This window comes from Notolabrus celidotus, chromosome 7 (assembly GCF_009762535.1).
Source record: "Notolabrus celidotus isolate fNotCel1 chromosome 7, fNotCel1.pri, whole genome shotgun sequence".
In the NCBI taxonomy this organism is placed as follows: Eukaryota; Metazoa; Chordata; class Actinopteri; order Labriformes; family Labridae; genus Notolabrus; species Notolabrus celidotus.
The window spans coordinates 4,394,190-4,537,157 of record NC_048278.1 but is presented as its reverse complement, the minus strand read 5'-3'; the positions used below and the strand labels follow the sequence as shown (position 1 = coordinate 4,537,157).

Below are 142,968 nucleotides of genomic sequence, written 5' to 3'. Positions count from 1 at the left end.
GAGTCAAAAGACTAACATCTCATCAGAGAGGAGAAGCTCTGCTGTGTCTGTGTGTTCCTGTAGATTAAAGCTCCATCAATCACAACACGTCTCTACGTTAATCCAGACAACAAGTCGAGGCAGAGGAAACCTTTAGAATAGCTCACACACAAAAATGCCAATCATGACAAACTCCTCCGTACACACAAACGTGCACAGCCTCAGTCACCCTGTTCACAGGGAGCGGTCGGATTAGACGTGCAGAAACTTGGCACCTGATGATCTAAGCTCCTCTGCCAACGAGGAAAATACTGTACAGTGAAGAGGAGAGGAGAAACTGCAACGCTCTGCAGGAAGACTCAACATCCAGTGTTCACACTCACAGAGCAGGGATTTACAACGTGTGCTGCAAAATGCAAAATCAAGGAATCCTGCTGCTATGAGTCAACATGACGTTTTAAAAGGTGCACAAACCGAGAGTTTAACTTTGTGACGTTTAAAAAACTAGCTGCACTCGAACCACTCAGCATCTTCAGGACGTTCATATCTCTGCAGAACAGACACTGGTCAGATACAGACGTCCACTAAAGTTACTAAACAGGCTGTGGGGTCTGCAGGGAAAAAAAAAACCAGTCTGTATGGAAAGCGAAAGCAGGAGGAACAAAATCCACCGTCATGACATCCCGGCTCCTGTCGGCAGGTAATCTGAGGATGATTTGTTTCCTTAAATTAAAAAGGTATTTGTAGAAAAATAGCTCCATAACAATCCTGGGCAATCAGTATTTAGATTTCTCAACTCCATGGAATTCAACAAAAATAGCATTTTAAAGTTATTTTCTTCTTACACTTGCAAACTTAAGATGTGATAACACTACATGTAAATCACAAGAAAATCAGAGTGAAGCCTCTATGTAACTATTTACAGTGAAACTGAGACTCATCAGAAACAGCAGACCCACCCAAGAGGATTCATGAACCATGAAATGATGACATTTATTTTGCAGACACATGGAGGGGCATGTTTCACTTCACGTCTGAACTTTTAAACACTCTGTCTCTTCTCAAGACGAGCAGCAGACGAACGACGCAGGAGAGAAATGTCGGCTGGAAGTCATTCATCCCTAACTGCTGACTGCACCACACACGCTGAGAGGTTGGGCATCATTCCCAGAGACACTTATCATCAGACAATAATTACTGAGACTGCAGCAGTACAGGCTGTACATAAGTTATTCAAGGCATGCACCTCGTTTTTTAGTTTATCACGATGTTAGAGAAGAAAAAACTCTTTCACTGCGGCTCTTTCTGCTCCACTGAAATGTTCCTCGCTTCACTAAAGTTTAGAAAAGAGCTCAAACTGACAGAAAACAAAAAGGAGGAGCTTACGTCACTGTAAGAGCGATCATCATTCATCACACCGAGTGCTCAGTTTGAGACGTGCACGCTCATACCACACACACACACATAAAGAGACACACACACACTCCTCCATGCCAAGGAGAGGCTGTCTTTATCTAATGCTGGGCAGCCCTGCAGGATGATGCAGAGGACAACCTGTTATGTAACAGAGCGCTGCAGCAGAAATGTCCATTACACACACCGGCACTCTTCACTGCATGGACACTCACAATGGACACACACACACACACACACACACACACACACACACACACACACACACACACACACACACAATGCCACAAGCAGTACAGGCATTACTGCTAAGTCTGCTCTGAATAGATGTTTGTGCATGTAGACAGCATCATGAGCTGACAGTGATGCAGCTTCATGTCCAGTTTGAGCGTACACCATTCCAAAAATCCAACACACACATGATCACATACACCTGTATCAACACACACCTGTACACATATACACCTGTATCAACACACACCCTAACATGCAGGGACACAATAAAGAGTATGCTGTGTGTAACTTTACTGTGTTTTAAGATCAAACATTCATGCAAATTAAAACTAATCATACTTGAACATGTGAGATCATTCAAGAGGATGTTTTTAATCCTCATTAGCATTTATATACAAGTCAACTTTTCCCAGGTTGTCTGTGGAAACAAACCTTTCCCTGTCATGTTGTGGTGACACCAGACCCCGTTCACAAATGTGTTAATTTAAGCCTCTTCTCACTGCAGGGATGTTTATAGATAAAATGCCTCCATAATATTCAGCTTCTTCACACATTAAGAGCTCAGTGTTTGATTCATCCTGCTGTCATTACAACCTGCAGCAGGAACTGTGATAACATTTCATTTTAACACATGTTTCGTAGTCATTAAAGACCGCCTCCTCAGAGCTGTGAAGAGCAACACCCAGCTATAAGAACTCATTCTGGAGTTAAACTGATGAGCTGTTTTAAATCCCATGTATGCCGATTCTCACACTGAAGCAAGCAGACTTTAGAAAGGTGTGAAGTAAGTTCTTCTGAGGTGATTTCAGCTCATGATGTGCAAACAAACAGAACTCTGCTACATTATTAATGGAGTCCGTCTCCACCAAACTCATGTCGAATCAGCTGAAGCATGCTCGGTGACTACCTGTGGGGGTGCAGGCTCTCAGAGAGGCCGATCGGTAATGTAGAGACGTAAAGATAGCATGAAATGGTCGTTAAATATCAGGAGTTAAGCTCTCACTCACCTTCGTAGTCCAGCCTGTGCATGCACTGATAATCTACCTCAATCCGCTGCTTTCACCTGGAGACACCCAGACTCCCGCGTGCACACACGCCCCCCCGCAGAGTCTCTGCACACACACAGGTGTGTATCCTTCATTCACTGCACACACACACACCGTGCTCACACTGCTGCTTTCACATGGTCATGATTCCTGCAGCCCTCGAGTCTGATCAGCTGAGTCACGACAGAGCACACACACACACACACACACACACACACACACACACACACACACACACACACACACACACACACACACACACACACACACGCAGACAAACACACACGCAACACTTCCCAGCCTGCACACCTGCTCTAAAGGTGGACATTCATTGGAGGTGATACTGTGTGTTATTATTTTAATATAATGATATTTGATTATATTATTGTTATTATAATAATAATATCTCAATCGCAGTGTTTTTCATACTGTGTATGTTTGCCAAATAATCTGGTGCAATATTATCTGTGCAATTACGTACATCACTATATATTCATAAGATAGAAGTTTACATAGTGTGTATATATATGTTATATTTGCTTTATTTTATTTTATTCTTTTTTATTTTATTCTGTTTTTTGTTTTATTCTATTTTACTTTACTTTATTATATCTTCTTCTATTTTATTTTACTTTATTTTATGTTATTTTATTCTATTTTATTTTAATTTCATTTATTTCATTTTATTCTGTTTTTTTTATTCTATTCTATTTTTTTTTATTCTATTCTATTCTATTCTATTCTATTTTATTATACTTTATTTTATTTTACTTTATTTTTTTTACCTTTATCATTATTAATATTATTGTTATTATATTTTTAACTATGTAAGTACATTGTTGTATTCCCCTGTCCCGTGTTGTAAGCTGCTGGAACAAAATAATTTCTCCCAATAGGTGATCATTAAAGTATATGTTATCTTATCTTAATCCAGGAGGTTCATTCAATCATCATAACTCCCTCACCTTTTCTGTTTGTATCGACTCATTGAGATATTGTACAGAAGTTAACCCTCTCACAAATAAACGTCAAGGATCAAATTAATAAAGGTAACACTATCACTGTTCTTTTTTATTCCCCCCTCATGGTATCAAACATTCCTCCAGACACAACCAGTAAACTCTCACCTCACCTAACCTGCCTCACAGTGGATGTTTCTGTGTGTAACTCTGCCACCTAGTGGACGACAGAAGACTGACACCACCTGAAGGTAATGAAATCCTAAATAATGTTTTGGGTGTCTTTGACTTCTGCAAACATGCAATGTGGTTTGAAACTGTTGTAACAGTTGAATTCAGGTTAGAGCAGGGGTTCCCAAAGTGTGGGTCGAGACTCTTTTGGGTATCGCAAGACGCAAATGGGGGGTCGTGAGATGTCTTCCAGGATGTTTATTTATTTTAATTATCTAAAAACAGTAAATTTTACCCATTATAATAAAAATTATTGACAAAAACAGTAGCTAAACTTGAAATAAAACCTTGAAAATATAAAATGTAATGAGTTTTCTGCCTTTCTTTGTTGTCAGATGACTCCTAAGTTTAGGGTTAGTGAACAGTTAATTATCAAATGAAGACACATTAAATCACTTTGAGGGACAGTGGGGGTCACGAGACTTTGGCACCTATATTTTGGGGGTCGCGGGCTGAAAAGATTGGCAATCCCTGGGTTAGAGAATGAGACTGTTTAAAATGACACAGAGAGAGAGTCAGTGAGTGTTAACTTCTGAGATTTATTTGAGGATGTAACTTTTATTTAAAGTAAAGAAAAATTTCAAGTCAATATAATAAGTGTAATTTATTAAGTGCGAATAAAAGTCTGAAACAATTCCTCTGGAGGGAATACATTTTTAAAAAGTAACAGCTCACAGTGGAACACCTGGTTTTGTTTTGACCACCAGGTGGCAGTGTTATATATTAAAACATCTATTGGTGAGGACAGGAAGCTGAGCTGGATAGTTTTGTTCATTGTTGTTAATTTATTTCTTCAAGATTAAATGAAACCTGCTGTGAGGATGTTGGTATTGATTCTTGTGCCTCCTGTGGACAAAGCAGAACCTCTCGTCCTGCTTCTTTTAACACTCAAATGTGTCCCTTATCGAAAGTCTCTGCCATGGAGAAAGACAACAGTTTTATAACCATGTGAACTGACAGCTGAGGTTTCAGACATTAAAGAAGTATAAAGGAATAATCCAGTGTGCACAGCCTCCTTTTGTAAGTTATAAAGAGACATCTGTATTTCATCTGTATTTATATCAGTCTGTTCTCCTCACAGGAGCTGTGTAATATAATATACTGTATCGTTTCTGAAGACAATCTGTACCTCATCAACATCAACACTATAAAATCATAAAACTCTTCACATGAATCCCAACCAGTTGTTTTTAGTATTAATCTGTTCCTCTTCCTTTGATCACAGACCTGTTCAAACACAGATTCTCAACTCAACTTTATTTATATAGCACCTTTCATACCTAAAAACATGTAGCCCAAAGTGCTTCACAGAGTAACAGACAGTCAGAAAACAACAGCAATGGTAAAATTATGAAAGGCATGATTAAAAAAAAAGAAATACTTAAAAAAGAAAAGAAAATCAACACAGTAAAATAATGAAATAAGTAAAGAGAGGAAAGAAAAGTTAAAAATAAGGTAGAGTTAATGAGATCAGATGAACACAAAATAAATAAGGCAGGGGAATCCCAGGGAGAGTTGCTAACTATATTTAAAATACTTTTCCTGATTAAAACATTTTGTTCTTTAAAAAAGTTGGCAAAGTCTTCACATTTGAGAGTTGAGTTATTATGAGTAAGAATGGGTTGGGGGTTTAAAATGATGTCGATGGTGGTAAAAAGCACTTTGGGGTTATTTTGGTTTTCTAAAGTAATCTTTGAGAAATGGGCTTGTCTCTCTTTCCAGACTGCATTATTATAGATAAAAACTTGTTCTTTAAAAATCTCAAAATGAACATGTAACTTGTCTTTCCTCCATCTCCTCTCTGCTTTCCGACATTCTCTCTTGAGCTGACATTTAGCAGCAGTTTTCCAGGGTGGTCTGTGGTGCATTTGCCTTTTCTGTGTTTGTGCTGGGGCAACTGTGTCCAGACAGAGTTTGAGTTTTTTTATTAATATCAGTAACAAGGTGGTACCGAAGTTATTCAGCAGATTAGTGAAGTGTTGAGTTACATGTTCATTGATGGTACGCTATCTATCTATCTATCTATCTATCTATCTATCTATCTATCTATCTATCTATCTATCTATCTATCTATCTATCTGTCTGTCTGTCTGTCTGTCTGTCTGTCTGTCTGTCTGTCTGTCTGTCTATCTATCTATCTATCTATCTATCTATCTATCTATCTATCTATCTATCTATCTATCTATCCATCTATCTATCTAATCTAATGCAATTTAAAGTGTATTACCCGGATTGAAAAAAATAAATAAAAATGACATGTGTAATGATTAAATATAAGACAGAAATGAATTCAGAAGAAGATACTTCTGCACAAGAAATAATGCAGTATAATATATTTAAATAAACTACAAATGGAAATAGTTAAGAAATAAGTAAAGTCAAGATTTTTTAAAATAGTTAAGACAATAAAAAGGTAAAGATAAATTAAAGCACCATACAATAGTAGTTAGATAATAAAAAATTGGAGAGTTGAAAATAATGTTAAAAAACTTTCAAGAACAGTCTCTTCAATTTACAAGAATAAAGTTGTATATTACAGTTTTTCTCAGTCGCTTTGGTACATTTCTCAGATTAGAATTGAAATTCTCAAAACTACTTAATAATAATAGTAATAACACATTTTATTACTTGTTCAATCTTCACATCATTGCGTCACTTTTGCACATCAAAAAATCAGTTTCTCATTTCTTTGAACAAGTTGTCAATGCTTTGGTACATCCATGCAAATGATTCTGTACAATTATCTGCTGTTTCCTACATTATCAAGTGCTTATGTCATGTTGATCAATATGTGTTATCATGGGTCTCTGTTGAATAGTCTCACCCTCCACAACATTTAGGCAATCGTTCATCGCATAAGTCTTCACATGCAAAATGGATGAACATGTTGTCAGAATATGTCAGACATATTTCTTTACATTTCCATCTGACTGTTTTTCTGAATCTGTCCTGAATTGGTAAATTGCTCCCAGGTGAATCTTGACTTTCTCTAACGAATGTGTGAAGCATTAGATCAACCAATGATCAACCAGTTTTCTGAAATAGCTCAAAGATGCATCTCATGAACCATCAACTGGCAAGTGAATATATAGCCGGAGCACAACACAACGTTACAATGTCTGACAATGGAAGGACAAGGAATTGGACTGGGTCAACAGCCAGAGAGAAGAAGAAGAGGAAGAGGAGTGAGGCTGCGTGGTGGAGGAGTTGGGATGCGAAACAGAGGAAGGAGCAGAGAACAAAAGTGCGTTCCTGATGAGATAAGAGCCACAATACACTAAGGAGTAACTTACAATTTACAATAACTGTCATCCAAACTTTAGCCATAGTTTACATCAGAACGTCCCTCTGGAGTACACTGTTATATTGACAACATGACTAAGCAGTTTAACTGTCTTATCTGTACACACTGACACAAGGACTTGTCACTCTGATGGCACTGACATGTCGTTGACACAGATATTTACTTTTGAGAGATGAACTCAGGATTTTGAGCAAGATACTGGCTTTTGCATGTAATCCATAGTGTTTTGCTATTTGTACGAGTTGTTTTGAGAAACGACGTACTGTTTTGCAAATGTTGAGGATGATTAAAGAAATGTACCAAAGTGACTGAGAAAAACTGTAAAATTATAAATTATATGAACTTATAAAAAAACACCCTGCATTAGAGCCAGACTAAATAGTACGGTGGAGGATTAGGGCCACGTTAAATAATTTTTTATATAAATATTTCAAATTTAAAACAAAAATTTACGAGAATAGTCTCTTAAATTTATGAGATTACAGTATTTAACTTACGAGATTAAATTCATGAATCAATTTTAATTATGCTAAAAACTATAACTTTATTCTGAAAGGTTGAAGATGATTTCTGGCACAGCTGCATTTCCCTGACAGAACTGTTTTCTATACCTGGGTCAGCACGCAACCTGTGTGCACAGCCTTCAATGCGAGTTACTGTGTTCATGAAGTAGTCTGTGATTATCTTGGGATCAGTGTTAGCAGTGTCTGCCTCCATCCACATTATGTGACGAGTAAATCCGTCAATGCAGCCATTAATTCCTATGCCATGCGGCTTTAGTTTTTCATAAGAATCCATATGCCACAGGGTGTTGGGACCTCTGTTGTTGTATTGCCGACGCCGAGCTCGCCGTAGCTCAACTCCTTCCAGGTCCAAAATCTTGATTATCAGTCGCCCAGAGAGAGAAACGTCCTCACTTCAGAAATATTCTTTAGATTATAAAATGATTGTTTTTTTTATTAAGCATACACGTGACTTCAAGTTAAAATCAGAATCAAACATTACTCCTAAATATCGTGCCTTATTGCTCGGGTTTATTCCTTATGTATTTAATGTTGAGGCCAGTTTCTCTCTCTGTTGATTCAGGCTTTAATATCTGACACACTTTAAAGGTGAGTCATTCCAGTTAGTGTCATTATGAAGATTTTACCTCGTTCTGTAGAAGCCTTTAATGTCAGGTTAGAAAGAACATGCCATTCTTTTAATCCACAGAACATGCCTCCAACATGCCGTGACCCATGGAGGATCAACACCTCGGGGCAGACTTTGCCTTTCACCTAAATTAACCTGCTCCTTTCATAAACATGAATCGCTCTGCAGATGACATTACATAGGAGTCACATTAAAGGAAAGAAGACAGGGCTGACATTTTCAGAAGACAGTTCAGGAGAGCATGCACATTTTTCTGTGTGTCAGTCTCTACACTTCACTTCAAACAACACTGACAGATACTGTAAACTGTAAACAGTCACTGTTGTAAAAGCAGTTAATATTCACGAAACGAATAAAAAAGCATTTTAGTTCACTAAAAAGAAAAAAAGTTACAAAGGAACAAAATTAAAATTAAACTATTGTTTATTTACAGCTACATGACTCTGTAGTGGAAGTCACTGCATTAAAAACAGACATGACTCTGTAGTGGAAGTCACTGCATTTAAAACAGACATGACTCTGTAGTGGAAGTCACTGCATTAAAAACAGACATGACTCTGTATTGGAAGTCACTGCATTAAAAACAGACATGACTCTGTATTGGAAGTCACTGCATTAAAAACAGACATGACTCTGTAGTGGAAGTCACTGCATTAAGAACAGACATTGCTCTGTAGTGGAGGTCACTGCATTTAAAACAGACATGACTCTGTAGTGGAAATCACTGCATTATAAACAGACATGACTCTGTAGTGGAAATCACTGCATTAAAAACAGACATGACTCTGTAGTGGAAGTCACTGCATTAAAAACAGACATGACTCTGTATTGGAAGTCACTGCATTAAAAACAGACATGACTCTGTAGTGGAAGTCACTGCATTAAAAACAGACATTGCTCTGTAGTGGAAGTTACTGCATTAAAAACAGACATGACTCTGTAGTGGAAATCACTGCATTATAAACAGACATGACTCTGTAGTGGAAGTCACTGCATTAAAAACAGACATGACTCTGTATTGGAAGTCACTGCATTAAAAAGAGACATGACTCTGTAGTGGAAGTCACTGCATTAAAAACAGACATTGCTCTGTAGTGGAAGTTACTGCATTAAAAACAGACATGACTCTGTAGTGGAAATCACTGCATTATAAACAGACATGACTCTGTAGTGGAAGTCACTGCATTAAAAACAGACATGACTCTGTATTGGAAGTCACTGCATTAAAAACAGACATGACTCTGTAGTGGAAGTCACTGCATTAAAAACAGACATGACTCTGTGGTGGAAGTTACTGCATTAAAAACAGACATGACTCTGTAGTGGAAATCACTGCATTATAAACAGACATGACTCTGTAGTGGAAGTCAGTGCATTAAAAACAGACATGACTCTGTAGTGGAAGTCACTGCATTAAAAACAGACATGACTCTGTAGTGGAGGTCACTGCATTAAAAACAGACATGACTCTGTAGTGGAAGTCACTGCATCCACTAACAGGTTAAAACTGAACCATACAAAGAGGAAACCATACATGAACCTGATCCAGAACCACAGAGACTTCTCTAGACCTGAGCCTGTTTAAGATAGACTGAGGGGAAGTGGAAAACTGTCCTGTGGTCTGATGAATCCAAATCTGACATCCTTTTTGGAAATCATGGACACTGTGTTCTCCGCTCTAAAGAGGAGAGGGACCACCCGGCTTGTTATCAGCTCAAAGTTCAAAGCCAGTGTCCCTGATGGTATGGGGATCATAAGAGTCCATGGCATGGGTAGCTTCCACACCTTTATTTAAACACGTTGATGGCATCAAATTTAAAATGAGCATACATGTTTCATGAAACTAACATTTCTCAGTTTCAGTTTTCGTCTTTGCACAATTTTAAATTGAATAAAGGCTTTAATTGTGTGCAGACGATTTAACTCTGTTTTTATAACATTAACTCAGCGACCCAGCTGTTTGGAGTTTAGCTGGTATTTTAACCTTGACTCCAAAAACAACACCTGAAGATCAAATTACTGAACTTGGAATCTGAATCAGCTGGAACTTGTTGGTTTCACCAGAAAAAGCTAACAGGAACGTCTTGTTTCCGAGTCTCTGGTTCTCACCAGAATTCTGTAAAATATCAGGTTACCTCTGTTAAAGTTTGTGTAGAGACATCCTTTGTTGACAGAGACAGCCTGAAGGGTTTACAGGTGTTTTAAAAGAACCAGCACTCCTCCCACACTGCACACTTTTCCTTACAGGCTGCAGCGGTAAGTTTAGCTCTTCATGTGTCGTTCACTTTGAACTTTGACTCAGGCTTTTGCAAATTATGGCATATTTATGAATGAAGGCAACATTTGCATTGTATAATCTAAGTTGTACACTTTCAACACTAACATTTACTGTAACTGCATTCTTCTAATGATCATGTACGACTGCTTTGTGAAGTGTGTGTGTTTATGGAACGCACTCTGTCACCTCCAGCTACAATAAACTGCTCGATTCTTCTCGTCCAGGAAAAAGGTAAACATAATTGAAGTGATGTTTAGAAAAGCTTCAGCATTAAGAACCAGAACAAAAACAGAGCAGCTGTTTGTGAATCAGGAGGAAAATACATTCAAAATAAAGTGACTTTGAATTAATCTTTATTTACAGTCAGAAAAAGGTGCAGGCTGCAGCTCACCTGTGTCTGCCTTCCCTTTCACAGAAAGCTTTGCAGTAAGTTGAGCATGTATATCTTATCTTATCTTGTGGTCTTGTTCAAGTTTTAACCAGAGGCGTGTCCAGGCAGGTGGCCTACATGGCCCTGTGAAAATCTGATTGGCCATCCCAGGGGCTACCCTGAAATCCTGCGCTATGATTGGCCCTTTAGGCTGTGTTGTAACAGGCATTTATGTTCAAGCAGCAGCCTTTGGTGTCGGAAAATTAAGTTGATGCTGTTCCTCATGTGTCTGCACAAGCCGGGGCCCGTCTTTAGAGCCGTGTTCTTACAGCAGAATCAAACCGCTGAGTCCAAAGACTGCTAACCATTTTGTTAACAATGCATCTGTCAGATTGCATCAAGGCTAAGAGTTGTGCAAACATTTGGATAATTAGGAGCATACCTGAGTTTGCAGACAGGTTGGTGCACCATGGCTGTGAGCCTCAGCTCTACCTCTGTGCCTGTCTCTATCTCACTGAAGGTTAAGTTGAGTCAGTATTTCTAACACTGAGACCGCTTTCCTCAGAGGATGATGTCACTGAGATTAGGTCCATGTTTTATAAGTCATGTTAGTATTCTGATGGTCACTCTGGACATGCAGCTTCTGTTTTAGCCCTGAGAGAATGAAGCAAAGAGGATCTGAATGTCCTTACTTTGTTGTTTTACTTTAAATTAAAAAAATATACATCTCTTACAAACTTTAATGTTTGAAGTTTATGTTCATATGACTCAGGGTAACTTGTTGTTATGTTTTAAAGTGTGTGTGCACATTCAGTGTTGGACAGATACAGAGTACAGTACTTAAGTACCTTTTTTGAGTATCTGTAATTTACTTGAGTATTATTTTTTGGGGATACTTATTACTTTTACTCCACTACATTCAGAAGACAGTTATTGTACTTTGTACTCTTTTACATTTCTATCAGTGCTCTAGTTACTCACTACTTTTGCTTTGAAGTCAGCTCATGAATTTCCTTCTCTTTTCTCCCTGAGACAGTAAACTGTGTTTGTGTAGTTCTGTTTGTCTCAGTGGTTTAGTTGTACCTGTATATCGTGCGTCTCCACGGTTGAATGGAGCAAACACAGAGCAGATTTCCCTCAGATCAGACAGTTCATGTAGAGGTGTTAATGATGGCTATAATTCTCCACCTGAGCACCCATGTCCATATCTTCAGCCCGTGTTAGAGGTTTTTGAAATGAAGAATGATACGTATCATTTGAAATGTTCTCCCTGTTTCCCACTCTGCCCAAACAAACAAACATTCACTGTCCAACCTGATAAAGCGTGCTGAGCTACGTAACGTTTGTTTCATTCCAGATGAACATTTCAAACTAAGTTGTCTGTGTTTGGAGTAACTTAGTGTCTGTTTTTATTCCATGGTCTAGTTTTTAGAGATTTCAAGTAATGGTTTCTAAATGAACAGAATATAACAGAATGTACTCTTAAGTATTATTGACTGCACTCATGCTTTGTCAAAATACAATGTTTTGAGATTTTTTCAAGAAGTACTTTGAATACTTGAGTATTTTTAAAAGGAAGTACTCCAGGACTTTAACTCGAGTAATAATCTGACTAAGGATGCACCGAAAATTCGGCCACCGAAAATTTTTCTTCGGAAACACTTTTTTCACCGAAACAACACGGCCGAAACAGAATGTTGTGATGACGCAAGCAAAAACCCCGTCTGGATTGCTTTGTGCAAAAGCGAGTCCTGCAGCTCAGATCACGAGTTCCCCGCGACATCCACTTCACACCAGTGGGTCTTAATCAGAGCCGGTGGAAGTGGCTTTAAGTTGAGGGTGCTGTAGAAGAGGTGCAATTTTTTTTTCTTTTTGCATTTCGGTTACTTATTAAACTGATAGGCTATAGCGCACATACATTTTATTTTTATTTATCTGGTTTGAATACAAGCTTTCAAGAGAACTTTTCATCATAAATTCACAAATTGCAACTTCCATACCCCGTTGTACAGCAAAGAGCATGCAAGACAAACCTGGTAAAACAGGCCCAAAAGGCAGTAAAGTGCATTGAACAGAACTTATCCAAATACTTTTAGTTTTTAAGCAGGCACACACACAGGGCCCAGGCATCGGGTTATTTTAAAATGTCTAATTATTTAAAATTGCTATAATTATTTCTCAAATCTTCCACAGGCATTACATTTTCAGAAGACAATACAAGGAAAAAATACTGATGTTTTGTGTTAATTAATGTATTTGTTTCAACTTATTTATGCATCCAGAAAAAAATGTGTGATGCCTTTTCCAACAGTGGGTGCTGCAGCATCCTCAGCACCCCTACTCCCCACGGCCATGGTCTTAATAGAGAACATTCCCTCTTTTCTTGCCCCCTCTGAGCAGCTAACTAAAGAGATCAGCTCCTCTGATGCTTCTGTAGCAGACGTTCTTCCTTTAATTGCAGCACTACAGTGTCTTCTAAGCAAAGAGGTTGAGACGGACCACGGAGTGAAAACAATGAAAAGTACACTCTTAGAGTCTGTCAGCACATGGTTCACTGAGATCTATTCAGATCCTCTGCACTTCATTGCGACTGTACTTGATCCACGTTATAAAGATCATCACTTGGATGTGAGAATAAAGCAGCATGCACGAGAAATGATCCAGGCCGCGATGGATGCGGAGAACCTCCTTGGAGACGGAGAAGCGCACAGCGCAGGAGAAGGAGAACAGAGCGGCCTGGGGGCAGGGGCGTGTCCAGAGCTTTTTAACCGGGGTGGCCCAACTGAGGCTCTCACATAGGCAGGGGTGGCCAGTGCATTTACAAATAAATAACATTGACCCTTTATGTCTTCACAACCTACTTTCACTAAAGTATTAAACAGTGGTTATATTCCCTTTGACTTAAAAAAAAAAACATGACAGAGTGGCATACATCTTCTAAGCTTAATTTAAGGACTTACAAAAGATGTTCCTTTAAAGTCACATTTGAGGATAAAGAGCCTAGAAAATGCCTGTGCATCACAAACAGAAAATGCATGGCTTAATCTCAAATCCAAGGAGTGAAATGTTACAACTGTCCCCGGTCTCCCTACTAATAATTGGCATAATAGTTTATTTTGGTGTTTCGGTTTTCGGTTTTTGGCCTTGGTTTCCTTATTTTCGGTTTTCGGTTTAGGCCAAGAATTTTCATTTTGGTGCATCCCTAAATCTGACAGAGCCACTTTCACTTGTATTAGAGTAATATTTGACCTGGAGGATCTATACTTCGACTGAAGTAATGAAGCTGTGAACTTTGTCCACCCCTGTGCACATTAAAGTCATGCTACCCCTGCATAAGTCAGTGACCCAGTTAGACCCAGTGAAAACATCCTGGCCCAGTTTAAACTGCCTCCTCCTGAGGGTCCTGCTGTTGTGTGGCCTTTAAGTGAAGCTGAGTTATATACAGTATGTGTCAGAGGCAGACAAAAGCTTGTCTGTGCGAGTCCTGCGGTGCGCCAACAGAAGCTCTGAGCCAGAGCCCCGAGGGATGAAAAATGAAAAAAAATCTGAAGTTTCTCAGCCAACGAGGTGTCGAGGTGTCGAGGAGACTCTGTGTGTTTAACTTTGTTTGTTTGTGTTTGATTTGAGCTTCTTGTGTAACATGATGCCACTCATAGCAACCACAGCCATGCACACGGACTGAGGATGACCTCGTTATCGTCTTTAGTGTTTTCTTCACAGCTGAGTGAAACTTGTTGGAAAGGAAACTTTAAAAGCTAGGGTTGGTAGTCACGGAGAACTAGCATGAATTTAAATGTAGCATTTCCTCAGGACTTCTACACACCAAAGCATTCTCATAGTGAAAGTTAAAAACACAAACAAACATGAAATGTACGCTTTGCAGGAGGCGGGCAGAACGGCAGGAAGGGATTTGATTGGTTTCATCATTTGGCTCCTGATGGCAGGGATTAGTTGGTGTTTTCCCAGGTTTACTCCGGCTGTGGATAGCAGCTTTTTTTTTTTACCTCTTTTTTAAGAACACATAATAATAATAATAATAATCATAAAGTTTATTTATAAAGCACTTATCAAAACGTACGTTACAAAGTGCTTAACATCATAAAAACCCACAATAAAGAGAACAAAGCCGGGGGGGTATATGGGCTGGCAAGACAATTTAAGAGGAACAGCTAAAAGAGAAACTACTGAAAGCAATTAAAACAATAAAACAATTAAAAACAGTAAAACAAGCATCTTGGATAAAACAATATTACAGGAAGGCCTTTCGATAAAAATGTGTTTTCAGCTGTGATTTAAAAGAAGATACTGATGCAGCTTGCCTGAGATCCTCAAGCAGGTCGTTCCACAGTCGAGGAGCCTACACAGTAAACGCTCGCTCACCCTTATACTTCAGCTTTGTGGCGGGAACTTTAAGAAGGTTCCTGCCTGAGGATCTGAGGCTGTGCCTGGGCTGGTGCGGTGACAGCAGATCACATATATATTCAGGGGCCAGGCTGTGAAGTGCTTTAAAAGTGATGAGTAAAACCTTAAAATATATTCTAAAAGCAATGGGCAGCCAGTGTAATGATGTGTTGATTACCATCGGGACATAAAGATCATTTCAACCAGCATAACAAAAAGTGTATCTAAATCTGACTACCAACCCCAGCTTTAATGAAGAATTGTAGTGTGACAGAAATCCTGTGCGTATACTGTCACTTCAAATTGTCAGGGTTTATTAATTGGACACCAGACAGTCCCAAAGTCCATCTTTGGAAAAGACTTTAGGCCAGGGACAGTCAATAAAACAGAACAAAAACAACGCTACACAAGGAAGTTAATAAAGAGTTCATCAATCAGTAACTTAAATTCAGGACAAAAGAAATATAGATTTCAAGGTCACACAATAGTTTTACATCAAAATGAAGCCCATAGTCAGGAAATGAAAGCTCTCTGTGATGCAGGCTTGTTAGAGTAAGGGTGTAGCGGTGTGAAGAGAGAGAGCAGAGGGAGAAAGTGAGCAGGACTTGTGGTTTGGGGGGCCAGTAGTGATGGAAATCATCAAGAGGCGGACCACCAGCCTGCTCCTTAGGGGTGAGTGCAGAGCTCGGGTTTCTGATGAAGGGGAGGAATGGGGATGCTAGTGCCAATAATCAAAAAGTACTTTTTTTAGGTGAAGTTCAGATCAGGTGAGGAGTTTCCAGAGCCAAAGAAGGCTGCTTTCATCTCAGCCCGCTCCAGTTCACTTCTCCGACTTTCTTATTTCTTTGTTTTGATCCACAAACAGGCTGCAGGTGTCCGTAACCATCTGATCACCTTTCTCCTCAGCAAAGCCACACCTACGCCTTCCAGAGAACCAGCACTGCTCTGCTGCTGGGAAAGGGAGCAATCAGCCCCCCCTCGGCTGATTTCCACAGAATAAACCGTTATGAATGAATAACTTATATACAGACTGCTTATCACTAAATGAAGAGTCTGCTATATAAAGCAGACATCTTCTGTGAGTGAAAGCAGCAGCTTCCTTAGAGGCGTATCGTTTCGTTCCTGAGTGTACAGCTTCTCAAACCTTCTGCCTTTTTGGAAACTAACGTCGTCTGATGTAAAGTTTGTTCTCTTCTTCTTTTCTGCTCAGTGTTCAGACGGTGAAAGAATGCCTGCCCCGGGTGTGTGTATGAACATCATCAATGCACGTCGTAAGAAAGACGGATATGGGACCCCCATGAACCCTGAGAAGTTCCTGAACCAGGACTACGAGCAGCTGAAACAGTACTGTCTCGCCCGGCGCATCAGATACATCGATGACATGTTCCCCCCCGACAAGAGGTCCATCGGTGAAGGGATCCTCAGCCCTGCTGACCTGGTCCGAGTTAAGTGGCTGAGACCGATGGTGAGTGTATTAAGTGACCGTATTTATCCTGTATCACTGTCATACAGCAGAGCAGAGCAGAGGGGGGAAGGGTCAGGATGAGACCAAACTCAAACTTTGATGAAACATAATCTGACACAAGGTAGGTTGGAGGACCCAGAAGCAGACTCTCACACAGGAGGAGGAGGTTTTACTTTCAAAAAACAAGAAACTGTACAAAACAAAGTTAGTCTCAAAGATTACTAAAACTGAGAGACAATGTTTATAACTGACAGTATTGAATATCTACGGATCGTATTGAGGCATTAAAATGTTAAACATGCTGAATATCAACGTGGGGAGCAGGCTCCTAATCTCTGCAGACATACAGTCATAAAAGTGAAGGCTCAGACTTCAACAAGAGAACTGAACAGAAACATATTTCAGACTCACAGTGTCCAGTTTTCTGTCTACTCCTTCTTATTGAGAAAAATAAGCATGTGAACGTGGTCAGGTGTCAGCCGGGAGCACAACCGGGTCAGAATCAGTCAGGCGGTGGAGAAAAAAGCGCTCGTGGAGACCTGTCACTCAGCTGCAGCCCCCAGCTGAACGTCTCCGCTGTGAGCAACACCTTCAGTCAGCTGATTCACATCCAAACATGCTTTAAACTTCAAACACCTCCCTGATAGCTGAACCAAATATGAGACCACATGATGTTTGTTCCACGTAATAGAAAATCATACTCCATTAATTGTTGACACACTCAATCCATCGTCTGTTATTCTCTCTTTCAGAAACTTGTCAACAATCCATTTTTTACGGTTGATGGCATATCCAGGTTTGACTTTGGTCAAGGCATGGTTGGTAAGATATCGACTTTATTGATTGTATTATTACCACTGAATGATTTCATTAAAGTAGGACTCTATTCTGATAAAGTTAACTTTGTTCTGTTAGAACAGTATCCTCAGAATATTCTTGAATCTCATGATATTATAACTTTGTTTTCTTTAATCCGGTCTTTATGCTTCATCGTACTTTGTTTGCACGTTTCTGAAAACCCAACCATTCGACTTTCACCAGGAAACTGCTGGCTCCTCGCATCCATCGGGGCGCTGACTTTCCAGCCTGCTATCTTTGAACAAATCGCTCCTCTTAACCAAAGTTTTGATGACGACTACTGCGGGCTGTTCCACTTCAGGGTAACCCAACAATCACTGAGATTTAAACTCTTCACACAGAGTCTGGTGGTGCTGTAACACGCCTCCTTTTCTCTCCTCTCTGATGAACTCAGTTCTGGAGATTTGGAAGATGGGTGGATGTTGTTATTGACGACAAGCTACCAACAATTGATGGCAGGCTGATCTTTGTTCACTCCAAAGACCCGACCGAGTTCTGGCCTGCTTTGCTTGAGAAGGCGTATGCAAAGTAAGGAACAGTATTTATTTCCTTCACATCACATGAAACACCTGAAACTCAGACTCATGATCTTTCCGCTCTTTAAAACGTCTCGTTTCAGAGTGTGTGGTTCTTATGACGACATGAGCGCTGGAACTCCCTCTGAGGCTCTGGTGGACTTCACTGGTGGTGTCCACATCTGTCTCCAGCTGTCAGAACCTCCTCCAAATCTGTGGGAGCTGATGTGCAGAGCCGGTCAGGCAAAGTCTCTGATGGGTTGTGGTACACATCAGGGGGTGAGTCCAAATGAATCACACAGAGCTGGTTCTGTTCATGTCAATGCACAGTGTGACTCTCGGGTCGGGCGTTAACGTGAAACATTAAAAGGTAAAACACGTGTGAGAGAAGTCTCAGTCCTGATGGAAGCAGGTAGCTGCAGTATCTCTGCTCATACCTGTAATGAACGGCTGGAGAAGTGTTGACGCTGATTCTCGAACATACGACAGATTCTGGCCTGATGGTCTTAGCTACATGCTGGTCTCCATGAACACCAGGTCAGTATTAGGCATCGTCCTGGTCCATTGGCAACATTAATGTCCTTAAAGAGAATCCTGTGGCTCTCCTCACAGTTCCACACACACCAAAGTTTCCTGTGAGGTTTGAATTGTTACGAGCCAAAACACAAGTCTGTGTCCATGTTGGAAAGTCCCCCAGCCTTAACTCACATCGACACACATGTCTGGTTCCATGTCGGAGTAACCCAGCACTAACTTTTAAATTCTGTGAACTTTTGATTCTTCTCATGAAAGTTACACAACACCTGATTGTTCCAGCTCAAGACCTGATACTGGTCTGATACCAAACCCTCCAGGAATAGTTCCAGCATGCCTGGCTATGGCTCAATAAGTCTGAGGCATGAACAGGTGCAGATTTCAACTATGTCTACTTTTCTGAGCAGTAAAAGAGAGGCGGGAAAGGCGATGACCTTCTCTGTTTTACTGTTCTTTCTATAGTTTTAACCTCTTTGTGTCCTCAGAGCTGCGTGTGTGTAATTACAGGTTTAACAACTCACCTGCCAGAGCTGGAATTTAGTTTGACAACATAATGAGAAGGGGGTTAAGGTCTTCTATGACAAACCCTGACAGTAGATATGATTACTAATATATGATTAGTAATCTATGATTACTGCTGCAAAGTACCAAAAAGCTTCAGGTTAGACCCAGTTCTTCCAAAGGTTTAATCTGGATTACAGAGATCTGAGAATAAAGAATCCACGTTTGAAACTTGAAACTCAAGGATCAAGTTATTCTTCTCGCTTTAATCCCAGTTTTTTTTGGATGAACCTGATCCAGACTTTTAAAGATTACCAAATCTGATTACTTGTCTTCAAAATGGGACTTCATACTCCTGATTGTGTCCATGCAGATTGAAAGTTAATATTTCAAAATGAACATTTAATCAGAATAGTGTAAAGACAACAGATCAAATGTGGAAACTGAAAACTGTTATTGTCTCATTAAAAAGATAAGCTCATGTTAAACTGGACGCTGAGTCATGTGTGACAGATTTACACGTTAGCAGTAAAGTTTTATGCTTCATGCTAACAGCAGCAGTCACACGCACACAGGCCGACATGTCAGCAGTGATGACGATGGTTCAGATTCACTTCAGGTTTTTATTGCAACATAAAACAATAAATAAAAACAAAAATGTAGTTTTATGGTTCCAGTTAATCTTGGCGCCTGCGGTCATTGACGGTATGCGCCGTGATCCGTCCTCTCTCCTCTGCGCCCTCGACACCTGTGGAGGCCACAGACGAAGTTAAGAGACAAACAGAACTTTCCCCTGTCATGAAAGTATTATTTGCAGGAAAGCTCTGAGCCTGCAAAGGACTTGCTCATGAGGGTCAGCTGGACTCTGTGGGGACTGCAGTCTACTTCTTACACTTCACCGACAACAGAGAGTTATTAAGAGCTATGCCAGATAGGTCTTTGTTTCGTATATGCGCTGTCCATGTGTGCATCCCTCTCTCACTTAGATATAGGTTGTAAGCCTATCGCAGCATAACTAAGAGCTGGTCCAAGCCTGATCCAGCTCTAACTATAAGCTTTATCAAAAAGGAAATTTTGAAGCCTACTCTTAAAAGAAGAGAGGGTGTCTGCCTCCCGGACCCTGAATGGTAGATGATTCCAAAGTTGAGGGGCCTGGTAACTGAAGGTTCTACCTCCCATACTACTTTTAGAGACTTTAGGTACGATGAGCAGGCCTGCACTCTTCTTGACTGTTTATAAAATCTGCTGTCTCCAAACCATGAGGACATTGGTGAATAAATGTAAATACTGTTTCTGTAAACTTGTGGTGGAGGATTTTTCAAAATATGAATTTATACTGTCTGAATCTCGTAGGAGACGTCTGCAAACACTGTCCTACAGAATGGACTGGTCCAAGGTCACGCCTATGCTGTCACTGGCGTGAAGCAGGTGAAGAACTACATTACTTTTTAAAGGCATTGCAGCACATGTTATACAATAACTCATTCAATGTCATAACTTATATTCTCTGATGTTTGATGGTCAGGTGATTAGCCAAGGGAAACCTGTGAGACTGGTGCGCTTGTGGAATCCCTGGGGTCAAGGAGAATGGAAAGGAGACTGGAGTGATCGGTAAGAACCACCGACAAATGACTTTCACTGACGCTGGTTAGCACAGCAGCAGGCTGTCTACGGCAGAGAACCTACGAGACAAGGGAGCTCAGGGACTCCAGAAAGGTCTATGGTTAGTAACTTTAATGGGACAGGAAGAGTTAAAGTAAGAGACAGGCAGAGAGAGGAGAGAGAGGGAAAGACAGGATCCCAGTGTGTCAGTCTAAGCCTATAGCAGCATAACTAAGAGCTGGTCTAAGCCTGATCCAGCTCTAACTATAAGCTTTATCAAAAAGGAAAGTTTGAAGCCTACTCTTAAAAGTAGAGAGGGTGTCTGCTTCCCGGACCCTGACTGTAGATGATTCCAAAGGAGAGGGGTCTGATAACTAAAGGTTCTACCTCCCATACTATTTGTAACGCGTGGTAAACCTCTGCCCGAGGATCTCTATGTACACGTTGGCTCTTATGGTGATTAAATAGTGATTACACTGAACATACAGACACACTGAAGGAGAGTTGAAACAGATTATATAAGAAGACAAAGTCTGATGTTAACTGGTGAGGTCTGGACCCTCTTTCATTTAAACTGGCAGGGTTAGGACTTTGGGTCAGTTGTAGGCAATCATATATATTAATGGATGTAGGAACAGTATAAACCTGAGCAATGACCTTGTTTTTCACTGTAGATAAATAAACAATAACTAACATGTTTTCTTACCCTATTAGAAACATCACTGTCCTTAGAGCAGATGATGTCTCCACCGTGCTTGTATCTGAAGCTATCGTCCGTTCGCTGCTTGTCGTTCTTCAGTTTGTCTTTAAATATATTTGTGTGCTTCAAGCCTGACCTCAGGAGTTATACTGCGTGTCTTCTTTGTGTTTTTTAAGCCAGCGCAGACATGACTCAGCATGTTTAATCAGACCTTTGTCCCTCTTACTGAATCAAAGTCTCTGGTTTTGGCTGTTTTCATACTTCCAGCTTGTTGACAGGAAATCTCAACATGCTGTAGACGTACCGTTTCACAATCGGGAGCCAGTCCTTTGATTTTCAGCTAACTTATGGCCCTTTTCCACCGGCCCGTCTTAGCCCTGCTCTACTCGACTTGACTCGACTCTACTCGGTTTGTGTTGTGTTTCCACTGGCGCAGTACCTCGTGTCAGATACCAGCTTTTTGTACCTGCTCTGCTCTGGTTCCAAGCGAGCTGAGCCGATACTAAAAGGTGACGTCACCGGACTGCCGGCCACTGATTGGTCAGAGAATGTCGTCACCGAAGAGACATGAGCACGACGCCCAACACAGGAATCAAACACCACCATTTTTAAATAAACGACATCAGTACTCTTTTGCTTTCCTCTCTCGCTTTCTCTCTCCTCCATTGTTTGTGATTGTTGTGTCGCGTTCAAAATTACGTTTACGCAGTATCGCGCAGCTGTGTTTATGATGACCCCACCCACCGTGAGTCGGTACTCAGGGTGGTGGAAAAGAAACCCAAACCGAGCCGAGTTGAGTTGAGTAGGGCTGGAACTGTGTAGTGGAAAAGGGCCATTAGTCCTGTTCATTCATTTTCATATGGTAGTAGAAATCTGGAGGTTTGTCCAAGCTTTCTGTTATAAAGGGGGCCTCTTCGATTTGATAAGAACTTTAACAAATTAGAGTCGGCCATATAACACAACCTGTATCATGCAGACATGAGTGGAAGGTGTCTCATACATCTTTAAGCCCATGTACCATGTTTGACCTGTCTAACTTTGTGTGACTTGTTATAATAAGAGAATCCTCTTTCCTCTCTCTTCACCGGTTGTTCTTCTCTGAAGCTCCTCTTTGTGGCAAACCATCAGCCCTCAGGATCGGCAACAGTGCCTCTCTGTGGATGATGATGGAGAGTTTTGGTAAGCATGTTGAATGAACAAAACAAAATAATAACCAAAACATCAGTACAGTGAAAATGTGCAGTTAGAGCTTTACACTACGATCAGGACAGAACAGATGTTTAATAGAAGGAGTTTACATCAAATACAGCAGCAGCAGCAGCAGCGAAGGAAGTTTGAAATGAAACTTGGGTTTCATTCAGTAAACCCTCAAATGAAGTCGAGTCTGATTATGAAACGACACAATCTAAATTTATCCCTGATGTCAACAGGATGACTCTGGAAGACTTCTGCAGGTTCTACTCTGACCTCGACATCTGCTGCAAGTGTCCGGACTTCCTGGACGCAAGCTCTTCATGCCACTGGAAGACGTCCGTTTATGAAGGACGATGGGTCGCAGGAACCACCGCGGGAGGATGCTTGAATAATCCCGGTACCTCCAGGACTCCTTGATTCACCCACAAATGTCTCTAACGGTGTTGACTGTAAAAAGAAACATCTCTATAATTTAAGAGTTCTGAAGTGTCCCTCTGTGTGAGCGCTCTCACACTGTGCCTTCTCTCCTCTCTGCTCTTTAAACTCTTGTGTTATTTATTTATTTATTTACACTTTAGAAGTCGGCAAAATCCAAAGAAAGACCAACATTTGGTGTCTTAATCCAGGAAACAAATGAGTGGAAAGAAATGTTCTTTGTGATCTTGACTTTTGGATGTGTTTTTAATTAAAAGCTGCTCTGCTGCACAGTGTGATGAAACCCTGACTCAGAGAGAGGAGGCAGCTTCAGAGAGCTTACTCTGTCACACACAAGTATTATTATTATTATCTTAAAGAGTGAGATGTCCTCTCAGTGTCAGCGAGGTGCTCAGTTATTCTGAGATAATCCCTTTACTCACTGACGTCCACCGACCCTTTCTTAATACCACAGCATCTGCACTTTTCAGACAGTTCAGGTCCGGTGTGCTCAGATGTTTTGTTCCCCCTGATGGTAAGGCCGGTATGACCGGTCAGAACATGCCAACCTGAGGACACCCCTCAGACCTATTGATCAATACTTTTACATGGAATCTGTTGTCACGTTGTAGCCTGCTTCTCACTGTACTTCCTCTCTAACCGGTCAGCGAGCTTCTGGACCAATCCACAGTACCGGGTGAAGGTTGAGAAGGTAGCTGGTGGATGCTCTAAGACACAGGGTGAGGACAGCATGCTGGTGTCTCTCATGCAGAAGCCCGACAAGAGAAACAGACGCCTGGTTGAAAACCTCCACATTGGATTTTCTATATTTGAGGTAAGGAAAAAAGTAATAATAATAAATAAATAAATTATTATCAATAATAATAATAATAATAATAATAATAATAATAATAATAATGATAATAATAACAGCAATGTAAATATGTATGATATTATTACTATTAATAATAATGATATTGTTAAAAAACATAAATGTTATCGTTATTATTAAAATAGATAATAATATTATTATTATTACTAGTAATAATACAATTTATATAATGAGTAATTTAAATAGCAATGATAATTATAATAAATAAATAAATAAATAAATAAATAAATAAATAATAGCATTGATGAAATAGCTTAATTGATGAAAAAACAAAGACAGAGGTAGCCTGTCTAAGTCTGCTGTGCTAAGTATTCACTGTATTTACATTAAAACAAATATATTCCTTTGATCACTTTATGAAATTCCATGATTTTTATTTGCTTTAAACTGTATGCATGTTTCATATTGGCATATAACTGAAACTCTCCCTTCTGTTTTCTGATCCATTATTCCTCCTTTTTCTTCGTAGGTGATGGATGAAGTAAGTCACATTTTAAGCACAATCCTTACAGGCAGTATACGAGCTACACAATATATGAGCTACGCAGTGTAGAACTTAAAGAAACGGACATGGCCTGCACAGACGTCACTTATCTATATGTACCGTGTTACAGAATGAAGCCCACGACGGGAAGTTCCCGGCCTCTTTCTTCAGCAGAAACAAAGCTGTGGCAGGATCCAAAAAATACATGAACGGGCGCGAGGTGATGGAGTTAGTGGCTCTGGAGCCAGGTGAATACCTGATCGTCCCATCCACCTTCAGTCCCAATGAGACCGCATCCTTCCTCCTGACCATCATCTCCAAAGCCGAGACCCACGTCCAGTAAGTCACTGACTACTTCCTGGTCAGCCTTCAAAGGTTGATTTTTCCTCTTTTTCTTTTCTAAAGGAGCAGTTATGTTTTATCATGGAGTTATACTCAGGTGTCAAACATGTTCATTGGAATTGTTTTAATTAATAAAATAATGATGTTAAAAGTTTATTATAAGAGGAAGTCAAAACATTGATGAGAGTCAAATCCGTAAGAGACAAAGTCTTCACTTTACTCTCACAGATATGACCCTCCACCCTGTAATATTTAGTTTTTATATATTCATATTTTATATTATTGACTTTATAACTTTCCATCTCATCATATAATATAAGCTTACCTCATAATAGGATTCACTTCCTCATAAGTATGGCTCTTGATTGCCTTAGTCTTCTCTGGGTCATTGTAATGCCGTTATCTCCATCACGAGACAAGCCGCTGATCGTGTGGTGTCATTATTTGTTTTCTCTTTCTCCTCAGTGAAAATTCAGGAGGCCACAACCACGAACATATGGAAAAGATGGTAACAGAGGTGTGCGAGTATTTCAAGCATCTGATTGATGATTATTAGCGTTGCTGTTGTTTCACATTATTCACCGTTTAGAGAACATCTATAGATCATGACGCCTGTGACCCTGGTTAACCTGTTAATCTGAGAGCTCTCCGTCTTTTGCAGCCCACTCCGGTCCAAAACAGCGCAGATGATGAAAAAAAGAGAACCTTGTTCCGTCAGTTCTCCGACAAGGTCAGCTTCCTGTCTTTCTGCTTAGCTGATTCTGTGCCTTCGTGCCAGGCCAGCGTGCTGATGTGAATCATTCCTTTAACTGAGGAGTTATTTGGTCTGAATGTCGAGCTGTGACGTGAGGTTACCGATCTTTGGGTCAGACTTGAAATAGTTCTCCCAGCATACTTTTATACTATGTGGAGCCACTTGTAAAGTTGTTCACACTGAAAATAACAGCAATAATTCTCCACATTTGGCTCTAAAATATCTTAAAAATGTAGTATACATTTTAAAATCTTTTTTAAATCACATTTAGAGGAAGATTTGTGATATTTGTGAATATTTTGTCTCAAAGTAAAAATCACTGCAAAATCAAATGTTAAACATAAGTGTTAAATGTTGCTCTACGATCCTACATATTTAACTAATATGCAAATTAGGAGGAGATACCAAAATAAAAGCCTCATAAAGCAATACAGATATTCCAACAATAGTCTGTCAGTACTTGTGGAAACACTTAAAGGCCTCCAAAACTTCCTTTTTAGCATTTTCTGCTAAATCAGTGCACATTATATTTGGCAGTTAGTCCGGCTACTAACCTGTAGGAGTCAGCACTGACAGACAGTCGGGATATCTGTCCCGCTTTATGCAGCTTTTATTTTGGTATTTCAACTGGGCGGCAGTGTGAAATTGCACATTAGTTAAATATCTAGGATCGCTGAGCAACATTTAACATTTAGATTTAACATTTACATTTAAAATGTATATTTATAGATATTATTACTTATATGTATATCAAGTATTTAGATGTAATAGTGATTTTAACTTAAATATATTTGTCACAACAAAAAAAAAGTGAAAAGATCACAAATATTGCTCTAAATGTGATTGAAAAAAGTGACTTTTTTTCCCATTTTTCTGACGTTTTGGAGCTAAATGTGGAGAAATGTTGCTGTTATTTCAAGTGTGCACAACTTTACAAACGCACCCCATATTATGTACCCTCAACATGAAGGTAACCATGAGTCGAATAACCAGCTGAATAAGTCTTGTTCTCGTGTCTCTTACAGTATGAAGAGGTGGATGCTGAGCAGCTCCAGAGAGTTCTGAATGACAATCTCCTGAAAGGTTTGTACTGTTGAACCTGCAGGCTATGAGCCGGAATAAGCCTCATCCTAATCAGAGGTGCAGTGCTGGAGGTGAAGGCCAAACATAGTGTCAAGTCAAGTCAAGTCAAGTCAAGCTTTATTTATAAAGCACATTTAAAACAACCTCAGTTGACCAAAGTGCTGTACAGATATTAAAATACAATATAATCATACACAATATAACAATAAATAAAAACAATGAAAGAATAGTAAGAGCTCAATTTAGGAAATAAAAGAGTAAAAAAGTAAAAAGCCAATGATTCTTGTTTAGCTGGGACTGAACGCTAAGGAGAAAAGATGGGTTTTCAGGAGTGTTTTAAAGTGCTCAACAGACTGTGCAGCTCTAACCTGGAAAGGTAGACTGTTCCACAGCTTTGGGAAGTACTGTGTGAGGCTTTACAAGGTCTGATAAATAAGACCATTTAAACACTTCAAAACAATTAATCAAACCTTGAACTGGATTCTAAAGTTCACAGGCAACCAGATGCAAGGACAGGACTGATGTGATCCCGCCGTTTCTTTCAAGTCAGCAGGCGGGCGGCTGCATTTTGGACGACCTGTAGACGGCGCAATGCTGACTGGTCGAGACCAACAAACAAAGAGTTACAATAATCTAAGCGTGATGTAACAAAGGTGTGAATAACTCTCGAAATTGTTTCTGGGAAGATAACTTTTGCTAATAGTCTCAGCTGAAAGAAGCTTGTTTTAACAATAGAGCTTATCTGCTTGTCAAACTTAAAGTCACTGTGTCACACAATAGTGTTACATTTCTCTGTCGTCATTCAGGAGACTTGAAAACTGGAGGCTTCAGCATTGAATCCTGTCGCAGCATGGTTGCTCTGTTTGATGTATCCTTTTATTTGGTTTTAATGCTGACTTGTAGAAATGTTTTGCTCTCTTCTTTCCTCCATCTGTCATTTCCAAGAGGAGGAATTTTCCCCCCTTTATGTGATTACGTAAAACATGTAACAGGTAGACGTGCCGCAGCCTGCCTGACCTTTTGTTGATTTCTCTCTCGTGGGAAAGATTTAAAGGTCAGATACTATGTGGCGTGACATGTGCAGCTTACAATCCTTAATGAAGGTTACAAAGACGTCAATCACTGGAAAACTGAATGGAGAGGAATTTGTTCGTTTGTGGAAGAAGATCATCACATACAAGGTAAAACAAACAAAGGCGGTATAAAAGGTGTTTCAATAAAACAAAGTTCACTGAAGGATGAGAACCCTGATGAAAGATCATCATGGTGTTTTTTTAGGACCATGGTTTGTGTATTCAACATCTGTTTTCTTTTAAACCAGGACATTTTCTACCGAACCGATGTGTCCCAAACAGGAACCCTCTCACTGAGCGAGCTTCGGAATGCTCTCATGGCGTCAGGTAGATGACCAACCCTTTCTGTTGTCTGCTCCTGACCTCATCTGAGGCAAAGTGGGAAATTATTTATGTGAAAGAGTCAAATGCTAAGAAGAGGAAACAGAATAGTTTGTCAAGAAAATCTTTCTGAGCAGGGATGTGTGTGGAGGGCGGTATGAGCTTCTCCTGAAATCTGATTGGCCCTCCCTTGTGCCGTATAGCTAGGCCTCTTAGATTGGAGGAGGTCAGTTTGACTTCCCTCACTGAGCATCCTTCTATATGATCAAGGTAATTAGTAGATGATCTGCCACAGGATGAGTAAATTTAAAGGGATAGGTCTTTTTTAGGTAGTGTTGTATGAGGTAGATGTAATAGTGAGTGCGTCACTCACAGTGGATCCTGATCAGCTTGGCCCCTTTGATGAGAAACCAACCAGAGAACCAGAACAGAGGCTAGACCACCAACCTCTGCAGACGAGTCTTACCTCATGGTTTAACTGATTTTAAAAAAACTCTGACCCAAACACGAGCGTCATGTACGCTTTATTCTGAGCTCCTGAAGACACTCTTCAATTCAGTCTAACTTCTGAAAAGTGAAGAAAGTGTTTAAAACAGCGTCATCCAGTGAGGCTGAACTCTGAATGGTGAGTGACGCTGGTATCCTCTGATTCAGAAAGGTCCTGAAGTCCTGTTGGTACCAAGTCCTGACAGCAGGAGCTCTCTGGGTTCATGGGTTCACAGTGTACACACCTGCTCCACCAGTTAACTCCGGATCTCGGTCCGTTGAGTCTCTTCTTCCTCTGTAGACTCCCGTTCATGAAAGTGTCCTCATGTGTCCTCAGTAATCGGCACATCATAGTCTCGGTCAGAGTCACCCAGTTTTTAGTCTGGTTGTATTTTTTTCACTTTTGAAGCTGCAGAGATGAACAGCTGTTCAGAGCACTGCAGAAACACGAGTGAGCACTCTGTTAACATCAGCTAAGGTGTATGGTAGAGCTGACACCGTCCGCAGAGGTTGGTAGCCTTCCCTGCTCTGTGGCTGCTTTCTTAACCAAAGGGGTCGGAGCCAACCAGCATCTCCTGTGGTTGATCCACTTAGTGTTGTTAAGTACATCATACAGCCACCTCAAAACCTGAACCACTCCTTTAAGGGCCACTAAATAAGGAGGCCCCCCATGGCTATGGTAGTATCATCCCTTTGAGTAGTGGTAGCAGGGATTTCTTAAGTTGGTCATTCCAACTGAGACAAGTTCCCTCGGGACTTTGTTGGTAATGGTCATCTAAGAAAAGCCCTGCGCTGGATGGATGGATGGATGGATGGATGGATGGATGGATGGATAGATAGATAGAGAGATAGATAGATAGATAGATAGATAGATAGATAGATAGATAGATAGATAGATAGATAGATAGATAGATAGATAGATAGATAGATAGATACTCTGTCATTGTATCAAAACAATTCAACAAAGCTTTGTTGGTATTAGATGGTATTGAAGTCGTGCCTCACAGGATGGATCATGTGTGGAGGTCAGAAGTCAAGGTGTAATGAACTCCACTCTGATCTTCTGACCCACAGGAAAGAACATCAGCGATGATATGCTGAACCTGATGGCTCTGCGTTACGGCTCCTCCTCTGGACAGATGACGCTGGAGAACTTCATCAGTCTCATCCTTCGATTCGACTGCATGTATCGTAAGTCATTTAAAAAACGGGTGTGAGCAGAAAACAGTGCATTCTTTTATTTTAAAAGTCTTGTAAAATGTATTCTTATTCAGCCTGTTCAGTTATCAAATCTGGTCTCTGATCATTGTTTTTAAAACTAGGTGATATTCTACAACAGGACCAGGGTTGTTGCAGTAAAATAATAAAGGCTTACTGTAATGACATGAAGTCCTAAGAGTTTAAAGTTGTGGTATTGTGGGAATAAAGTCGAAACATCACAAGAATACAGAAGAAATATCACGAGAACAAGTCAGGATATTTGAGAATAAGTTGTATTGTTGCTAACACATGCAGCTTAGATTGTTTGTATATAATATACCTGCTGATAGCATGTAGCACTGATGACACTGATGTAATGTGTTGGTTAATAATAAAAGTCCATCAGCTTATGTAATAAAAACATGCACCATCGTGAACTCCTTCAACACAGAAAACTTCTTAAATAACGTGACTCACAAATATGACCTTCCCCTGTTTACCGTTACACTTAATAATTCTTTGTTTTTACATTTTATTTATTTTTGTTCTTTGCCATGATAACCTTTAATGCCCTTCTCAACAGAAATCTTCAGCCAGTTGTCGGACAGGACGGCTCTGACTCTGCGTCAAAAAGAGGTAATCAAATATTTTCTAAGCTGATATTTTTTGTATTTATATATTTTGTTGGAATCTTATGAATTACCAGGGGTCAACACGGTGCCATTACTGCAGCGATGTCTCTATAACATCAGCATGTTTTAATGCAAGCTGTCATAGAAAGTGAATGTTTGTCTACTTTCCCCATCACCCTCTCTGTAACTGTACTGTACTCCTAAAGGACATCAGGGACACCCAGTGACAAACGGTTCCTTAATTCAGTATCCCCTGTGATTCCCTGTGGTTGTATGAGAACTGGCTGCACAGAGGATACTCCTCAGAAGAGGCGCTCTTAGTGATTTCGTTTCCTGGTGACTTGTACATAACACTTTGTTGTTCCTCTCCATGAAATAAAAAAATAGTCCCAAATGTAACGCGGCTCTGCTAATTAGCAAGCTAATCAAGTGAAATGTATTTAGGCTGCTGTTACTAATGACCGATATGCGAAATCTAAATAATGTTAGGTTAGCCTTATCAGATACTCTGCTGTCTGACATCGTTAATCTAACTTTATATGCTGCTGTAACATTCATTAATGGCAGCTACGCAAGAAGGGGCCACACAAATTGCGCTGGAAAAATGCTGGATTTGTCTTTAGAAATAGGAGCAGATAAAAAAATATCTAATTTGCATTTGTACTCCGACAAAGAAGCATGTTTGTAATGTCTTCTTTGACTTTCAGTGGCTGTACCTGACCATGTACACCTAGCCTGACAGAGGATGATCAGCAGGATGCTTTTGGGGTAAACCCACAGATGATGTGAAAACAAAATAATGAGAAATTCTTCTTCTGCAAATGAGCTGTCACTCTGTCTGAAACTACAGAGCAGTTATTCATATTTTGGGTTTGGGGTGTGTTTGGGGTGTGTGTCCATGTCTCGTGTCTCTTTCTTTATGCATGCAAAATGTAGTTGAACCACTGGCTGGAACATGTAGAGTGCAGCTGTCATAGTGTAATTAAATTGAATCTGCTACACTAACAAAATCATAATGTAGGACTGTGTCTGATCAGGATGTGTTCACCATCTATGTTGTTGAAGAGAACATGTGGGTCTCTCTGCTGCCCTTTACACCTGGCATCAACATGTGGTGTCAGTGACCGGATCACACGAGGGCAGCCTGATCTACGGGTGTAAACACATCTTGGTGGTTCTGATTTAGATCTGATCACTCAGGCCACATATGGAAGTGGTCTTGGGGGGATTGTCCATAGGGTCAAGTGACATCCTCAACAATATTCCCCAAGAGGAGAGGACGCCTTCATAAGTTCAGACTAATTAGCACACCAATGTCAACAATGTCCTCCATGAAGCAACAACAACCCTGTTGTCCTATCATGTTCACTGGAGACACATGTTAATGTAAAGTGTGAAGGCTTGCACTCAGTGCTGCCCTCTGGTGTTGTGATCATTAAAAGCACGTTAGTACCAGGTAGGAAGGAGGGCTCTGATGCTTCATTGCTCCTGTTTGGGTTATAGAATTTCATTTGTCTGTTATGTTGTTGGATAGATCATATACCTAGATCAGTTTACCTATGGGCTCCAGGGGATGAAGGGTACCAAGTTGTTGTTTTGTTGTTTTTTTACTTACCTTAAAGACTGAACAGAATAAATGCTCAATCAAACTCCATATCAGATACATTTTCTGTGCTTTGTTTATTCATCTTTGTGCTCTCGTTGTTCTTTATTTGAACGATATAGAGTATTTACTATAAGACACCTTCCATGTAACATCTGGGTTATAATACTGATGTCTGAGCTGTAACTTCTATCCAACAGGCGGGATCAATCTAATGCAGGTGTTTTATTCACTCTCTGACCCTCTACACAATGCTTCAGTTGTTTGTTAGCTGAATACAAATTTGATTAGCAATTCTTTCCTTCACTGAGAATTTTGTGTAATATTTTTAAAGCCTTTACAAACTCTATTCATTGTTTGTTTGATGTTTTTGTGTAGTTGTTGTTCTGTCCTTTGTTTATATTTCTGGTTGTATTATTAGCTCAGAATGCTGCAAGAGCCCCGTAATAATCCAAAGGTTCCTAAATATTTCTTCATTTGTAAAGTTCCTCTCAATTTTCAGTCTAAATGGGACTAAAATCTAAAAAGTTTGATATTTTAATGGTTTCTGACATGAGCGTAAGAAATTGTCTCATGTGTGCCCCCTAGTGGGCTTTAGGTGCCGAGCCCCTCGCAGAAGTTGCAACAGTAAGTGAGATGTGTTGGCAACACTGGTGAACATCACCCCAAAGGGATAAGCCTGATACACTTGAAATAAGTTATTGCAGGTAGAAGAGACCTGAACAGTGAAAAATTCACAAAAGTCTGAGGGGCCTCAAAGTTGGGTGTTTTGCCATTACACAGGAAAACAGGAAGTTGTATTTATCTCAGCCATGCATATTCCAATCTGACCCAATCTCACCGTACATGAGGCCCCAGGCCTGAACACATCCATATGGTAATATTTAATCACATTCATAGCGCCCCCTGGTGGCAGCAGGAAAGGTCACGCTGCTACTCTGAGAGATTGATCTCCAAGACTGTTGAACACATCTCCATTGTTTTCGCTCAAGATATCCTTTAGATGTTGGTTGTAAAAACCGTGATACTTAGTCAGAGGTCGTGGTCAGTACAGTGCAGAAAAGTTCAGTTTTGATGCCAAGAAATTCCTAACTGTTGTAGCTCAGCCATACATCAACATACCAGCACAAAACCTCTTGTGCTTGTGAGGGGTCCCAGTCTGAACACATCCATCCTGGACAGGTTTTAAAGAATTTGAAGAATATTCCTCAAAAAAAAGGTTTTGGTACATTCAAAGACTCTTCTCCCTCCCCTGCTGCGAAGCACATAAGCCGAACGCTGTTGCCAGGGCAATTTATTGTTGGCCATTTAACAGCAAGTAGTTTTTGGAAGGGCTTATAATACTTGTAGAGCCATCAAGTGTGCTACCCAGGATCCGGGTGGAGCAATAAGATGTTTTATAAAGGTTTGGTTAGTGGGCGCAGCCTAATGGCTAATTTAGCGGTACAAAAGATGCTCTTACTTGGGATTAATGCATCATGTTAGACCTACAAAAAGCCTCTTGGAAACATATCATACAATTAACAGAGAATCGGCCATTATGAATTTTTAAGATTCATAAGACTGCCTTGTCTTGCTGTTTCAGCATTCCTCTTTGTAAGATGCTCATTTACATACACCACTTATCTTTCAGATTGTATACACATTTATTCAGTTCAGTGTTGTGTTTCCGATCCACACATCAGATGATTATATTTGGCTTGTTGTTTTGTTTTTGTGCTATGGTATGACGCAGTGATGTTTGTACCATCTTTAGGACAGTCTCTATTGTTGAAGAACTTGATGACTTGGTGTAAAAATGTAATTGTTCAAAAAAGCATGAAGGCAAACTGCAGGGTTAAAGTAGAATCAAAGACCTTTATCTTACAAGTTGGTGTGTATTTAAAACAGTCCACACATTGTGACCAGCTTGTCTCCATCAGAGCTGCGGTAAAAGTCAAAGCCAAAGTCAAAGTCAAATTCAGAGTCTTCTTTATTGTCAAAAACTGCAGTATGCAGCAGACATACAGAGGATTTGATATTACTTTTCTCTCTCAGACCCTAGCAACGACGACAACAGATAACATAGGACTGTCTGCAGTGTATCAGTGTGATCCTCACAGCTGCATCATCACATCTGTCAGTGCTGCTGTTTGTTTCATTAGAAGGTTAGGTAGCACCATCTAGAGGTCAGATAGTAGAACTACATCATGTGATCAGTGTGTAATTGACAGACTGGGTTCCGGTCACAGGTTGAAGTGACATCACTCTGAAGTTATGAGGATGTGACAGCTTCCTCAGATCAAACAACACAGACACCAGGACTGACGAGGGACAAACCAGCAGCTTCTTCTCTCCACACATGAAGGTGAAAGTGTCTGTAAGCTGACCTGAACTCACTTCAACAGGTAAGAATCCTTCCAGAGAAATCTCTACATGTTTGATGATCAGGATCACTGATCATCAAACACGCTGCTGGATCACTGTTTGAATGTAGGAATGTTTCTGGATGCTGATTGGCTGTTTTAAATATGTTGTAGACTTTCTGTCTGAGTTAAAGAGCAGTGATTTGACAAAGGTTGACCTGTTCTATAGTTTTTGTTTGTGGAGTAGAGTCAGCAGCACTTTGATTATAATCTGAGTCACACCATCAGGGAGAAATACAGGGAGAGTCTGAACCGGTCTGACAGCTTTGATCAACTTGGCTCCGGTGCTTTGATTTGTTAACTGTTGATATGCTGAAGTGAAGAGTGTGGATGAAGAGGTCAGAAGTCAAATATCTTCCAACACTGACACTGACTTGTTTCACTGAAGACCCTTTAGACCAGTCCAGGTCTCAACTGTCCCAGAGGATTCCATCTTTGTAGAGGGACCAGAGACAGACCAGGCTGGAAGTGGTTTCTAATGTTGCATCAGGGTAAGAGGTCCCTCAGCTGTCAGGGGGCTGTCAGCTGTCAGGAGCCCCGCAGGAACAGAAGATGAGACCTGTCCTATGTCTCTGTTTGATATTTATCAGAATTTTAATATTTTGAAGTGAAATCAAAGACTGAAGGATTTTCAGATCAATATCACACACTAGAGGATTGAAACAGAGACTCTTTGTTTTTACTGTAACACATTGTGTGTATCTAATGTATTATTGTGGTCACCATAGTGTGTTTATGGGGGAGTGTGGGGCCTGTGTTTGGGCTCCTCGGGTCCAAGTGGCAAACTCTGGTGGCAAGAATTGAAGCCAATGTGGAAGTGTAAAAAACTGCAGTTTATCGAGGATCCGCTTGAGGCTGGTTCCTGAAGTACCAGAAACCACATACACACCAATTCAAAAAAGCCGATCTTTACAGCAGAAATAAACATGTTTACAGCCTGGTACAAAAAATGACTGTAGTCTGAGTAGCTCATTTCCTGATCAGCACACCCTGTAGGGGGGGGGGTTCTAATGCAGCAATTTTGAAGATATTGAGATTACGAATATTCAATTTCGAGAGGGACAGCTGACTTGATTGACAGGCAGGAACACTGTAGCTGTTAGTGAGGAGGCTCAAAGCCCGCCTCTTTACGTCACACTAGCTCGACTGAAGTTAGGTTGAGTTCAGCATCTACAATATGGCTCCCACCGACGATTGGCTTCAAAACAGTGTTTCAGGAACAGATGGGTGACGTCACGGAGACTATGTCCATTATTTATAGTCTATGATCAGGTCCTGTTTGAGGTTTGTGTCAGTCCTAAATATCGGTGTCATGTTACTGAGAGCAATGAGAACTATGTGTCCTGTGGTGTAAAGCTTGTTGTAATGATGAACATGTTGTTGTGTTTGTGTGAAGGTGGAGGGTCTGCTATGAATCAGTGTGAGGATCGAGAGGAGGGAGCCCCTCCCTCTAAAAGCACTCTGTGTGGGGAACATGAAGCTCACAGGTGAGATGAAGATCTGTACCTGTCCATGACTCTGCTCTACGTCAGAGATCAGCACTCAGTGTGTGTTTGTGTGTTAAAGCCCAGAGCAGCAGCATGGAACTTCGCCTGCCCCCAGCTGTGTGTCTTTAAAAAGTGATTGGTCTATGGACAAAAATATTAACTTCAAAGATGGACAACAGTCTGCTGATAAAATGTAAGAAGGTTGAGGGTTTGTGTCTGTTGTCATCAAACTGTCCTCAGGACAGTTAAAAGAAGTCAAAGAGTACCCCTGAAGGAAATTTCTGCCACAATCCCTTTAGCAGTCTTTGACCTACAATACTCTAAGACACTCTTTACAAAACTTGAAGAGTTCTTTAACTTTTTTTGGGGGGTTTTATGACTCTTTCAGTATCAAAGATGAGAGACCTGGACCTGCACCAGGAATTGGACCTGGACCAGGAATTGGATCTGGACCCAGCTGTGTGTCCTTATAGAGTGATTGGTCTATGGACAAAAAAATTTACTTCAAAGATGGACAGAAGTCTGTTCATCCAAAGTAATAATTGATCACAGCGTTTTTATCAGAATCAAACATTAGAAATGTTTGTAGTAAATTTCAGCAGCACTCAAACCTGGAAGCTTTACAGAGTTCATGTTTGTTTTTCAGTGTTTATGTTTCTGCCAGAGTCCAACATCAGAGACCAGACTCTCCTGGACCTGGATCCATCTGTGAGTCCTTAAAGAGTGACCAGTCCAAGGGTCAACTGTTTGAGTTCAAGTCAGGAGAGATGAGTGCTGATGAAAGGTAAGACTCTCAAAGTGAACTTCCTGTTGTTGTGTGTGAAACATTTGTAACTGTGGTTGGTGTTTTCTCTGTGAAGGTGAACATTAGTCACTGGTTGTGTTTCTATCAGGATCAACAGCAGAAAACAGGATTGGAGGCAGAAAGAACTGTACTCAGCATGTAGTATCTTCATGTGTGTTCTGTGTTTGTAGGAGGATCCAGCCGTGTTTCTACCAGGATCCACTACATAGAATCTATGACATCAACACTTTGTTTCTTTATATTATATACACTACATGATGTTATATTTGTTCCACAGAGTTCAGAGATCAGAGGCTCCCATTGGTCAGTCTGCCCAGCTGGACTCCATATTGATGGTGAGTAAATGTACAAACACAGCTCCTCCTGAGTAAACTGAAGTCTCACCTGAAGAAGAGGTTCCAGTGTGTGTTTGAGGGGATCGCTAAAGCAGGAAACCCAACCCTTCTGAACCAGATCTTCACATAGCTCTACATCACAGAGGGAGGGACTGGAGAGGTCAATGATGAACATGAGGTCAGACAGATTGAAGCTGCATCCAGGACACCACACAGAGCAGAGAACACCATCAGACAAGAAGACATCTTTAAAGGCTCACCTGAGAGAGATGAACCAATAAGAGCAGTGCTGACAAAGGGAGTGGCTGGCATCGGAAAAACAGTCTTAACACAGAAGTTCACTCTGGACTGGGCTGAAGACAAAGCCAACCAGGACATCCAGTTCACATTCCCCTTCACTTTCAGAGAGCTGAATGTGCTGAGAGAGAGAAAGTTCAGCTTGGTGGAACTTGTTCATCACTTCTTCACTCAGACCAGAGAAGCAGGACTCTGCAGGTTTGAAGAGTTCCAGCTTCTCTTCATCTTTTACGGTCTAGATGAGTGTCGACTTCCTCTGGACTTCCACAAGAATCAGATCCTGACTGATGCTACAGAGTCCACCTCAGTGGATGTGCTGCTGACAAACCTCATCAGGGGGAACCTGCTCCCCTCTGCTCGCCTCTGGATAACCACAAGACCTGCAGCAGCCAATCAGATCCCTCCTGAGTGTGTTGACTTGGTGACAGAGGTCAGAGGGTTCACTGACTCTCAGAAGAAGGACTACTTCAGGAAGAGATTCAGAGACCAGGAGCAGGCCAGAAGAATTCTCTCCCACATCAAGACATCCCGAAGCCTCCACATCATGTGCCACATCCCGGTCTTCTGCTGGATCACTGCTACAGTTCTGGAGGATGTGCTGAAGACCAGAGAGGGAGGAGAGCTGCCCAGGACCCTGACTGAGATGTACATCCACTTCTTGGTGGTCCAGTCCAAACTGAAGAGCATCAAGTTTGATGGAGGAGCTGAGACTGATCCACTCTGGAGTCCAAAGAGCAGGAAGATGATCCAGTCTCTGGGAAAACTGGCTTTTGAGCACCTGCAGAAAGGAAACCTGATCTTCTATGAGTCCGACCTGACAGAGTGTGGCATCAAGATCAAGGAAGCCTCAGTGTACTCAGGAGTGTTCACACAGATCTTCAGAGAGGAGAGAGGACTGTACCAGGACAAGGTGTTCTGCTTCATCCACCTGAGCGTTCAGGAGTTTCTGGCTGCTCTTCATGTCCATCTGACGTTCACCAACTCTGGACTCAACCTGATGGAAGAACACAAAACGTCCCTGATCTCTAAAATCTTTAGAGACAAGTCTAAACTGAAACGTCTCCATCAGAGTGCTGTGGACCAGGCCTTAAAGAGTCCAAACCGACGCCTGGACTTATTCCTGCGCTTCCTCCTGGGTCTTTCACTGCAGACTAATCAGACTCTCCTGAGAGGTCTGCTGACACAGACAGGAAGTAGCTCACAGACCAATCAGAAAACAGTCCAGTACATCAAGAAGAAGATCAGTGAGGATCTGTCTGCAGAGAGAAGCATCAACCTGTTCCACTGCCTGAATGAACTGAATGATCGTTCTCTAGTGAAGCAGATCCAACAGTCCCTGAGTTCAGGACTTCTCTCCACAGAGAAACTGTCTCCTGCTCAGTGGTCAGCTCTGGTATTCATCTTACTGTCCTCAGAGGAAGATCTGGACGGGTTTGACCTGAAGGAATACTCTGCTTCAGAGGAGGCTCTTCTGAGGCTGCTGCCAGTGATCAAAGCCTCCGACAAAACTCTGTAGGTGGATACATGAGATTAAAAAAATGTTGTTCACAACGGTTGAAACAATGTATCCATGAAAATCACTAATTCCTCTTCAGGTTGACTGGATGTAACCTGACAGAAAGAAGCTGTGAAGCTCTGTCCTCAGTCCTCTGCTCCAAGTCCTCCAGTCTGAGAAAGCTGGACCTGAGTAACAACCACCTGCGTGATTCAGGAGTGAAGCTGCTGTTTGCTGGACCCGGAATTTCACACTGGAAACTGAAAACCCTCAGGTCAGGTTTTCTGCTCCCATATGCTTCAGTTTACAAGTAACAAATAGAGATGATCAGTAGAATTTTGAATGCCTGATTCTTTTTCTAACTCCAGACTTTCAGGATGTATGATCACAGAGGATGGCTGTGATTTTTTGGCCTCAGCTTTAAGCTCCCAGTCCTCCAGTCTGAGAAAGCTGGTCCTGAATAACAACAGTGTGCTGGATTTAGGAGTGAAGCTGCTGTCTGTTGGACTGAAGAGTCCACATTGTAATCTGTAAACTCTCAGGTCAGTATAAAACTGAAATAAAAACCTTGCAAAAAGTGAGAGATGTCAAAACACAAAGCTCCATATGACTCAAGTTTTGCAAGTTTTCAGTAAGGATTGGTAAGTCAAGCCAACACAGGCAGTCGGTCTGTGCTGAGGCTAATGGAAAAAATATTTTAGACAAATACAATTAAGAAATTATGTATTTAATTTCAAAGAAACATGTATGGCCTTTTAATCTTTTAAAAATTAACAGCAAATTTGGCAAATGTGCACTTCTTTTAAAGGTTTATTGGATGTAACCTGTCAGAGAGATGCTGTGAAGCTCTGTCCTTAGTCCTCAGCTCACAGTTCTCCAGTCTGACAGACCTGGACCTGAGTAAAAACCACCTGCAGGATTTTGGAGTAGGGCTGCTGTCTGCTGGACTAAAGAGTCCACATTGTAAACTTGAAAGTCTCAGGTCAGTATAAAGCTGAAATTCAAATCATACACTATCAAAAAACAATAACATAATGAGAGTGAGTGACGTCAAAACACAAAGCTCAATATGACACTGAAGTCCTCTAATTTTCATTAACAGTTGGTCGGGAAAGTCAACACATTGGGTCAATCATTGTTGAGGCTGTCTAAAAAACAATTTCAAGCAAATACAACAAAGAAATGATATATGTAATTTCACAAAAACATGTATTGCCTTTGAAACTTTAAAAAAATTAACAGCAGATTTGGCAAATGTGAACATGTCTTTTTAGGTTGAGTGGATGTAACCTGTCAGAGAGAAGCTGTGAAGCTCTGTCCTCAGTCCTCAGCTCAGAATCCTCCAGTCTGAAAGAGCTTGAGCTGAGTAACAACGACCTGCAGGATTCAGGAGTGAAGAAGCTCTCTACTGGACTGAAGAGTCCAAACTGTAAACTGGACACTCTCAGGTCAGTATAAAGCTGAAATTCAAATCATACACTATCAAAATAATAACATAATTAGCGTGTGTGATGTCAAAACACAAAGCTCCACGTGACTCTAATGTTTCTCAAATTATTTCAAAAAATCTTTAATCATATAGCCCCAAACCACAACAAATGTTAACTCAAAGCTATTTACAAACAGAGAAGGTCTAGATTGTAGTCTGTTATATTAGTAAGGCTAGGTCAGGAAACTGTGAACTAGAAACTCTCAGGTCAGAGTTCAGCTGATTCTACTGATATAATAAATGAAAATGGCCAAAACTTGTACACTCTGATTATTAAATTATTCTCTTTCTAATCTCAGACTTTCAGACTGTCAAATCACAGAGATAGGCTGTGCTTCTCTGGCCTCAGCTTTCAACTCCGACTCCTCCCACCTGATTGAGCTGGACCTGAATTACAATCATCCTGGAGACTCAGGAGTGAAACTGCTTACTGCTGTAGAGGAGGATCCACTCTGCAGACTGGAAACACTGGGGTATGAACAGATAACAAGAGCTGAAACCCTGTATAGGAGCATTTTGCAAAAAAAAAAAATCTTGTTTTGTTTAATTATTTTCTGAGGAGTGATTGGACCTGAATCAGGAAACACACAGACCACCTGAAGACTATCAAATACAACAAGATACTATTCAAGAGAAACATCCAAATCTGGGTTGTAAAATAATTTTTGTTTCAGCTCTGGTTCAAACTGAAACTTTCTCAACAACTGACTGTGTTGAGATCTATTGTGATTATTTGACTCTTTCTTTCTTTCTTTCTTTCTTTCTTTCTTTCTTTCTTTCTTTCTTTCTTTCTTTCTTTCTTTCTTTCATACCATCAGCAGCTCATCATGTAGCACACTATCACTTCTACTGACAACAACATCACTTCAATTCTTTTATGGTGATGTAAAATACAGAAAATGTCCATGTGACTGTTCATCCACTAATATTGTGTGAACATATAGAAGGCAGAAGTTACATTGTTAAACCTGGACAACTATTAAAACTATGTAGTGATATACTGCCCTACAAAGGCAAAATGCAGTAACTTAAACAATGAAACTGAGAAAAATGCCTTTAATGTTTAACTGCCCAGACAAATATGTTGTAGGTTGATCAGTGTGAATGCATACATGTGATATCTTTTATGAAGAAATGTCTATGGACCATACCATAATGTGACCTATGACCCCCAAAAATGCAGATACTGCATTCTGCCATGGGACTACATTGAACAACTTTATTGGTATACCAAAGGCAAAGTGCAGTACTTACAATATGTTGTGTTTACCTTGCTTTTTTGTCCTTTTGGACAAAATTGTTCTAACCAAATGCTGTTGCATACAGTATAATACAGTATAAATACAGTATTGTGTTTGGCGTATGGGCTCCGAACCTCATTACTCCTCGTAGATTATTTAAATGCAGACATTTAGGAGATTAGATTAGATTAGATTTGAAAATCTTTATTGTCCCCAAGGGGCAATTTGTGTCGCAACAGCAGTCCACACATCCTATACATACAAGCAATACACACAACAACAAACACAAGTTCACAAATCAATTCAAGTACGTGTCCATCACTAGCGGAACATATCATTGCCGGGCCGGGGGCGGGGCACATGACCGGGCCCTTAAAACCCTCATCATAACATTGCTTTACAACATACATGTCCGCAACAGCGGGGCTTACAAGCATTTCTACATTTTTTACACACAGTTATGTCCTTTTGAAGTCAATCAAACGGACATGAAGTCCAACAAACCAAGAGAACAACAAAAACATTAGGCTACCTGGCCCCAAATAATGAAACAACACAAATTCAAAGCACTTCAGCACCACGGATATCGACCGCATCATTCTGACACCCACTTTAACTCTTTCAGCTAATGAGGGCACAGTGGGTCTCTGTATCAACAGCTATACAGTTTAGTGAAATTGGCACAGCGGCCCTGATGTTCACTTACAAACACAAAATCAATATGTACTAGGCCTACTCACCACTATTTGAAGGGCATACGACGAGCCTTGCGCTCCGCGAACTCGTCTACGATGTGCTGTATGTCCATTTTCTTTGCTCTTTCATTCTCAATGGACAACATTGCAAGTCCACTTAGTCTCTCCTGTCCAACCTTGCACCTCAAGTGGTTTTTGATCAGTTTTAACTTGGAGAATGAGCGCTCCGAGGTTGCAACTGTGACAGGAAGAGTCAAAAACAAAAGCAGGGCGGTGCAAACCTCGCTGAATGCAGAAGTTACTGCTGGGTGGTTGACAATAAGCATTTTTGCCAGATCCGCAACAGACTTTTGCATTGGTATCTGGTCCCTGAAAGATGTTCTGAAGGAAAGCAGCTGGTCACATCAGCATGAATGTCTGATATCAAAGAGCAGGACTCAATGGAAAACTGGCTAACTGACCTTTACTTATTTACGTCTCTACTATGAAAACATCCGGCCTCATTCATTCTTTGTTCATCAATGTATTGATAAGAAAGCTAGTCAGAAAAGTCTGAGTCACATTTATTAACACCAAGACCACCCGCATTCTAGCGCCCCCTTCTGGCATAACAAGCGGCCAGTCAGATCATTATGTATACTTTGTGCTCTGAAGCGGACCAATAAGGCATTTTATGATGGAGTTAAAAGAAATTACGAAATAATTAAACTAAATAATATAAAAAATTAGCAGGTTATCTTCTTTTTCAACGCATCATGTCAATTTACAATGTTGTGTTTTATATATATATATCATTTTACACATTGTATGTTTACTTCTGCTTCTCATCTCCTGTTGAACTAGACAACTGTGTAAGTTACTCTGTAATCACAAATAATGTACAATTCAATATCTATGTCTGATATATATTTACAGTACAATGTATAAGAAAAACATTGCAGGATAAAAGAGATGCACAGAAGTGATGGAAACTTTTTTATTTGCACAGGCTCCTTCCTCTTTTCTTTCATGCACGTAGACACATTGACACACACACACACACACACACACACACACACACACACACACACACACACACACACACACACACACACAACTTGTGCACGCACACAAATAACAGAACAAAGTTGTTGATTTGCAAAATAAAAAATATATTCATAAACCGCAAAAACAGAACTAAAAACAAACAATGCCAACTGTAATATAAAGGCTCTCCTGGGGATAGTGGTTGGAGTGCATACCTTGAAAAGGACATGGGCATTTATGCAAGGAAAGTCCAGGAGGTTGTAGAATACAGCCCGGGCCATCTTCTTGTCGTACTCTGTTTCCTGACGAGCCATCTGGTCGAGCACCTAAACTCCGACCTCTAATTATGGTAATTCCTCAGACCAAAAACTCTCCATCTCTATATCAAATACAGTACAGGGAGGAAGTCAACCATCTAGAGAGCGGGTGCAGAGAGAACAAACTGGTGCTTAACGTGGACAAAACCAAAGAGAATTTCATTGACTTTCAGAGGTCGCGAGCTGAGCACACACCCCTCAGCATCAGCAGCTGTGCAGTGGAAGGAGTGGAGGGCATCAAGTTCCTCAGAATGCAGATCACTGATGACCTCTCCTTGTCAGCAAACACCAATGGACTAGTGAAACGATTTCTGAGCAAACTCAAGCAGGCTTCACTCCCCACCAGCATCCTCAGCACCTTCTACAGGGGGAACAGTGGAGAGTGTGTTGACCTACGGGACATGGTACCAACATGGTACTCCAGCTGCAGGGAGGCAGACAGGAAAGCCCTGCAGAGGGTAGTGAGGAAATCGAAAGAAATTAAAGAATAGAGACACGATGCAGCTAAAGAACACCACACTTTGGTAGAGTGAGGTTTGAAATGATGGAGACGCTGTGAACAGGTACACAGAGGAACAGAAGCAGAACTGTAATTATCTTAATCTGTAGACAATCCCCACAGGGTGTTAAACACTAAAAAATGTACACCTCACCAGGTTCACCTTTGGATATTTACTATATCTGCAAAGTACTACATCAAAAAATCCAGCAGGTGGCACTGTAGTACACAGAAGTGGTTCTGCTTCTGTTCCTCTGCGCACCTGTTCACAGCATACCCATCATTTCAAACGTCACTTGTTTCTCAGTTTCTGTAAAAAATAAACAAAATACATGGCCGACATTTTAAAGATGGTATTGAGGCCAACTTCCTGAGAGATTCTGCCATCTCCAAAATGTATTTTTTTTTGTCTCCACTGGATGAACTAGCAAACTTCCAGTCTAGTTAACAAAAACATGTTAGTCGCCAACCCAAAGATCAGTGACCTAAAATTATTTGAGCACTGAGTTCAACATGAATTTGTTCTACTTTTGTTCCAGTGAAAGTTAACCTGAGTGTCTTGTTTTAGGACTCACACTGTGTTCATGTTATTGTTTCATAAATAATTATCAGAGCATGCCAACAGTAGCAGCCTGAGGGGTTTACAGGCACTACAAAAGAACAAGAGCTCCACCCATACATACTTAATTCTCTGACTGGCTGCTGAGGTAAGACAAAGCTCTTCATATAACATCATCATCTTGTTACATCAATTATGGTACAGTTACTTTAGTAGGCCAGGTTTGATCATATCATAACATTTGAAACCCTGAGAATGAATGTCACTGCCATGATCTGGATTGATTACAACCTTACAACCTTAATTATGCAGGTCCATAAAAAATTAAAAAACACAATAACAGGAGGATATTATAAACTGAAAAAGCCTCAGTATGAAGGTATGAAAGAATACTCACAGGTAGAGTCAGGGTTGGATGAATCTGTGTTTTGGACTTGGTTATAACAGCATCTTCTTGCCACTGACTCTCTTGTGTCATACGGTTCAATGAGTGAGGAAGATATGAGACCCCTGAAGACGTTTTCTTGGCGGAGAGTAGGTGTGGTTACCTCAGCCGGTGACAGCCTGCACAGCGTGCAAGTGACTTCAAATGGGAGTTGATAAAAATGAGTGTCAGCTATTCTGTCCGGCGACGAGAGCAGAAGTTACGTGGAGGAAGGAAAACACAATCATAGTGAGGCGAAAAAGCTGGCGGATAACGCTTGTTCCTAATCAGGGGTGAACGTCGGCTTGTGCTTTCACTAACTTTTGGGCACTTAGGGATCAACCAAGCGGCAACCTTCGGGTGCGAGAAATTAAGCCAATGCGAAAGTGTTAAAAACTGCAGGTCATCAAGGATCCGCTTGAGGCTGGCTTTGGAAATAGCGGAAACCACATACACACCCATTCAAAGAGCAGATATATACATCAGAAATAAACATGTTTACAGCCTGGTTAAAAAAAAAAAGTGCAGTCTGTATAGCTCATTTCTCGGTCGGCACACACTGTACGGGGGGTGAATTTTTTCATAACGCAGCAATTTCGAAGATATCGAGATTTTTCCATTATGAGGCACAGCTGACTTGATTGACAGACGGGAACACTGTAGCTGTTAGCAAATAAGCTAAAGGCCCAACTCTTTACCTCACACTAGCTCGACAGAAGTTAGGTTGAGTTCAGCATTTCCTATATGGGACCTGCTGACGATCGATTTCAAAACAATGCTTCAGAAACAGATGGGTGACGTCACGTAGACTACGTCCATTATTTATACAGGATATGGGAGCAACTTGGGATGAAGAGTGACAAAGAGTTGCTTTCTGTTGACTTGGTAGGTGCCAAACACCCAAGCTTGAACAAACTTGCTAACCCATCAGCATTTCCATTACAACAATTGTAAGGATCTCAGATTGTAATGTAAAGAGCTGACGCTGTACTCCCGGTCGTCTGTGATAGGAGCAGGGGAAATACCGCTCAATTACTGTTGACTTGTTGACAGATAACAAGACTTTGTTGATATGTTGTTATCATGATATTATAATTATTGTTTACTGTGTCTGCTAGTGACCAAAGACGGCTAAACTCTGGCTCATTGTATCTAATAATCCAGCAATTAGCATAGCTGTTTCTTCAAATCATAGACTGATTCAAATACACAAACAATAACATTTACACATAACAAAGCATATTTAATAAAATATTTGAAGATACCTCATCACTTGCTTTCCAGCAGGAAGTCAGGGGCACGGCTCTTGAGTCGCTCCTACTTAGAAACGTGAGGCTGCAGGCGGTTCTTAGGCTGGTGAGTGTTCACACAACTGCTGTCGGAGTCAGTCGGCACGCGCTTCTATCGTCGCTGAGCCGAGAAGGAGGGGCCAAGTTTGAATGGCGGAGTCCCTGTCGCGCAGGTGAAGCTGGGCGGACTCACTGGCGGGAAGATGACAAGCTAGTAGCGCGTGCACTGACCGTTGAGGCCCCGACGTCTTCTTTCTCTCCCAGGGGTCTTTGAGTTCAGCTAGCTGCTGGTCCCCCGCTCTCTAAAGTCACAAAAACACACAGCAGCAGTCACTAAATGAACCCCTCTGAGCTGGAGAAGTGAGCAGGCAGATTATAGACCACTTACCGTCGAGTAGGACAAATCTGGTCTTTCTCTTCTGGTAGCTAGCCGCTGCAGGTCTCACACAAAACAGTCAAGTCGGGGCCCAGAGTCCTCATATTTCACCTTCACTTGTGATGAACTGACATGAAGGCTGATAACTTGTTCGAGCTGGAGAGTTTAAAACTCTTTAATCGTTACTAATATCCCGCTACTCGTAGCTGTCATCTTCCCTCCTTCCCTTACTTTTTCACACACAGCTCGGTCACCACTAAGCCCCGCCCCCCAGTCAATCACATACAGTGCAGAGAAACAGGTTAGGCTGTGCTCTGTTTAGAACACAGCTAACAACCTATTTAAAGTGACAGCATGAAGTTTGTATTGAAGTAAACATTTTACTACCATCAAACATTTATATTGTTTATAAGAACTCCTCTATAAGCCTTGATAAAATATAACATTTAAGGTCTTAAGAGGGACAAAAATGGTCACTGCTTAAAATTGATCAAAATACGTCTGTAACATAGACTGTAAATAAAAATGGACAGCGTTGCTCCACCTCTTCCCGTTGTACAGTTCTGAAGCCAAAAAATCCCTCTCCTTGGCACCGCCATTGTGCAGCCAGAACCTGTGAAGCCACTGTAATAAGCTCTGCCCTACAGCGTGACGTCACAAGACGCTGTGTGTCCTTTGAAGTTTCACTCTACGGCGGCTGTGAATCAAAGGAAACCAGGAAGTAAAACCCCGTTTTTTAAACTCTAATAACTAATGAAAAATAAACTTTTCAGGAAAAAGAGGCCTTGAACACAAAACACTCAAATACTAACTACATATCACCACAGCATACGGATATGAGAAACATTCGTACGACGTGTATTTATTTTTTAAAGTTTGACGAGACGGATTTTTTGTCCTATACTGCAGCCAGCCACCAGGGGGCAGTCACACTGCTGAAAGCCTCACCACCAGCCACCAGAGCCTCTCCCTTGGTCTGTAACATTTTGATATTTTCTCTTTATGTAAAATGCGTTATAAATAACATGTATCATTTTCATTAATATTATTATTATTATTATTATTATTATTATTATTATTATTATTATTGATGTTGTTGTTAATTTTTATTAAGTCATACATTCATTACATTTTCCATTAAAAAAGTCTTCAAATCAACTTCAGTATGAATGAAAAATTCTTAATATTCACAAATTGTATAATTCACCTTTTTATTACCTATTAAAGTTAAAGTGCCAGCTTGGGGGAATTCATGGGGATGAAAAACACTAAAAATTGATTATCTCCTGCATAATAAAATGAAAGTTTGATTTTTTTTTTAGAGTCGACATAGTTTGCCATAAGTTGATGACTTACAAGATCCCTCATTTTATGATTTTTTTATTTTTTATGCAATGACAGATTTAAAAAAAACATTTCTATTACTTCTAACAGGTTGATCAAACTTCAGCCTAACCTTGATACGAAGGTAAACAACCAGCATAGGAGCCAAATACGCCGCCACTGAGCAGCTCCAGAGGATTCTGAATGACAAAGCCCTGAATGGTTTGGATCGTAAAACATTTGGGTCGCAGCAGAGTTGGAGGACAATTAAGCCATCAACACCTTTGAAAAATTGACCTTTCCTTTTACAATTTTCCGAGACACTCTTTTAAAAAACATCCACCCAATAGTAAGACTCTTCCAGCTCAGACATTATTTGTTGTGAGCTGAATTTGGTGTAGCCCTGTTACAGATACTCAGGAACGTAAAACATGTTTTAGAATATTGTTAAGAAAATACTTTCCCATAACATAATCGATACTAAAGTCCAAACTTTGTCTCAGTGGCAAACACCAGCTAATGTTGCTTTATGACGGTATATCTGCTGTGTCATGTCACTTCCTGTTCTCGCTCTTCTTCTGCATTGCTAAAGATGTTTCAGGAACAGGGTTGCAGGCATCTTGTAGAAACTTTGAAGCACAGTTAGTATAATTTCAAATATGTTTATTGTAGGACAACATATTTTTTTAATTACAAGAGACTGACATTAACAACATCATGTAAAGAAGTATTTAAGACTTCTTTTAACAGTCACATTTGGAGTTTTGGTATTGAAATAATATTTTAGAAGGACATTTACCACAACTCTCTCTACATGATGCATCAGGACACAAACAGGTTGCACAGCAGGTGTGTGTTTGAGGTTCTTTTGTAAGTTTGCATGGATTACCTGTCATTTAATAGATGGGACCGGAAATGTCGTCCAATTCTGTAACGTCCACCTGCAGGCTAAATAAGTTATAAGAGATAGAAATATTCTGAACACCCTGATCAGAGGTGCAGTGCTGCAGATGAAGGCCAAACACAGTGTCACATTTCTCTGTTGTCATTCAGGAGACTTGAAAACTGGAGGCTTCCGCACTGAATCCTGTGGCAGAATGGTTAATCTGTTTGATTTATTATTGTATATGGTTTTAAGGCTGACTTTGTGGAGAAATGTTTTACTCTCTTTTCTCCAATTGTCATTTACAAGAGGAGGAATCTTCCCCTGTCAATGTCATTACATAAAACATATAACAGGTCGCAGCCTGCCTGACCTTTAGTTGATTTCTCACTCGTGGGAAAGATTTAAAAGGTCAGGTATTTTGTGGCGTGACATGTGCAGACGTCAATCACTGGAAAACTGAATGGAGAGGAATTTGTTCTTTGTGAAAGATCAACACATACAAGGTAAAACAAACAAAGGTGATAAAAGATGTTTGAATAAAACAAAGTTCACTGAAAAATGAGAACCCTGATGAAAGATCATCATGGTGTTTTTGTTTTGTGGGGGGTCACGGTCTGTGCTTCCTTGTTGTGAATATCTGTCTTCTTTTAAACCAGGACGTTTTCTATCGCACCGATGTGTCACAAACTCTCACTGAGCGAGCTCCAGAGATGACCAACCCCTTCTTTTTGTCTTGTACTGACACGACTTTGATCTGACAGAAAGGGCAAAAAAAAATTTATCTTCAGTGTTTTTTGCTTACAACAGGTAAAGGAATAGTTTGTTTCCCAGGTCAATTCATGAAAGTTCACTCCACTCATGACAGTTATAGCTGTCCATGTGATCTGATCACTGAAAACACATGTTGCTGCGGACTGTAGACTTAAACCTAAGTATTACAGATTGTAATCTTACCAAACACTGGGGTCCTGGAGTTGTTGTAAAGCACTGGTGAGCTGAAGTACGAGTCAGAGAGCAGAAGTCATTTCAAATTGGTGGTTTTATTCATCAAAGTGTACAATCACCAGAGAGTAAAATAAAAAGTGTTGATGAATCTGCATAAATCAAATGGACCGAGACTAAATGGAAAGAGAAGAAGATGGACACAGCTGGTTTTACTACATCCCCAAACATAAGCTAAGATATCAGTTAACCCTCGGATGTCTCATTCAGTGTAACAGCACATTTTCTGAAGGACATATTTTTGTATATATTGTTTTCACATTTCTTTAATTCCATCCTGCCGATCATCTTCTGTCAGGTTAGTTGTACATGGAAAGGTACAGCCACTGAAAATGAAAGAGAAATAGATAATAAACGTGTGTGTGTGTGTGTGTGTGTGTGTGTGTGTGTGTGTGTGTGTGTGTGTGTGTGTATGTGTGTGTAACACCTGTTCACATCAACAGGTCTATGGATTGTGAAAAGTTCAAACTTTAAGCTTCTGACAAAATTAAAGAAATCAATAAAAGCTCAGACAAATTTTTATTACCTCAGTTTTACGAAGAGTCATAGTCATCCCATTCGACAACTGACTGAAGAGATCTGTTGAGAAGGACACAAGATGTTAACAAAAACAAAACAATAACACTGACAGTGAAGGCCCTGCAGCTACGTCTGCACCAGAGGTGCTTCTTGATATTTCTCTGTTAACACAACGACACAGAAATGGCTGAAAAACACCCGGACAAGTATGACATCTTAAAGATCTCATAGTGCCCTATTACCCCTCTAGAACACCACGCTCCCAACATGCAGGCCTGCTCATCGTGCCTAAAGTCTCTAAAAGTAGTATGGGAGGTAGAGCCTTCAGTTATCAGGCCCCTCTCCTTTGGAATCATCTACCAGTCAGGGTCCGGGAGGCAGACACCCTCTCTACTTTGAAGAGTAGGCTTCAAACTTTCCTTTTTAATAAAGCTTATAGTTAGAGCTGGATCAGGCTTGGACCAGCTCTTAGTTATGCTGCTATAGGCTCAGATTGGCACACTGGGACCCTGTCTTTCCCTCTCTCTTGTCTCTCCGCCTGTCTCTTACTTTAACTCTTCCTGTCCCATTAAAGTTACTAACCATAGACCTTTCTGGAGTCCCTGAGCTCCCTTGTCTCGTAGGTTCCTCTGGATCTCTGCTGCTGTGGACGTGCCAGACTCCAGCTGCTACAACTACTACTATCTGTCTCACCACTATCATCTCTCTCTCTCTTCATCTCCCTCTATCCCTCTCTCCAACATGGTCTCAGCAGATGTGTGTCTAACATGAGTCTGGTCCTGCTGGAGGTTTCTGCCTGTTAAAGGAAGTTTGTCCTTGCCACTGTAACTTGCTAAATGCTGCAAAGTGCTCTGCTCATGGTGGATTAAGATGAGATCAGACTGAGTCCTGTCTGTAAGATGGGACTGGATCTGAATCTGTCTTGATGTTGGGTCTTTGTTAATAATAGAACAACAGGGATTTGTTTTCTTTGTTGTTCTTGTTTTCTCTTCTCGTTGTCCTGGTGCTCTGTTGTAGCTCATCACACCTTTAGACTTTTTAAAACAATATTCAGAACATTTAAAATTTAATAACTGAACGAGTTGTCCAATAATCAAAATCACCAAAATCTGGACACACTCAACAAAAGTATCTTTAATTTGATCATACACAAGCTCTTTAGATCAACCCTTACTCACCCCTCATGCAGTCGAGTCGAAGGGCCAGACTGATGAAATCCTCCAGAGCCATCTGTCCAGAGGAGGAGCCGTAACGCAGAGCCATCAGGTTAAAGATATCCTCGCTGATCCTCTGTCCTGTGGGGATGAGATGTGAAGTTCATCAGGGCGTTATTTCTGATATCTGAGATTATTCTCTTGACATTTCTTTGAACAATGACCCCTGTGATTGGTCCACTGGGCGACATTGTGTTTCCTGCATTTACAACATTTCTGGAAAACGTAGCGGGACCATAACCAGGCGATCTAACCAGCATAGAAATCACACTACCTACAAGAAGAGTATTACAGATCATCGTGGACACAACAACGCACACATATGTAGAGCTCATGGCCACGTCATACTGCGGTGTGAAGTCAACACAGAGAGAATAAGGGAAGTGGGCGAGATTATCATGGCACAGTTTTATCTCATGTCTTTAAAGATCGTCACGAGAAACAAAGTTTGTCACCAGCATGTTGTGACTCTTTCCTAAAGGTCATAGTAGCAGGATAAGGGTTGGTTATCTACCTGAAGCAATGAGTGCAGTCCGGAGCTCACTCAGAGAGAGTGTTCCTGATTGAGAAACATCAGCGCTCAGGAAAATGTCCTGTTTGGAAAGAAGACAAATATCAATGTCAAACTTTGGAATCAAACGCAGCCACAATTCACAAACCGTGCAGAACGTGCTGAACACCGACAGACATGTTGGGTTTCTTTCATTACCAACGTCATCTTTTATACAGTATGTCTGACAAAAACACACACTAGATTTAGAGAAACTTTAACATAAATGCATCATTGATGTTGTTTACACTGCAATGCGCTCTGGGTAGTGATGTCATTTTGTTGCCTTCGTTAAGATCAACATCATGTCTGTTCAACTTTCTCAATCTGAACCCAAGTGCAGCGTTACGTCCAATTTACACAAGAAGCGTTGCGTTATGTCTGAGCAGCTGTTGTCACACTGAGCAGCCGATGCGTTCCTGTTCTAGTCGATGCTCATATTCACACAGGGAGCGCCGCGCAGCGTCTCAGCTCTGTCTCTGGAGCATGCCCCCACAATCTCTCTCTCTCTCTCTGTCACTGATGAGCAGTTACTGCAAACACACTGTCGATTCTGTCTCCTCATCGATCGCCATCACTCTCTTTAACATAGCCTGCTCTGTCTCCTGTGGCGCCCCCCTTTGACTCTGCGCTCTGGTTCAAAGTGAAACGGCTGAACAGACATTGAGTTGATCCCGTGTAGAGAAAAGTCACCAGGATCAAGAACGACAACAACAAAATGACATCACTACATCACTACCCAGAGTGCACTGAGATGTAAACAACAACGATGCTGTACGAGTTCCTTTTAAACATTTGAACATTTACGTCTTTGGGTTTTACCTTCAACATGTTGACCTTGTTCCACAAAACAACAAATTCCTGGTTGGTCAGATTTCCGGTGAGTGATGTCTGTTAACCCTTCATTAAGGTTTTTTAAGCAGCACACGTCACATGATGAAACTCTCCTGACCTTTAAATCATTCCTGTGATAAACGGGCAGGACGTGGCGTCTGCAGAAAACAAAGATCCCTTCTATTGCACGTGAGAGCAGGCAGGGAGGTATCAGTGCCTCGTAAGAGAGCTGGAAACTGGATCACACCTGAGACGACTCGTATCAGTGAAATGAAAATGAATAGAGGTTCCCTTTAACAACAGCAGGGGCGCTACCTGTCTTTGACTCCTCTTGTTGGATGTCATTATGTCAGTGTCAAGATGAGGGGTGTGGAACGCAAGTGCGGACCACAGGGTTTCTTAAAGTTAATCCAAAAAGCAATAACCACAAAAATCCCAAGTGATCAGAGGGAGAGGGGAAAACCAAAATAAAGAAGGCTGAAACCAAGAGACTCCAAAACCTAAACAAGGCGTTAATATTATAGGAGAGAAACTAAACCACTGCTGCAGAGCAACTAACTGGAACCAAGATATGAGGGAGACCCAGGAAAACCTTTGAACAAAACTAAAAGGGCTGCTAGAGAAGAAAACCAAAAGACTTGGGTAAAGACCCGCCTATCTTCAACTTAGTATTTTTTTTTACTATTTATGGTGCTTTGGAAAACTATACATGCAGAGATCACAGGAGATCTCTCCTGTCACTAAGGGGGTGTTCACACCAAATGCGAATAAAATCATAGGGATGTTTTTTTTACAGTCAACACCGTTAGAGACACCGTTAGAGTTGTGGGTGAATCAAGGAGTTCCGGAGGCAGTGGCGGCGTATAGGGGGGGGAAGTTAGGATGATTCTAAAGGCCCATGACTGACAGGGAGCCCGAAAATAATAATTGAAAAAAATATATATAATAATAATCATAATTAATATTTTATTCAGAATAAGGCTAATCAGCTGTGCCCAGACAGAAGTTGTACAGTGCACAGAGTGCGCTAAAGGCAGCGAAAAGGTCTGGAAAGACAAAGTCTGGGTCCCAGAAAAGGAGGGAAAGAAAGGTGAGAGAGGAGAGAGAGAAGAAAGGGCGACAGTATGTCACCTAGTTTTTCTCCAGGAAAGGTTGGTATAGTCTTTGAGTGGTTAAAATCAACCTGTTTGCTAGTTTGATGTCACAATGAGATGAACTACGTTGTAGCTAATTATACTAAATGGGTTTCCCCGCCCTCCCTACCAGACTCAGCAGCTGATTTGTCTCCCCACAACTCCCCCCAACCCAGTGAACAAGAAGGTGAGCAAGGTAGCATGTCAATTAGCATTATTGAAGGGGGTCTGTGGGAATCTCTTTTTTCTCTATCTGTACTATTACAAAAGCCTATAAAAACAAAGCTATAGCTAAGCTACATAAGCTACAGCCTATAGTCTGTTTTGGATGCTGGGCAGGTTGAACATTGAGGGATTTAGTCTGTTTTAATGTCACAGAGGTTAATCAAATAATACCTTCAAATCAGATATTTTGATGCTGACTGAATTTTGGGCGGTCCCACGAGGGGCTATTTGTTTAAGTAGCGTTAACCTCTTAATAAATGTAATTAATAAACTTGATCCGATAAACTTGAACACAATAAAGTATCAAATCTAGCGTTGCTGATACAGAACAGCATTATAGATCCATTATTCTGCATGATTCAGTGCTGCTCTTTTCTGTTGTGCATTCATTTTTAAAGACTGTTGTAGCTTTGATTATGATGTTATTATAAATGGTATATTGCAAGACATATATGGGGCCCAATCTGATATTTTTTCATGGGGCCCAAAAGCCCTGGCGGCGCCCCTGCCTGGAGGTACCGGGATTATTCCTGCTCACCTTGTCGGGACTCTGTCGATTATTACCTGACTACCATCTAACACTGTCAACAAGTTGACATAAAATATGACTCTAAAGATGATTCAGAAAGGAGTTCAGTGAAGAGCTGATACAAACAGTCCTTCTGATTCCATCAAGGGTCAAATTCACATATGGTCTGAAAGTCGTGTTAGACAAGGTGATTCATTTGATATGACGTGTTTGACGTGGTTGACTTGGGCGTTGCTCTGGTATTCAGATGTTGTAATGGGGTTTTAACCAATCAGAGTCAAGTATTTAACACATTTAAGTGATAAGGCTGCAGGGCCGACAGACACAGCGGCACACAAACACGATACCTGAGCGGCCCCCTGTGGCTTTTTTGTTAATCTATCCGTATGCATCTGCCGTCCGCTGTAGATAAACTCTCTCTAAACCTCATGGAGGTGTCATGAGTGTTGTTTTCAAACCTGTTGAGAAAGAGCTCGTGCCTCTTCAGGAGGCAATAATACAACATGTTTAACTCTTCCATCTGTTTCCTTTAATCCTGATAATCCATGATCCAGTAGAAATTATTTTTGCATCTCTTGAGAAATCACATTTCTTATTAAAACATGGAATTAAGTAAACTAGACATAAGGCAGTAAAAAAGAGGATACATCCAATAAAGCCACCATGCTGCGGCAGGCCTCAATGCTGAAGCCTCGGGTTTTCACGTCTCCTGAATGACAGAAACATGAGCAGCATTATAGATCTAATCAAAGTGAGGGACACATTTAGCAGCAGCTATCCTACAATCCAAACCTTTCAGCACTTTGTCATTCAGGATCTTCTGCAGCAGCTCAGCGTTGACTGCGTCGTACTGTTAAAGACATAAGAACAAGGGAAGGCTTCCATGTTAGTTATTCTAATCACAGGTGTCTTCATACTGAGGGAACAGAATCTCAACCTGAAGAGTGGGAAAGAAACGTTGGCGGGCTGCAACAACAAAGAAGAAAATACAGAAAGCACAAAGCCAAAGCTCTAAATAGGAAATACAACACTCAAACCCAGTGGTATGAACTTTGCAGTGTGTGTCATCCTGACATCTTAATTTAGCAGAGAAAACAGGTACATGTTTTTCAGACATGTTACCTTTTCAGAGAGTTGACGGATGATGGTTTTCCTCTTTTCCTCCTCTGTTTCATTTTTGTCTGGAGTGTGCTGCAAAAAAGATGGTGAGCTTTCAGATTCACAGATTAGCTGATGCATGAAGCCCCTGTGGGCAACCAACATGCAAAACACAAGCAATACCAATAATATGAATATTAACCGTTAGCTGAAACCCTTACACACCTCTTCTCCTTCGACGTGTTCATGGTTGTTGCTTCCTGAGTCTTCACTGAGAGGAAAGACAAACAACATCAGTCTGTGGTATATTGAGCGGTATAAAACTCTGTAGTGGAAGTCACTGCATTAAAAGCAGACATGACTCTATAGTGGAAGTCACTGCATTAAACACAGACATGACTCTGTAGTGGAAGTCACTGCTTTAAAAACAGACATGACTCTATAGTGGAAGTCACTGCATTAAACACAGACATGACTCTGTAGTGGAAGTCACTGCATTAAAAACAGACATGACTATGTAGTGGAAGTCACTGCATTAAAAACAGACATGACTCTGTAGTGGAAGCCACTGCATTAAAAACAGACATGACTCTGTAGTGGAAGTCACTGCATTAAAAACAGACATGACTCAGTAGAGGAAGTCACTGCATTAAAAACAGACATGACTCTGTAGTGGAAATCACTGCATTAAAAACAGACATGACTCTGTAGTGGAAGTCACTGCATTAAAAACAGACATGACTCTGTAGTGGAAGTCACTGCATTAAAAACAGACATGACTATGTAGTGGAAGTCACTGCATTAAAAACAGACATGACTCTGTAGTGGAAGTCACTGCATTAAAAACAGACATGACTCTGTAGTGGAAGTCACTGCATTAAAAACAGACATGACTCTGTAGTGGAAGTCACTGCATTAAAAACAGACATGACTCTGTAGTGGAAGTTACTGCATTACAAACAGACATGACTCTGTAGTGGAAGTCACTGCATTACAAACAGACATGACTCTGTAGTGGAAGTTACTGCATTACAAACAGACATGACTCTGTAGTGGAAGTCACTGCATTAAAAACAGACATGACTCTGTAGTGGAAGTCACTGCATTAAAAACAGACATGACTCAGTAGAGGAAGTCACTGCATTAAAAACAGACATGACTCTGTAGTGGAAATCACTGCATTAAAAACAGACATGACTCTGTAGTGGAAGTCACTGCATTAAAAACAGACATGACTCTGTAGTGGAAGTCACTGCATTAAAAACAGACATGACTATGTAGTGGAAGTCACTGCATTAAAAACAGACATGACTCTGTAGTGGAAGTCACTGCATTAAAAACAGACATGACTCTGTAGTGGAAGTCACTGCATTAAAAACAGACATGACTCTGTAGTGGAAGTCACTGCATTAAAAACAGACATGACTCTGTAGTGGAAGTCACTGCATTAAAAACAGACATGACTCTGTAGTGGAAGTCACTGCATTAAAAACAGACATGACTCTGTAGTGGAAGTCACTGCATTAAAGAAAGACATGACTCTGTAGTGGAAGTCACTGCATTAAAAACAGACATGACTCTGTAGTGGAAGTCACTGCATTAAAAACAGACATGACTGTAGTGGAAGTCACTGCATTAAAAACAGACATGACTCTGTAGTGGAAGTCACTGCATTAAAAACAGACATGACTCTGTAGTGGAAGTCACTGCATTAAAAACAGACATGACTCTGTAGTGGAAGTCACTGCATTAAAAACAGACATGACTCTGTAGTGGAAGTCACTGTTCAAAGAAGAGCTGATGAACAGGAAACATGTCTCTGTAACAACTGACTGAAACGTGGTGCTGCAGCAGATTTAACATGAGCAGATATATTTTAATATCTGATATGTTGTCTTTACTCTATTTCACACAGCGTCCCAACTCCTAAGGAATTGGGGTTGTAGCTATTATACATGAAAATAAAGTTTTACTTGATGAACTAAAACAGTAAAAAACACTTAGTATTGATGCAGTAAATAAATATTGTACATTTAAAAGCATCAGATGGAACATTTCTTTGCTTTTTAGTTTTTACTGATGTCATTGTATTATTCTGATGTTAGTACTTTTCTGCAGTTTTCAAGTAACTGAAGTCCACTTGTTGAATAATGAAACAGGCTTTTAAAGGCTAACTGGTAAACCATGAGTGACTCACTGGACGTGGGTCTCGGCCTTGGAGATGATGGTCAGGATGAAGGATGCTGTCTCATCTGGATTATAGGTGCAGGGTACGATCAGGTATTCACCCGGCTTCAGCGCCACTAACTCCATCATTTCACGTGAGTTTATGAATTTCTTTGTTCCAGCCACAGGTTTGTTTCTGCCGAAGAAAGAGGCCGGGAACTTCCCCTTCTTCCCTTCATACTGGAAAGCCATAAATAAAAAGGATCATTTAAGTCCTCTGCAGTTTACGGCAATCTCTATGCACAACATAGATGATGATATAAGGGTTGCGATTTAAGCGTTACTTACTTCTTTGGTCACCTTTGAAGAAAGTAGAGGAGAGTTGGATACCAGAAGAAACAAAAATAATCAGAGTAGTATCTTGAGAATATGACAATAGGTATAAAATACAAATAAATTATGGAATGAGTCCACTAAGGTCTCTATTGAAAAGTAAGTGATCACTTCAGACTCTTTCTCAAACTTCAAGATGACTGCTAGAGAACTTGGGAAGAGCAGCGAGAGCAGCCCGGTGTATCTGTGTCTGTTAGATTAACTTTACCAACTTTACTCAGTTCTTACCTCAAATACAGAGAACCCAATGTAGAGATTCTGGACCAGGCGGCGGTTCCTCTTGTCTGGCTTTTGCATGAGAGACACCAGCATGTTGTTTTCACCCTGTGATGTAGAGCATTCATCGGCTAACTCATCAATCTTCACCCGGAACTGGGGATTAGTCCAGAAGCTCGCTGAAGATTAAAGAGAAACTACTGTGAGAAGCAAAAGACCATGTTCAGGATTCCACCTAATACCTGTCCCGGATGCATGAATGACCGACTCCGGGCCAGCTGATTGCACGTTTCACTGGCCCGCTTAGGAAACTTAAAAAAAAGTCTTAAAGCTGGAGTTGGCATTCATATTTAGATCCACTTTGTGTTATACTGGTTGAAATAATCTTTATGTCCTGATGGCAATCAATACATAATGTGTTCTTAAAAAAGAGCAAAAAACAGCTGCTATCTACAGCCGGAGTAAACCTGGGAAAACACCAACCAATCCCTGCCATCAGGAGCCAAATGATGAAACCAATCAAATCCCGTCCTGCCGTTCTGCCCGCCTCCTGCAAAGAGTACATTTCATGTTGTTTGTGTTTTTAACTTTCACTATGAGAATGTTTTGGTGTTTTCTTACTGCTGAGTGAGACATGAGTTGACGTAGTGCAAAATACAAAACGTGCTGAGGACTGGTTTTGAATCAGACATTATGATATGGTCACGAATCAGCGGTGCTCGTGCATGTGAGCAGGGGTGTCGTTTTGGAGGTATTCTAGGAATGAGTTGCACCTCTCTTCAGATTTGCATATATCAGGAGATCTGACTAGCTGCAGCATGATAATCCTATTATAATCTAGATGCAGGGCTAACCGGTTCCCCAAGCATTGTATAAACCTGCTGACAAAGACAGGCCAGCAGGAAGTGTATAATAACACGAGTTCTCAGAGCATTTCACACTCCTAAGTCAGAACCAGGTGTTACAGTCTTGACTGTTGATAGATGATTTTGAAGGGAGGGGTTAGCAAAGGAGTGATTCAACACAGAATCTAACCCCTAAATATCGCCTAATGTTCCTGTTTCTACACACTGTACCTTTAAGACTATAATAATCCATTGTCTCTTTTTAATTCCACCTTTCAGTACAGAATTAGCGCAAGAAAGTTTTGTGCAAATCTTGAAATCCTAAAAGTACCAGTGTTCATCAAGCATCCTCCCGCGGTGGTTCCTGCGACCCATCGTCCTTCGTAGACGGACGTCTTCCAGTGGCATGAAGAGCCTTCATCCAGGAATTCTGGACACTCGGAGCAGAAGTCGAGGTCATCGTAAAACCTGCAGAAGTCTTCCAGAGTCATCCTGTTGAGATCAGGGATCAATTTAAAGGGGACATATTATGCTCTTTTTCCTCAAAACATATTGGTCTAAGAGGTCCACAAAACATGTCTTTAAAGTTTATTGCTCAAAAAAACACTGTAAAACCAGATTTTGGCATGCCTGTAAACCCCTCTTTTTCAGCCCTGCTCAGAACAGGCTGTTTTCTGTGTCTGTGCCTTTAAATAAGAATGAGCTCTCTGACCACGCCCCCTCAGGAAGTGGATGTGGCCTCGGCTGTCCAGCAGGTTGATCTAATGTTTACATGTTGGCTGAATATACACGGCTGCTCACAGACCCGCGTTACTTCAACCCTCTAAATCTGATCCAGAATCTGATCCTGACAGAGAGGCGCCTGCAGCAGGACCTTTCTGAACCATTGGTCACAGATTTAGTGTTTCTTGTTGTTTTATTTGTCAGTATGTCGACGTGTGTCTTGGTACACAGCTACGAACATGTAGCTATGTGGCTATGCTAACTAGCGCTAGCACTTTTCCATGATAAATAAAAATCATCCACTAGATCTTCAAATCTGCAGACGTGGGGAGTAAAACCGACCTTTGTGTTTATTAAGACAGCCTACAACTAGCATGCCTCCCTCCTAAGCTCCTTGTTAGCACACATGTGTGCAGGTAATGAAAAACAGAGGAGGGGTTGAGTTGTATTTTATACAGTCTATGGGCTGAACAAGCTCCGAGCTCTGACTTCGTGACAGACCGGATATTGTTGTGACGTAACAAAAACACTGAAAACTGAGACGGCTCACATTTACAGAAAGGTGGAGAAATCAGAACAGGGGCAGAATGGATTTTTTTCATTTTCAGGGGGTTTGTAGACATGCCAGGGAAACATATTTCAGGTAGAGAACCATTAAAAAGTCCATTTTGCATGATATGTCACCTTTAAATAATGAAATTAAGGGACTCCATCCAACAAAGAAAAAAAGTCATTCTGTGAGATTTACTTGAGGAGAGATATTAACACTTGTTTTAGATGTTGCTGAAACTATCCGAGCGTATTTAACCAGATTAACCCTCCTGTTATGTTGTGGGTCAAATTGACCTTTTTTAAAGTTAAAAAATCAAAAAAATTTAAATGGTTCATTTCACATTTTAGGTAGTATATGCTTTCCAAACCAGCTAAAAACAGCCTAAAAGTCTGTGCAGCATGTGACAGAAGAGGTGTTTTGTGTTAATTTATCAACGTCACTTCATAAAAAAATACTAATTCAAAATTCAAAATAAAATAAAACTAAATCTATGTCATGTAAAACTGTTGTATTTATATTTAGGGCTTTCAAATGTACATTAAAAAAAGTTTTAACCTGAATTTTCATAAAAAACGAGCGAGTTCTCCTCATTGAACCATGATCTGTGAGAATAAAGAACACCAATGGACTAAATCTTGATGTAAATGGTTAGCATAACATAACATAACAGGAGGGTTAAAATAACGTCTGTGTTTCATGTATGACTTTAATTCACCAAATCCTGATCCCTGTTTGTTAACAGAGAAGAAATGTCACTTTATTATGTTTGCTGTGTTTTGTAGCTCCCTGAAATGAACTTGTCAATATCAGTCTTTGGATGAACAGACTTTCTTTAGATTGCTGTCCTCTGTTTGATAAAAACAAAATGATATTATTAAAGGATATATATTATTATATTTAGAAAAAAGCTTTCACTTGCTTGGTTTTTAATCTTACCAAAACTCCCCGTCATTGCCCACAGACTGGCACTGCTCACGATCCTGAGGACTGATGGTTTGCCACAAAGGGGACCTTCAGAGTCCAGTGAGGAGAGAGGAAAGGCAACATCGTTATCCACATTTATCTATTTAAATAGTTAAATATGTATAAGGCGTTAAATACAGTTTAAATCTTAAAGACACATTACATACAGGACCCCTCTGGTAATAAACAATCATTCTTTAATCATAAGGGCTCCTTTGCCGGATAAACCTGAGGCACTGAGCCAAGCTTACAGGCAAAACTGTTCAGTCTTACATGTTGAATCAATGAAACTTATTTTAGAGCACAGTTTTCTAGAAATAACACGAACAAAAAGTGGATTTGCATTGAGAAGTGCAAAGACTTCATAGGTATGTGGATAAAGCTGGTTGTTTTCAGCCATAAGAAAAGTGTGAGTCCTTTCTTAGTTGTACATTTTAAACTACAGTTCTTTCATAAAGTTGGGAAAGATGCAAAGTTATATCCAATAAGAGTGCATGTGAGTAAAAGACCAGTGGTGTACTGCATCCCCTCTTATTGCTTTTCAGGTTCCTCTCCTTGCTCCTTGATCCCCTTGATGGCAGGTCTGAGACTGCTTTGGTCGTAGTGAGGATCAAGGAGCAAGAACACATCAAATAAGAGGCTTCAACCAGCGTCAGTGAAAGTCATTTGTCGGTGGTTCTTACAGATCACTCCAGTCTCCTTTCCACTCTCCTTGACCCCAGGGGTTCCACAAACGGACCAGTCTCACAGGGTTCCCTTGGCTGATCACCTGACCATCAAACATCAGAGAATATAAGTTATGACATTGAATGAGTTATTGTATAACGTGTGCTGCAATGCCTTTAAAAGAAATGCAGATCTTCACCTGCTTCACGCCAGTGACGGTGTAGGCATGACCTTGGACCAGTCCATTCTGTAGGACAGTGTTTGCAGACGTCTCCTACGAGATTCAGATAGAAGTTTAACTTAATTCACTGGGGTCAAAACAAGGTTCAAGGTGACTCTGTTTGTACCCCGTAGGTAGATTTGGTTGGCGGTGAGATAGCCTCCGTTTTATCAACAACCAACAAACAGCACACAACAAGACAACAAACAAAGTGACAGAGTGCTCAGTACTAAAAGGTAACACTCAATAAGAAGTAGAAATAAGCAATCAAGAACAACAAGGTCAATAAAATGAGAGGGAATGTGTCCGTGGATAATTCATCCATATAAGGAGCTTGTTTGTAAAGCATCATGTTGTATTACTTTGACTTGTTGATCCTAGCTGCTGGGACAAAGCGGTTTATATCACTTGGTTGTACAGGATGGTACTTTATACCTCCGTCCTGATGGGAGAATCTGAAACTCAGGATTTAAAGGATGGGGGTCATTGTTTAAAATGGAACCAGCCTTCCTCTGTGACGGTCAGATGTTAGCCTACCTCAGCTTTCCTACTAAAGGTGTTCCTAGACCTCCGCTCAAGTCAGTCAGTGGAGTTGTGTGCTTGGTACTCCATTCAAGGGGCGGTGGGGATGCTAGATAAGGATTGAGACCATGTCCAGTGAGACAGAGACACTCAGAGAGGTGGATCAGGTGTTGTCTGCTGAAACCCCTGAGCCAGCCAGTGTCAAAACCCAGACTGTCTCACCAGGTTATGGAGACTTTCCAACAAGCCTACAAAGGAACCTGTTCTTCAGCACCAATGGGGGTAAGGATGAACCACAGCAGTGATCTTATGGACCTTGTGGAGGAGCGACACCCTGTCTGACCTCTGTAAGCTGCCACATGATCATGTCTACGTTTGCTCTGTTCTGTTGTCTGAATACCGGCAGCTCTTTTGGGGAGCACTTTGTGATAGTCGGGCACTGTTCGCCCGTGCTGGACTGGCCCCCTCCATCAGGCAGAGGGGTGCCTGATTTCCCAGTAACAAGCTGTTTGAACAGTTCTCTCCAGCAATACTTGAGCTCAACGGGCAACAGAGGAAGGGGTCTGATGTGTTGTTTACTCTGGTTGTAGCAACGTTTAACTGAACGCCAAGGCCATGAGCCTTGTGGAGCTTATGAAGGGCCTAGTCTGCCTGGTGTCCTCTCAGGGTCTCACCGGGTCCACGTTAATATGTAACTGGGTGGAAGGTGGTCTATTCATCTGGAGAACCATCCTAACTGACCCAACTCTCACCAAGTAGAGCTAGCAAGTTTGTGGACTGTACTCACCCCCTGAGGTGTACCACAACCCATCAGAGACTGAGATTGGCCGGCTCTGCACATCAGCTCCCACAGATCTGGAGGAGGTTCTGACAGCTGGACACAGATGTGGACACCACCAGTGAAGTCCACCAGAGCCTCAGAGGGAGTTCCAGCGCTCATGTCGGCGTAGGAACCACACACTCTGAAATGAGACGTTTTAAAGAGCGGAAAGATCATGAGTCTCAGCTTCAGGTGTTTCATGTGATGTGAAGGAAATAAATACTGTTCCTTACTTTGCATACGCCTTCTCAAGCAAAGCAGGCCAGAACTCGGTCGGGTCTTTGGAGTGAACAAAGATCAGCCTGCCATCAATTGTTGGTAGCTTGTCGTCAATAACAACATCCACCCATCTTCCAAATCTCCAGAACTGAGTTCATCAGAGAGGAGAGAAAAGGAGGCGTGTTACAGCACCACCAGACTCTGTGTGAAGAGTTTAAATCTGAGTGATCATTGGGTTACCCTGAAGTGGAACACTCCGGAGTAACCCTCATCAAAACTTTGATCTGAAGGAACGACTTGTGCAAAGATATTTTTCTGGAAAGTCAGCGCTCCGATGGACGCGAGGAACCAGCAGTCACCTGGTGAAGGTCAAATGATTGTGTTGTCAGAAACTTCTACTGAGCAGACAAAGGGTTAAATACCTGAACATCCACGAGGACTCATAGCTTGCTGTTTTCTGAATACCAGGATATCAATTTGTTGATAATCATCAAAGACGTAAATTTCTTACCAACTGAACCTTGACCAAAGTCGAACCTGGAAACCCCACCAACAATGAAGGATGGGTTGGGAACAAGATCCTGCAACAGAGGAATGATATACATAGTCAGTGAATATTATCCATATTCTTCATTACTGTGTTCATAAAGGTCTCTTATGTAACATATGAAGAGATTCTGATTCAACTCTGGCAGGAAAATCTGTGACAGTTGCTGAAAGTTCAAGTACCTGAAACCTTATCTGTGAAAACTAGAAAGTTTTTCCCTTTGCCTTCAGCAGCTTATGGGGGGTCAGACTAGGGGTTATTCAAGATTCTGAATCGATTGCAATCATTTGCTTTGAACTAAAACTACTCCTCGATGGAAAAACAACCACCCCCACCTTTACACGGAAATTCAAAAGTAGCTTTATTTCGTTTCAGTATCTGGAGTGACTTCCAAACAACGCTGCCCCACAATGTCAGATGTCTCAGGAGTCTAGGTCTTCGTCTTCTCCACTCTCTACATCTTCATGAATATAGTTCTAGCATGCACTACCTGAACAACCTCTGCATGCTGAGATACACCTCACACCCTTCTTCTTGCAGCTGCACAAGTGCTGCAGTCCACATTGCAACAACAGCCCCTTTAGGAGTCACTGGGCCTCATTCACTAACTGTGCGTATGCACGTTTGAAGCATAAATCTGGGATTCATCAATATATTCTTACTTGAATTTGTTCTTACGCTGCGAACAAAAATAGAACTTCCTCAGACCATGCGTACGCACAAATCATGACGACCAACTTTCTCAGAAAATGTAAACACATACTCTTTCAACTAAATGCATGACATATTCCCAGAGGAAAATTTTTACTGCTCAAGGCTTTCTCTTCTAAGTCTCAGGAGACAAAATTGAGATTCTCACTTCAGCCTCATTCAAATTTCAAATTGTTCTCATTGGTTTCTCATTAGTTTCTACTAAAATTCACTAGGAGAAATAGTTGAGACCATGACATGAGACTTATTTTAGACTTAAATGAGAGATCGCATTAATGGCTCATTTTCCTCTTTTTTTAATATATTTGTTGGGCTTTTTGCCTTTTTTTGTCAGGACAGCTGAAGAGAGACAGGAAATGTGGGGAGTAGTGAGAGGGGGAAGGTATGAAATGGTCAACTGACTGGGAATTGAACTGGAGACCCCTGCGATGAGGACTGTAGCCTCTGTATGTGGGGCGCTTAGACCGCTAGCCCACCAGCACCCAAAAGACTCCACCCCTTTAATTGTAATAATCTGGCTAAATCTGGTCGGCCCTTTTGTGGCCCATATTATAAATAAATGGTCTGTCATACCTGGGATGAAATCTCTATCTTTTGCAATTTCTCTCAAATCCACTAAATCTTTGTGAAGTTGTTTTGTTCCACACAGACTTGTAAAGGAAGGACCATATTGTGAAGTCAAAGAAGAGATCATTTCACATCTAAATAGCTGATCTTGAAGTGGTTCAAATGTTTTAATGAGAATTGTAAGTTTGTGTACAATTACATTGAAATCTTAATTTTGCAGGGCACTATAAATGTTCATGAAAAGATGAGCTCAGGCTCTTTCTTTGCTCCATCTGAGCTCAACTTGAGACACAAAAACTGAGTCTGACTGAAACAAATGGATGAGGTTAGATTGAGAGAGCTCCTTGATTTCTCTACCTGAGCTCTAAAGGAGTCACAACACTTGAGAAATACCTGAGAATCATTTCAGACTTGGACCAGATCTCCTTTTGAACTGAAAGGGAGACTAAGCTGAGACTTTTTACAACTTTTTTCTGGAGGCAAGAATGAGAAACAGGAGACATAAGCTATAGTCTCATTTTGCTTTCAAACAGATCTCATTGTTGTCTAGGAGACATACATGAAACACTTTTGAGATCTCCTCTCTAAATTTCTTTTCCTCTGGGTTTAAACTACTTTGAGTAAAAGAAAAAAGCCAGATGACTGTCATATAGCCATCTGGCAAAAAAAATGGCAGAAAACTCATCACATTTTCTATTTTCAAGGTTTTATTTCAAGGTCAGCTACTATTTTGTTGATATTTTTTATTATAATGGGTAAGGCTCGTTGGATGTGTTTGGGCACAGCTGGTGGCAAATTACTCTACGCCCCTGAGAAAGTGTGAAAGATTATTCTGGCGTGCCGTGTTCATTAAATTAAATGAATGACCATTAGGCGACGGTTGAATATCATCACTTTATCCCTCATTTCGGGAACATATTCCTGATATGGAGGTGTCTCCAATAATCGCAGCCGTTCTTTAATCCTGAGCTGTCAGATCAGGTGGTCCTTGTCCTCCTCCAGTTTCCTTCCTTCTTTTCTGTCCTGCAAGTCTTTTATTTTATGACTCCACTTAAATATCAAACCTTTTCTGAACCTGAGCCACGGTGCGAACCTCAGGAGACACAGCATTAACAGCCTCAGTACGAAACCCAGGCCTAATTTCTTTTGTCATGGTGACTCCTGCTGCTGATACGCTTCAGAAAAGAAAAGTGTTGGTTTTCTTGCCTCAACCTCCGAAACAATCACCTCTCTCTCTGCCGAGGTGAAAATCAGCGTCTTCATGCACCGAATTGATGTCCTTATATGGATGAATTGGGGTGTGGTAGTATGCTGATTACAGGTTGCGGGCACGGGCCTGTCTATTTAGAATTATTCTGATTCACTAATATACGCAAGGTGGTGAGAACAAAACTGGCTGGTACGCACGTGTCATGAATCCGACGGTGATTTTGCGTAAGCACTTATTTTATGCGCAGAGTAAGAACATTTCTACGCATTTATTAGTGAATGAGGCCCATTGGATCTACTTTTGGGACTGGCCAATAACTGTGAACTCCTTCCATCCATCCATTGTTTCTGGGGTCCTGCATCCAGTCCCTGGTTTAGACTACTGTGTTAATAACCGTAGAGAGCCGGGTACTGAGATATGGGATAACAGGTCAAGTTTGGTCACTAAAACACTCACCCTTGGTCTCCTCCACACAATTTTGGCCGGGTCATGGGGGCCCAGTTCCACTTTGCCGATGGACATCCTGTCAGGAGGGAACATGTCATCCACATATCTCAGACGCTGGCTGAGACAGTACTGTTTCAGCTGCACAAAGTCCTGGTCCAGGAAATTCTCAGGGTTGGCAGGGGTCCCATAAGCGTTTTTCTTACGACGCGAATTGATGATGTTTGCACACGCACCCGATGAAGGCATTGTTGCACTTTGAGCTCTGTGCAGACAAGGAGAAAAATACTTGTTTGTAAGAATGACAGATGGTATGAAACACCGCAGCGAACCAAGATTAACAAAGAATATCTTCAAAGCAGCTGCAGCTCTGTCAGATTTGAGTCTCTCTGTTAACTGAACAGTAGGTAAAAGTATTTCTTCAGCATGATTTACTTTCCAACAAGTTCCACTCTGCAGTAAAGAAACTGTTAATAAGTTATAACTCACGGCTCTGGTCATTACACGTCATGTGATGGTCGGTGTTAAATGCAAAACTGATTGCTGTCTCTTTCTTTCCTTGCGGCAACTTTTAACCTCCATACCTGCTCAGCGCCTGATCCGTGGCACCTGTAGGCCGGCTACAAAACCCTCTGCCAAGCCTGCCCCCTCTCTCTCTCACAGCCAGGATCAGCAGCAGCCATCACTGCTCCTCTTCTGTTGTTTTGTTTGTATTAGTTCTGTAATAAATATTTGTGTGTAGATTTAAAAGCTCTCTTGACTCCTCTATGCTGTTTCCCCTGAGCCTGAAATCTAACTCAGAGAAGGATCTGGAGGAGCCACAGAGAGCGATGCTACTTCCTCCTTCATTCAGGTGCTATTTTTTCATCTTTGCATGTCCATAATCATAATCACTGAACTCTGATCTGCGTCTGTGCATGCTCAACGCTTGGTTTTTAAAACCTCATCTGGGTCAGGGTCATTTCTTACAGCGAGCTTTGTACAAACCTGCACCGTCAGGCTTCTGCTGGATCTGAGACTACAGCTCACACAGAGGAGGTGAGAAAACAACAACAACAACAACAACAACAACAACAACAACAACAACAGCAATAACTACGGTAGACTTGTGATGGAATAAACAGCATCTCTCTCTCTCTCTGTCATTGTCTCAGAGTTGCAGAGTCTGCAGCACCTTTTCCCCTTTACCTGTCGTATATTGATCGGCTCTCTGGCCTGCTGTCCATCAAAGTGTTCCCATCAATATATCAACTTTATTTACGCTCTAGTTCTTTAATATTTGCAAAGTGTTGATTCTTACCTCTGAGTCGACACAACTAGCTGAGAGGAGCAGACGGTTTGCAGCGACTGTGGTTGGCAGACTTGACTTTCCAGCTAAAGCCTGGCAAAATGTGTGTGTGTGTGTGTGTGTGTGTGTGTGTGTGTGTGTGTGTGTGTGTGTGTGTGTTTTTAATGTGACAATTTGGTGGGAGGGGCTTAACGGGTGATATGAGGTAGCAGAGGGAGAGGCAACCCACTGGAATGTTTTGGTTACATACCGTCGAGCTTTTGCAAAAAGCTGCGGGCTTGCAGGTATCTCAGGTGGCGAGTGAGTGGAAGACTGCTACGTGCTAACTCTGACGGGGGTATGTGCCAACAATGTTTACCTTGATGCATACAGTAAATACACAAGGGTGTGGAGGAGAATGGGAGATAGACCGCTCTGTGAAGAGTCCACCAAGTCTTGAGGGTTAAAGCAGTTCAGGTGTGAAACCTGAGACGTGTGAGAGGAAGAGAGGAAAGGTGCAGACATGAAGGGGAGGTGTGGCTCGTCTCACCTCAGGACCCTCTATCTCTGCCTTTATGAAAACCCACATTTCTGCATTTTGTTCTTTAATAGGAGGAGACAACCAGCGTTCAGGTGCTGCACCCACTCACCGACTCTTACTGCAAGCTCTCTGCATCACAGGAAGCACGCTAAGACTCTTTATCTCACCACGACCTCACCATGCACTCAGTCAAGTCTTTATTAGACTGCAGTGAGAGTCACTCTCAATGTTTAAATTATAACTATAGATCGTTGACCTACAACTATAATTACACCACGCCCATAACCTGAAAATACACAACTGGTGACAGAGACTCTAACGTGTGTTTAGTTTATATAAACCAGACGAGACTAACATGTTAGCAGTGGACCAGTCAGACTTTCAGAATCTATAGGTGTGATTCAACAGCAGAAACCAGGGGGTATACTTTTCTAAGGTCCAGGAACTTTGGGGGGCGGGGCCTGCAATGCTGAACGTTTCTGGTAGAGTACCCTCAGTGTTTTTACCTCACCATCCGTCCACAATAACATCACACACACCTGTGATCCACTTGGTTTAATACCTCCTGATCATCGGTCTTCTCTGAGCCTGATAGTGTGAATGCGTCTCTGTCAGCTCCCGGTGTTCCAGTCTGAAGAGTGACCCTGTAAACTGGAGACCTTCAGCTGAATGTGTCAGTGTTTGTGGAGTTTACAACAGCTGTTGAAACACAGAAGGAGTCCTTGGGAATGCATCCTAGTTTAGTTTTTATTTAAATGTCCAAATATCCTCATCAGATATTTAATGATCGTCTAAAGACATTTATGAGGGATGCATCCTGCTGAGAATCTCCAGTTAACAGGGTCGCTGTTTAAACCAAAACACCGGTCCATCTCTGACATCAATTTAAAATCTGTCGTCTGGCTTTATGTCGAGGGTTTCAGACGTTTTGAATCCGCTTTGTCTCGAGAGCTCGTCTCCTTCTAAGAGTTGATTTAGTGAATCCGTTTGTAATAAAGCTCGATCAAAAGCAGCACCAGAGGAATCTCCTCCATGCTAACAGGCTAACTGAGGTGTCCCTCGTGCCTTTTCTTGCTGGCTTGTTTTGCATCATTTTCACAGGACTTCAGACCTCGGTTGAAACACAGACAACAGTGGACTACAGGAACTATTTAGGTCCTGAAAGAGTAGTTCCAGGGGCTAAAAGTTCCTCAACAGACCTCATGATGCTCTCCCTCACTGCTGAACCGATCTGTCAGAATACAGCGATGTGTTTCTGTAACAGGCTGATCTAGGGCAGTGTTCATTTGTCTCTTATCTGTTACATTATGTGCTGCAGAAACAGATCCTCACTGCTTCCATGCATCGTCTCATTTACTGTGACTGATATCATGAAAGAGACACAACCAGCTCCCGGAGTGATGACAGTTTAATGTTTGATGCCGTAACAGCTCCGTGTCAGATTCTTGATTGATTGATTTGGTGAATATTCTAAAGAACACGTTGAGTACGATGTTTGACGGTTTGGATCAATTCTATATCATCAAACCTGACGGAGCAGTTCAGAGTGAACTGAGTGAACTCTCCCGTCACCTCAGGCACCTTTCCTTACATCAGCAGATCAGCAGGGACAGCACAGCAGCAGTGCATTGTGGGAGAATCTAGGTTCAACTATCAAAGTAAGGTTAGGAACATTACACAAGTGCAAGTGTTCAGAGAAGGTAACGCGGAAGATTTAAACACCAACCTCGAAACTTCAATCGGCTAGTTTCGTTAGCTTTAACACTCAAAGACCGAGACAGCCGGCGGCGGCTACTTGTTCTTAAATGTTTGATAACGTTTGAACCGCTAATCCTATCAACAAGCTTTCAAAACTCAGTTACAGCGGACATTCTCAGCTTTCTATTGAAACCATGTCTCATTCAGTATATTCAAACTAAATTCAGGAGAGTCTGGTGCCCCCACAGCTGGTCTAGGTCTTGAGAGAAAACGACTAACGTGTGATTGTGTTTTATGGACTAAAACTAATGAGGACAAAAAAACTAAACCAAGGGTCAATCTAATGAGACTAAGATTAAGATTGAATCTAACGTAGCTTCCAAAGTGAACACTGTTGTGATTTAATGTGTGTGGCTTTATCTCCACTCGTCACACACTAAGAGAAATCATGCTTCTTCCCAGGTGCAGCTCTAGTTCTTTATAATTCCCTCTCCCTGCGATGCTGCAGCCAAGTCCTCTTTTCTTTTAAAGAAACTAAAGTATGATGACTGTTGGAGTGAGAGGCAGAGTACACACTGATGCGTCGCCCCGTTGTAGGCTCCGTGCTCTCTGGAAAATAAGAATAGTGTTAGGGATGGGCAGTTGAAGCGTCAGGGCTTCCTACAGAAAGGCCAAAATTAGCTGATTGCTTTAAATCAGCATCGACGCATTAATCTGGATTAGATTAAATGAACTTGTTTGCACACTGCAGCATCTTTCTGCTGCAGCTGTGACGGGAATATAATGACACCACTGCACTCCTGTCACATTTTCTCAGAAGTCAAAAGTAATCTGAACTTTCATTAACGTCCGAGAGTAATCAGAGCTTTCTCTGAGTATATGCACACCGTGCTGACACCGGGTGGACATCTTGTGTGTGCTCTCCTGCATAGTTTACATACGAGATCAGCTGTTAGCAGCCTGTAGCATGTTGATGCCAAACGATGCTAGGCCCGGTGTTCCCTGCGAGCTGAGGAGAAGGAGGCAAAGACGACGTGCTGGTACTGAGGTGCAAGCTAGGAAAAGACAGCATCGACCTGTCCTTCCACCCACCGTTATGAGGAATGTCAGATCTATCTACGATAAGGTGGACGAGCTAACCCAGCACCCGAGGGAATACTGGCAGAGTAGCATCATGCTAACAGAGCTAACACCGGACACAAACGCTACATTGGAAGGATTTCACCTGCTGTGGGCGGACAGGATACAGGAGAGCAAGACTGAACTAACTGGTGAAGAAGGCCAGCTCAGTCCTGGACCCTGTGGAGGTGGTGGCTGACGGGAGAGTGTTGCCAAGCTGTCGTCTTTGCTGAACATTTTTTTTATATATATATTCTTGTTGAAATTCTTGTACTGTACACCTTCTTGTTTGCTGCTGTAACTCCATGAATTTCCTCTTCGTGGGATGAATAAAGGAGTATCTTATCTAATCTTATCTTATTTTATATTTCTGAATGTGACAGTTTTATCTTTAAGATAATAAACCCTGTTTCTGACAGAATACACTTTCGTTGTTTTGAAATGTTAAATAAAGGGATTTTGAACATGCGTGAATCGTGATTGAAGAACTTCATCTCTAACATCCTCCCCTCTGATACAGTTTAACTTGGTATCAGTTGCAGATGTGATCCTCATGAGACTACCCGTCGATCTCATCTCTTTAAACTGTTAAACTTAATGAAACGCTCTCTGAAGAATCACATTTGACATCTTGTCATCTCTGTCACATTGATGTAAAGATTGTGGTTAGTTCAGGTAAAACAAGCTTCGGAGCTTTGATGTCGTCCCCCCGTCTCTGGAGGGAGTGATGTTTGGAGCTGAGCTGCTGTTGGATGGAGATGCATCAGCTGTAAGACAGAGATCACACAGAGACTCTGCAGAGAGCTCAGTCTCTCTCATTGCTCTTCACTTTGTGCATGTTGTTGTTGTTGTTGTTGTTGTTGTCTCCTACTTTTCCTTTTGTGTGCAAGTGTTATTTTGATGTCTTGTCTTCAGGCCTGCACCGTACACTCTGCTGAATGATATAGTCATTGTTTCACAGTTTATATATTCAGTGGGACTGCAGATGAAACTGGAGGATATTTAGGGCCCGAGCACCGCTGGTGGCGAAGGCCCTATTGTAACCCTAAAGGCTGATTTATACTTCTGCGTCGAACTGACGGCGTAGCCTACGCCGTAGGTCTGCGTAGCTCCCGTACCTACGCAGAGGCCTACGCACGTAGCTGACGTGCACCTCCTCCAAAATGTAACTCCGCGTAGAGCCGACGCGGACCGCAAGCCCTGTGATTGGTCCGCTCGGCGGCTTTGTCTTTCCCGCATTCACAGCACTTCCGGGATCCCGGACATCGGCCACACATCGGCCGTGTATTTCATGTCCTCCTCTCTATTCTTCATGTAATCATGTCTGTACGATAAACAGCAACATGTATCAGCTGTAGATTAACATAACAAGCTTTGAATCGATGTGGAAAAGTAAACAGAGATCGTAGCGGGCCGGAAGTAGGAGACCGGCTATCAGAGAGACCACACTGCCCTCAGGCGTTTCGGCGGAGAATTACTGCGCGACACGGACACATCGACGCAGAAGTATGTGGGGCTCATGTCTGCGTCAGCCCCTGCTGCGTAGCGGCGACGCAGAAGTATAAATCAGCCTTAAGGGTTATTATTATAGGAGATTGCAGTTTTGGACCCCTGAACGTTAATGAAAGCGCGGATATTTTTGCACACTCATCGGGCCTGGTGAAAATTGCAAGTTATTATACGTCTTGCAAAAAACATTTCTGTAGCGCCCCCTAGAGGTAAAAATAACACCCTACGCATTGAGTTTTTTGAGCTACATGCGTGAAAAATCTTACACATATTTATGGCATCAGGACGCACAAAAAAGTCAGTGGAACCCATATTCAAAACTCAACAGGAAGAGCGCCACCTAGCTTTGAACATGAAAAAACGGGCCAAAATGGGTCTGTGCAAGGGTGCATACTTTTGCTAATTTCTCCTAGAGCTTTTCTCTGATTCAGTCCAAACGAGGCACATTCTATAGTAAACCCATTGACGATTAATACAAAGTAAAGGCCTTCTGTTCAGACGAAAGATGTGGGCGTGTCAGAGTTTGGGGTGGGGCATAAAAAAAAACGTCATAAAATGGAATTTTGTGACTTTAAAATGCACGTAATCTCACCTCATCCAACACACTCATCAGTCCTCGGTAAAATTGCGACATTTTATGGGTTTCGCAAAAAAAGTCGAAAAAATGTGCTCACTAGCGCCCCCTACAGTTTCCAAAAACACCTCCCCATAGAGGTTATTTTGAGCTACATGCTTGAAAAATTTTACACATATTCATGGCATCAGGACGCACAAAAAAGCCTCTTGCATCCATATCCCAAACTCAACAGGAAGAGCCCCACCTAGCTTTGAAAATGAAAAGTGGTGTCAAAATAAGGGTGCATACTTTCGTTATCTTCTCCGAAGGCACTTCTCCGATTCATTCCAAACCAAGGGCAACATATAGTAGACACCTTTACGAGTAAAAATGATCAGAATAAATTTTGATCAGACAAAAATTGTGGGCGTGGCATGTGTTGAGGCGGGGCATCAAACGCACATACAGCTTTGAATGTGAAGAATGATGCCCAGGGTGCATACTTTTGAGAGCTACTCCTAGAGTTTACATGTGGCAACGACTCGCGTAGGCAGTGGCTGCTGGTGTGCGAGGGCCTGTTCATCGCCGCTTGCGGCTTCAATTGTATTTTTGTTATTGGGTATCTCCCTCCTTACTGTAATGATTTTATGAGTTTATGTTACTACTCTGCTGTATAATCATCAGAATGTTCTGAGTAACCGAAACTGTGACTCCTGCACTGCTCGTTAGCTGCATGCCACACACACACACACACACACACACACACACACACACACACACACATGGAGACTTGGTGTCGACCCTGTTCATCCTGATTAAACCCTCAGTGTCTCTTCATGTCTGACTTCCTTTTATTTGTTAAGCTGCACACAATCTGAGTGCTGAGTGAGGCTCAGGGTGCAATGAGTCTGGATAAAGTATCTTGATCATACATGGGTGTGTTATGAGCATTACTTATTTAATTTCCTTTAAAAGCTGGGTGTGCCCACAGGCAGGAATCTTATATAAAGACGACTTAAATGGAGAAGGGCAGAGGAGGTCAATGACTAAGAATCAGAGGCAGGATTAAAAAAATGTACAGAACTGAAGACGGATCATTAAGTTGTTGTGATGTTAATTTTAATGCGATTAAAAAATGATAAGTCAGCTTACTTTGAGAAGGTCACAGAGTTAACTTTGACTTTGGGTTAGGGATTTTAAGAAGTGACTGAATCATCTGCAGGTAAACTAGGACACATGAGTTAGCTTAGCGAAGCTAAGGTTAGCAGAGCTAGCTCCAGCAGCCATCAGTCCTCCTTCAGGTCCTCATGCCTGTGCTGGACATCATCACCTGAGCTCCTTTACATCCAGCTCGGGCTACGACACAACATCAATCAATCTTTATTTATAGAATCTCAACAAATGTTCTCATCAGACCCCAAACAGAGCAGGTCTAGACCGTACTCTATGTTCTATTATTAACAAAGACCCAACATCAAGACTCGATCACATCCAGTCCCATCTTACAGACAGGACTCAGTCTGATCTCATCTTAATCCACCATGAGTGGAGCACTTTGCAACATTTAGAAAGTTACAGTCGCAAGGACAAACTTCCTTTAACAGGCAGAAACCTCCAGCAGGACCAGACTCATGTTAGACACATATCTGCTGAGACCTACCGTGTTGCAGAGAGGGATAGAGGGAGATGAAGAGAGAGAGAGAGAGATGATAGTGGTGAGATGGATAGTAGTAGTTGTAGCAGTTGGAGTCTGGCACGTCCACAGCAGCAGAGATCCAGAGGAACCTACGAGACAAGGGAGCTCAGGGACTCCAGAAAGGTCTATGGTTAGTGACTTTAATGGGACAGGAAGAGTTAAAGTAAGAGACAGGCAGAGAGAGGAGAGAGAGGGAAAGACAGGATCCCTGTGTGTCAGTCTAAGCCTATAGCAGTCTAAGTTGACTAAAGCTGCATGTCCTCATATGGACGCAGCTCCGCCTGACTCTTCGTGGAGAACGTATGATCATTTGTAAATCAGCAAAATGTTTATCTTAAGTGCTTAGAATAAAACATACTTTCATCACAGTCTTCAACACCTATAAATCGAGCTGCCTCTCACATGTCAGTCGACTGTGTGAGAATAAAATGCAGAGCAAGGTTATATATTGAAGCCAAAAGAGAACATACAGTCTAATTACCAATGATTGATGACTCCACATGACTGACACATGAAGTTGAGGCAGGTAAGGTTAACAGAGGCAAGACAAGTTACCTTATATAACTTATTTTTAGCAGCTCAGCCTCTCAAAGTGCTTCAGGACATGAGACATGAGAGCGGGCAGGAACAAACACGTCTGAAAAGAGGATGTGTCGACTCGTTAAAACACGCTGTTAATAATAATCAACCTGTTCACATTAGCGAGATTGACCTTCTTAATGACATTGGCTGTTTGTGGCCATCTTCCTGCTGCAGAGCAATAATAATAATAATTTTAGTTGTAGAGCATTTTTCAAAAACCAAGGTACAAAATGCTTCACATGGGCAGCAAAACAAAACAGGCAGTTCATAAAAACACACAAGTCAAGATAAAGAAATAAAACATATTTTAAAGGACATAAAGTCCCCCTAAAATAACTTTAAAGGAATACAATTATTTTGAGATATATTTCTTGAAACGGTTAAAATAAAATAAAATAAAATAAAATAAAATTCAGATAAAATCAGGAAAGGCTCTACAATAAAAGTAAGAATATATTTAGGGCCAATCATACGCCCACCTGGTGGTACTGCATGATGGATCAATCTTTCCAGCATTGAGGATTACATTAATCTCAAAGTCCATTTGCAGAAATGAAGCCCCAAACTTTCAAGGAACCTCCTCCATGCTTCACTGTTGCCTGCAGACACTCATTATTGACCCGTTCTCCAGCCCTTCATCAGTCCACCTGCTGCCATTTCTCTGCACCCCAGCTCCTGTGATTTCATGCATAGTTGAGTCGCTTGGTCTTGCTTCCATGTCTGAAGCTTTTTGGCTGCAACTCTTCCATGAAGATCACTTCTGGTCAGATTTCTCCAGACAGACAATACGCAGGGATTTGCAAGTTCACGAGAGTACGTTTTAATGTATATATTGAATATAAATCCATGAATGGTCATACTGCAATATGTTTAAAATATGAGCGCTGATGTCTCGTGTATGTAAATGTATTATTTGATGTATGCATCACATTGTTTTTCTGACTTATTAAATGAATTCAGACGCTGTGCACATTTACAGAGAGGAGAGGCACAGCTCAGCTCACCTGAGGAGACTTCTTTCATTGCTCACACTGCCATCTAGTGGTCAGAAGAAGGATGACTCCATATTTTTAAATAGTAGACATTATGACCCAAATGTGTCATGGGAAGCATTCAACAGTGTCTGTGTTAATTTAAAGAAGAATCCTTTACTGCAAACTTATAAAGGAATAGTTTCTAAAATGCATTCAGTGTGTATGAACATTGATTTTGTCCACAGTCCTCTCTTCCTGTTTTCTTCCTGTGTTGTTGCTGCATGACATGATTGTTTCTGTACTCACTCAATCATCACATTGCTCTGCGGCGTGACTTCCAGCTGCTCTGCATGATTCCTGTGAGGCTCAGAGACTCATGATAGGAAAATGAGGTCCTGTCTCTGTGAGTGAAGAAAGAGAGGAAGACTTCAGCTGGATGATGAGTATTAAACACTCATGATAGGCTTTAACTAAACATAATCAAAGGGTCACTGATGCACCGTGGGATGTAATGTACACAGGTTAAAAAAAGTACAATGTGCATGCAAAAGTTCTGCGCCTCTAATGACTTAATTTATGCCTGGATGACAAGCAAACAAAGAACAAAGAAAACTCATGGCTCCTGCTGCCTCTCCTGTGCTGGTAAGAAAACACCCAGGTGCATGCTTGCCTTCTTCCACCTATCTAAATAACCTCAGGTACCCACAGTGTCACCAAACAAAACAAACAAAATAAAACATATACAAATATAATATACAAAAGAACTAAATATATTAAACAAATGACAAGCGAAAATATATCCCCAAATCTAACTTCAATGAATTATAAAAAAGAAAAGTTTAGAAAATTCAAACAACTAAAACTACGTATCAGTTGTAAACTAAATAATCAACTAAATACAAAAAATAAACTAATAGCTCCTATACATTTTATCACCCCACTCTCGCAGGCAAACACACTGGTTTCTATTCATCCCTCATTGGTAACACCCTGTTTTATCTACAGTCACTAGTCAAAGTTCACAGCCGTAGCTGTAGCCTTTGCTCAGGTAACTCTATCAACCTCATCACACCCAAACTCAACATCTCAACATCTCAGATGTCACTCAACATCACTCAACATCACTCAACATCACTGCACTTGCTTTTAAGTTGCTTTTAAGTTGCTTTTAAGTTGTTCACTCCTGTCATATGTTTGTATTGTATTGTTCTGTCTCTAGGTCTCTCTGTACGTCCTCTCTGTCTATTATTTTATTTTATTCATTGTAATGCCACATGTGTTGCCTCTTCGCCCAGGTCGTTATTGTAAATGAGAATTGACTCTCAATTGACTGACCTGGTAAAATGAAATAAATATCAGTGTTTTACCTCAGCTAGTTTGTAAACACACAAAGTGTCATTTGTTTTTCCTTTTTTGGTAAAGCCTTATTTTATTTTATTTTTTTTTTTGTTGACCAAATATTTTAAGCAACAATCAAGAAAAATAATTGATTTAACAGATTTTATATTTCGGCCTGTAGTTACTCTAATTTAAAGCTGTTAAAGTAAATAAAACAACAGTGATGAATAAACTTCATTTCATACATTAACACTTGCGGACCGGGGAATCCCAGAAAAATAAAAAAAAGGTTAATAATAAATATAAAATAATGAATACTATGAAATCATATTAATATATAAACTTGTAATAAAAACAACATTAAACTCAGCCCTGTGTCTGATGCGTTCAAAGTCCGGCAGGAGCGGATACAATCTGCGCACGCGTAGTTGCGGCTGGTCGTTTGAGCGCACGAGCTGAAATCAAGTTTAAAAAAATGAGCACTTCCGGTCAGAAAGTTTTTCAGAACAAAGCAGAGATTTAAATCAAAGCCAGTCAAGGAGGTCACATAAACGTGTTTTCATGCTACAGGGGGAACATCTCACAGTTTGTCAGAGCGATAAATTAACTGAAAGTTGAGAACTCGACGTTTTTATAGTTTCATCTAGCCTATCTGATTTTTCTTGTAATACACTGTTAATTTTATTTGTATTACTTTTATTTTGGTCAGTGATTATTTTGTCCTTTAAGTGCTTTAATCTAATTTCTTAAATTTCTGTCTTCATGCTGGATTTATTTTAAATGTTTTAACAGATTTATGTCTTCATTTAGTTTCCTCCTTCATGTTACCCCTCCATCTCCAGCCATGTTTGATGGTGTTTCTTGGGTTCATATGTTCACTAAGACACTTTGTAAACCTTGTTTTGAAATGTTCTGTGTGACAGAGTGATTGTTATTGTTAGCCGTGAAACATTGAGTTTTATTGTGAAAGGTGTACCCGGATGCTGTGCGTCGTGTTTCCGGTCGCTTGATGGAGGAGCAGCTGTGATCTAACGGACAGAGGAAGCTCGGGGACCGATAACAGGGAGGTACTGGATCCAGGTCCTCCGGTTTAAGGGACCTAACCCGGGTACAGGAGGACTTAGACCATGGTGAAGATCCCGGGACTCATGTGGATCAGCAGAGTCAGAGACAGCACCTCAGTTCGGGATGTGGAGGAGGAGATATAATCACTAACGGGCAGGAACGCGTCGGGCTCCTCTTCCTCTTCTTCCTCCTCTTCCTCCATTTTGGTTTCAGTGATGGAGAACATCCGGACCCCCAAGGTAACAACAATCAGCAGAACACCATGGAGGACTCTGTTTATTATTAACCTCTATCATCCCTCCATCATCCCTCTCTACCTCCATCATCCCTTCTCTACCTCCATCATCCCTCTCTACCTCCATCATCCCTTCTCTACCTCCATCATCCCTTTCTACCTCCATCCCTCTCTACCTGTGTTTATAATAAGAGTCAGGCTGCCTGTGAGAGGCAGGGGCATGTCCACAGATCAGCAGAGGGGCCCCACTTCAGATGTAATTGGCCCCCCTGGAGCTCCACGAAACTCCCAGACTCTGACATGTTCATTTGTCTTTAGACTGGTGTTAAAATCAAACGTGGACTTTGTTGTAACGGGCTGCTAGCAGTTTTTTTACGCTCTCAGTAACACTTCATCTCTCATTAGAAGGTGTGAAGGAGGAATCAGTGCGTTGTACAAACTGCAAGACATTAATTTACTATCAGCATCTCTATACAAACATCTTTCATGAGGCGTTCACACCAAGCGGCAACCTCCGGCCACAAGAATTGAAGCCAATGAGGAAGTGTTAAAAACTGCAGTTCTTCGAGCGTCCACTAGAGGCTGACTGCAGAAACACTGGAAACCACATACACACCCATTCAAAGAGATGGTCTTTAAAATAAACATGTTTACAGCCTGGTTCATAAACCAGTTTAGGTCTGAATAGCTCATTTCTCTATCAGCACACACTGTAGGGGGGGAATTTATTATAAGTCTTTATTTTTGAAGGTATTAAACGTACGAGTTTTGCCCAAATAAGGGCGTGGCTGACTTGATTGACAGGCCTCTTTACCTCACATTAGCTCGACAGAAGTTAGGTTGATTTCCAATATGGCTCCTGCCGACGATCAGCTTCAAAACAGCAATTCAGGAACAGACCGGTGATGTCATGGAGACTACGTCCATTATTTATACAGGATAGGGTGTACACAAATGGAATAAGGCGAGTGAACACGAAACACTCAGGTTTTCGTACACGCAGGAATTATAAATGTAAATGTTACTTTTTGAATGTAAACAATGACACAGGATCTCTTTGATAGTTTGTGGCTCATGATCTGAATCAAAGTCTGGACTCGGCCCCGGTTATGGGCCAGCCGTCACAAATATCTGCAGGAGCTCCGAACACTTCCCGAACACCGCCGCTGTATTCCTACTTTAACTTCTAACAGTCACCTGATACAAGGCCCGAGCTTAACACCAGGAAGACGTGATGCTGGGATGACTCAGGAAACGTAAGACGGTCATACGATGACACCGCAAGCCGTCAGAACATAAGAGGCGCCTGGAAGGTTCATTTCAGGATTAATGTCACAGCGCCCCCTGCAGGTAATCATCCTGCCTGCTTCTGAGCTGTGTTCATGTTGTGATCAGTTAAAGGAGAGAAGCCCTCAGAGTCTCTGTGCACGCTCATTTAGGTGCATTATCATGGTGCATAAAAAGGTGCATTTTCCACTTGAGCTCAGAAATCGATCACACATGTGCGTGACTGTCACCCTCTGAAGATGGTTCAGGTATCAGCTTCGACATTCCTGCATCTGTTCCGGCTGCAGGCAGCACCTGACAGAGGGAGCTGTGTTTCTAACACTCAGTCTGAGGGAAGCTTTACTCACTGAAGGACTTTCAGGAAACGTGATGTGCTGAGTCACCGCAGCGTGCACCGTCAGCACTTATTAAAGGACTAATCTTTCTTCATGTCTCAGGGTTTAAAGAGACATGCTGTGATTTACTTCCCTGAAGTCTTCTTCAGATTTGATCCATGCATGTCTCTGATGTCTCACCTGTGTCTCTCTGTCAGGTGGAGAATGTGCGTCTCCTGGACCGCTCGTCCGGTCAGAGGAAGGCCAGCGTCGGGACTCTCTACCTTTCTGCCACGCACACCATCTTCGTAGAGAACAACCCGGAGACACGCAAGGAGACCTGGGTAAGCTGGGAGCGGTGTGCAATTTTGTATTTTTTGTATTTTTTTATTTAACCTTTCTTTAACCAGATGAGACCCATTGAGATCAAGACCTCATTTACAAGGGCGACCTGGCCAAGAGGTCAGCGGCACATGTCAAAATAAATAGCACAACTCAACGGCATGGAGCATATATAGAGACAGTATGTAGAAACAATCAATAATTTGAAAGTGCAACTAATCTGCAAATAAAGTGCAATTTGTGATTACAAAAACAGCATTTAAAAACACAGTACCTGTTCTGTGGTCTGTCTTTCATTTAAGATGGACCCAAAGGCATCAAGTGAGATAAGATCTGACAGATTCAAGTCCTTCTGGAGCGTATTCCAAGCAGTAGGAGCAGCAGTCTTACCGAACTCTGTCCGAACACGGGGAACACACATTTTATGAGGGGTTTTTACAGCCAGTGGGGTGAAGTCTTACCGACTTAAGGCTGATTTATACTTCTGCGTCTCCCCTACGCAGCAGGGGCTCACGCGGACATGAGCACCACATACTTGTGCGTCGGTGTGTCCGTGTCGAGCAGCAATTCTCCGCCGAAACGCCTGAGGGCAGTGTGGTCTCTCTGATAGCCGGCCGCCTGCTTCCGGTCCCGCTCGTTCTCTGTTTACTTTTCCACAGAGATTGATGTACAGCTGATACATGTTGCTGTTTATCATACAGACATGATTACATGAAGAATAGAGAGGAGGAGATGAAATACACGGCCGATGTGCGGCCGATGTCCGGGATCCTGGAAGTGTTGTAAATGCGGGAAAGACAAAGCCGCCGAGCGGACCAATCACAAAGCTTGCGGTCCGCGTTGGCTCTACGGGGAGTTACATTTTGTAGGAGATGCACGTCAGCTATGTGCGTAGGACACGGCGTAGGTACGGGAGCTACGCGGACCCCCGGCGTAGGGTACGCCGTTGATTCAACGCAGAAGTATAAATCAGCCTTTAGAGGTATGAAACGGAGATTACAATACCCGGCTGTGAGAGAGGAATACACACTGCTCAAACACAAGTCTTGCTGAGCTGAAAAGTCTTGATGTGAATCTCATTTAAAGATATTTAAAGTAAAAAAAAGAACTTATATTTGAATTTAAGGAGTAAAAACACCTTGCCTGTAGGCGTTAGGACAGTTTGAGGCTCAACTCTTGAACTCTTTCCCCTCATTGGGTCATAATCCAGAAGAAGACGATGGTGAACTGTGAAGTCTGAACCTGGTGGAGTTCTGTTTGATTTAGGAGACTCAGTTAAAGAAGACCTGTACCTTACAATGGAGCTACAGAGAGCCACACATCTGCAGAGAAACTGACACTGCTGAACACCCTAACCCAAACACCAACACGTCGTCATACGAGGGAGGGGCGTTCAAAGCAGAAACACTGCTCCACAGTCGATCATACAATCACACCGTTATTGATTTGGGTCTTTGAGTCAGTCTTTGGTGGGTTCAGCTCTCTGACCGCTGGTTTAAAGATTACATAGAGACAACAATGACTCACACAACTCTTCACCGTCTGGCTGCAGGTGTAGACAGGAACAGAAACACTCCACTGGACACCTGTCCCGTTCACTGAAGGGTTAACTAGAGCTGGGGGATATTGAAAAGATGTTATCACGATAACATTTTTCATATCAGTCAATCTGGATAATTTTCACGATAAATATGAAATCAGATCATTTCAAAGTGAGCCAAAATATCGTAAAAAATGAAGTCTAGTGTTGAGTCTAGGCTTGAGCTGGTAGGTTTTGAGTTTTCTTCAGAGTCACTGTCGCTCATTTCAGCTGTGTTTACAAATGTCTTTAAGCCCCGCCTACCTCCAACCCTGCGACATGATTGGCTGTTCCATGTCGACTTCTTCTTCTGTCTAACGTTGAGTGTGAACTAGCGTTTAAGACACACTCCCTCTCCAGTGGTTGGGGGGTGTAATCACAGGTTTGAATATATCAACGTTTTATCGTACATTTGTTATATTGAGAAAAATAATATCCCGATATTTAGCGTTTTATCGTCCAGCCCATGGCTAACAAGCAGCGGGTTAGCGGTGACAGCCGTGTTCAGTCTCTGCAGTGTTCTCCATTTCTGAGGCTCACACCTCGACCCGTACTTCAGTGACTGTCCCTGAGGTTCTTCTTCTGTTATTTAATGCGGTTAGCAAACAGCTTTAAGACGCTCTATCGCCACCATGTGGAGGGATTAATGTATTACAACCAGGCACCGGTGAAAAGGATGAAATTAGTACTTTTAAAATGAGAAAATATTCAAATTAACTCCTACATTTTTAATATGTGAACAAATATTCGAGCATTCAAAAATCATGCCTCATATCTACTCCATACAGGAACACAGTTTAAAACTTAAGTCTGATCTCAGTTTCCTGAAAGCTGCACAGAGACATTTTTCTTTCCATGAGGAACAGAAGCAGAGAGACTTTCAGGAGGAAGATGTTTCTGTACAGTTCTTATTAATGCCTGAAACTCTGGGACAGGTAAGTTGTCGGATGAAGTGATTCACAGCACGCTGGAAGAAGCTTTTCAGAACGTACAGGGTCAGTATCAGGAAGGAACAAAGACTGGATCTATTTGGTCTACAGAGGGCACCAGAATCAACGCTAAACAAACGTTCCTCACAGGAGCTTTAAATATATTTATCCAGTCACTGAAACGTCTTTAGAAAGTCTGTTTTTATGTTTCATCTCTAAAGTTAATCTGTTTGTTGATAAATATCTTTCCTGTGAGTCATCCTCTGGATTCATTTTTAACTCCTCCGTCAGCCAAGGTCTGATCATTAAATGTGAGTCTGGTGTAAGCTGGGAGATGAAGTCCTCGTCTCTGCTCTTCTTAAAGCTTGTGTTAGCTCTTCACTGTGAGCTTTGTGAGTTAGCAGACACAGTAAGGAGAGATAGCGCCCCACTCCCTCCCCCCCTCCTCACATCTCCTGCAGGGAGGCCGAGGACACAGCCTGATCCCTCTGGACCTGACGAGATAAAACAGACATGCAGGGGGTTTCAGATTTCACCCAGCAGACCGGGAGTGAGTATGCTGGATTAGCAGGAACAAAGAAGACTGACACTGATCAGCTTGAGTTCAATAAAACAGGACACTTCTCCTTCTTCTCTGCACGCTACGCACGCTCTGAAGCTTCCTCATGAACCCACACGGCCCATCCTTCCTGATTTCTTTAGATCACAAGACAGATTTCACAACAATGTGGCTCCAGTTTATGGGTCTTTACAGAAACCACTGACCTCTGGACCTTCAGCTACACCTCGTGGACTCTTCACAGAGGGTGTGTTTCTGTGTTCAGGTGCTGCACAGCATGGTGAGCAGCGTGGAGAGACCGCCCACCATCCCCGCAGGAAGTCAGCTGATCCTGCGCTGTAAGGACTTCAGGGTCTACCAGATCCTGATTCCACAGGAGAGAGACTGCATGGACATCCACGCCTCTCTGAACCGGCTGTCACGGCCAGGTGTGTATCTGTGTGTGCAGCTAGTTCAGTGTGTGTTGGATGAACGCACACGCTTATTGTTCAGGGTGTCATGAACAGATGTGTGTCCTTTCTACAACACATGTAATCATCCTCCTCTCCTCTCCTCTCCTCTCCTCTCCTCTCCTCTCCTCTCCTCTCCTCTCCTCTCCTCTCCTCTCCTCTCCTCTCCTCTCCTCTCCTCACCTCTCCTCACCTCTCCTCTCCTCTCCTCTCTGTCTCTCTCTCCCCAGAGAAGTACAGTGAGCTCTACTGCTTGTCCTTCAACCCGAATGTGAACAAAGAGGAGCGAGAGGAGTCTTGGAGGTTCATTGACCTCATGGAGGACTACAAGAGGATGGGAGTACCTAACAACCTGTGGGTCACGACGGCAGCTAACAGTGAATACAGGGTGAGTCCAGGGTGTGTTCAGATCAAAAGCAGCGTCAAATTCACTTCTACGGTTACTAATAGAATGAGTAACGGTAGAAAAGCAACATTAAAGTTAAAAAGATCAGATAAACACAATTATTAAATAAATAAATGTTGTTAAAACAATGATTACTGCAGGTTGTGCTCCTCCTGCTTTTGCTCTCCATACAGTCGGTTCTTCCTGCAGACGCCTGATTAGTTAATCTAACACAGACTGGTATTTATGACAAGCTGCACCAGAATACTCCTCAAACCAAAGTCCAACAAGCCACCAAGCTCAACGGGCGAATCATTCATAGACTCCTGAGATCACCGGAGTCTGAGGCGACCCGCTTCTTCAGTGTTTTATTAACATGAGCAAAGGGGCTTTGTCAGGGGGGTCTCAAGGCCCCAAAGAGAGTGATACAAAGTCTGCATTGTGTGAATAAAGGGTCTGAGCAGGATTCTTTCTGCAGACACTGTTAGTGGTCATTTGAAGGGGTGCATTGGCCCTGAAGACCAGGGCCTGTATGCACGTCCAGCCATTCCAAAAAACTGGACCAGTAGTCTTAACGTATCGTTATGGAACGGCCCATTTGGCCGTAACGTTAGCCGAATGCACGACTGCAAATAATTGGCCAATTAACTAATTGCGCCATGAAAGCGAGGCTGGTGCAAAACGTCATATGTCCAGGGAACCTCCTGGAAAACCCCGATCCAACAAATTCAAACTGCAAATGGCTACTACGTATAAACAACAATAAACATGGCTGTACCAGTGTGACTGAGAGAAGATCAAGAAGAAATGGACATTTGATTAGAAGAATACAGAATGAACAAACAGCTGTTATCAGCAAGTCAATCCTCAAAGATCACAAACAAGGAGAAAGGGAAAGTTTGGCTTCAGATCTTGAGCCGGGTAAATGCGTGTGGTGTTTCTGAGCACACAGTAGAAGACCTAAAACAAGCAACGCCACCAACGTTGTCCAGGTGGAGGACTAAACGTGCTTAAACGATAACGCATAAACATGATGTCTTCCGTCCTTTAAACAGCCTAACAGGTGAGGTAATCCTGCCGTTAGCACCTGTAATGGATGAGTCTACCTCCATTAAATGTTATGCTTTGTTGGGGTGTTAACCTGGCTCATCTAGACCGCTAATCCATTTTTTTTCACCATTAGTACAAGCACCTTTTTTCACCACTAATGGCTGGACGTGCATACGGGCCCAGGATACCAAGGTAGTGAGCCTGTTCATGAAAACTGATGACATGTCAAAAGAAGGCCCCGGCTTGAACTTCCTGTGAGGAGGAGAAGGTGTGCTTCTTATTCAGGACTTTTACAAGGTCAGAGATAAGAAGGTACAAACATCCTCTCAGTCTAACTCACTGCTCATCCATCGCTACATGAAGCTCACTGTGGTCCTCTTAAAGACAGTAACTCAGCCTGTAACACGTCACTGCTCTGTTTCTAGCTGAGTCACTCTCTGGATTTAATGACAGACTGCCGCATCAAAAAGAACAACATCACTGCAGCGATGAAGCCAGAGAGAGGGACAGCTCCGTGTGCTCCCTGAAGGCACAGAGAGAGGGACAGCTCTGTGTGCTCCCTGAAGGCACAGAGAGAGGGACAGCTCCGTGTGCTCCCTGAAGGCACAGAGAGAGGGACAGCTCCGTGTGCTCCCTGAAGGCACAGAGAGAGGGGCAGCTCCGTGTGCTCCCTGAAGGCACAGAGAGAGGGACAGCTCCGTGTGCTCCCTGAAGGCACAGAGAGAGGGACAGCTCCGTGTGCTCCCTGAAGGCACAGAGAGAGGGACAGCTCCGTGTGCTCCCTGAAGGCACAGAGAGAGGGACAGCTCCGTGTGCTCCCTGAAGACACAGAGAGAGGGACAGCTCTGTGTGCTCCCTCTCCCTGAAGGCACAGAGAGAGGGGCAGCTCCGTGTGCTCCCTCTCCCTGAAGGCACAGAGAGAGGGGCAGCTCCGTGTGCTCCCTGAGGGCACGGAGAGAGGGGCAGCTCCGTGTGCTTCCTGAGGGCACAGAGAGAGGGACAGCTCCGTGTGCTCCCTGAAGGCACAGAGAGAGGGACAGCTCCGTGTGCTCCCTGAAGGCACAGAGAGAGGGGCAGCTCCGTGTGCTCCCTGAAGGCACATAGACAGGGGCAGCTCCGTGTGCTCCCCCTCCCTGAAGGCACAGAGAGGGATCTGTTCTCCAGAAGATCCTGAGAAGCGTTTGTGTTTCATTCCTCCTGAAAGTAACCGAAGCTACAAACTCTCAGGACTCCTCTGAGCTCTGACAGCTTACAGAGGCTGCTGTCTGACATACTCTTGTTTTCTGCATTTACCTCCCTCCTCCTCCTCCTCCGTCTCCTCTCTATTCTTCATGTAATCATGTCTGCATGATAAACAGCAACATGTATCAGCTGTAGATTAAGATAACACGCTCTGAATCTCTGTGGAAAAGTAAACACAAAACCCAGCGGGACAGGAAACAGGCGACTATCATAGAGCCCACACTGCCCTCTAGTATTTCAGCAGAGTACTGCAGAGCGACGTAGACACTGTCATAAGTATGTGGAGCTCACGTCCACGTCGGTCACTGCTACGTAGAGTCCACACAGAAGTCTAAATAGTAATAACTTATTAAAGTGTGGAGACTCAAATGAGAGACGTCAACACAGGGAGTCCCTTTTGAGATTTTGTTCCACGAGTCTGTAAAATACGGAGCAGAGCCGAGGCGGAGCTGTTCTTCTGAAGAAGTAAAACCTCTGTGTCATGTGTTGACCAGGTTGTTAAACAGACACATGAGCAGGAGCTGGTCCAGACTACATGACTTTAAAGTCCCAGACTAACTATAACAAAGCTCGTACTGATCTCTGGACGGTCCCTGCACACTCGAGTCTCAAAGATCTGGACTCTGTTTGATGACAGACTGTAGCTCAACGTCTGAAAAAAAGGCGCTCCTCTAAAACAGGGGTACCTAAAGTGTGGGTCGGGACCCCCTGGGGGGTCGTTTTTTTTTAAGTTCTCTAAAAATATGTATTATTATTATTATTATTATTATTATTATTATTATTATTATTATTATTATCAGTATTATTATTATTATTATTATTATTATTATTATTATCATTATTATTACTATTATTATTATTATTATTATTATCATTATTATTATTACTATTATTATTATTATTATCATTATTATTATTACTATTATTATTATTATTATCATTATTATTATTACTATTATTATTATTACTATTATTATTATTATTATTATTATTACTATTACTATTATTATTATTATCATTATTATTATAATTATTATTATTATTTTATTATTACTATTATTATTATTATTACTATTATTATCATTATTATTATTACTATTATTATTATTATTATTATTATTATTATTATTATTATTATTATTATTATTATCATTAACTTTGGTTTATTTACCTTTTTTTCTTATGTTTATCTTCCTTTTTGTTTGTACTATTGATTTTTATTATTTCTTTATTATTATTACTATTTTTTATTTATTTATTTTTTCTTCTATTTCTTGGTTTTGTATTACTTATATATAATTTGTTAACTTGAGGTGAACAAAGAAATACTGAAACGATGCAAAACAAAGTTGAATGACAAAAGTTATCTAAAAATAGTACATTTTACTCATTTATAGTAAAAAATATCGACAAAATAGTAGCTAAACTTGAAATAAAACCTTGAAAATAGAAAATGTAATGAGTTTTCTGCCTTTCTTGTTGTCAGATGACTCCTAAGTTTAGGGTTAGTGAACAGTTAATGATCAAAGCATCAGTAGCAGTAGATTAATTCATAACACACAGGAAACACAGACACATGCTCATATAGGTAGGGTCATTTTCTGCAGACCAGCTAAATGAAGACACATTAAATCACTTTGAGGGACAGTGGGGGTCGCAAGTCTTTTCACCTATATTTTGGGGGTCGTGGGCTGAAAAGGTGGGAACCCCTGCTCGAAAAGATGAATGAGGGACTCACCTGGGTGTAAAACTGTTCTGAGATCTTGAGAACGTTTCTTTGGGTGTCTGTGTCTCTTTGAGGGCTTCGTACGTACAGTGTGTCATCATGTGGTCCGTCCTCTCTCAGGTGTGTGACACGTACCCGTCAGAGCTGTTTGTACCGAAGTCCGCCACACCGGCGATCATCGTGGGCAGCTCCAAGTTCAGGAGTCGAGGACGCTTTCCTGCTCTGTCCTACTTCCACCAGGACACACTGGTCAGTGAGACACACACACACACACACACACACACACACACACACACACACACACACACACACACACACACACACACACACACACACACACACACACACACACACACACACACACACACACAATCAACACACACTGTTACTGTCACCTGTTACTCATGTGAACGGAGACAATCTGACGATGTTCAGACGATGACGGAGAGGTTTCTCCATATCGCAGGCCGCTGTGTGTCGATGCAGCCAGCCGCTGTCAGGCTTCAGTGGACGCTGTCAGGAGGACGAGATGATGCTGCAGGCTGTGATGAAGTCCAACCCGGGCAGTGAGTACATCTACGTGGTGGACACAAGGCCCAAGGTAACACACACACACACACACACACACACACACACACACACACACACACACACACACACACACACACACACACACACACACACACACTGGTGGAATCACAAATCAATTATATGCACAGAAGATACTATAGAATATCTAGTCAGCTAAAAAATTTCATACAAAGCTGTGTGTGTTTGTTTGTGTGTGTGTGTGTTTGTTTGTTTGTGTGTGTGTGTGTGTCTGCGTCCAGCTGAACGCCATGGCAAACAGAGCAGCAGGTAAAGGCTACGAGAACGAGGATCACTACACCAACATCAGGCTGCAGTTCATCGGCATCGAAAACATCCACGTGATGAGGAGCAGCCAGCAGAAGATCATCGACGGTGAGAGGAGAGAGTGTGTGTGTGTGTGTGTGTGTGTGTGTGTGTGTGTGTGTGTGTGTGTGTGTGTGTGTGTGTGTGTGTACACAGTGTGTTAAAAGGGGACATACTCTATTGACTGGACAAACACAGCGATGGAGACACACTGAGGATGAAAAACGTGATGCACAAAAACAGAAACAGAGCCGCAGGAGTAAAGGCCCAATGTTAAATTAACGGACGTGTTATTAAAAACAAATCATCCTTCATGTTTTTGAATAAAGACATTTTCAGAGATTAAAACTGTTTGGCTATAAACATGTTGATTTCTTCTGTTTTAACATGGCTGGTAATGAAGATTGGCGCCTCTAGTGGCTGTTCGTGGAACTGCAGCTTTTTCGTACTTTCAGATTGTCTTCACTTTTTAACTCCAGAGTTTGCTGCTCGCTAATTTAGTCTTTGTGTTGTTACTTAAGGATTTTTTAAATATTATTTTAACCTCTCATATGTTTACCACTTGTTTCAGAGCCTTTATTAATCTTTAAATCTTTATCTGTTATAATTACGATGTTGACTGATTGATTGAGACACAGTTGATGATGAACGGGCAGCCTGAGATAGAGACGGGAAACGACGGCTTGGAGAGGAGGAAGTGTTTGAAAGTTGCTTTTTCCTGTTTCCCTCTGAGATAGTGTTCATAAACATCCTCTCTCTCTATCCCTCCCTCTCTCTCCCTCTCTCTCCCTCTCTTTCCTTCTCTTTCTTTGCAGTGGGCGAGATGAGGACTCCGTCTATGACTGACTTCCTGTGGGGTCTGGAGAACTCTGGCTGGCTCAAACACATAAAGGCCGTACTGGATGCTGGAGTCTTCATAGCCAGGGTGTGTACACCTCAGACACACACACACGCACATGCACAGGCACACGCACAGAGAGCAATAAAATGAAGTTGTTGTTTGATTGACGGAAACATCCCTGCTTCAAACCTTTGACACAAGAGTCTCTCTCTCTCTCTCTCTCTCTCTCTCTCTCTCTCTCTCTCTCTCTCTCTCTCTGTCTCTGTCTCTGTCTCTGTCTCTGTCTCCCTCCCTCTCCAGGCAGTAGCAGATGAAGGAGTGAGCGTGTTGGTTCACTGTTCGGATGGCTGGGACCGAACGGCTCAGGCCTGCTCTGTAGCCAGCATCCTGTTGGACCCGTTCTACAGAACCATCAGAGGACTCATGGTAACCAACACTGACAGACTCTTATTCTGAAAGGTCTTCCCTGTGACCTCCTCTTCCTCTTTTATCTTCGTCTCCTCATGTGTGTCATTCCTCCTCTCCTCCCTCCAGGTGCTGATAGAGAGAGACTGGGTTTCATTCGGACACAAGTTCTCCCACAGGTCAGACACACGACGTCTTCTTATTCTTTGTTTAGAACGTTGTTGGGATAGATCACTTCCTGTTCCTCAGCAGTTAAACCCTCTATTTATATACTTTGTGACCTTCTCATGGTGGAAATATTAAAACACCACATGAGATGTTCTCTTCCATAAAGGTCAGGGCAGGAGAAACATTCAAGTCATGAAGTAAAACATTCTGAGTTTGATCCTTTCGGTTAGTTTGGTGCCCAAACAGATCCTCTTCAGGAAGGTGAGACAGGTTTAAAATAAGAAACTGCAAAACACGTGCCAGGTGGGGCACCGTAGGTTTAGCGGTTTAAACATGCGCCCCATGTACGGAGGCTGTAGTCCTTGTTGCTACTTTTACAATGTCGGTCTGTTGAATGAAGGTGGGATCCATCATTTCTGATGCATTCAAGGAAGTCAGGAAATCTAAGCGCTGATTGTCTTTAGTGACACAGCATCAAGCAGATTAGTGTCTCAGTGTAAATGTTTGTTAGCTGCTCTTCATGCAGATATCTGTTTATAGAGAGAAAGAAATCCTCCTCAGATTAACAACCATGGGAGCCGTCATTATGCTGGATTGTGTTCCTCCTGCTTTGGCTCTCCATACAGACCCTGTCATGTCATCACACTGTTTTCTCCTGAACTGATTCAGCTTCTGTAGCTAATCTTCATTTCCCTTCATAAACTCGATGAACAGAAACGTCTTGATTCGCGTAAAGGAGATGATGGATGGCACAGAAACGTGTCTATAAACATAGAAAATGTCTATGTTTGAGACGTCTGACACAAGAATCAGTAAAGAACGCCCCGTGTCCCTGCAGGTACGCTCACCTGGATGGAGATCCTAAAGAGGTGTCTCCCGTCATCGATCAGTTCCTGGAGTGTGTGTGGCAGCTGTCCGAGCAGTTCCCGTGTGCCTTCGAGTTCAACGAGCGCTTCCTCACCGCCATACACACGCACGTCTACTCCTGTCAGTACGGGACCTTCCTCTGCAACTGTCAGAAAGAACGCAGAGACATCAGGTAGGTCCTGTTACGGTAACTAATAATACAGATCAATGATAAGAACAGTTATAATAAGAACGTCTGTGGTAGGCTCCACGAGCGGAGTCACTCTGTGTGGCCTCAGCTGTGGAAGGACCGAGCCGAGTACACCAACCCTCTGTACAAGGCCGAGCTGAGCCAGAGCCAGGGCGTCCTGAGACCCAACACCACCCCCTACTGCTTCAAGTGAGTCACTGCAGCACACACGCATGCGCACAAACACACAAGCAAGAAATGCACACACGAATGCACACACAAACACACACACACACACATGCAAGCATGCATGCGCACAAACACACACACACAAACGCATGCACGCACACACAAACGCATGCACGCACACAGACACACCGCACGCACACACGCGCAAAAACACACACCAAACGCCCGCACGCACATTTATATATTATTTAATTTTAAGATTGAATATAATCTTAGAATACCAGAAACAAAGATTGAGCTCCTTTCCTCTCTCCTACTCTCTCCTCCTCTCCTCTGTCCTCTATCCTTTTCTCTCCTCTCTCCTCTCTCCTTCTCTCTCCTCTGTTCTCTCTCCTTCTCTCTCCTCTCTCTCCTCTCTCTCCTCTCTCCTTCTCTCTCCTCTGTCCTCTCCTCTGTCCTCTCTCCTTCTCTTTCCTCTCTCCTCCTCTCTCATCTCCTCTCCTTCTCTCCTCCCTCCTCTCTCCTTCTCCCTCCTCTCTCCTCTCTCCTTCTACCTCCTCTCTCCTTCTCTCCTCCCTCCTCTCTCCTCTCTCCTTCTCTCTTTTTCGCTCTCCTCTCTAATTCTCTCCACTCTCCTCCTCCCTCCTCTCTCCTTCTCTCTCATCTCTCCTTCTCCCTTCTCCCCTATCCTCTCTCCTTCTCTTTCCTCTCTCCTCTCTCCTTCTCTCCTCTTTCCTTCTCTCCTTCTCTTCTGTCCTCTCTCCTTCTCTCCTTCTCTCCTCTCTCTGTCTCTCCTCCCTCTTCTCTCCTCATCTCCAGGATGTGGAAAGGTCTCTACAACCACGTGGAGAAGTCTACGCCTCCCCGTCAGTCCCCTTCAGACTACCTGTCTGCAGTGAGGGAGGACACCCAGCAGCTGGAGGAGGAGCTGACCAATCACCAGGAGGTACCGCCAGGAGGAACCGCCCACCACCACCAGCACCACCCGGGCTCCAGACAAGGCATACAACACACAGAGACACTCCCTGTTACCACACCACCATCACCAGAACACAATATCCAAGAGTCAGTCTGAGGATCTGAGTCTGAGGTCCATGTCTGTGAGAGTCCACGTTAGAAAGAGTCTTCACCAGACTGCACCCGGGGCATGTGGTAGTTAGAGATTAGCTCAGTGTGAATCTAAAGATGCTGTTCTGAATCAGCCGAGTTCAACATGACATACAGGCAGAGTTTAATCTACACTACAGATGAGGGCGGGTGATCTGGGACAGTGAGGTGACATCTCAGATCCCCTCCAGTGAGAGACGGCCTGCTGTTGAATGAAACGGCGAGCTCTCAGATTGTTAAGGTCTGGTTTTGTCTTGTTTGGATCCGCAGCGGATCGCGGCTCTGATGGGGAAAACAATCACGTGGGAGAAGATCGAGGTTCCGAGGAGGAGGACTAGCCACCTGCAGCAGAGACACTGCGGGCCGGACCCGCCCTCCACTTACACGCACCCAATCACCAGCCCTGCACAGGACAATGGCAACGCCCTCTCTCCTGAACCAGCCAATCAGAAGGCTCACACCAAGGACCCTGCCCTCACTCTGCCTCTTGGACCGCACACACATCTCAAGAGCCAGGACCCTGATGATCTCTCCGCCTGCAGCGACCTGGAGTCAGGAGTGGCTGACCTCAGCAGCCGCTCGTCCAGCGGCGGGGACGAAGGCAAGGACCAGAGCGAGGCCGCCTTCACTTCTGCCTGACTGTAAAGAGAATGAATCTCTAAAACTAGACGAATACAACCCTAAAAATATTTATTCATGCACCTGAGGGAGAGTGAACAGGTGAGGCCGGCTGCTGACGGACGGAGAGGCAGGTGGGTTTCCATCTTTAGGTTTTAAAGGGAGTGTAAGTAAATCAGGGGAAACTGTGGCTGTGTGATGAAGGCACTGAGAGAGGCCGTGTTTTTATTTCCTGCTCTGTTGAAGAAAGGCTTTTTTTTTACTGTTCTTTGTAATGCTGTTACTACTGTGAGAAGGATGAATGTTACATGAACCCAGCCTGGAAACGTTCAGGGATCTGTCCCCGTCTTTATTCAAGAGTTCAAGGCTTTGAGATAACATCGTCACGCTTCTCCTCAAAGTCCTGCCCTCACAGTCAAACAGTTCCTGCTCGTGCTTCGAGTTAAACAGCAGAGGAATCAGGGGAATGTACAAGTGAAAGCAGGGAGCATTAAAGTGCAGGATTAAAAAAGGCTTTCAGCAGTTTTGTTCTTCCTCGCTTTAAATGAAGACTGGAAAAAAAGATGAAAGTGTTCAACCATAGACTGTATATATAATGGACAGCATCGCTCTGCCTTTTACCATTGTATGGTTTTGAAGCCAAAATATCCTGTTCTAGAACGCTGCCATCTTGTAAATTTTCTGCAACCAGAGTCTGCGCGGTAGGGAATTTGTGTGTTTCCACGGTAACAAGCTCCGCCCTACAGCGTACCATCCCGAGGTTCTCTCTCCAGCAGCTGTCAATATATACAGTCTATGTGTTCAATGCTGACGAGAGAAGGGAAACAAAGTTCAGAGAGTAGAAGAAACTCCCTGATGCGGGTCCTCATTTATCATGAACTCAGCCTCAGACCTTTCCATAAAGAAAGCAGAATAATGGAAGGTATCCTCAGTCCTTTATTTTCCTTATCGTGTAAATGAGCAGTTTTACTCCTCTGTTTCCTCTGAGGTGTTTGCTAGTAGGGCCAGTAGACCTGTAACGCGATTAGACGTTATAAGATAAGAAGTCCCAGACCTGTGAATGTTAGGATCTTTAGACGTGTCTCCAGCTCTTCGTTATAACTTTGGAATTTTCGTCTTCGTCTCATCAGAATAAGCAGAGCAGTAAAGTTACTGTCAGAGAACAAGTGAAACGTTCTGTTATTTAATGTGAACACTGAGAGATCGATGAGCCCAACGCCTGAATCGTCTTCTCTCACTGGAACTGGAAAGTCTTAAATTACATCTTCACTTGTAAGTCTTCTAAACTCTTTATTCAAGAGGTTTCTCCCACTAGGGGTCAGTATTTAGGCTTTTAGAGATTAAAACCACGTACTTATTTATCTCAGATAAAAAACTAAAGAGTTCAGATAAGAGCAGCTTCAAATAAAAATGCATCTTTTAAGAAATTCAACTTCCATCCCGCATTAAAAACAGACATGACTCTAGTGGAAGTCACTGCATTAAAAACAGACATGACTCTGTCGTGGAAGTCACTGCATTAAAAACAGACATGACTCTAGTGGAAGTCACTGCATTAAAAACAGACATGACTCTGTAGTGGAAATCACTGCATTAAAAACAGACATGACTCTGTAGTGGAAGTCACTGCATTAAAAACAGTCATGACTCTGTAGTGGAAGTCACTGCATTAAAAACAGACATGACTCTGTAGTGGAAGTCACTGCATTACAAACAGACATGACTCTGTAGTGGAAATCACTGCATTAAAAACAGACATGACTCTGTAGTGGAAGTCACTGCATTAAAAACAGACATGACTCTGTAGTGGAAGTCACTGCATTAAAAACAGACATGACTCTAGTGGAAGTCACTGCATTAAAAACAGTCATGACTCTGTAGTGGAAGTCACTGCATTAAAACAGACATGACTCTGTAGTGGAAGTCACTGCATTACAAACAGACATGACTCTGTAGTGGAAATCACTGCATTAAAAACAGACATGACTCTGTAGTGGAAATCACTGCATTAAAAACAGACATGACTCTGTAGTGGAAATCACTGCATTAAAAACAGACATGACTCTGTAGTGGAAGTCACTGCATTAAAAGCAGACATGACTCTGTAGTGGAAATCATTTCACACATCCTCTGGACTCTTTCTGGAAACAGGGTCGTATAACAAGCCTCCAGAGATCTCAGCGGTACAGGAAACCTTTAAGGTAAAAATCCTGTCCATCCCAGGACCCTAAACACATCAGTGCGCCTGACTCTCAGATCAAATATGCCAGAGTTTATCTTGTTATCATTTCTATCCAATCACAGCACAGTAAAGGGACGATCCTAACTCCTTAATAAAACACTATATTAACAGCCTGACTGTAGATCACAGCACGCTGAAACTTTAAGACGAGCAGCAGGAACAAAACAGAACAAAATGTGAATGTTTACAGACGCTGACGTAGTTTGATTTAGTCTTTTTGTGTGTTATATGTTTTAGAGTCCTTTATTTATTTATTTTTTATGTTTCATTTGACTATAACGCTGAACATCTGCACATTAACTCGACGTCTCCTCAGAGGCCATGATCATTAAACTCTGATATGTTTCTCTTATTTTACACACTGTGGGAGACGGACGTGTGCTCTACGAGCTAAAGAGCTGATCGCTCGTCTCCTTTCAGGTTTATTCTTCTACTTTTTGCATTCCTGCTGAAGCTCTGGAAACAAATGAAAACACAACTTTGAAACCTTTGAGTCCAGATTTAAACAAGCACATAACTGACCCTCCAAAAACCCTGTACAGTCAGTGTGTGTAAACCTGAGTCCACGTAGCTGAGGCTGCACGTACTCCTTTAGAGACCGTTTGTTTTACCAACACATGCTCGCTGAGTCTTGAAGATACTGACAGTCTGAGTCCACTGCTGAGCAGTGAGACCTGGTTCAGGTGTTAACAGGTAGCCCAGTGTTAAAGCCTTGAGGATCATGTTTACACCTTTATTTGGCCAAATGAAGAAAAGAGTGAAGAAGTTTTTCCTCCCCTCTGATGCTGTTAAACTTGAAGATGTTCCCCTGTTGAAAGCTGTTATTAAAGTAAACATAAGTGTTGGTGACATCGAGCTGAAGGTCTCATCTTCGTAACTTGTAAATTTCTCTGTAGCCTGTGGTGTGTGTGTTTCTGTGTGTGTTCTGTATCCATTGATGTAAATGACCTATCAATAAAAGCACTGTTAAAGGGAAAAACTGCAAAACACCTGGTCTGACGTGTTCTTCAACATTGCATATACAACACATGAAAACAGCTTTAAAAACAGAATTCTTCTGCAGCTTTAAGACGTCTCAAAGTTTAAATGTACTCCTTTTCTCACATTAAGAAGCTGTGGCACCATTACACACTTTCTCCACCAGAGGGCATCTTGGATACTCACACATCAAGAGATGAAAAAAGCTCTCAGAACAAGGGTTGCAAAATTCCAGGAATTTTCAAAGTTGGAAACTTTCCATGGAAATAAATCAGGAATTTAATAAATTGAAGGTTGGCTCTTAATAAGGAACTTAAATATAGTTGGGGAAAATATGTTTTAGCATAATCCTGACTGAAACAACCAGATTTCATGCAAGTACAGTTGAATAACTATGCAGAGCCATCCTCAACCAGGCTGGACAGTGACACTGAAGAGGAAGAGTCAGAGTTGGATGTTGAGGAAGTGGACATGGAGGATTTTGATGAGACCGTGGAAGAGCCCATTGCCTGAAAGGGTTTAGCAAAAATGCAGAGGCTAGGCTTGAGGAGCTTGAGGGAAGATGCTCTTCTATTTGCATGTTGAATGGGACCTTTTTTGTAGGGGGAGCAGCTCTTTTCATTTAACATTTTGAATGAGACTTTGTTGGGATTGCATTTTTGTTCATTTTTGAATGGGTTGGGTCGGGGAGATGAGTAATATTTAACTCAACATTCATGTTTTTGTTATTCAATGAAAGAATTGATTGTTCAATAAAATATTTAACACTTGATAAAGTTCTACTTAAAAATAAATCTGTTTTAATTGTATTATTTTGGATGGATGTCTGCTCATAACAAAACAAATATTTATGCTTGGATATGATACCTTTTTTTAACCTAAATTCCCAGTTAACTCCCATAAATTCCCATGGAAAGTTTCCAATTTGGAATATTTCTAAAATTCCCCAGCTTAACTTCCCATGGGAATTTACCGGAAATGTTCCACTCCTTTGCAACCCTACTCAGGACATGAGGGATAAACTCCTAAACTGCAAAACGACACGTAAACTACACATCTCATGACTCTGGTCCAGGGTAGGAGTCAATACTAAGTCATTAGAGTTGTCGTTTGTACGGACTGTAGCACTTTCTATCTGATATATGTGTCAACATTTAGTCTAAATAAAATAATAATTTAAGGTAAATGTGAGCTCTGAAAAAATGATCTCTTATCATTCTTGTACCTGCATCAAATAAGGGATTATGTAGGCTGAGAAGGTTTTCATAGGCTTTATAATCTAGTCTGTGGTTGTTATGGATGTAGTTTCAGGTCTTGAGATAAACGTGTGTTTGAGTAATCCCAGGAGGGGACTGAACATGGACATATATTTCCGTACATGCAGAATTCCCTGTGTTGTCCTGCTGCTGCAATGCGTCAGAGCGTCGGCCATATTGGTAGTGGCAGGTCCGCTTTGTAAACTAGTACAAGTAAACATGGACTAATACAATCACTAACCATTGTATTTTTATAACTTTAATTCACCGGTTTTATATTAAATGATTTAAATTAATGTAAGAACTAAAAATGACAATAAGTTAGGCACACAAAGTTTGTTTATCAAATCAGTAAGAAGCTGCAGTGTCAGCCTTTTTCTGTCAGGAGTGAAATGACGGCTTGTTCGAGAAGTTACATGAGATCACCCGAGAGGGACACGAGATTTACTCAAACTGTGACATCACAGATTGGTGAATCTCCATCAAAGAGCGTAATAAACATAGTAAATGAAACACTCACCAAACAAACGTCCTGCTCTGCTCCTTATCGCTGGAGATTTTCTCGTCCCTTCCCAGACTCGTAGGGTCAGATCTGGGGTGCGAAAAATACGGACATACTCCATATTTACTTATTGTTGGCAACAGTGGAGGAGGCTTCCAGAGTGCTGGATGGGTCTTAAAGGGACAGTACCTGAATAGAAGCATTTTACACAGAGGCGATTGCTAAGTAATAACCAACCAGTGCTAAACAGAACCTCGTAAAAAACCTTTATCAAGATGAAGTCATACTTTAAAGAAACAACACAAACGTGTGGCCGAGGATTGTTCCCTTTGTTTATTTCAAACAGTTCATCATTACAGCTGATTCTTCACACAGATTAATACTTCAAGTGTCTTCAGTGCCATGAATCCAAAACATCACACTCTCCAAAATCTCTGAAACACCTTCAGGAATCTCAACTTCTGCTTCAGTTTCCCCGCTGTGAGAGTTGTTTTTCAGAGTTTTCTCCATGATGGTGAAAAATAAAACAGACCGTCAGGAAGTCAAATGAGCTGCTGCCTTTCTTCAAACCTCATGTTTGCTATACTGGTCACTGCTTTATTGTTCTGGGGCCAGGAATGACCATATATGGACAGGAGGGTGAAGGTGGAGAGGGATAATAGGTCACAAACCATCAGATACTTTTACTATACAGTCGGCTAACGCAGGGGTTCCCAAAGACCAAGCGGCAACCTCTGGTCTAAAAATATGAGTCAATGCGGAAGTATTAAAAGCTGCAGTTCATTGAGGATCCACTTGAGGCTGGCTCCGGAAGTACCGGAAGTCACATACACATGAATGGGAAAAAGACGATCTTTGCAGCATTAATAAACATGTTTACAGCCTGGTACAAAAGATGAGTGTAGTCTGAATAGCTAATTTCTCGATGTCCTCTCACTGTGAGGGGGGTGAATTTTTTTCTAATTCGGCAATTTCGAAGATATTGAGATTACTAGTCTTCCAGTGAGAGGCACAGCTGCCTGTGGGAACACTGCAGCTGTTGGCTAGGAGGCTCAAAGCCCGCCTCTTTACGTCACACTGGCTCGACAGAAGCAATATGGCTGCTGCAGCCGATTGGTCTCAAAACAGCTCTTCAGAAACAGATGGGTGACGTCGCGGATACTACGTCCATATTTTATACAGTCTATGGTTGGGACCCAGTGAACAGTTCATTATCAAACGCATCAGTAGCAGTAGGTTGATTCATAACAGCACAGGAAACACAGACACATGCTCATATAGGTGGGGTCATTTTCTGCAGACCAGCTAAATGAAGCCGCATTAAACCTCCTTGAGGGACAGTGGGGGTCGCAAGTCTTTGGTCACAATATTTTGGGGGTCGCAGGCTGTAAAGTTTGGGAAGCCCTGGTCTAACGCACCGGCTTGCTTGTTTGCTGGTTAGCAGCTCAGCTAACAAGCTAGGTGTGTTAACAATCTCTTCAAAACCTGACGCGGCCTCTTCACAGGAGCATTACAGCCGAGCGATGTCTCGTGGTGCTTATCCGTCAGCTTCCTGTCGATGAAATTAAACGTCAGGCTCAGAGCTCTGCTCCTTTAAAGGGGTGGGTGTAGGTTGTACTCTGCCCAACAACACGCTCCACTTTATGTTAAACTGCTTTCTCCTCTTTATCTACTTATTATGGTAACCCCTCATTGATCATCAATCATGTATGGAACTATTTCCTATTTGTTCGTGTCTAATCACAACTTTGTTCTTGAAAACTGAGGATTGTTTTCGTCATGACCTCTTTTGGCAAGAAGATTAGTCGCCCCCTGCTGGCCGTTAGAAAGAATACAGGTCCAAGGCACGGGTCTGATTTAAATCTAGAGGCTACAGTAACTCCTTATACACATCCTGTGGGTGTCATTAAGAACGTCTTTTCAAAATAAAAGTGCAACATCAAATGTAAAATCTGCAGACAAAGACAAAACTGTTCCTCTTGTGTGAGTTAAACTGCATTTAAAGTGGTTTTGATACTCAGGCAGTAACATGTGATCCCCTCGCTCACAGAGTCCTCTGTGTGCGTCTGTGAGACTAACATTAGAGGCACGGCGGGTCACATGAGACGAGGCGGCTCGGTCAGAAGCAGATTCAGAATCAGCTGACGTGGAAAATGCCAAGTTTAGTTTTCTTAATCAAAAAAATGATAGATCATAAAAACATGAGGACACACAGAGCTGCAGCTGATAACACAATCATACTAAAGTTAATCACATTTCTACCCATCCAGAAATACACAGAATCCCCTCCTCTCCTTCATCACACACCACCCTCCAGCAGTAAAATCATCATCACCTCATGTCGTCTTTCACTTAGAGCGTAAGTTTCAGTAACAGAGCGTCAGTTTCTGTTTCTCATGAGAAGAAGAGTTGGTCACAGAGAAGGCGCGTGTCCTCGGGACAGGAGACCTCATGTCCGATGGTTCGAGGGTCGCTGTAGATCTCATAGTCGTTTCCTCCCTGTCGCACAGAAACAGATTCACAGGGTTAGTTTCTGAATAACAAACTACAGCGGCCTGATGATGAACGTGTGCAGGTCCAGGGTACGTCTGTAAAGAAAGCTTCAGAGATGATTCTTCATATCAAACATCTTTCACGAGAAAATACAAGATGGCAGGATGGAGAGGGGGAAACACAGAGTCTGTACAGAGGATGAGAGGTGTTCTAATTTCTGTTCTTAGTCCGAGTAGTAGCAGGCCTTGGTGTCTGCAGGAAAAAACGTCTGTGGGGAGAGCAAAAGTAGGAGGAACACAATCCAGCTCCCCTGGTTGTTAATCTGAGGAGGATTTCTTTCTCTCTATAAACAGATATCTGCATGAAGAGCAGCTAACAATCTGTTCTAGATAAAACATTTACACTGAGACACAAATCTGCTTGATGCTGTCACTAAAGACAATCAGCATTTAGATTTCCTGACTTCCTGAACGCATCAGAAATGATGGATCCCACCCATAGACTGTATAAAATATGGACGTAGTATCCGTGACGTCACACATCTGTTCCTGAGAGCTGTTTTGAAGCCAATCGACGGCGGCAGCCATATTGGAAATGCGGAACTCAACCAGGCAGAGTGTGACGTAAAGGGGCGGAGTTTGAGCCTCTTAGCCAACAGCTATGTGTTCCCGTCTGGGAGTCAAGTCAGTCATGTCCTTATTTGGGCAAAAACTCGTAATCTTAATATCTTCTGAACCGTCGCATTAGAAAAAAATCCCCCCCACCCCGTACAGTGTGTGCCGATAGAGGAATTAGCTACGTAGAGCAAAGCCGTTTTTTGAACCAGGCTGTAAACATGTTTATTAATGCTGCAAAGATCGTCTTTTTTGAATTGGCGTTTATTTGGTTTCCAGTGTTTCTGCAGCCAGCCTCAAGCGGATTCTCCATGAATTGCAGTTTATAACACTTCCACATGGGCTTCATAGTTTGAGACCGGAGGTTGCCGCTTGATCCCACCTCCATTCAACAAACAAACATTGTAAAAGCTGCTGTTGTTCACCATACAAAGAAAATAATGAACGGTCTGAAACAAGCTTCCTTAATTTACATCTTTTTTTTGTAATTTCCCATAACAAAATGTGAAAAATATCTCATGTTCGTTTTTAAACATCTTACAATCTGTTTACAGTTTCACCCAAGAATGCAGAAAATCAAATATTTCAGCTCCAGGGCAGGGGCAATCACCCTTTTTTTTTTTTAAGATTATGGTGTCAAAAACAAAAGAAAGTATAAAACAGGGAGAAAAATATTGAAAAGATGGCTTTGGGGACATGCACTCTCAAACTAGCCTGTACAGTCTTGATGAAGAAATATCCCTCTGCCCTAAAATAACACAGGGAGAACCTTAAAATCCTCCTCTTCAGTAAACCTCAGTTCAACAAACTGTCTCTGTTTCAGGTTCATACCACTAAAGGAAGTCAGAGTGAAGCCTCTGTTTAACTGTTTACAGTGAAACTGAGACTAGACTTCAATGATGTGACGCTTTCCAGAGAATGTAACGAACAAAGAAATGACACTGTTTATTTTGCACACATATCTAGAGGAAGACTTTTTTTTATTTTTCTGTCACTTTAAACCCAGAAACATTGAATGCATCACTCTGTTCAAAGTGCCAGACTCCACTGACGCTCATTTCACCAGTCAGAGCAGGAGTTACTGTTTACTGCTGCGTCAAACCAGACGCTCGTTTGACTTGAAACTGTCACAGAAGGAATGAAATAGCTGTCGTAAGTGTAAACTCCAGAGGAAATGTACTGATTCTCATGTTTGGCGTGAATTTGGAAGGAAGTGTTTGATTCGTTTCTTTGTCCCACCAAAGCAGAAAACTCCTTTTACAGGAGGGGATTCAAAGTGTTGGAGGTTGTGTGGATTTCAGGAAGTAGACCACTGGAATATATTCTGGGAATGTCCAGTGTTAAGACCCTTCTGGACAGAGTTCAATAGAATATTAAAGAGTATATTTAATATTGACCTGGCCCTACAATGTACTGCATTGTTTTAGGAGATGTAGATTTTCAGGTGAGGTCTGTTGATAAATACCTGTTTGGCATTTTGAGTTGTGCTTGTAAAAAAGTCATGACGAGGCACTGCTTGCTTCCCGAACCTCCCACAATACAAGAGTGGATTGATATAGTAAATCATATTTATGTTATGGAAAGGATTACTCTCTGTTAAGGCTTCAGAAGGATGTATTTATTAAACTCTGGACCAAGTGGACTAACTATGTAAAACCCCTACAGACCATTCAAGGGCCCGGTGATGCTGTCTTATCTTAGCTAATTACATATTTTGTTTGTTTTTTTGTGTGTGATTTTCTGTCACTTTTCTCTCACTGAAATGCTTCTGGCTCACTCTAATGTGTCCATATCATCTCCCCCAGGTTATATTTAGCTCTAATACTCTTTAAAAATGGAGGACTGCAGAGGAAATGAACATTACTCTCTCGTTTATATGACTGTTTTTGTAGAGTATGGTGGCTCAGACAGACCAAAAAGCTGTTTCTGTCTCTGATGGGACCCTTTCAGTCACAGAATGAGCCTGTGAATAAAGAAAAGCCCTTTGCACAGGTACAGTACTTGGATGTATTTGCACTTAAGGACTACTTTGCATCAAGTACTGCTCCTCTCACAGCTGCGAGCTCCAGTCCTCTATTGTCTGCCTACTGGTTTTGCTGGTCCCCTGCCTGTTGAGAGTCTGCCTGAGCTCTCCACAGCAATCAGCCTGATTGTGCTGAGCTGCGGTCATTAGCATACTCACAGGTTTGGTTTTGTCTCCAAAGAAGTGAATAGTTGAGTAATTGTCCTTCTCAACGATCCCCAGGCAGAATCTTTTATCCCAGCCGTCAGGGAACACATCGAAGCTGATCTGCCCTCCTGCAGAGGGAGAGACGAGAGGAGGAGAGGGATTTACATCACACTGACATAGACACGCTACCTGATACAGCATCCTGTGCCAGGTATGAAAGCACTCAGTAAGAAGCTGCGTGAGATTCACACGTCTTCACTCACCGATGGAAAACGTCAGGCCTTTTCCTTTGAACTCCTCCCTCAACACCGACACGAACTTCTCTCGGATCTTCTCTTTCTGCAGAGTTAAAGAAACAACATGAAGTCTTTCTCTTTACATCACATCTGAAATCATTGATCCTTCACAGCTCCTGTTACAAAGGAAGGTCTCACACACACAGATTGATTGATGTTAGGATCTAATCAAAGTCGACAAAGACAGAAAACAAATGACAAGATGTTAAAGCTGCATTCATGCATTTTGGCCACATGGGGGCAGCAGAAGACACTGAAAACTACACTAAACATCAAGTAATAAAGATCACATGTTGTATTCATTAAAGCTCTATGCCCCGATGTGAACCCAAACCATCAGACTTTCTCTGCAGCCTGGAGTCAGTCCTCCAGAAGGGATCAGGATGTAGTGCTGAGGGAAACTCACAGCAAGCAAGCAGGCGAGGTGATGACCTTTGCACTTCGAAGGGGTGGGCGATATGTCCTAAAAATAAAATCTGAGATCTTTCCTTGACAATATTGATTTGTGATTTTGATCAATTTCTCTTTTCCTTCTTAAATTAAAAAAATGAAACGACTCATCCTGCCCTAATTTATCATGTAATCTTTGTCTTTCTCCTGCTTGTCCACATCTTCTGTTGCTTCACCTGCCATCTTAAAAACCTTGTCAACAAAGGAGACAGCATCCCTTTCACATCGTGTCCTGCCTCCTGATTATTGATTAGGGCAGAGGGCTGATCGAATTGATGTGTGATTCCACCACCAGTGTGTGTGTGTGTGTGTGTGTGTGTTTTACCTGGTCGAGCTCGTAGAACTCTTTCCTCTCTTCCTGTGTGCAGCTGCGTCCGATCGGCGAGACGTTCAACATGCCGTTACGGAATTCGATGAATGTGCCCCTGTTACACATCAGACAACACAACTTCTTATTGATCTACAACAAACAACAAACAGCTGTAAACTCTGTAAACTCTGTAAACATGTGACACTGAGGGATGTCTGCACCTCTTCTTAGGAAGCTTGATCTTGGCCATGTAGTTCAGGCAGAAGTTGATGAAGTCCTGCAGCAGCTCTTCTCCCATGTGAGCCTGAATAGACTGAAAACAGCAGACAGACGATGACATCATCAGTGTCTTTATTTAAAGCCACGATCAGGAGCGAGACCTAACATCACGTATTAACCCTTTAACAGAAGATCTCACCTGGACAGAGAGGAACTCTCCGTCCTTAAACGCCTCAAGTCCGTTCTCTGCAAACACGTAGTCCAATCTCTGGATCACTGCACGTTTGAAAAGGAGACAGATTACATACATGACAGGGAGATATGTTATACGTCACGTGTGTATGTGTGTATGTGTGTGTGTGTGTGTGTGTGTGTGTGTGTGTGTGTGTGTGTGTGTGTGTGTGTGTGTGTGTCACCATCATCTCCCAGCTGCTCTTTGATCTTCCTGAGGTCCGACCCCCCAACGACCCCGACTCGAACCCGAGCCCTCAGCCTCTGAAGGAACTCGGACATCTCAGAAGTTGCAGGCTGGAAACACACAGACATATGAGTAATTGATAAACAATAAACAAACCAAGACAACAACAACACCCAGCTTTAAAACACCGTACGTGTTTTTGAATAGATCATCTGCAGAAAGTCTAGTCGTTAGATTATTTGCATTTTATAAAACATATTAAAATGATTTGTTTTTAATATTGCTCTTCTGAGAGTGTGTGTTTCTTTTCTGCAGTGATAATAAAATGTTTTTACACTCTCTAATCTTTCCTAATTCCACGAGCGCCGCTGATTCGCGACCATATGATGGTGACTGATTCAAAACCGGTCCTCAGCACATCGTTTGTGTTTTGCACTAGGTCAACTCATGTCTCACTCAGCGGTAAGAAAACACCAAAACATTCTCATAGTGAAAGTTAAAAACACAAACAAACATGAAATGTACGCTTTGCAGGAGGCGGGCAGAACGGCATCACAGGATTTGATTTGTTTCATAATTTGGCTCCTGGTGGCAGGGATTGGTTGGTGTTTTCCCAGGTTTACTCCGGCTGTAGATAGCAGCTTTTTTTTACCTCTTTTTTAAGAACACATTATGTATTGATTACTATCAGGACATTAATATAATTTTAATCAGTGTAACAAAGAGTGTATCTACATCTGACTACCAACCCCAGCTTTAAGTGTCATCAGTGTCATCAACTTTTTCATGTGTATGGGTTAATGTCAATGAAATATTAGAAACATTTGTAAAGTTATACCAGGGAAAAATAACTCGATCCCAGAGTTACATTATTAAAATGGTCTGATCTGATCATGTATCTACTATGGTTCCGGGGGGAACCAATGTTAGATGCCGCGGAACACATTACCGCTCGGAAGGACTACAATAACAACGTGGAACCGGAAGTAGCATTGACATTCCGTGCTGTCATGTGTGTGTTTGAATAGAGTCAGAGAGGTCCCTTACAAACACACACACACACACACACACACACACACACACACACACACACGCGTATCCATTACCTGTCTCGCGGCCGTTAACGTGCCGTCCACGTCAAACAGGCAGAGTGTGCTCTTGTCTACTTCCCCCATCTTCTTCTCTTCCTGCTCACAGTCTGAATAAACTGATCCTCACTGTGACACCGACACAGACACCGGTCCCTCACACACTCTGCGGGGATCTCTCGGAGTTTTCGGGTGTTTTAGTCTTCAGATTTATCAGCTGCCTGAAGTCCTGAGACTGAACCCTGAACCTGTATCACAACTACAACCAGAGAGGGGACCGGCTTCTTATTCACCTGTAGTCTTACCAACAGATCTCTAGCGGCGAGGTTTACAGCGCCCCCTGCTGCCGGGAGGGTGAACTTCATTAAAAAACACCTCTTTTTTTTTCTTGCTTTATTTATGAAGAATTCATGAACACACAACACGACACTGACATCCTTTAAAGTCATTAAAGGCTCTGTATCAAAGAGAGAGGGATATTAAAGGCACAGTAAGCTTTAAAGCAGTGTCACTACAGGATACATTTTGATGAAAATCATTAAAATGTTTTACAGACATAAGAAAAGAAAAAAGGCAATGCCAACAATGCAAATATACAAAAAAAAAAACCTGTGCCTCTGATGCTATTTCTAAAGTAAGCCATAAGAGTATCCTGAGAATTGTACAATAACTAATAACTAACCCCATAATGACAAAGTGAAAAACGTTTTGTAGAAATTTTAGCAAATTATTAAAATATAAAACACTCAAATATCACATGTACAAAAGTATTCAGACCCTTTATTCAATACTCTGTTGAAGCCCCTTTGGAAGGGCTTAGAGTCTCAAGTCTTCTCAGGTATGATGCTACAAGCTTAGCACACCTGGATTTGGGGAGTTTCTCCCATTCTTCTTTGCACATCTCAAGCTTGATGAGGTTGGATGGAGAGCTTGAGCGCACAGCTATTTTCAGGTCTTTCCAGAGATGTTCAATTGGGTTTAAGTCCAGGCTCTGGCTGGGCCACTCAAGGACATTCAGAGACTTGTCCTGAAGCCACTCCTTTGTTATCTTGACTGTGTGCTGAGGATCGTTGTAATGTTGGAAGGTGAACCTTCGCAGCAGTCTGAGGTCCAGAGCGCTCTGCAGCAGGTTTTCGTGAAGATTCTCTCTGTACATTGCTGCGTTTATCTTTCCCTTGATCCTGACTAGTCTCCCAGTTCCTGACGCTGAAAAACATCCCTACAGCATGATGCTGCCACCACCATGCTTCACTGTAGGGACGGTATTGTCCAGATAATGAGCAGTGCCTGGTTTCCTCCAGACGTGACGCTTGGCATTCAGGCCAAAGAGTTCAATTTTGGTTTCATCAGAACAGAGAATGTTGTTTCTCATGGTCTGAGAGTCCTTTAGGTACCTATTGGCAAACTTTCATGTGCTTTGTACTGAGGAGTGGCTTCTGTCTGGTCTCTCTGTCATAAAGACCTGATCTGTGGAGTGCTGCAGGGATGGTTGTCCTTTTGGAAGGTTCTCCCATCTCCACAGAGGAACGCTGGAACAAGGCCCTTCTCCCCCAATCGCTCATATTGGCCAGGCGGCCAGCTCTGGGGAGAGTCCTGGTGGTTACAAACTTCTTCCATTATGTATGTATGTGATGGACTCCACTGAGCTCTTTGGGACCTTCAATGCAGCAGAAATGTTTCTGTACCCCTCCCCAGATCTCTGCCTCGATACAATCCTGTCTCTGAGGTCTACAGACAATTCTTTTGACTTCATGTCTTGGTTTGTGCTCTGACATGCACTGTCAACTGTGGGATCTTATATAGACAGGTGTGTGCCTTTCCAAATCATGTCCAATCAATTGAATTTACCACAGGTGGACTCAAATCAAGTAGTAGAAACATTTCGAGGATGGTCAGAGGAAACAGGATGCATCTGAGCTCAATTTTGAGTTTCAAAGCAAAGGGTCTGAATGTTTATGCACATATTTGAGTGTTTCATTTTTAATTAATTTGAATAAATTTAAGCAAAAAAATGTTTTATTTGTCATTATGGAGTATTGTGTGTAGAATGTTGAGGGATTTTTTTTAATTTAATCCATTTTGGAATAAGACTGTAACATAACAACATGTATAAAAAGTGAAGGGGTCTGAATACTTTCCGTACCCACTGAATAAAAACATACGGGATACTGAATCAATCATAAAAGACGTGAGAAAAATTTATAAGAATAGCAAGAGAATTACAATTCTCAGGACACTCTTAGGGCTTACTTTAGAAATAGCATCAGAGGCACAGGTTTTTTTGTATATTTGCATTGTTGGCATTGCATTTTTACCCACTGTATATTCTTCTCTTCCTCTGTCAGAATGTCTGGTGTGGAAGGGAGGTTAGAATATGATGTTCTGTTATTATTTAGGGTTACACTGGAAAATGGTTGTTATTGAACTTGATGTGTATATTTAAAACATTATGGATAGGAAGAATGGCATGGATATTTTAAATTTAGGTTCATTCTAGTGCAGGGGTGTCAAAACCTGCCCACCAGAGGCTCAAATCTGGCCCTCAGGATGACTCTTTTCAAAGTGGAAATATTACAGAGAAGACATGAACTGCAATTATATATATATATATGTTATAAGATATGCTTACTTTTACTTCTTTAATTTTAATTGCTAATAACTTTTTAATAATCGTCACTGTCTACTTTGCTAGTGACACTTGAATTTCCCCGTTGTGGGACGAGTAAAGGGCTATCTTATCTTATATTATCTTATCTTAACTCAACTTTATTTATGAAGCACCATTCTACATATAAACATGCAGCCCAAAGTGATTAACAAAATGATAGATAGACAGAAAACAAAAGCAATGGTAAAATTAAAAAAGGGCATGATTATAAATAAAATGTTTCAAGATAAAATCAAATAAAATCAATACAGTGAAATTAATCAAATAAGTAAGAGTGAGAAGAAAAGTTAAAAATAAGATAGCATCAACCAGATCAGATGAATACAAGAAATAAATAGATAGATAAATAATTAAATAAGATAAATACATGTTATGTAGTAACATGTATTTGTAATGATTCAAATAATAATGCAGTCCAGGGCTAAAAATAAATTACTTCACATTAAAAGCTAGAATAAAAAGGTAAGTCTCAAGTTTACTTTTAAAAACACTCAGAGAGCTTGCTGTTTTGATGTCCAGAGGCAGAGAGTTCCAAAGCTGAGGGGCATAAAAACAGAAAGCTCTCTCTCTCTCTGTGTGAGACACACGGAACATTTGAAAAGGAAGCATTTGAGGACCTCAGTGATCGGGCAGGAGCATTAAAACGACAGGAGATCTGTGATGTATGGAGGAGCAAGGCTGTTAAGAGCTTTAAAACAGGAAAAGTACTTTAAAATCAATTCTAAAAGAAACAGGGAGTCAGTGCAGAGTTTTTAAAAGAGGAGTGATGTGATCTGATTTATTTTTCCTTGTTAAAACTCTGGCAGCAGCGTTCTGAACAAGCTGCAGTTTTCTAATAGATTTCTCAGGCAGACCAGACCGTAGGTCCCTGTAATAATGCAATTTTATAATGAGAAGCTTCAACATTGAACTATTTTGCATATAACATATATTGCACTTATAATTCATACACTATAATGTTTATGTTACTTTGGTTAAATGTTTTATTTTAGTGTCTAAAACAATAACTTCTCGCCTGTTATAAACGTTCAGGGAGAAGTTATATAGGAGGAGGAAAACTGTCAGTCTGCAAACAGAGGTCATTCATGTCTGCTAAGAAGACAAGCAGTGAGGTCTCTAACTGACATAACTCAACAATATTGAGCTGTCTCTGGTGTCAAACAAAGGGGAATTAAAGGGTCCTCTGAGCTGTTTCTGCCTTTGTTTGTGTTATCAAGAAACAAGCGGTTTAAACGCACACACAACAACCAAAACAACAACAACAGATGAACACATTTGGACTCTGTAGTGAACAAAGGAGCGTTCGCGCCGTACGTTTAAATCCCAGATTGAACCAATCAGCGAGCAGAGATGACAGACAAACGTGATGTATCCTCTGACCAATCACAGCGCCACATTTCTCTCGAGGTTCCTACTTTCAAATAGAATTGCTGGAATTTGGCCAATCCGCTGAGGGCGGCGCGGAGTAATAAAAGTAGTCCTAGTTAAGGTAGGTCGACCCTGCAGACGGCGACAAAACAGTTGCGCTTTCTTCCCCATTCAGTCGTGCTCTACTTGTCTTGCAGAGAAGAGGTGAGTGTCAGCTATTTTTGTATTTCTTATTTACCCGAATCCACCCACTTAGCCGTGAAACTGTTTTTTGTATTTTAATGCGCGTTGGTGCATCTCATAGGGGGCATATTTCCTACTTCTGTAACTATATTTCCCAACTAAGGCCTATTTGTGATCAAATCTGTTTGTTAATGTGCTCACAATTATTCCTTCGATTAAATAAGTCATAGATAAGCTGATATTTGATGTGATTTTCGAAGTTTGGATTCGATAAGTTGGAAATCTAGGGCTGAATCACGTAAGTTGGTCTAATGCTGTGTGCGCAACATGCAGTCCAAACGCCATTTGGTTAGGTAGCTTAGCTGCCACATGACGATAACCTCCATTTCATACGGTTTAAAAGTCGGTATTCGGCTCAAACGCTCACGGTTTATTCCCTTGTAATTATAGGAACAGTCGACGGTGATTATATCAAGGATAGCGGATTGATAGGCCCGTTAGTTGGGCGAGGTTCTGGCGCAGTTAAAGTTTAGGCGGGAAGATACAAAATGGAGTCTGGTCTTTTTGTCGGAGTGAAGCAGAAATCCGATTAGAGCCTTAAAACGGCTTCAGGCGGCCTCTCCGCTCAACTCGGTCTACTTTACACCGTTTTAATGTTGATTTAGAAGCAATTTAAATCCTTTATTTAACCTGCAATATATTCTATTTAACTCATAAGAGTCCGACGTGTGTGTATTTTCGACTTAAAGGTGTCTTTGGTCAGTTTTACTACTTTGGATGAGTATTATTTCCGTTTTATTAGGATAAAAAATTATACAAAAGCTTATAATTTAGGTAAAAACGACACTCCTCATTTCAAACGAACCTGTCCATCTCAGACGACAGTATACTATAATTTGATGCGATAAAGAACCACAATTAATTTGAGCTCAAATGAGGTTTTCTTAGTGAATATTAAAGTGCACGTTGAGCTAAGAATTAAAACTTCAACTAAAATACACAAACATCAAATTCAGCCATGTGAATGTGTATGAAAGCACAGTTATCAAAGGGCACAGATTTATTTGAAGTATTAAATGTGCTGCTGGGATAGAAAACATGAGGTTAATACTTGTCTGTTAGCTTTTGATGTTTTTGATGTTAAAAACAGCAGTCTAACCTCAGCCGGACTTTGAAATAAGGATTTGGACAGGTATTCTATTCCCACATTTACTGACTTTCAAAGCTCTCCTTGAATAAAAGGATTCCTTCCTGAGCTGCATGGGTTTCCTGGCAGCCATCTTGAATCTGAGCTGTGTATCTGGTGCACTTACAACAGCTGACCAGTAGGAGGCAGTGTGAAGGGAACCTTAGTCATGCCTTTGAATAGATGTGACTGTCACTATGCACAGAGGTGTGTTTTAATGAATGTTTCAGTGTGCATTTAAAACTGAATAATGATTTGTTTTGTTTTCTGTATTTGCAGCTAAATCGCAGTCATGACGAAGGACCCAAATAAGCCCAGGGGAAAGACCACCTCTTATGCTTTCTTTGTTGCAACCTGCCGTGATGAGCACAAGAAGAAGCACCCAGGGACCAGCGTGAACTTTTCAGAGTTCTCCAAGAAGTGCTCAGAGAGATGGAAGGTATGTTGACTGTTAAATTTTTTTTGTCAGTACTCAAGGTTAGAAGGTTAAACCAAGTACACGTAAACTATGATTTTGCAGCATTTTCTGAACCATGTCTGTTTCGGTCACCAGACTATGTCCGCCAAGGAGAAAGTGAAGTTTGAAGACTTGGCAAAGACTGACAAAGTCCGCTATGACCGTGAAATGAAGACATACGTCCCTCCGAAGGGTGTCAAAAACATGAAGAAGAAAAAGGACCCCAATGCACCCAAGAGGCCACCGTAAGTGTCTCATCACGGCTCTTTTATAGGGTTAAAGTACTGTGAGGGCGTTTTGTAACTGATGTCATTTTTGGTTTTCAGTTCTGCGTTTTTCGTGTTCTGCTCCGAGCACCGTCCCAAGATCAAGGAGGACCACCCTGGCATCGCCATCGGTGACATCGCCAAGAAGCTGGGAGAGCTGTGGGGCAAACAGAGCGATAAAGATAAGGGTCCATATGCTGCCAAGGCTAGCAAACTGAAGGAGAAATATGACAAGGTGTGTTTCTGTCCTGAGTGACGATGTGAGATGAGCGTGTACCCTTTCAATACGCAACAAACAACGTTTGTAGTATTATAAGTTCAAAAGTGACGCCATATCTGTTTCCTCACCAGGACGTAGCTGCTTATCGTGCCAAGGGAGGCGCAGGAAAGGTTGACACTGGTAAGAAGGGCGGCCCCGGCAGACCCTCCGGCGGCAGGAAGGCACAGCCAGTCGATGACGACGATGATGATGACGACGATGATGATGACGATGAGGAGGACGAGGATGATGATGACGACGATGACGATTAAGCGACTCGTTTGTTTGATGTGAATTTTGCGATGCATCGTTCAGTTTAACTCCTGTTTGTTTTTGTGTGGATGTTTCAACAGTATTTGTCTGCACTGTTGCTCTGCCTCTGTAGGACATCAGACGTGTATTCCTCCTTAAATTCAGGGATGATGTTTTTATTTTGTCACTTAGCCCCCCTCATGATTATTTTTAAGTTTTCTATCTGCTCGACCTTGGATGCTTTTCATCTCTAGATCCAAACGGCCAGCCACATGAATTCTCCTGTGATAATACAATGGACTGAAACGTCTGCACGGGCAGTGGACTGCAGCAAATGAAGTTTTAAAGGTGTGTTTGTTTCTGGAAGCACTGCTCATGTTCTGTTTAGTGGTGCCGTTTCTTCACTGTCGTTTTACTACCAGGGGTTATCTGTAGTTGGATTATTAAAGATGTTTGCAGCCATTTTTAAAGTGGATCTTTGACAACTTTCATGTAGGACTGAATTTTTTTTTTTTTGTAATAAAATTTTGTATATTGATTTAAAAAGTGTGGACTGCAATCTTTAAAGAGTCCTGTAGAAAGCTGAGGTCTCAAAATTAAATCAGTGAGCGGTTCATTAGTGCTGCAGGTGAGTTACTCAAAATATCACATTTGGGGCCAACAATTCAAAATGCTCATTAAGCTTGAATCCTTCAAAAAGTTCTGTTTTAAAATGAGAAGCTGGGGACAAGTTTATACACTAACATTGGTAGCTGTAATTTAGTTTGAAATTGCAACCAATTACGCATTAATTTATCGAGCTTAGAGCATGTGCTAAATTTTATTTTAAAGAAATGATTCAAAGAATCCTCATTCAAAACAGAAATTATAGTGTTGAAAAATGTACATATTTATCTTATCAGACTAAGCATGACTCAGCTCATGCTACATTTTTATGGAGGGGAGATTCACCTAACTTAGTGCTACTAAATATAAATATGTATATACTGTATAAGAAGCTGCTGATTTATTACTATTGATTGCTAAAGCGCTTGAAATGAGACAAATTATTTGCAAAACTGCATATTAAACAAAAATGGATTTTGAAGTAGAGACAAGACAAAATGTGTTTGTAATTAAAAAATAAGCTTTAGCATCAAAATAATATAAATAGTTTAAATACATAAAAATTGAAGATAAAATAAAGGCACAAATATCAATAAAATTGAGTAAAAAAATTACTAAGTAAAATACATAGCTCAATAAAATATTAAAGCAAAAAATAAAATGAAACCCTAAATTATGTAATTAAAAAAACAAGCTGTAGCATCAAAATCATTTAGTTAAAATAAACAGAAAAGGGTAAGGATAAAAATTAAAGATTAAATAAAGGCACAAAAATATCAAAATTAAGTAATAAGAATCTGTTCTTAATGACTTACCTGGTTAAATAAAGGTTAAATAAAAAATAAATAGAAAAAGCGAGTAAATAAAATACATAAATCAATAAAATATTAAAGCAAAAAATAAAATGAAACCCTAAATAAAAGACACACTGAATAGTTACATTTTAATTTACATTTAAAAGTCTCTCTTCTGAGGAACAGCTCTAATCAGAATCAGACTATGACAACTGATTAGCCCGGGGGAAAATCAGACATTTAAGTTACTCCTATCCACAATAAATATCAAATAATATTAATATAAGACAGTAATTAATAAGATATAAATACAAATATAATGAAAATAATGATAATAAAAGTATGTACAGAAGATGAAACAAGCTACGTAGACAATAAATGCTTGAAGAAGAAAAAGAGAGGAGCTGGAGGATCTGAGAGGCTGATTCACACTCTTAAAGCATCTCTGGGATGTAGTCTGGTGTGAGGCCATGAAGCCTTAAAACCTAGAAACAGAATTATAATGTGCCAGAAATGAAGTATCTTTAAAATTCTGATTCACTGAATTTGGCTCATCACTCTGAGGGATGGGGTCAACGACCTCAGGTTAGTGATTTAGACCCAGTCTTAAAGTGGCAGAGAGTATAATCTTGTAAACCTCTCAGCTGCAGTCACTTTCTGCTGATTATAAACAAAGCTCTGTTTCCTCACAGCATGACGTTACATGTTTACCCGGCCTCCTAACATAGTGCACAGACTGCTCATCAGGTTAAATGGTCACTCTAAATCTCATGTGTGAGTGGTTGCCTGTCTATGTGATAGGCCGGCTTCTCCACCAATGACAACTGGGATAGCCCCAAATCCCCCCTCCCTCTCCTGACTCCAAACAGGATCAACCTTTTATTTTGTATTAGCAAAGAAAGGTATGCAGCATATCAATCCAGCATTTTTTTTTTGTATAGCACCAAATTCCCAACAAACATTATCCTCAGACTCTTTCTAAAACAGAGCAGGTCTAGACCGTACTCTGTGATCTAAGACCCAACATCCAGACCGGATAAGATCCAGTCCCATCTTACAGACAGGACTCAGTCTGATCTCATCTTAATCCACCATGAGCGGAGCACTTTGCAGCATTTAGAAAGTTACAGTGGGAAGGACAAACTTCCTTTAACAGGCAGAAACCTCCAGCAGGACCAGACTCATGTTAGACACACATCTGCTGAGACAGTGTTGGAGAGAGGGATAGAGGGATAGAGGGAGAGAGAGAGAGATGATAGTGGTGAGACAGATAGTAGTAGTTGTAGCAGCTGGAGTCTGGCACGTCCACAGCAGCAGAGATCCAGAGGAACCTACAAGACAAGGGAGCTCAGGGGCTCCAGAAAGGTCTATGGTTAGTAACTTTAATGTGACAGGAAGAGTTAAAGGCAGAGACAGGCAGAGATAGGAGAGAGAGGGAAAGACAGGATCCCAGTGTGTCAGTCTAAGCCTATAGCAGCATAACTAAGAGCTGGTTCAAGCCTGATCCAGCTCTAACTATAAGCTTTATCAAAAAGGAAAGTTTGAAGCCTACTCTTAAAAGTAGAGAGGGTGTCTGCCTCCCGGACCCTGACTGGTAGATGATTCCAAAGGAGAGGGGGCTGATAACTGAAGATTCTACCTCCCATACTACTTTTAGAGACTTTAGGTACATTGTGATAATACAATATGAAAACATTCTTCTTATTATTATTATGATTGTTATTGTTATACAACAGTCCACCACAAATAATCACAAAAAGATATTCACCATAATTTAGGGAATTAAGTGTTAGATGCTCAACAGGTTCTAGGGGAGTAGCTGCAGACTTTCCTCCTATAATCTCTACCTCAGTTTGTTTATATTAACCCTATGAGGTTAAACGGAGGGCCCGTTTTGTTATTTCGGACTGGCTCTCAAACAGCCTGCATACGCCCCTGAGTAAGATAAGTTAAGATAAAGATAAAGATGACTTTATTGCCCCCGTGGGAAAATTTGTCATGGACATAAGTGCAGTGCTGCTCACAATCAATGCATTCATCATACCAATATTACAATAACATGCCCGCTGTCAAAAAACAAAACAAAAACAAAAACATGTCACTGTGGCATACCAATGACACAACAAAATACCAAAAATACAATAAAATACCAATAATAAAATAAAATACAGATAGAATATCAATAAAAATACCAATTATACAATATAATAGCAATAAAATAGCAATAAAAATACCAATAATAAAATAAAATACCAATACAAATACCAATGATACAATAACATACCAATAACATACCAATAAAAATACCAATTATAAAATAAAATACGAATGAAATACCAATAAAATACCAATAGAAATACCAATAATGCACTAGAATCCAGATAAAATACCAATAAAAATACCAATAATACAATAAAATACCAATAAAATACCAATAATGCACTAGAATCCAGATAAAATACCAATACAAATACCAGTAATACAATAAACTACCAATAAAAATACCAATAATACAATAAACTACCAATAAAAATACCAACAGTACAAAAATACCAATAAAAATACCAATAATACAATAAACTACCAATAAAAATACCAATAAAATACCAATAAAAATACCAATAATACAATAACATACCAATAAAATACCAATAAAAATACCAATAATACAATAAAATACCAATAAAATACCAATAATACAATAAAATACCAATAAAATACCAATAATGCACTAGAATCCAGATAAAATACCAATAAAAATACCAGTAATACAATAAACTACCAATAAAAATACCAATAATACAAAAATACCAATAATACAATAAACTACCAATAAAAATACCAATAGTACAAAAATACCAATAAAAATACCAATAATACAATAAAATACCAATAAAATACCAATAATACAATAAAATACCTATGTGGTAGTGAAATACAATGTCATATTAGAATTAGTGCAAGAGTAAGTCAACCCTCATACTCCTACTAGAGCATTATGTTATTGCAGGTTGTTTGTTGAGTAGAGTGATGGAAGTAGGGAGGAAGGAGAGCTTGAAGCGATTACTTTGATATCTGCTTGCTCTAAACTGTCTTCCAGAGGGCAATAATTCATATTCTGAATAAAGAACATGAGGAGAGTCCTTCCAAATTTTTTTTTTGTGCCTGATTGGACACAGTTTTTCCAAAGATAGTTTGAAGGGACAGGTCATTTTTCTTACCAATCACTTTCATGGCACATTTAAATATTTTTCAATCTTAGATTTACATTGAACAGATAAAGAGCCAAACCAGGCTGCCATCCCATATCTGATCAGTCTTCCCATGACAGCATTATAGAAGGCAAACATAGATAGATCTTTATTTGTCCTTAATAAGGAAATTTGTTGTCACTGTCTGAACAAAGAATACATATATAAAACACAAATAAACAATAAACAATTAACATCCACCCAGCCTCACAACAATGTTGCACATCATCCCACATATAAACACACTGGACACATTACATGGGCATTTTGTTTAGCAGTGCTATGGCCGACGGGACAAAGCTTCTGCCAAACCGGGCTCGCCTACAGTAAAGGGATCTGTATCTGGGACCAGATGGGAGCAGTGTGAAGACTGAGTAGAGGGGGTGTTGGGGATCCAATGTTATAGTGCGTGCTCTACGTATGATGGCTCTGTTGTTGAGGTCAGACAGGTTGGGTGTGGGGAGGCGAATGATTTTTGTGGCAGTGTTTGTGGTGCGTGTGAGTTTGTTTTTGTTGGAGACAGTTAGCATGTTGTAGTAGCAGGGGGAACAGTAGAGGAGAATGGGTTGGATGATGCTTTGGTTCAGTAACAGTAGAAGGTGGGGGGCGACAGAAAGTGCTTTAAGTTTGCGGATGGCAGAGAGTCTTTGTTGGCAGCATTTGTGAATGTCAGTGGTGTGTTGATCACACTCAAACTTACACTAAACAATCTAGATTGTAGAAAATACTGAAGTACCAGTATGTATCTCTTTTAATTTCAATAGTCATATTACAGTACATACAGCTGCCAGTTGTTAACCTCAAATCAATTGAGCAATTTCAGAAAAACAGTGACTGTACAGCACAATACATCAGAAACCTCAACACAAAACAAACCCACACATGTTGAATCAGTAAATGAAGTCTGAGTCTCAGTAATGTAATCATACATCATGCTGGAGGAATCATGACAGCAGCTTCACACACACCTCTGGTTTACACAGAGACCGTTTAACTGACACTCCAGGCAGCCAATCAGCGATCAGCACGAGCGTTCCAACGGACTAATCAGAGGCGCCGTGTCCTCCCCCCTCACGCGGAGGACGGTGAGCATTTCAGTACCTGGGAGCTGTCCACTGCGCTCGAGACTGCTGACAACTAACGGTAAGATGAAAACACACACACACACGGACACACACACACGGACACACACATTAGCAGTATGCTAGTATAACAAGGCGAGCCTTCAGCAGACACATGAAGGAGTTAAATCTTCATTCTGTGAACAAACATGCGACGTTCAGTGTTCACTCAGCTGCGACGTTCAGGTGTCTCTGAACATCCACACAGACCAGTTCACTGAAACCTGTTGAGTCCGTTACCATGTCAGAGACACAATGAGCCTCCAACGGGTCCGGGTCCGGGTCCGGTAGGTGAGCAGCAGCAGGTCGGTTAATAATTACCCGGTTAGTCGCTAACACACCGGGCCAGCCAATCCGGTTAACGGCTCCTCCTTCTCTTAATTGACCTTTATTATTAAACAATCAATCAGTGTCAATCAATAGTCTTTGTATCACGCTGACCCACAAATAGCAAATCCAGTCTGCGTTATCTAAAGAGACACAACATCCAGCATGAGCAGCAGGCAAACTTCCTTTAACAGGCAGAGACCTCGAGCAGGACCAGACATGCTGTGAGCAGCCATCTGCCAACATCTCCTGAGCTGACCCCAGCAGGAGCAGAATGATAGACTGATTTAACCCCAGAACCAGTGGCGTGACCAGAGGGGTGGCCAAGGGTGGCACTGACACCCCTTGAAATCCAATTGGCCACCCCAGGGACCACTCCAAAGTCCTAAGCTATGATTTGCCTTGTCAGAGGTGGGGTTTCTGTTAAAATCTATAATATGGGGTTAGTTAAAAGGCTGACAGTAACGAGAAAAAACAAACAAACAAACAGAAAAAACAAAGAAAATATACAGGCCCAGACTGCCATTTAAAAGTAAGGTGAGATATTAAATCAGTGTCAGACCAAAATAAAGAAAGTAAATAATGGATGACACTTCAGTGTCTAAAAGTCCAAGGGTAAATTAAAGATCCAGGTGCAGAGTCCAAATGTTCAGTCTAAGGCGTAGCAACCAACCATCAGTGCAGTCCAACGCCTGGTGTTTTTTTCACTGATATAATATACCCAATAAAAAGTACTTGTCATCAAAATATGTCAATCCATGACAAATTAGAGTAGTGTTCTTTTATTTTAAACTGTGCCATGTCTAACAAAATGAATAAAATCTATCATGGGGGGAACCTATAAAAATGCTCCAAAATTACTGAAAAATTTGGACTTCGGTACCAAAAATTCCTAAAAAAAAATAAAAATGATGAAACTGGAAACTTGGTGTTCGGTCCAACCAATCATGGGACATTTGAGACTTCCTTGTTGAAGGCACAGTCTCCTTGACACACAAACAGCTGCAGGAGAGAGAAACAAACAATCACTATCGCCGGGTGAATATCACCAGAACACGTGCCTGTAGGAAAAAGTGGGTTTTGGAATAAGGAAACACCCACGCCTTCAAAGACGTCAAAGACGATGCTGAAGCTACCCAGGGACCCCTGACACTCAGACAAACGCCACATACTGAAAACCATGTAAATGTGTTTGCCGGGGTGAAAATCACCCGGCGATAGTGTTCCAAGGAGAGGACTGACTGTACTATACTGCCTGCAGCCTTTATTTATGAGTCCTTTATTTATGTATTTAACCTTTATTTATTTATTTGGTTAACCTTTATTTATTATTTGTTTGTTTAACCTTTATTTATTTATTTATTTATTTGTTTGTTTAACCTTTATTTATCTATTTATTTATTTGTTCAACCTTTATTTATTTATTTGTTTGTATAACCTTTATTTATTTATTTATCTATTTATTTATTTAACCTTTCTTTAACCAGATGAGAACCCATTGAGATCAAGACCTCATTTACTAGGGCGACCTGGCCAAGAGGTCAGCAGCACACGTCGAAATAAATAGCACAGTTCAATAGAATGGAGCATATACACAGACAATATGTAGAAACAATCAATAATTTAAAAGTGCAACTAATTTGCAAATAAAGTGCAATTTGTGATCACAAAAGCAGCATTTAAAAACACAGTACCTGTTCTGTGGTCTGTCTTTCATTTAAGATGGAGTCAAAGGCATCAAGTGAGATAAGATCTGACAGATTCAAGTTGTATTGAAGTCGTAAGAGCGTATTCCAAGCAGTAGGAGCAGCAAAAATGAATGCTGTCTTACCAGACTCTGTCCGAACACGGGGAACACACATTTATAAAGTGTCGCAGGAGCGCAAGGCATAGTGGCTTTTTGATCTTTGTAGATACACACACAAATAAGTTGGGACCAAGCAAAGAAGAGATTTATAAATCAGACGTAGCCAATGTGTATGCCTGCATGTTTATGATTATAAACTGGCTCCCTGTTAAGTACCACATCTCCTATAAACTCCTCCTCCTCACTTACAAATCCCTGCATGACCTTGCCCCCAATACCTGGCTGACCTTATCCACCAAAACACTCCATCCCGGAACCTATGGTCTTCAGACCTGGGTCTCCTCTCCGTCCCCCGGACTAAGCTGCGGACTTTTGGAGACAGAGCCTTCAGTGTGGCAGCTCCTACTCTGTGGAACTCTCTCCCTCCCGACATCCACAGAGCCCCAACTCTGGACAGTTTTAAAAAAGCAGTCAAAACGCACCTTTTCCTCAAGGCCTTTCCCCATTAGATAGTGTCTCATCTGGTCCCCACCTAACCCCCAGACCCCCTACCTGATCCTGTGAAGTGACCTTGGGTTTCTTGAAAGGCGCTATATAAATCCCAGTTATTATTATTATTATTATTATTATTATTATTATTATTATGAAAGTTAAGATATTAAAAGGACAGGAGCAACCATCCACAGGGATCTAAAACTATCAGGGAGAGACTGGGTTTGTAAAGTTAATGGGACATAAAGATTTAGAGTAAATAAAAGCAGATAAAGAGAGAGAGATGCGTCAGGACCCCTGGTAGTCTAAGCCAGTGGTTTCTAAGCCAGTGGTTCCCAAAGTGGGGGAACCAAAGCAAAATGTCCTTCGAAAACATAAATGAAAACATGCAAATAAAGAATGTTTTATCAGTTTTCCACTTTCTCTTGTTTTATCAGTTTTCCACTTTCCTTTGCTGCCACACGACCTCTGAGGTCGTGTGACGCCAGATAACAGCCCAGGAAACAGCAACATTAGCACACAGGTAGTCTAATTGTTTATGGAACAGCTACTTTAAATATCTTAGGTCTTTTATTCTGGTTCTATTTTGTCCTGTTTTGGATTTGCCATTTGGTGTAATCCCATACTTAACCACTTTGAGGAAATGTGGGGGTTGTCGGTCTCTGGTGCCACTTTATTGGGAACTGAAAAGTTTGGGAACGCCTGGTCTAAGCTTATATCAATCAATCATCAATCAATCAATCTTTATTTGTATAGCACCAAATCACAACAAACATTATCTCAAGACGCTTTTACAAACAGAGCAGGTCTAGACCACTCTATGTCAAATTATGAACAGAGACCCAACACCAAGACAGGATAAGACTCAGTCTGACCCCACCTTAATCCACCATGAGCATTGCACCTCGAAGTATTTATCTAGTTACAGTGGCGAGGACAAACTTCCTTTAACAGGCAGAAACCTCGAGCAGAACCAGACTCATGTTAGACACACATCTGCTGAGACCGAATCAGTGATCCTTGTAGCTGGTCCAAGCCTGATCCAGCTATAATTATAAGCTTTATCAAAAAGGAAAGTTTGAAGCCTACTCTTAAAAGTAGAGAGGGTGTCTGCCTCCCAGACCCTGACTGGTAGATGATTCCAAAGGAGAGGGGCTGGATAGCTGAACGTGCTACCTCCCATACTACTTTTAGAGACACGCAGCATTCAGGAAGGATTGAAAGAAATATCTAAAACAAGGTATTTGTATTAATGAATCAAGTGAATAGTAGTGACAGAGAATGTGTGTCCAGACATCTCGTCAGTTATTTATTATCGTTCTAAGCTTAGCCTGCTATGATATAAGCTTTCCAGAAAGGGTTAACAAACACATTTATGTCTTTATCTTTGGAAACAAAGCTTGTTTTTTGTCATGATGGGATCATTTTCTTATAACAGGCCCTTCTGCTGTTGCTCACACTCATGATGATTATAAATATACCTGTATTCTTGTTTTCTTATCATCACAGGAAACAGAGTAAACAACATGTCTAGTACTCGCTCAGGGCTTCTGTGTTTTGATTTGAAGGTTCTTTATTTTTAAAGATGCTTCGTCCGTCATCTCTCAAAGTGTCCTCCTGGGTTTAGTGTGAGCCAGTCGTCTTCATTCTCTCTCTTCAGAGATGAGCCTCCTCTCTCACGCTGCCATCCAATCATCATATCCTGTTATTTTATACATTATTTCACTAATATTGATCAGACTTGTTCACATTTATTCCCTTCATGGCTGTGCTGTTTCCTGTGCAGCTTGGTGTCAATAGATCTGTTATCCAATTGCCACTGTAACTAGCTAAATACTGCGATGTGCTCATGATGGATTAAGGTGGGGTCTTATCCTGTCTTGAAGTTCGGTCTCTGTTCATAATCTGACATAGAGTGGTCTAGACCTCCTATGTTTGTAAAAGCGTCCTGAGATAATGTTTGTTGTGATGTGGCGCTATAGAAATATAGATAGATTGATTGATAGATTGATTGATTGATTGATTGATTGATTGATTGATTGATTGATTGATCCAATTAGAATTCACCCTTCATTGTCTCAAGGTAGAAAAGTCTGCCCCGATTCCTTCAGGACTTTGGAGTAACCTCTTTGCAGTCTGAGTAAAGAGGATGTTTCAGAGTCTATCCAGGTGCTTTAGATGAACGTGATCTGTTTCATGCTATCTAAATGAAGATGAGGTTATTGTGTGATAGTTAAGGACAGCACTGAGGCCCAGGTGTGACTGCACAGCCCATCACTGAGTCTTGATTGGTCTCCTGGGACTATGTTTAGTTTTAATGGACTGTCTCAGTCTCAGCGGCCATGTTGACATGAGGAGGCTTAATTATGAATAACATTAAGTCTATATCAGGTAGGGTTGCAAAGGGGTGGAATATTTCTGCTAAATTTCCATGGGAAGTTAAGCGGGGGAATTTGGGAAATATTAAAAATTGCAAACTTTCCATGGAATTTAAAGGGAGTATACTGGGAATTGTGGGAATTTAATGGAAAGGTATCATATCCAAGCATATCCATCCAAAATAATACAATTACAACAGATGTATTTGTAAATAGAACTTTATCAAGTGTTAAATATTTTTTTGATCAATCAATTCTTTCATTGAAGAACAAAAACATGAATGTTGAGTTAAATATTCTGTCATAATAAATACAAATAATGAGAAACTGGTAATAATCCCTGATTAAAGCAGCTTCCTGTTTAAAGAAAGCAGTGCTTCTTTAAATATAAATTATTAAAATATTATGTAATATAAGTCACTAAATCTAATTTTAAGATATTAGAGGCTAAAAATAAAGATTTATAATGAGTACAGATATCTGCCAACTCAGCAGCAAAGTGTACTTGTTAAGATTTAGTGATTAAAGGGACAGTTCCTGGTCCCTGCATGATTTGATGTACCTCTCTTAACACTTATTTCCTGTCTCTCCTCAGCTGTCCTTTCAAAATAAAAGCTAAAAAAGAATCTTTGAAAACAAAGATAAATTAAAGCTGCTGTTGGTAGTCGTGATATAAACATCAGTTCGGAAAGAGATTTCGAATGTCATCACTACCCTTCCCACCAGATTTCCTCTCACCACCTGTAACCCCGCCCACAAAAGATCGCTGTATGCGTTCTATGTGGAAGTAGTGGCTTCCCAGCCAATCAGGGCGACATAGTGGGGCCGCCACTTGACCAATCAGGACAAAGGGTCAAGGACTTACCGATAAGTACCGATGGGCATTATGACCTTTTCTCCAAACCCAGCAAAAAAAAAAAGTAACGTTTTTGACACCATTCCTACCAACAGCAGCTTTAACACTCACTTCCTGTCTCTCCTCAGCTGTCCTTTCAAAATAAAAGCTAAAAAAGAATCTTTAAAAACAAAGAAAAAGTAAAGTAAGAATTTAACTGTACATAAAAAAAGCATCAACATATTCAGTTCATGTTATTTGTATCTGTTTCCTTTGTTTACATCTTCGCAGGTTGTTTCGTGCCGCAGCTCTTAAGCCTGTGATCAGGCTCTGTGTTTAGAAGCTCCTTAAACAGGAACAGTGGATGTTACCTGTGATACAGGTTTTAGCACTCCTGTGTAAGACGTCTTTTTGGCAGCGTGCAGAGCCGCTCTCACCTGATACCTGTGAGGTGTTAAGACCTTAATGAGTCATAACAGTGAGATGTGTGTTTATGAAGGTAATTGTCACCTGCATGTCGTTGCTCTTTGGCATCATTACCTGTTAAAAAGCAAAGGGTCAGAGAGAAACTGACATGCTAATGAGATAATTAGCATCTTAGAGGACGAGGTGAGAGTCCAACCTTTGATCAAAAATATCTCTGCTCCCTATTCCTCCTTGTTCAGCTCTCCATCCATCTCTTCTCTTTGATCGACCCGCTGTTTTCTCATAACATGACTCCTTACAGAGCCTAAAAACATCTATTAACACATGTACAATAATATATCTTTAAATGTCCAAACACTCCGTTAGATCGCAGACATTTAAAGACATATTGAATCATAATGAAGTCATAAAGGTCTTTAGATTTTTACATTTTTCTGCCTTTAATCTCTTTATTTAATCTATTTAATGTTGTCACTTTGATTTTCTCTGTAAAGGATCATTTCTTGTTTTGTTTTTTGTTGTCGGCTCAGCGTTTTTGTTGAGAAATCTCTTTTTGCTTTTTGGTAATCTCTGCCGGGGGAAAGGTGAATACAGGCGGCTGTTAATCACCTCACCTGACACCTGAGCCCACCTGGAGGCGTTTACAGACATCATAAAGCTCAGTCTTTCTCCTGACAGTCAAACAGAGGCGTCATTTTAATATCAGTTTGTTTACAGACTCCTCAGATGAGCTCATGTCAAATACTTGAAGTGAATCATTCATAACGATGATAATAACGGAGTATTTTAAAACAAACGCAGTGAGACTTGTCTCCTCCGGGTGCTCTGAGGTCTGTCGGTGTCGCTGCTTTAATAAGCCACCATTCAGACGCGCTGCAGGTTGGGTCAGTTCATCACGGTGTCTGAATTCACTCAGTCGATAAGCAGCGGTCGTAACCAATCACAGCAGAGATTACTCCAATCCTCTCTACACCCCTCTGTCTCTTTAATCATCTTATCCTCTACAACCTGCAGCTCTGAGCGCTTCCTCAGTGAGCTGGCGGTCTGACTCTGGTAGTAACACATTCAGGAGCTCTAATCCTGCAGAAACATGGAGGACAGTGATCGAAGCCTGAGCAGAGTGACACACAGACCGACCCGCCATAGCGATGGAAACTCAGCAGGGTCTGTCCTGTGTTCACTCTGGATGCACTCTGTTTTATTTTGAACATTCTGCACATCAGAACTAGAATAAACAAACAAACAAATAAACAAACAAACAAAAAACAAAAAAAACAAACAAACATCTGTGATCTTGTTTGCTTTCAGGGTTTGAAAGACGTCTCTAATATTTCCTCCTGAATCTTGATGAGGGGCTTCGGTTGAATCTGTCTCTGAGTTCAAATTTAGAATCTTCACTGAAACCTGTGTGAAGATGAACCTCTGGATATCAGATACCTGAATATATCTCACCTCTGCACATGTGTGTGTGTGTGTGTGTTCACGTGTGTGTGTTCATGTGTGTCTCTGTAGGTTAGGATGGCCAAAGTGAAGCAGGTGGGCTTACTGGCAGCGGGCTGTCAGCCTTGGAACAAAGACGTCTGTGCTGCCAGCGGAGACCGCTTCGCCTACTGTGCTACTTTGGCAATATACATCTACCAGGTGAGCTGTGTGTGTGTGTGTGTGTGTGTGTGTGTGTGTGTGTGTGTGTGTGTGTGTGTGTGTGTGTGTCTGTCTGTGTATGTGTGTGTGTCTCTCTCTCTCTGTGTGTGTGTGTGTCCAGGTGAGGAGTGGGTGGTGTGGTTAAGCACAGGAGTGCACAGTCATTGCTGACTCAGTCTCCCATAATGCACCACAGAAGGCCACAGGAAGTCAGTCCTGCCTGTGGTTATTAATCTCCCTCTGAGTGTCCCACTGTATTTGATTCTGAACTCATCTCACAGTTAAAGCTGCAAACTCCTCCGTGGAAGTTATCTCCCGCCTCCAAGTCCAAAACAGCGTTAACCAACCAGCCGGCCGAGTAAAAGAGGGATCAGCAAGTTTTGTGTTTTACTAAAAATATAACTTTTCATGTCATGTCTTTGAGAGGAGAGGAGAAATGTGATGTGTTCAAATGCTCACGTTAAACTGTGAAGCCGTCTCTTATTGGTGCCCATAGTTTGAGCGAATCACACAACTCGCATCAACAAATTTGTGTCAATTGCGGCGCCGACCAGAACTCTAGTCTTGATTTGAGGCATAGACTGTATCAAATATGGACGTACAGTAGTATCAGTGACCTCATCCATCTGTTTCTGAAGCGCTGTTTTGAGGCCAATCGTCAGCTGCAGCCATATTGCTGCTGACGAGCGATTGTGACGTAAAGAGGCGGGCTTTGAGCCTCCTCGCCAACAGTTACAGTGTTCCCGCCTGTCAATCAAGTCAGCTGTGCCTCTCATTGGAAGACTCATAATCTCAATATCTTTGAAATTGCCGCTTTTGAAAAAAATTCACCCCCGTACAGTGTGTGTTGATCGAGAAATGAGCTATCCAGACTACACTCATTTTTTGTACCAGGCTGTAAACATGTTTATTTCTGCTGTAAAGATCGTCTCTTTGAATTGGTGTGTATGTGGTTTCTAGTACTTCCAGAGCCAGCCTCAAGAGGACACTCGATGAACTAAAGTTATTAGCACTTCCACATTGGACTCAAATATTTAGACCGGAGGTTGCTGCTTGATTTGATGTCTTTATTTCGACCACGAAAAAAAAAAAATCAATAGATAAATAAAAAATATTTAGAAATATGAATAGATTAAGTAATAGTGATACGCATTTCCTTAGGTGTAATTCACTTGAGCTAATGAATGAAATCTCGTTTGTTGTGAGCACCACATCAGGACTGTCCCTGGTTGTTAAACACTTTGTTGTTGGACACTTTGAAGGACAGTCTAACCTGTCAGTGGCTAAAGCTTAAGCTTTTAGTTTCCTTCAAACAGAACAGCTACGAGCCTTTAGAGGCTGCAGCCCATCACTTTTTTACAAGCTAACAGTAAGTTATTTTTGTCTAAATATTTTTATAAGTTCTTTAATGATTTATTTTATGTGACTTTACATAAAACCCCCCTCTCTCTCTCGGCCTCTTGTTGTAGCTGGATCAGCAGTACAATGAATTCAAGCTAAGGTCCATCATGTCCGAGCACAAGAAGACCATCACATCCATCAGCTGGTGTCCCGACAACCTGGACCTGTTCGCATCGGCATCTGCTGATAACCTGCTGATCGTGTGGAACGTAGCGGAGCAGAAAGCTGTGGCTCGACTCGACAACACTAAAGGTGTGTGATCTACACCTGGAGGTTCAAGTAATATCACGGCTCTGTCGTCCTCTAACAAGGTCTCATTGCTTCCCATCCAGGCATCCCTGCGTCAGTCAGCTGGTGCTTGAGCTCGGCAGATGGAGTGGCTTTTGTCTCCCAGCGTGGGCCGCTCTATGTCTGGGTGTATGGAGGACCTGACCCCGGGGTCACCATGCACAAAGAAGCCCACTCCTTCCTGTCTGATATCTGCCTCTTCAGATGGCACCCCACCAAGAAAGGGAAACTGGTGTTTGGACACACGGATGGAAGTCTGTCCATTTTCCAGCCGGGTATGTTTATGTCCTTATTGTTTTTATAGTTTTTAAATGTGCACATTAAGAGGAAGAACATTATGATCACATGAAGACGTGAAGGAGGAGTGCCTGAGAGACCATCAAGGGGGTGTACAGAAGTCTATGCAACTCATGTCTCACTCAGCGGTAAGAAAACACCAAAAAATTCTCATAGTGAAAGTTAAAAACACAAACAAACAGGAAATGTACGCTTTGCAGGAGGCGGGCAGAACGACAGGACGGGATTTGATTGGTTTCATAATTTGGCTCCTGATGGCAGGGATTGGTTGGTGTTTTGCCAGGTTTACTCCGGCTGTAGATAGCAGCTTTTTTTACCTCTTTTTTAAGAACACTTTTTGTTATACTGGTTGCCATCGAGACATAAATATAATTTTAACCAGTATAACAAAAAGTGTATCTAAATCTGACTAACAACCCCAGCTTTAAGACATTTACAACAAGACAGATGAACACAGTGCTTGGCAGCAAGGCATCCTTAAAAGTCACAAACATTGAGTCATGTTCATGAGATGCATTTAGGGCTGTTGCAACACACCTATATTGACGTTATACATGAAATATAAATATTGTGTTAAAAATAAGCAGGAGGTAATTTTTTAACTAACTGGTTCATAACAGGAAGGTTGCCTCCATAAAACAGCAGGAAAAGGAAGAACACTTTAGCCTTAGCCTGCATCACTGAATGTGGCTTGTGCCGCTGCATAAATCATGTCAGAGACAACAGATAAAGCAAAATACAAAAAGTTTTCTCACCTGTTTGAGAGTTTTTAGGATTTGGTTAAAAAAGAAGACGGTGAGTTTCTGTATCTTGGGAAGTTTTTGTCACGGGTTGGTGACACATACACTTTGAACATCATTAGAAATAGATGATCAATAAATCTGGCACTCCTTTTTACTTTCACACCAGTCTGGACTCTTTACGTTTTCATTGACCTGTAGGTTTTATGTTGGTAGTAGTGTTTTGTTGTGTTGTTTTTAAGGCTTTATGTTTACTGTAAGCACTTTGTTTTGTTTAAATCTGCTTCCTAAACTAGTTTAGATACGTCATTGTCATCAGACGTTTATTAACCTGTCTTCTCTTGTTTAGGGAGTAAAAGCCAAAAGCACGTGTTGCGTCCGGAGTCCTTGGAGGGGACGGATGAAGAGGACCCCGTCAGCGCATTGGAATGGGACCTTTTGTCGACAGACTATTTGCTGGGTTTGTCAGCATATTTAACTTGTTGTTTTTTATATATTTGATGTTGGTGAACAGAATAGTGACCTGCTCTCTCTCCGCCACAGTGTCCAACCTCCATAACGGCATCAGGCTGGTGGACAGTGAAGCCTTGGCTTGCATCACGTCCTTCTGTTTCCCCTCAGCTGCTGCCTCGGTTCAGTGCCTGGCCTGGGTCCCGTCTGCACCCGGCATGTTCATCACTGGAGGTAAGGAGTGTGGTAGTATGTGTTTGTTTGGGATGTGTCTATGACCTGGATTGCCCTCGGCCTTGTTCGTTTCACTGTTTCTACAGGTTAGATGTGCCTTTCAGCCGCCTACATACCAAGCAGCTGGTATGTGGGACATGTTATTTTCACAGGGCCATCTGTCTTCGTATAGATGCTCTCTGACTGGAATATTAATCAGCATGTTTGGCTTCTTAAATCCAGAATCACCCTGTTATTATCAAAGGGCTCTGAGACAAACCACTTTGTAATAGAGGACCAGTTTATTGACTTAATGAAACACTTTCCTGAAGGAGACTTTTATAACCTACTGGTTGATATATAATCTGTTTTCACTTTCTTTATAACATGTTAGTGTCTTCACAAGCAGAACCAGACTTTGGAACGACAAGTGTCAGGTTTCTGTTTGTAGTTTGAGCAGTTTTGACCAATCACGTCTCAGCAGGCTTTGTGTCTGTGGTCTGTATGGAGAGCAAAAGCAGGAGGAATGCAATCTGGCTCCCGTAATCTGAGGACAATACCAGCATGCAAGTGCAGTGAACAGAATTTTAACCAGAGGCACACATCTGCTTGATGCTGTATCTCAATCTCTCATGAATTTTGTGGACATATCTGGAGGGGGCAAATTTATTCACTTTTGACTCGTTCAACCTGCAACTGATCCGAAATTCAGCAATCAGGACGAGGGACCAAATCAGTCCTTTTCTTGTGTCTGTTTCCCAGCAGTCATATCGCTTAATGGTTCGCTTTGTCACACTGGACAAAACGCACCTTTTTCATAAAGGGTTAAACATAGCATGTTTCAGGGGGCAGTCAGGATTCATTAAGACCTGATCCGTCACAGATCATAAAAAAAGATCCTCAAACAGCTACGTGGTGAAAAATACAAAGAATTGTGATTTAAGCGTTTAACTTTCTTCTAAGCTTTCTCTGCAGGATTTTACAGTGGGGCAAAAAAGTATTTAGTCAGCCACTGATTTTGCAGGTTCTCCCACTTAGAAAGATGAGAGAGGTCTGGCATTTTCATCAGAGGTACACTTCAACTATGAGAGACAAAATGAGAAAAAAAAATCCAGGAAATCACATTGTAGGATTTTTCAAGAATTTGTAAATTATGCTGGAAAATAAGTATTTGGTCAGTAACAAAAGTTCAACTCAATGCTTTGTAACATAACCTTTGTTGGCAATGACAGAGGTCAAACGTTTCCTGTAAGTCTTCACCAGGTTTGCTCACACTCCACAAATTTTCTATGTGGTTGAGGTCTGGAGACTGGCTAGGCCACTCCAGGACCTTGAAATGCTTTTTATGGAGCCACTCTTTGGTTGCCCGAGCGGTGTGTTTGGGATCATTGTCACGCTGGAAGACCCAGCCACGTTCCATCTTCAATGCTCTCACTGATGGAAGGAGGTTTTGGCTTAAAATCTCACGATACATGGCCCTGCTCATTCTTCCCTTAACACGGATCAGTCGTCCTGTCCCCTTTGCAGAAAAACAGCCCCAAAGCATGAGGTTTCCACCCCCATGCTTCACAGTAGGTATGGTGTTCTTGGGATGCAACTCAGCATTCTTCTTCCTCCAAACACGACGAGTTGAGTTTTTACCAAAAAGTTCTATTTTGGTTTCATCTGACCACATGATATTCTCCCAATCCTCTTCTGGATCATCCATATGCTCTCTGGCAGACTTCAGACGGGCCTGGTTATGTACTGGCTTTAGCAGGGGGACAATCCTGGCGCTGCAGGATTTGAGTCCCTCTCGGCGTAGTGTGGTACTGATGGTAGCCTTTGTTACTTTGGTCCCAGCTCTCTGCAGGTCATTCATCAGGTCCCTCCATGTAGTTCTGGGATTTTTGCTCACCGCTCTCATGATCATTTTGACCCCACGGGATGAGATCTTGCATGGGGGCCCAGATCGAGGGAGATTATCAATGGTCTTGTATGTCTTCCATTTTCTTACAATTGCTCCCACAGTTGATTTATTCACACCAACCTGCTTGCCTATTGTAGATTCACTCTTCCCAGCCTGGTGCAGGTCCACAATTTTCTTCCTGGTGTCCTTGGACAGGTCTTTGGTCTTGGCCATGGTTGAGTTTGGAGTCTGACTGTTTGAGGCTGTGGACAGGTGTCTTTTATACAGATAACCAGTTCAAACAGGTGTCATTAATACAGGTAACGAGTGGAGGACAGAAGAGCTTCTTCAAGAAGAAGTTACAGGTCTGTGAGAGACAGAAATCGTGCTTGTTTATGGGTGACCAAATACTTATTTTCCACCATAATTTATAAATAAATTCTTTAAAAATCCTACAATGTGATCCCTGGATTTTTTTTCTCATTTTGTCTCTCATAGTTGAAGTGTACCTCTGATGAAAATGACAGACCTCTCTCATCTTTCTAAGTGGGAGAACTTGCTAAATCAGTGGCTGACTAAATACTTTTTTGCCCCACTGTATCTGAAATCTCTGAGAGGTCAGTGATCTCTGTGAAGGAACAGCATGTTACTGATTTATCAGAGATGCTAACAAACACAGTTTATTCATGGCCTAATCTGTTGCCAATCCAAGAAAGATTATAAGATCCTGTTGTAAAATACAGACCTGTAAACTTTCCTCCAAACATCATCAAAGATATGTCTGTGTGTCCGTCAGACTCACAGGTGGGCGTGTTGAGGGTCTGGAACGTGTCTCGCTCGACTCCTCTGGACAGCTTCAAACTGAAAAAGACCGGATTTCATGCTTTACACGTCCTCAGCTCTCCTCTCGCCAAGAAAGGTAAATTATTTCAGGTGTGTGTGTGTGTGTGTGTGTGTGTGTGTGTGTGGTGTGTGTGTGTGTCTGTGTGTGTGTGTGTGTGTGTGTGTGTGTGCGTGTGTTGCGTGTGTGTGGTGTGTGTGTGTGTCTGTGTGTGTGTGTGTGTGTGTGTGTGTGTGTGTGTGTGTGTGAGTGAACCATAACAGCGCAGCAGAAGAGATAAAAAGAAGTATAACACGGATGAATGGGGTATGATTTGTTTGCAAGGATAGAATATCTTATAATAACTTGGAACAAACGCCCAAACACTGATACAGTTCTGATGTTTTGGTGGTTGAAGGTCAAAGGTCACAGCTCATGCCCTCGTTTTTAAACACTGATATGTGGCAGGAGTCCATGTAACAGCACAGTGACATAAATGTAAAATCCATACACACAATGGAAGATTCAGATCGGTGAGATGGGAAATGAACGTTAATACCTTTATCAGACAGCAGAGGGCGCATGTGTGTCACGTATCTGCTGATAACAGACGTTATGACAGCGTAAGAGCTCTTCAGGTGATGCTTATAAATCTAACATTTCTTACTGTCTTATGACTTTTATTTACTCCCCAAAGTTTACTATCTAGCAGAAGAGCTTTTTACTTCCTTTCAAAATAAAAGCCTGTTTGTTATTAAAACAGGGAATAAAGTAACTGTACTGAAAGGCTGGTCGCTCTTCATATTGTATTGTGACCTCTCAGGTTTAATACATCCTACATAATGACTTCTTCAGGCTTTCACTTTACGAATACATCCCCCGTCTTTGCTGCTGTCACTCAAACTGTGAGGCCCTGTGACTGTGGGGCATAAACTCTGAGGGTCACCCTAGTTTTCTAGATTCAAAGTGTCTGTTTATAAAGTGACCACAAACCTCGGTGTGTTTACCTCAGCAGTCCCTAAACTAAGACTCAGATCAGAACAGTGAACACATGCAGGGACGATCTCTTTCTTTCTCTCCTCAGCTCAGAGCTCCTGTTCTCCTGGTAAAAGTCAGCACACCAGTTCCACCAGTGAAGCTGTTCCTCCCCCAACCCTGTCACAGAACCGGTCCTTCTCTCTGCCCCCGGGCCACGCTGTGTGCTGTTTCATGGATGGAGGGGTGGGCCTGTATGACATGGGGGCCAAGAAGTGGGACTTCCTTCGAGACTTGGTATTCTGTCACGTTCTTTGTTAAACCAGCAGCATCAACATGTTTACCTGTTTACATGTTTATGTCAGCATTAGCTAAATCAACATGTTTTTTTAAGGGTCACGTGGAGACGATCTTTGACTGTAAGTTTAAACCTGACGACCCTAACCTCCTGGCCACGGCGAGTTTTGATGGAACCATCAAAATCTGGGACACAAACACGCTGACAGCTGTTTACACCTCCCCCGGCAACGAGGGCGTGGTCTACTCTCTGTCCTGGGCTCCTGGTAGGTTATTCCCTCCTCCTAACATTTGCATGAGAACAAGCACAAACACCCACACTCTGATGGATGGAGGTTCTAACTAGAACCATGTTGGGCTCTTCAATTAGAGAAACCCTGAAAACCAGCACCAAGTGTAAAGCACTACCACAATGGGAGGTTCTGTAGAGAACCCTTCTTTTGTGTTATTATTACACCATATAGGAGGTTCTGCAATGAAAGCTATTTTGGACCTGAAAGGGGGTTCTACCAAGAACCTTTTTATACCAATGTTCTGAAGAGAGCTTGTTAATGTTCATGTACAAGAACACTCTAAGGGATAAGGATGCTGTCTAGAACCATATTGGGCTCTTCAGTTTGCAAAAAAAACTCTCTCTTCAATGTGTCTTGTGATAAAGCAGACTCTCTCTCCTTGTGTGTGTGTGTGTTTGTGTGTGTGTGTATGTGCAGGAGATCTGAACTGTATTGCCGGGGCAACTTCTCGTAACGGAGCGTTTATCTGGGACGTCAGGAAAGGAAAGATCATCACTCGCTTCAACGAGGTGACATTCACTGACACACAACGTCAAATCTGAGGCTGTGTGTCTCTTGTGTGTGTGTGTGTGTGTGTGTGTGTGTGTGTGTGTGTGTCACCCAGCATGATCACAGAGTGGACATCAGTGTGTGACATGGAGCCACTCATGGTGTAACTAAGCAACAGTAAACGTTTATCTGTGAGGCTAACACTAGACTGTTGATGGGTCTAAGAGCTGATGTCCTCTCTGTCTCCCCTCAGCACGGTAAGAATGGAATATTCTGTATCTCATGGAGCCACAAGGACTCAAAGAGGATCGCGACGTGTAGTGGGGATGGATTCTGGTGAGTCCTGGTCCTCCTGTGGGCCTCTATTCGAAAAGAGTTTCCTCTAAAGTCCTTCAGAGAGACTGAACGTGTTTTGAATCTGCAGTATTATCCGGACCATCGATGGGAAAATCCTCCACAAGTACAAACATCCAGCTGCTGTGTTTGGATGTGACTGGAGCCAGAACAACAAGTGAGACCACACACACACACACACACACACACACACACACACACACACACACACACACACACACACACACACACACACACACACACACACACACACACACACACACACACAAACACATACACACACCTTTGGGATGAGAATAACAATTTAGCTGACAGCTGATACTCAAATATATTTCTGATATAAATGGAACCTTGAACGCATCAGGATGAGGAGTAGAAAGATTCAGTTACAGGAAGAAGGAGGAGGACTCTGCTGCCGGCTTTAGAAGCAGATCTCCCTAAATGAAAATATATCTCGACTTTATCACCCATTACATTTTGATTCCTCCAAATATTGAACATGTGTGCACGAGTTATTACGATGTTGGAGTTGAATTAGTGAGTTATCTTATTTGTTCTTTTGCTGTTTTTCGCCAGAACAAAGTTTTGGGTGGAGTCATTTCGGCCTCAGTAACCTTCAGTCGCTGATGTAAGCGGCTCATTCTTGAGCTGGTGTTACTCTGGAACCAGTTTTTCTTGCTGAGGGACACGTCTCTCAAAATACAAAGAACTGGCTCCAGATTAGGCCCTGTCCCCTAATCTGCCCTTGAGCTGACTCTGTGAAAAGGGAAAACTGGGATTAAAAATAATTTGACAAGATCGTCCCGGCTGAGATACAGACAATGCATAATTTAAAATGACAGAAAGTCTTCAGTCAAAGCGTGTACAAGCTGATGGATCCTCCTCTGACGTCTTCAGTCTGCTTTAAAAACATTCAGAGAAACCGGCTCCTCTGACCCAAACCCTCCTACAGCAGATTCCTGCAGGAGCAGAGGACATAAAACTCTGTTTCACCATTTCAAGGCACAGAGAGCAACAATTCATCTCCTGTCTGAGTCACAGAGCAGAGACTAAAGCGTCCTGTACTGTTCAAATTCTTAAATAACACATACATAAATAAAGACGTGCAGTTATTTAGTCTACAGGTACATAATGCAGGTGTAAAGGTCCACCTCAGATCCTCCCTCCCTCTGTTTGTCCCCAAATGTACTTCTTAATATAATTTGAAAAAGTGAGTCGAATGGAATATAAATCTTGAGTTAAGTCGTCATGAGAAGAGAGATGAGCAAACATTTAAGTTCCCTCTGAAGCTTTGTGATGCTGGAGCTGACCTCCAGTGGCCGTTTCAGGAACTCCATTTTCTAAAACAGTGAAACATAAAGAGTGGTGACCTCTTTCAGTGGTAAACAGGAGGCCTGAGTTTCCACCTTCTCTTTCTTTCTCTTCACAGAGACATGATTGCGACCGGCTGTGAGGATAAAAACGTCCGCGTGTACTACCTCGCCACCAGCTCCGACCAGCCCCTGAAGGTCTTCACCGGACATTTAGCCAAAGTGTTCCACGTGCGCTGGTCTCCGCTCAGAGAGGGGATTCTGTGCTCGGGGTCAGATGACGGGTGAGAGATCACACGGACGAGACAGACGTTTAAAGATCATCAGTTTCTCTCTCTCTCTCTGCTCAGGCTGTCAAAATGTTTTAAACCAGAAGTGTTTTATACAGGCGGATACATCAGGGGATAAACACCAACTGTGTGTGTGTGTGTGTGTGTGTGTGTGTGTGTGTGTGTGTGTGTGTGTGTGTGTGTGTGTGTGTGTGTGTGTGTGTGTTTGCAGCACTGTTCGTATTTGGGACTACACACAGGACGCCTGTATCAACGTGCTAAGCGGTCACACGGCTCCTGTCAGAGGACTGATGTGGAACACAGAGGTTCCTTACCTTCTTATTTCTGGTAATGCAGCTTTTCATCCTCTCTCTCTCTCTCTCTCTCTCTCTCTCTCTCTCTCTCTCTCTCTCTCTCTCTCTCTCTCTCTCTCTCTCTCTCTCTCTCTCTCTCTCACTCTCTCTCTCTCTCTCTCTCTCTCTCTCTCTGCGCCTTGTTCACTCAGAAACTTCTTCTTCAGGTGTTTCTTAAATTTCCTCTTCAGGTTCCTAAGAGAATTCAGATTCATAGTTCTCACCTGTGTTCTTAAAGTGATGAATGCCACGTCCTCCTAAGTTTGAAGCTTGTGTTGACGTTCCTACTTAGCATAGGTATACGCCCCTGAAATGCCCATATTAGGGCATGACACTGCACGGTCACACAGAGGAAGAGGAGAGACAAATTAAATGAAACAGATTAAACTAGACTTAAAGTAAAGAGTTGAACAGTTGATCTGAAACAGAGTCAGAGCTGCTGGTATTGAAACACAAACAAGATGATTAAATAATATTTTATATCTTCAGTAGAGAATATAAACCCACATATTTGCTGTTATCACTCTTTTAAAGGAACTCAGCGTTGTGACCACAAAAGGACGCACAGCCAGCAGATGAAGTGAAATAGAAAGTTTCCAGAGACAGACTTTTCTTTTCTTTCTCTCCAATAATTGATCTGATGATCTGATTAGACGGTGACTTTAAAACTGTAAAATGATTGACGTGTGACAGATCATTAAATATCCATGTATAAAGGTGAGTTATTGGTCAAAATATGTTTTAATTTTTTCACATGATTATATAAACTGTCATCTTGTGGATACATTAGTTTAATATTTAATGTTTCATGATTCTAGGGTTCTCTTATCACATATTTATAATTTAACATGTTGTAGTTTAAAATAAACATTTTTTCTAACAAGAATAATGAACAACAATGACAAAACAAATAAAATGTACTATGACAACATCAGATAAAATAAGTAAATATGTAAATAAATACAAGAAAAAATATTACTAATAAATAAAAATAAATAAATAAATAAAAGGGGTTGGCAGGAAACAGTGAGCATTTACATACACATCTTCATTTACATTCATGTCTGCTTTTACAAATTAAGGGTAATTACCATCCGTTCTTCACAGAGTTGTGTTTCTTCCCCTAGTCTTAAAGTCACTGGAGCTGTCCCACTGTTCTTCAATCATATTGTTTCTGGAGTTTAATTTCCCCCAACATCTTCCCACAAAAATAAACATTTTATGATTGAAGTAAAATTTGATTAAATCATGTATTTATAAATGTCTTTATTATATAAAGCAGGCATGTCCAAAGTACGGCCCAAGGTCCATTTATTTATGGCCCCAAGCTTCCATCTTAAAATGTGTTATTTATAGCAAAGAAATTAATAACCTTCTGAATCATCTGTACATTTGCAGTTTATTTCAATGGCACAAACAAAACTAAAGTCAATCCAGAAAGGTCTCAAAAAGCTTCATATGGACATAAAAAATGTTCAGAACTCAGGGAAATAATTATTTTGTTCTTGAAATGTTGTCTACTGGTCAGAAAAGTCTTTAAAACAACATGAAAAACAAATGTGATGAAATCCAGATCTTGATCCTGCCATAGGAAGATAATGATACAATATATTTTCTATATTGCCCGACCCTAATGAAAAACATTTTACTCCAGAAGAAGATAAAGTTTGCTCATGTTTACATGGCTTGTGGAAAACTGAGGACTTCCTAGTTACTGTTTTATTGAGGAAAAAAAAAATTGTTATTAAATAGATATTTCATAACGTTTAGGATTCCAAAGTCTCAGCAGGAGCCACTGGCCCTGAGGTATTCTGACAACATCATATGTGGCCCTCTTTGAAAAAAGTTTGGACACCCCTGATATAAGGGAACTAAACGAAGGGAAACGTGAGCACTCAGATGTGCATCAGCGTCATAGGTCAGTGTTCTTAGATTCTGTTCTCAGCTACGAAGAAATCTCAGATGAGAAAACTTTCCCTTTCTGAAGAACGGTCAGTGAATGAGGCCCGGTGTTCTCTGAAGTTTGTCCGTGTTCACATGCTGAGAACATTGAAACATTAAAGCAGAGAGTTATAGTTGTGCTTTTAAGGAAACTTCCCTGGCAGATTTGGCTCCTAATTACAGTTTAATACAGCTCTGTAGTGACATCTAGTGGTGATTGTAAGAAAGTGCAACACGGTTTTCAAACTCCTCAGGGTTTGAGTTACACACATTCTCCTGAGATGATCTGCAACTCCTTCAACTGTTCTCTGCATTAATCAAACATCACCGCTTCATTAGAGGTGTGAGGAAACGTAGATACACTAAATTTAGATTCTAAACACATTTAACGGTGTTGATTTTATGTTCAAATGAATCATTTCAAAGCAACACAAAGGACGGAGAAAGCTTGATACTGAAATGTTGGCTGAGGTGAGCTACACAAGATGTCCCCGTCCAACAAATCTAACATCTCAAACAGAGAGTGCATTTTTTTAATTATTCATACGAGGCTGGGAGGAGACGTTGTTAGACTCTACGTGTTTTTATCTGGTTGTATTTAATCTGTATGTTGTTGTTTCATCCTGCAGGTTCTTGGGATTATACAATCAGAGTGTGGGACACAAGAGACGGCACGTGTCTGGACTCAGTCTACGACCACGGAGCTGATGTTTACGGTGAGACAGATCCACAAGCACAAGCGCTAAAGACAAATTCTGATTATCTTTAAGATGAGTTAGAATTTTACGTCTTCATGGCGACTAAAAGGTATCAGAACCATAGAGGAAGTGTAGCATGCCGTACGGTAACTGAGTAAGGACACAACATCAGCTCAGTATGAATCACCTTGTTCTTTCTGCTCTTGCTTTGTTTTAGCTAGAGACACACTCCATTATTCACTTTAAAACCTGTGTTAATCAAGCATGTGTGTGGGTTTGTGTGTGCAGGTTTAACGTGTCACCAGAGCCGTCCGTTCACCATGGCGAGCTGCAGCAGAGACAGCACGGTGCGGCTGTGGTCGTTAACGCCGCTCATCTCTCCGCTGCTGCTGAACATCCTCAGCAACCAGCCGTGGGAGAGAATCATCGGAAACACCGGTGAGAGCAGACTCCTAGTCTGCTTTGTTGTATCGTAAGATAAACCTCGTTAAACCTGCCGCTTCTCTGTCCCTGCAGACACGGCCATGGTGCCCGGCTCGCCCCCGCTGCTCTGCGGGAAGGTTTCTCGAGACATCAAGCTGGATCTGGATAAACTGAGCGTAGACATCAGAGCCAAGAAGCTGCGCTGGTTCTCTGAGTGCTTCTCGGTAACTACACTCAGGTTTCACAATCACAGCGTCACCATTAACATCATAAAGACGTGTCTCCACTCCTCCCTGCTCTGCACAACCAGACACAAAACAGCAGACTGCACAGAGCTGCAGAACTCTGTGCAGTCTGTTTGCACTTGTATATAATCAGTCAACACCTCAAAATGCCAAATTATTCTCGGTGTTGAAAAAAGATTTGAATTTCTTATCAATGACAGATCAGATGTAAGAGTTTATATATTGATTGTACATCTCTACAAACATTACCAGGAGCTACGGTTTAAAAACAGTGGAGCTTTACATTGTTATTTCCCTCAAACACTAAAACACTC

The 142,968-nt window shown here is 41.6% G+C and overlaps 7 protein-coding genes, 1 long non-coding RNA gene and 1 pseudogene across 17 annotated transcripts in view; 5 read left to right on the top strand and 4 right to left on the bottom strand.

Moving 5' to 3' along the window:
- Window positions 1–2,846, bottom strand: part of LOC117815675 (microtubule-associated tumor suppressor 1 homolog) — an 81,499-nt gene extending 78,653 nt beyond the window's left edge. The window contains exon 1 of one of the 3 annotated variants that reach the window (XM_034687530.1): window positions 2,634–2,846. The gene's annotated coding sequence lies outside the window, so the exon portion shown is untranslated. The remainder of the gene's footprint in view (window positions 1–2,633) is intronic. The other 2 variants (XM_034687528.1, XM_034687531.1) reach the window with 2 other exon arrangements.
- Window positions 2,444–32,369, top strand: LOC117815678 (calpain-1 catalytic subunit-like). 3 transcript variants are annotated; one of them, XM_034687537.1, is made up of 23 exons: window positions 2,444–2,752; window positions 3,779–3,882; window positions 16,578–16,832; window positions 17,585–17,654; window positions 17,874–17,992; window positions 18,085–18,218; window positions 18,310–18,484; window positions 20,594–20,668; window positions 20,766–20,851; window positions 22,647–22,721; window positions 22,973–23,133; window positions 23,819–23,985; window positions 24,512–24,523; window positions 24,657–24,865; window positions 25,334–25,385; window positions 25,530–25,598; window positions 26,648–26,705; window positions 27,512–27,573; window positions 27,818–27,886; window positions 28,027–28,105; window positions 29,660–29,776; window positions 30,369–30,421; window positions 31,125–32,369. In XM_034687537.1, the coding sequence occupies exons 3-23, from the start codon at window positions 16,596–16,598 to the stop codon at window positions 31,149–31,151; spliced, it is 2,106 nt and encodes a 701-aa protein (XP_034543428.1). In that variant the 5' UTR covers window positions 2,444–2,752; window positions 3,779–3,882; window positions 16,578–16,595; the 3' UTR covers window positions 31,152–32,369. The 3 variants fall into 3 exon arrangements, with proteins under 3 accessions (XP_034543428.1, XP_034543427.1, XP_034543429.1); XM_034687536.1 differs by lacking the exons at window positions 2,444–2,752; window positions 3,779–3,882 and adding an exon at window positions 6,945–7,106; XM_034687538.1 differs by lacking the exons at window positions 2,444–2,752; window positions 3,779–3,882 and adding an exon at window positions 15,972–16,039.
- LOC117815696 lies at window positions 22,610–25,696 on the bottom strand. 2 transcript variants are annotated; one of them, XR_004631838.1, is made up of 5 exons: window positions 25,194–25,637; window positions 24,647–24,925; window positions 23,845–23,974; window positions 23,010–23,183; window positions 22,610–22,696 (listed from the first exon to the last, which is right to left on the bottom strand). It is a non-coding gene; the product is annotated as an uncharacterized LOC117815696 (long non-coding RNA). The 2 variants fall into 2 exon arrangements; XR_004631837.1 differs by having other exon boundaries at window positions 23,010–23,974; window positions 25,194–25,696.
- Window positions 32,370–35,899: 3,530 nt separating the features above from the next.
- Window positions 35,900–41,023, top strand: LOC117815503 (annotated as a pseudogene).
- An 8,966-nt stretch (window positions 41,024–49,989) lies between these two features.
- On the bottom strand, window positions 49,990–69,815 carry LOC117815679 (calpain-1 catalytic subunit-like). 2 transcript variants are annotated; one of them, XM_034687539.1, is made up of 22 exons: window positions 69,775–69,815; window positions 67,870–68,122; window positions 64,890–64,959; window positions 64,619–64,737; window positions 64,393–64,526; window positions 64,127–64,301; window positions 62,797–62,871; window positions 62,615–62,700; window positions 61,905–61,979; window positions 60,024–60,184; window positions 58,860–59,026; window positions 58,587–58,598; window positions 58,270–58,478; window positions 56,298–56,343; window positions 56,097–56,165; window positions 55,767–55,824; window positions 55,622–55,683; window positions 53,076–53,144; window positions 52,218–52,296; window positions 51,668–51,784; window positions 50,497–50,549; window positions 49,990–50,296 (listed from the first exon to the last, which is right to left on the bottom strand). In XM_034687539.1, exons 1-22 carry the CDS (start codon window positions 69,798–69,800, stop codon window positions 50,270–50,272), a joined length of 2,142 nt encoding a protein of 713 aa, XP_034543430.1. In that variant the 5' UTR covers window positions 69,801–69,815; the 3' UTR covers window positions 49,990–50,269. The 2 variants fall into 2 exon arrangements, with proteins under 2 accessions (XP_034543430.1, XP_034543431.1); XM_034687540.1 differs by lacking the exon at window positions 69,775–69,815 and adding an exon at window positions 69,158–69,260.
- A 10,314-nt stretch (window positions 69,816–80,129) lies between these two features.
- LOC117815682 (myotubularin-related protein 7-like) lies at window positions 80,130–98,786 on the top strand. 3 transcript variants are annotated; one of them, XM_034687546.1, is made up of 14 exons: window positions 80,130–80,441; window positions 82,257–82,382; window positions 85,713–85,875; window positions 86,127–86,284; window positions 90,420–90,548; window positions 90,766–90,900; window positions 91,130–91,262; window positions 92,009–92,118; window positions 92,335–92,460; window positions 92,569–92,618; window positions 93,446–93,646; window positions 93,719–93,853; window positions 94,652–94,778; window positions 95,210–98,786. In XM_034687546.1, exons 1-14 carry the CDS (start codon window positions 80,418–80,420, stop codon window positions 95,576–95,578), a joined length of 1,986 nt encoding a protein of 661 aa, XP_034543437.1. In that variant the 5' UTR covers window positions 80,130–80,417; the 3' UTR covers window positions 95,579–98,786. The 3 variants fall into 3 exon arrangements, with proteins under 3 accessions (XP_034543437.1, XP_034543439.1, XP_034543438.1); XM_034687548.1 differs by having other exon boundaries at window positions 80,131–80,441; window positions 94,652–94,833; XM_034687547.1 differs by lacking the exon at window positions 80,130–80,441 and adding an exon at window positions 81,531–81,787.
- Window positions 98,787–100,843: 2,057 nt separating this feature from the next.
- Window positions 100,844–108,906, bottom strand: pmm2 (phosphomannomutase 2). Its single transcript, XM_034687563.1, has 8 exons — window positions 108,612–108,906; window positions 107,504–107,615; window positions 107,287–107,363; window positions 107,090–107,181; window positions 106,884–106,983; window positions 106,076–106,151; window positions 105,825–105,940; window positions 100,844–103,034 (listed from the first exon to the last, which is right to left on the bottom strand). The coding sequence occupies exons 1-8, from the start codon at window positions 108,678–108,680 to the stop codon at window positions 102,930–102,932; spliced, it is 747 nt and encodes a 248-aa protein (XP_034543454.1). The 5' UTR covers window positions 108,681–108,906; the 3' UTR covers window positions 100,844–102,929.
- Window positions 108,907–112,701: 3,795 nt separating this feature from the next.
- On the top strand, window positions 112,702–115,723 carry hmgb2a (high mobility group box 2a). Its single transcript, XM_034687566.1, has 5 exons — window positions 112,702–112,833; window positions 114,278–114,437; window positions 114,552–114,700; window positions 114,782–114,956; window positions 115,073–115,723. Exons 2-5 carry the CDS (start codon window positions 114,291–114,293, stop codon window positions 115,250–115,252), a joined length of 651 nt encoding a protein of 216 aa, XP_034543457.1. The 5' UTR covers window positions 112,702–112,833; window positions 114,278–114,290; the 3' UTR covers window positions 115,253–115,723.
- Window positions 115,724–120,910: 5,187 nt separating this feature from the next.
- Window positions 120,911–142,968, top strand: part of wdr17 (WD repeat domain 17) — a 37,021-nt gene continuing 14,963 nt past the window's right edge. For both annotated transcript variants that reach the window (XM_034688842.1, XM_034688841.1), the window contains exons 1-17: window positions 120,911–121,026; window positions 128,782–128,910; window positions 130,380–130,563; window positions 130,644–130,874; window positions 131,986–132,096; window positions 132,180–132,320; window positions 134,984–135,106; window positions 136,092–136,279; window positions 136,377–136,545; window positions 136,990–137,081; window positions 137,315–137,397; window positions 137,486–137,572; window positions 138,845–139,009; window positions 139,227–139,342; window positions 141,918–142,004; window positions 142,275–142,424; window positions 142,503–142,633. In XM_034688842.1, coding sequence (XP_034544733.1) covers window positions 128,788–128,910; window positions 130,380–130,563; window positions 130,644–130,874; window positions 131,986–132,096; window positions 132,180–132,320; window positions 134,984–135,106; window positions 136,092–136,279; window positions 136,377–136,545; window positions 136,990–137,081; window positions 137,315–137,397; window positions 137,486–137,572; window positions 138,845–139,009; window positions 139,227–139,342; window positions 141,918–142,004; window positions 142,275–142,424; window positions 142,503–142,633 — 2,181 coding nt within the window. In that variant the 5' untranslated portion in view covers window positions 120,911–121,026; window positions 128,782–128,787. The remainder of the gene's footprint in view (window positions 121,027–128,781; window positions 128,911–130,379; window positions 130,564–130,643; window positions 130,875–131,985; window positions 132,097–132,179; window positions 132,321–134,983; window positions 135,107–136,091; window positions 136,280–136,376; window positions 136,546–136,989; window positions 137,082–137,314; window positions 137,398–137,485; window positions 137,573–138,844; window positions 139,010–139,226; window positions 139,343–141,917; window positions 142,005–142,274; window positions 142,425–142,502; window positions 142,634–142,968) is intronic.

What these genes read in the sequence shown, in the direction of transcription:
- LOC117815678 (XM_034687536.1), top strand. Translation starts at nt 6,978, where the DNA reads ATGTCTGACAATGGAAGGACAAGGAATTGGACTGGGTCAACAGCCAGA. An exon ending in GAATGACAATCTCCTGAAAG is followed by an intron (nt 26,706 to 27,511) that starts GTTTGTACTGTT and finishes GTCGTCATTCAG; the next exon opens with GAGACTTGAAAACTGGAGGC. An exon ending in GAATGCTCTCATGGCGTCAG is followed by an intron (nt 28,106 to 29,659) that starts GTAGATGACCAA and finishes TCTGACCCACAG; the next exon opens with GAAAGAACATCAGCGATGAT.
- LOC117815679 (XM_034687539.1), bottom strand. Translation starts at nt 69,800, where the DNA reads ATGCAGAGAGCTTGCAGTAAGAGTCG. An exon ending in GGCAATGACGGGGAGTTTTG is followed by an intron (nt 60,185 to 61,904) that starts GTAAGATTAAAA and finishes TGATCTCAACAG; the next exon opens with GATGACTCTGGAAGACTTCT. An exon ending in TGACTCTTCGTAAAACTGAG is followed by an intron (nt 50,297 to 50,496) that starts GTAATAAAAATT and finishes TTTCATTTTCAG; the next exon opens with TGGCTGTACCTTTCCATGTA.
- LOC117815682 (XM_034687546.1), top strand. Translation starts at nt 80,418, where the DNA reads ATGGAGAACATCCGGACCCCCAAG. An exon ending in ACTTCCACCAGGACACACTG is followed by an intron (nt 90,549 to 90,765) that starts GTCAGTGAGACA and finishes TCCATATCGCAG; the next exon opens with GCCGCTGTGTGTCGATGCAG. An exon ending in CTGGAGTCTTCATAGCCAGG is followed by an intron (nt 92,119 to 92,334) that starts GTGTGTACACCT and finishes CTCCCTCTCCAG; the next exon opens with GCAGTAGCAGATGAAGGAGT.
- pmm2 (XM_034687563.1), bottom strand. Translation starts at nt 108,680, where the DNA reads ATGGGGGAAGTAGACAAGAGCACACTCTGCCTGTTTGACGTGGACGGC. An exon ending in AGAGCAGCTGGGAGATGATG is followed by an intron (nt 107,364 to 107,503) that starts GTGACACACACA and finishes TCAAACGTGCAG; the next exon opens with TGATCCAGAGATTGGACTAC. An exon ending in GAGAGTTCCTCTCTGTCCAG is followed by an intron (nt 107,182 to 107,286) that starts GTGAGATCTTCT and finishes TGCTGTTTTCAG; the next exon opens with TCTATTCAGGCTCACATGGG.
- hmgb2a (XM_034687566.1), top strand. Translation starts at nt 114,291, where the DNA reads ATGACGAAGGACCCAAATAAGCCCAGGGGAAAGACCACCTCTTATGCT. An exon ending in AATGCACCCAAGAGGCCACC is followed by an intron (nt 114,701 to 114,781) that starts GTAAGTGTCTCA and finishes TTTGGTTTTCAG; the next exon opens with TTCTGCGTTTTTCGTGTTCT. An exon ending in TGAAGGAGAAATATGACAAG is followed by an intron (nt 114,957 to 115,072) that starts GTGTGTTTCTGT and finishes TTTCCTCACCAG; the next exon opens with GACGTAGCTGCTTATCGTGC.